Consider the following 111,116-nt stretch of genomic DNA (forward strand, 5'->3'; position numbering starts at 1 on the left):
TCCCCAGGAACAATGACATTAGACACCACCTCTGAGTATTTCGGTTAGGCATGTGGTAAAATAATAATAATTACAATAAAGGCTCCTCTTTTAATGCTTTCATTCAGGCCAGTTGTGGAGTGGGTGCTGAAAATCTCATAAGCTCATCCGGTTTAGCTGAAAGCATTACAGACTTCAGGCTCTGCAACAGCCCGTGTGCTGCTGTAATCTGCCATCGTGTCAAACTACCAATCTTTACCCGAGATGTCAAAGAGGCTTCGGTGCAATCATGTATGTGATGCTGATAATCTAATTCTTCTTCAAAATAAAATTGAAATTGCTGAATATTTTCTTTGGATCTTCATTGTTCAATTGTTCATTAACCAATTACTTGCATATAAAATCCATTTATAGCCACTTATTCTTCACTTGTGGATGCCAAAGCCATCAAAGGCTCCAGCCTGCTCTTTTTATCTATTGAGGACAGAATGTGGGCTTTTCTTTTTTAGCAGGTGTCTATTACAGGCCACATGCCATGACCCTGACATTCCCATGCCACTTCAGGCCCACCAGGACTTCTGCCATCCGTTTGCAGAGAGATGCAAGATAAGGGCTGACAGAGTGACAGTGACATCCTCCACAGCCATAAGCTAACAATGTAACTCTGCTTCCTGGGGCCACATGCCACAAACATCAGGGCTCTGATACAAGCCACGGACCTCCCTCAACATTTGCCCACAGCCACCTTCAGCTCCTGTATGTGGAATCCTTCCAGAAGCGAAGAAGAAAATAAGGTTCATGGTTCACTAATTAATGTTGTTCTTCATGCCACCCACTCGTGTTAAAGTGTAGCTTTATGTTTTCTCCTCACAATTATATTGTGGTCAGTGTATTTCAATGAATGTCACTGAGCAGAGAGACTGATGTTCAGATGGTGCCTGTTTTTATACTAATGGCATGAGAGTGGAAAGTTCCTCTCAGCTATAATCATATTACAATTTGTAGACAAGTAATGGGCCACCTGTACATTATTCCTACAGAAGGTGCTCATCCATGGAAACGCATGCCATTAAGCTATTGGTGCAGTTTTTGTGCCGATGTTAATGTCAGAAGATTGAGTCAGCAAAGCGCTGCAACTTTTAGATATTCTGTGACTCCAATCATTAAGTTTATGTAGTCTGCCACTTCATGGTTGGGTTCTGTAGCTCCTTAACGATTCTACTTTGTAACAATAGTACTTGAAGTTGAATATCGCGGAATATCAAGGAGGGCCTAAAATAAAGGAATCCTATTACAGCACCACGCTCTTAAGAGCCACACATTCTTTCACAAATCCTTGTAAAAGGCAGGCTGCATGGACCGGTGCTCGATTTTACACACCTTTAGCAATGGCACTGAAACCACCTTACATCAAAGATTTCTATCCAGGCAGCTACAGTTATTTTCATGGGAAAACAGAGCAAGACAAATTATTACCAGTGCTCACATTAAGCGTAGACAAAAAAAAACTTGAAATATTTGATTTATTCTTAGTTTTCCATGTAAAAATACACATCCGAGGGATGGATTTAGTGGGGGGAAAAACAAAACAAAAAACAATTTTTTTTCTTATTTCAACAAGTCAAAATTTAAAATCAGTTTTTGCTATTAAATACACACCTCCAAGTTTTGCATTTTTCACACATACCTAATCTGTCAAAGTCTGCATTGGCAGCAACGTAAAAGTAGACTGGATGTTGTTTTAACAGCTTTACAAAGTTAAAGAGTGAAAGTAAAGCTCAGGGTTTTTTTAAGTCATGTTTTCAAAGTGCAAAAATTGTACTTGTAAGGCAACAACCCTTGATGTGTGTATATTGTGACAATGAAGACAACTATACACTCTTTACTTGTAAACATGTCAAAACTTGATTCAACTGTGTCCAAGAAAATATTAAGATCACAAAAAGTTATAACATGTGTCAGCTCTATGAGCAGCCAACCCAAACTCAATGCAGCCTTGCGCTTCTCCCAATGTATGGCCCAGAGAGCTTTAAGTGAAGAAGAAGAAATGTCGCAGTGGCATCTACAGTAGCTCAAGGTGGTTTAAAAGACAAAAACTAGCTTCTCCAACTGGAAAATGTTTGAGAATTTGATCTGTAAAAAGAGATCAGAGAGAGAGAGGGAGAGACATTACTGAGAAAGAGTTTTGAATGTTTAAAAAGTCAGCAGCAGGACTATTAAAATGACCTCTAACGAGCAAATCAAAACACAGACACCATGACATCTTGTCCACCCACGCACCCACCCAGTGTTCTTATAGATTTGACATCATGTCGTCCTAATTGCGTTCCGCAGCATTTTTCCAGGCAGGTTGTGAAATAAATCAAATGAAAAACGCGTTGAATTCAGTGAAAGTGTCTGATTTTGTACTCCTGCATTTGCCTTTTGTCTTGGCAGCAATGACAAGTGCACATGATGAATGGTTTTTACATTGGAGAGAGCTGCTGTTAAGAGCGCTGATATGCCATATTTTATTGTAGGATTATGATTTATTGTTAGCAATGATTACGTTTTTCAAAACTGGTTTTAGAGTTGTCAATGGAGATGTTTAGTTTTTCACAGCACAGGGTAATAAAAACAGTGGAATGTTTCTGTTCGTTCTTTTTAAGGTTTAAACACAAATCCAAGGTTCCTACAAATAATTTCTTGATAATCATGAATGGATTTCATTTTAATTCAGTCTTTTTCCCCAGTGTCATTGTAGTAGAGGGTTTTTTGTTAATATTATTAAATCAAAAATTATAACGCTTGTAGATTTGAGAAATAAAAGTAAAGGCAATTTTGACTTGGCAACAATCCTGTCTGTACAAAGAATGTAATATGCATACAGTTTTGAAGGCAGACACAAGAGAAAAGCAGAAAAGACTGAAAGAGAAGGATTATTAACAGAATGTGAATGTGTCCAATAGACTAAGCCTTGTCTTCACACACTCCTGCACACTTCAGAGTGCATTCCACTGGAACACACCCCGGGGAAACACTGGCTGCCATGTGACACATGGAAAATGAAGCGAGAAGCAGTATAAAAAGGTAGAAAGTGAAACTGAAGGATGACAGGAAAGAAGAGGAGATAGAGAAGAGGAGGTGAAGGAAAAAATAATCACTTTAATTAGTTTTAGGTTTAATTAGTAAGAAAGCTCTGCTTGAACATTTAAACCATGCACAGCCAAGTAAGGAGCACCAGCTTCATAGGGGCTGAGAATGAAAAGCCACACCCACACACCCTTCATGTGCTATAGATTTAGCAAGTGCAGCATTGGGTAGTTTTTTGAATATCTTCTAAATATGACTAAAAACAATATTTTCCTATAATAATTGCTTTCAAAATTTACTGTAAGACAATGCAGTGAAATAATGGTGAATATGAGCGATTATGAGGAACAGAGGAAAGAAAGAAGATGGAAAAGAGGAAAGAAATGAGGTGAGATGAGGTGGTATTAAATCTGAAAGGTTCTATAGGGAGCACTGCGGTGCAAGATGGAAGCTTCAGCAGAGTTCAAATACCACAGGCACAATGCAGTGCTGCCAGCGAGGAACAGAGAAATGTGGGTCTGTCTACTTATCAGTTCACATTAACACACACAAGAAAAAAAAAACACACAAAAAGACTAATTAAAACTAGATGGATGGATCACACTTACTGGTTTGCAGACCCAAAGGTGTTTCCAGAGAATCCTAAAAATATAAAAAATAAATACATGATTAATTTGGTAATTGTTACTGCAAGTGGGGAAAAAAAGACTAATGGAAGTCTCACTTCACAGCATGAGTCACATGATCTGTGTGCCTATGTGTTGGAAGTGGGTTAGTGGACAGTCCTATGTACAGTATGCATATTGTGTATAGTGTGCATCCACAATACCATTAAAACTTCAGAAAAAAAAAATAAAGCAGAGGACTGAAACAAAGGAGAGAAAAATCAAAGAAATGAGTGCATGGAAAAATAATTTGGATCTTGCATGCATAAAAACTCAGAGGGATGCACACCAGTCATCTCTGCAAAGAAACCTGTAACAGCTGTAATGCAGTGAAAGTTTATAGATGTGCAGGACAGGCAAATTCACCATACAGTGTGTTACAGTGAACCCCTTTCTGTCTCATTAGCCCATGAAACATAAAATGTATTCATCCATCCTTTGTCATCCTTTGTCTTTATCATGTTTGAGAGGGAAGTACTCCTTGGATATGTTTCGCACAAACTTGCATTGTGTTGCCAAATGAGGAAATTGACCAATTTAAAATATTCATCTGATGCACAATCTACCCTAAAAGTGTAATTAACACAACAAAACACTTGTTTGGTAGCAATACTCAGGAAATTTCTATTGCACAACAATAAAGCCACCTTCCTTTTTCAAGTTTGAAAGACAGTTAAAGTAAAGAAACTTGTGATAAACACTGTACAATGGCTAAAATTGTACAGTTGCTGGAAGAATGGCGCTGTTGAGTGACTCACTGTACTGTGTAACTAGAGTGATAGCAGGCAAGATGGCAGCTGAAGATGATGAGGAAGGGGGAAAAAATAAAAACAAAAATAATTCAGGTAAAGTAGTAGTCTCACCTCCTGGCTGTGGCTGTTGTCCAAAACCTGAGAAGCTGCTGGGCTGACTTCCAAACCCAGGTCCCTGCTGGGCCAGGCTCCCGAATGATGGAGCGCTCTGACCAGCTAGCGCACCAAAGGACGGAGTGCTAGGAGGTGGGGCAAACCTGAAAACCGGAGCAGGTGCTGAGGTTGTGATACTGTAAAACGCAAAAGTTACAACTGAAAAAAAGACAGCCACACCTGAATGGGGCTGGTAAGACAAAATGCTTGACAATATTAGGTTACTGGGCTGATAGTCATAAATTCATAATTATACACACATACATGTGGGCAAATAGTTTGTCCAAGATGTTTTTATTGGTTAGTTAAACATGTAAACAAAGCAGAACATTCAAGATAGTGAATGTGAATTTGTTTAGCTTTATTTATTCATTTTTACTTGTTTGGCATGTGAGGATTGACAGGCTGGGATTTATACATTAATCCTTTCTACAGGACCCAACGCCCGCTCACTCCCAAGGGAGAGAAAAAAGAATAAGCAAAACAGGGAAATAGAGAGAGAGCATGTCAGTTTAATCTGCAGGCTTCATGACCCCAGATTGAGATTATCTGGAGGGAATAATCTTGTCTGGCACAGAGCTGGGTTTGTTTTGTGCTGGCAACCATGGTTGCTGGTATCAAAACACATGCACATGTGAACACACCAGAGGTTAATGCAAATCATTAGAGTACAAATGATAAGGAGGAGGGGAGGATTAAAAATAATAATAATCAGGAAATCCTGCCTGAAGTCAGAACTGCTGGAATTAGATTAGATAGAAATGTGTGTGTTTAAAAGTAATAAAATTAAGCCTCACTTCCCAAATTTGCCTCATATAACTCTATAGACCAATAAAAATGTTTTGTTTCTCTACACTTAAATGTTAATAGGGGTTTTAATAGTGTTGTTAAATGCTGCTTTCAGCTGGTTTGTCTTGTAGTGCTGAGCACACTGAAAGGTGCCTATTATGACAATAATAGCCTGATGACAATGACATTTTCAAATACTCATTGTCTGCAACAGTGGGATGAGGGGAAAAAAAGTTCTTTGTTACACTACTTTGTCAATAAAAGGTTGTTCTACTGAAAATATTTGCTGCTTTAAACCTTGAATATCAGAGCAGGCACAGAAAATGGATTACAGACAAACTAGATGCAGATAGAAGTTCTGTAAACAAAGTTCAGCTAAAGGTTCAGCCACCCTGAATCAAAGTGGCTGAATCTTTAGGTTGCTCTAAAGTCAGCTTTAATTACATAACGATGGATTTTTTTCCCATATCAAACCTTTCAAAAAAAAGACTTCGTCTTGCTTACCCAAATCCTCCCATGTTGGCAGCCGCTGTGCCCTCTCCGAACACTTTGCCAGCCGATGATCCAATGGGGCTGCTGAATGAAGGGCTTGAGCCGAAAGATGCTCCAGCACCAAATGCTGGGGAACCCCCAAAAGAAGGAGGACTCCCAAACACCGGAGCACTGCCAAAGCCACCTGTAGGAAGGAAATAGGATAACAGAGCAGGAAGTTACTTGGTTTCCAGCGTTCTTTCTACACAGAAAATACAGAAGAAATGTGAGTCATGAAGCAATTTCTGTAACTTTTATAACATTATATGCTAAGTGGCTTATTTACATCAGGCATTACATCCATGTAGATGTTTTTTCCCTTTAACAAAGCTACTGCAATCACTAAAATTTAATCTAGAGTTCTTCTTTGATTTATATGAAGAAACATAAATTGAATTTAGTGCTGGCACTTCCAAAAGGAAAATAAATTCCCAGGTAAAGACAGAAAAAGTATTTTAGCTATGTTTTAAATAAAATTAAAAAAAATTGCATATCCCCCTATTGTATCTCATCAGAAGCTACCCGAGTACACGTGTGGGCATTTACAGTATTGTTGTGCACAGCCTCTGGAGCAGTAAACTGTTATAAGCATGATGAGTACTTCACACCAATTCAAAGCCTCTGATTGGCAGGAGAGAAAGAGTGTACTGAAATTACAGCCTGGCTAGCAGCATGCCCCAGTAAATAATTGATTGAGCTAATGTAACAAGATTACATTCCCCCTGCATGGCCAGTGATGGAGAATTAGTGTGCTGAGGGTTACCAATATCCCAGAGGCTCTGAGGTACAGCTTGAATAGCTGCTACTACTATGACTACTCATGGCCACGAGCAGCAAAGTATCAGCATATCGGTTTTTAAATTTACATGATGTTTTCAGACAAACTACAATGTGATGTAGACATGGTTTCTCCTGGTTTAAAATAGGCCTCTAAGGGTGAATTTAACTACGCCTGCACTGGTTTTTATCCATAGCGCCCCAGCTCTATTCAGAAGTGATTTACACAATAAAGACCACTTTTAAATGTATACAGGGAGTGCAGAATTATTAGGCAAGTTGTATTTTTGAGGAATAATTTTATTATTGAACAACAACCATGTTCTCAATGAACCCAAAAAACTCATTAATATCAAAGCTGAATGTTTTTGGAAGTAGTTTTTAGTTTGTTTTTAGTTTTAGCTATTTTAGGGGGATATCTGTGTGTGCAGGTGACTATTACTGTGCATAATTATTAGGCAACTTAACAAAAAACAAATATATACCCATTTCAATGATTTATTTTTACCAGTGAAACCAATATAACATCTCCACATTCACAAATATACATTTCTGACATTCAAAAACAAAACAAAAACAAATCAGCGACCAATATAGCCACCTTTCTTTGCAAGGACACTCAAAAGCCTGCCATCCATGGATTCTGTCAGTGTTTTGATCTGTTCACCATCAACATTGCGTGCAGCAGCAACCACAGCCTCCCAGACACTGTTCAGAGAGGTGTACTGTTTTCCCTCCTTGTAAATCTCACATTTGATGATGGACCACAGGTTCTCAATGGGGTTCAGATCAGGTGAACAAGGAGGCCATGTCATTAGTTTTTCTTCTTTGATACCCTTTCTTGCCAGCCACGCTGTGGAGTACTTGGACACGTGTGATGGAGCATTGTCCTGCATGAAAATCATGTTTTTCTTGAAGGATGCAGACTTCTTCCTGTACCACTGCTTGAAGAAGGTGTCTTCCAGAAACTGGCAGTAGGACTGGGAGTTGAGCTTGACTCCATCCTCAACCCGAAAAGGCCCCACAAGCTCATCTTTGATGATACCAGCCCAAACCAGTACTCCACCTCCACCTTGCTGGCGTCTGAGTCGGACTGGAGCTCTCTGCCCTTTACCAATCCAGCCACGGGCCCATCCATCTGGCCCATCAAGACTCACTCTCATTTCATCAGTCCATAAAACCTTAGAAAAACCAGTCTTGAGATATTTCTTGGCCCAGTCTTGACGTTTCAGCTTGTGTGTCTTGTTCAGTGGTGGTCGTCTTTCAGCCTTTCTTACCTTGGCCATGTCTCTGAGTATTGCACACCTTGTGCTTTTGGGCACTCCAGTGATGTTGCAGCTCTGAAATATGGCCAAACTGGTGGCAAGTGGCATCTTGGCAGCTGCACGCTTGACTTTTCTCAGTTCATGGGCAGTTATTTTGCGCCTTGGTTTTTCCACACGCTTCTTGCGACCCCGTTGACTATTTTGAATGAAACGCTTGATTGTTCGATGATCACGCTTCAGAAGCTTTGCAATTTTGAGACTGCTGCATCCCTCTGCAAGATATCTCACTATTTTTGACTTTTCTGAGCCTGTCAAGTCCTTCTTTTGACCCATTTTGCCAAAGGAAAGGACGTTGCCTAATAATTATGCACACCTGATATAGGGTGTTGATGTCATTAGACCACACCCCTTCTCATTACAGAGTTGCACATCACCTAATATGCTTAATTGGTAGTAGGCTTTCGAGCCTATACAGCTTGGAGTAAGACAACATGCATGAAGAGGATGATGTGGACAAAATACTCATTTGCCTAATAATTCTGCACTCCCTGTAATAATGAGTTCTCCAAGAATTGACTGAAAATAATCAGCGCATCATCTCGATAGATTAAGAAAAATATGGTGGGGTTCACCAATGTGTTGAACCATTTAAAATGTTTCTCAAAGTAAGAGTGCAAAGAATATGAGGAATTCAACTTTTACAGGAAATTACATTATATATCCAAGACATGTATGAGTTTAAGTTAGTTGGTGTTTCTAAATTTGAAAGTAGGTGTGAACGTGAGCATGAGTGGTTGTCTCTTTGTGTTAACACTGTAACAGATTCAGGCCCTCAGGCAGCGCAGCATGGAAAATGCACATTTCTGGGGTGGAAATCAGGAACCCTTTGAATGCTGTGATCAGTCACCAATTGATCAGTCACCAAAAACCGTATCTAAATGAGGGTTGAACGCAGTGCTGCCTGTTAGAGGCTGAGCTTAATTTAAGATGCATTGAGCAGAAGTGGAAAACTATCCCATGGTCATGGTTCTTGACTAAAATGCTTTACAGGTTCATCCAGTGAGAACAAAACACAAGGATTAATAGATAAAATACGCTAAAATAAAAATAGAATAAAAATAGGAATGCACTGAGATGTCTGTACTCAACTCGAGCTAAAAGCCAGGAAGACCAGGTGAGTTTTGAGTAAAGACTTGAAGGTCTCTCCACTACAAACAGATCTGATGTTTTGGGGTTGGCGGTTCCACAAGACAGGGCCTAGAACCAAAATGGCCTTGTCTTGGGAACATCCAGAATCATCTGATTGGAAGACCTTAGTGCCCTAAGTGGAGCGTGGATACTTAAAAGCTCAGATAAATGGGTGGGGGGTGCAAGGCCATACAAAAACTTAGAAATAAGGAATAGAATCTTAAAATCAATTCTAAAAAAAGGGACAGGGAGCCGATGAAGACAGGATAAAACTGGGGCAATGTGCTCTCACATTTTTGCCCCTGTAAGATGTCGACCAGCTGCATTTTGAACTAACTGTAAGCTTCAGATAGCAGAGTGACCCAGGCCTGCAAAAAGGGAGGTACAATAGTTGGGGCAAATACAATTAAAAGCATGGATAACTCTCTCAAGGTAGATAGGGCTTGACTTTGGCCAACTGACCGAGTTGATAAAACCCTGCTTTGACCACAGAGCTAATCTGTCCGTCGAATTTGAAACCACTGTCAAAAATAAGATCCAAATTCCTGGTAAAAGGTTAAAGGTTAAAACCCTAAAGTGCCAAAAGTGCGAGCGAGTTACTGAGCTGTTCGGGGCGACCAAAAGCAACCACCTCAGTCTTCTCCTCATTTAGAAATGGAAAGTTTTTAGGTAGCGTGAGCAGTTAAGCAGTGGTTTAAATAACTCTTTGTTGTTTGCTTTGATCGAGAGACAGATTGAAAAAGAAAATTTGAATTTCTTTTTCAAAGTCCTACTCATCGTGTACCCAGGTTAAAGAGTATAAGAAACCATCTAACTTTTGAAATCAGCACTCTGCAAAGGCAATCATCCATGATGGTATAGGGATGGATTAGTTCATTTGTTATAGGAAAATTTTCGCCCATAACAAATTTCTATTTATACAAAAAGCTTATTCACACGTGTTATTGCCTTTACTTAACAGACGTGATGTCACTGACACATCTTCCTCCTATGGGAGAGCAAAACCTCAGTGTCCAGACACTGGGAAAATGGTCTGTTTGTGAAGAGGCAGTTGTTAAAGAGGTATGAAAAGTTACTATATATAGTTGCTTTTGAGTGATCAAAAGGGATGTCAGATGCAGAAGCTGAGATTGGATACACTACCATGAAAAAAGAAGACATTGAGGAAGTACCCCTGCAGTCATTTCATTATAAATAAATAGTTGTAGATTAAACGCATCATTTGTGTCGTAAATATGAATCGATTCAAATAAACATCAGATCTTTGAGGTCATACACTGTGACTTGGCAATGGAGAAGACTGGCACTGCATAATATTCTGCGGGGAACAATGGAGCTTTTGACAAGCTCACAGTTTATTCTGTCCTCAGGGGTGAGGAGATAAGAGCTCAGATGATAAAGGTGAGAGCAATGTCAAGAACTGGCTGCCAAGTATTAAAACTGTTTCTACCACAGTCATCCAACTATCACTGAACTATCACATCAATGAACCAGAGCCCTTAAGCCAGGGCCTGGAAAGAAATGCGAAAGAACTAATCACAGTTTCATGCTTACTCCCCCCGCCCAACGTTTGCAGCAGTAGAATTAGTAGCTCTCTTCTCTTGTCCACATAATCGTGCATCGTGTGGTTACACACGGCTTCAGTTGCATGGTTATATGTCAGTTTCCTTTGACACAGCCGACATACAGTGACTGACTTTCTACATCAAAGTTTCAGACATGCACTTGTTTGCACTTTTGTCATCGACATAGTTTCCAACCTCACTTGTTTACAAGTTCCCATCACAGAAAAAGATGGGCTACGGCTTTGAACAAACAGGTAACTGTTGTTTTACAAAATGAAATCATTATTGTTATGCATTATTTAGCTTAACAACTGGTATTTCTGGCGTGACTAACAAATGTAGAAACATTTAAATCATGATATACATAATGCTGACATGTCCTTTTCTTTCAGCTGCTCCCTTTACGGATCATCTGCCTCCATCTTCTCACACTATCCCCAGCATCCACCTCTGTCACTTCAACCCTCTGCATGTCCTCCTTCACTAATTCCATTAATCTTCTCTGTGGTTTTCCTGGTTCCTGGATCTTTTCCTCCCATCTGACAGCTGCAAATTCAACATCTTTTGTACAGTATACCCACCATCCCTCTACTACACATGTTCAAACCAACTCAGTCTTTCCTCTCTGACTTTGTCAACCACCGGCTCAACCTAACCTGTCCCTCTGATATACAAATGTCTAGTCCTGTCCCTCCTTGTCACTCCCAAGCAAAATCTTAGCATCTTCAGCTCTGCTACCTCCAGATCTGCCTTCTGTCCTTTTGCCTGTGCCACCGTCTCCAAACCAGGGATCATAGAAGGTCTCACTACTGTCTTTTAAACCTTCCCTTTTACTCATGTACAAATACAGCCACCAGCAGGAGAGCACCAAATGACACTTGATCTAGTTTAGAAAGACCACTGAATGATTTAGTCTATTCTTAATAAGTGGATAGATATTACTTGAACAGGAAAAAAAATACATGATGTCTTCATTGTTGTCTCTCTGTTGCCTACTGTGTGTGTGTGTCTGACAGAAGGGATCCTTCTATTGTCGATGTATGTACTTTTACAAGAACTCCTAAATATGTCTTAAAGTTTGCACATATGTATTTTAGCTGCAAATCCAAAATGAAATATTGACAGTTTTTAAACTCTGCTTTCAAGCCCTGTGTTCATGTCTATATTATCTATTTAAATTAACATAACTCAAAAATTCTCAGTTTTCACCAAAAATACGCTCTTTCCAAAGCAATGGGGAAGAGCACACAGAAACAAGTCTTGTTTTAAAATCTCAGCAATAAATCTTATAAAACGTTACCTGTGAATTACAACTAGCTATGCACGACTTTCAAAACGTGTGAAAATATATCAAGACTAAAAAGCAGGGAGTGAAGAACAAATGCATTAAAATTACAAGGAAAGCTGTACCTGGTTTTGATGGTGTAGAGAATGAGCCAAAGCCCTGGGATGCCACACTTCCAGCACCAGTGCTGAAGGTCCCTGTAGGTTTCTGCTCCCCAAAGGAGGATTGTCCAAAGCTGAAGGTCTTGGCACCACTATTACCAAAGAGACTGTTGGTACCTAGAAGATGGACAGGTAAATGTAATTACACAACAATAAAATGATCTAGGTTTATTTGGTTTGTTCTTTGACAAAGTAGTTACCGCTGACTCAGAACAAAGTCTTGAACAAAAATGATGAAAATATTTCTGAATCTGACATAAATCTGCAACTACTGTTCAAATTTTCTAATTAATCTGCAGTTTTATTACATCTTACCATAGTCTCAGTAGACATTTTCATGGAACTGAGTTAGCCTACCTGTCTGACCAGACTGTCCAAACACTCCAGTGGAGGAGGTGGTGCCAAATGGATTCTTGTTGGCAGCGTCCTCGCTTGGTTTGCCTCCTAGGCCGCTGAAAAATCCTCCACCACCAGATGAGACTGCTGTATTGGCTGAACTTGAACCAAAGAGACTCCCAGATGAGGCTGCTGTATTGGCTGAACTGGAACCAAAGAGACTCCCAGATGACGGCTGCTGCTGGGAGATAAACATTAATTCAAAAATTTGTCTAGAAGAAAGGGAATTCAAGAAATTTCCCAAAGTTGGTTTAAAAAAAAAAAAAAAAAAGGTGGGTCATACCTGTCCAAATCCACTGCCACTGCTCGACTGCTGTCCGAACACCGGGTTGGCAGAAGAGCAGCCAAAACCTGTTTGAGAACAAAAGACAAATTCAATTAAGACAGACAAGATCAGATTACTGCATTTGGCCCTTGATGCCAGGCCCATTTTATAGTCATCACTACAGAGTGAAAAGTGGGGACCCCCCCCCCCCCATAAAGTATGAAATCAGGAATGCCAAGCTGGGACTAACTGCTGAGTTAATGCACTGACATCAGCTGTGGCATTCTCATACTGCTCTGAGAATTTATAGAAGCTTTGGGAACGACACAACACCCGCCATCCCACTCAGGCTGACAGTACACCACAAATCTTTCCTGCAAGATGATACCATTTCAAACACAAGTGCCACATTTACCACAACATGTGGAGGTCAGCCAGAGCGAGTGTAAAACTTTGCATATCCTCCACTGCCCACTAACCTTACAGACATCACAGTTCATAAGCTGTCAGACAGTGTTAGTATAATCACTGTCAAATGTGACTGAACAGCATGCAGCCGAGAAGCTCTGGTTATTGATCATTTCACCATGTCGGTGACACAGTGTGGTCTCTGTTAGGCGGGTGCAAAATGAGAGAATTTTCAATACCAATTTCTTTCTGACATTTGGTGTCATTTTTCCAATTTATAAAAAGCCACAGAACTTACAGTAGTTTTAAATAAAGATGCCAGTGATTTCTTTAAAAGCTCTGAAGTTGATCCAATCAAGTCCAGAATAGGACTCACCTGACGGTTGTCCAAAGCTGAATCCTGAAGATGAGGATGTGGTGGTGTTACTCCCAAACACAGATCCCTGTCCAAATCCAGAGCTTTGGCCAAAAGCCTGGTTTGTGCTTTGTGCAAACAGCCCAGTGCCAGTGCTGCTTACTGTGTTAGCACCGCTCGTCCCGAAGGAGAAAGAACTTGCATTGGTAGCAGTAGAAGCACCGAAAAGACTTCCGCCAGTAGTTGCACTACTAGAAGTCGCTCCAAATGCAGACTGTCCAAAAGTAAATCCACTCGATGTTCCAGTGTTGCTTGCAGGCTGGCCGAAGCCACTAACCTGGCCAAACACAGATTTTCCAAAACCAGTTGATGTACCAAACCCAGCTGAGCTAAATCCTGTTGATGCTGGTGCAGAGGAAGCTGGAGGTGCAGCAGGTTGCCCAAACACATTATTCACAGCAGTCACTGTTGCACTACTAACAACGGTAGAGGTTTGAGTAGCTGCAGCTGGGGCAGTTGTGTTGATAACTGGTGTGACTCCGACAGAACTACTGTCTGTAGTTGCAGGAGCGGGCTGAGTAAAAATGGAGCCTGGCTTGTCAGATGTGGGGATCTGGAATGCTGGTGGAGCTGCCTGAGATACAGGTGCTGCCTGAGATACAGGTGCTGCGGTGGCAGCAGTTGAAGAGGGTACAGTAGCAGTGGTAGATGGCTCTGGGGTGGTTTCTGTTGTGGACAGGGCACTGGATGGTGCTGGAGGGTTTACTTCTTTTGGTGCAGTGAAAGTCGAGGGAGGGTCTGGGGTAGGGGTAGGTGCGGCCAAAGCAGGAGCAGGTGTTGACACTGCAGGGGTCTGAGTGGTTGCAGGTGCTGCAGGTTCAGGTATCACAGGACGACTGGTGCTCTCTACTTCAGGTTCACTGGTGGGAGGTTCTTTTATAGGGGGCGAAGCAGGTACTGAAGACTGAGGAACAGCTTTTGGTTCTTCTTGCGTCTCTGGTGCAGCTGCAAGAAGACTACTGAAAGATGAGGCGAAAGCTGAGCTGGCTGAGCTAGACTGTGGAACGGAGAAGGCTGGCTTGGCGTTTGATTCAGGAGGCTTAAACAGACTGCCTGACGGGGTCCCTTCGGACAAGTCTGGTGCTGAAGAATCTTCTCCAGATTTTGGAAGACCTGTTCCAAAACTAAACTGTGTCGCTCCCTTGCCCTTGCCAAGTCCACTGTCCGCAAATGTAAATCCTGCCGCAGCAGGTTTGGTGGAGGAATCTTTAGCTTCTTCTCCTTGGCCCACCCTTAGTCCAGAAAAAATGCCCAGAGTCTCGCCACCAGCTGTCTTTGGAGGCTGTGGCTCTATCCTCAGAGTGGCTGTGGTCGAGGTGGGTTTAGCACCTTCAACTGTTGCGTTTGGAGCCAAAGTGGGAGACCCAGTGCCAAGACCAGGGGAGGTGGACTTTGAGGTAAAGGAGAATGACTCTTCTCCAGCCTGGCCAAACACCATCTTACCATTTCCACCAAAAGAGAATTTACTTGCATCTTTCACTGGAGAAACATGAGAAAGAAAAACAGAAATAATGTGCATCAGTAATCTCACAGCTCCTACATCTATCCTAACAAGCTGCTATATCATTTGTACCTTGTGGCATTCCAGCTCCTGGTGTAACTGAAGCAAAACTGAAGCTTGAGGACCTGAAAAAAAAAAAAAAAAAAAAAAAAAAACACCATTTAAGTTTAAATGCAGCAACAGTGAGATGCTCATTATATTTTGTAACAAGACATATTTACGTGTGAAAAATGCTGGATTAACCAGCCAATCTCAGCAATACAGCCATGTAAACACTTGCTCACCCCCACCTACAGTTTCTTCTCCTATTAGGCTAGATTTGGATTACATTAGAGAACTCTTTCAGTACACAACTTATGATTTTGCTCCAGGAGCTATTACCACCCAGTCAAGCATAGTTGTAAGCTGATGGAAAGCTTTAGTAAGCGGGCCCAAATCCTTTGTGAGAGGATGCATTTCATATACACCCCCAAGTGCAGGTTACAAAATAATTTGGCCTTTAGAGGAATGTGTTTTAAAACATTTTCTATTATAGTGTGTTTTTATGACAAAAATAATCACAAACATAGTGTATAATCTATAAAATACTGCTGGGCCATTAAAAATATATTTATAAACATCAACTCACACTGAATTGAAAGAAAAACCCTTGCTGCTGGTTTGCTCAGCTGAGCTAGGAGTAGCAACAGAAGCATCAGTTTTGGACGGCTGACCTGAAAGAAAAAGTTTATAGTCAATGTCAGGATTTTACAGTGTGTGTGTGTGTGTGTGTGTGTGTGTGTGTGTGTGTGTGTGTGTGTGTGTGTGTAACAGTGCTTACCAAAAACAAAACTGCTCTGTGGGATGGTTGTAGTCTCTGCAGGCATTTTTTGGACACCCTGGACAGGATTCTGCCGAGACAGTTTTAAATACATGTATGAAATAAATATTACAGCTTAACTGTTAACCTTACAGAAAAACAACACTACTATGATGCATTCACGATTTAAAAAATATAACACACAGGATTGTTTCAGGTGAAAGCTCAAGTCCACTAAGACATAAACTTAAGGCAGATATAGAGAAAAAAAACAAAACAAATGTCTATAGGTAATCGTGCAGCACATGAACTTGGAGCTACACAAGAACAGGATTTCTGCGAGGAGTACCCCTGTCACCAAACTGTAATTTGTAACATCAACATGGGTGGGAGGTGGGACATTTCTCACCCATCTTGATAATGGTCTTCACAGGAAAAACTGTCAGCAAACTGTGAATTCTCACATGCTGAATGTTCTTGAAAGTTGTGAGAAGACGAACATAAAGCTATGAATATACCTTTATAATAACTTTTACTATTTAGCACGTGGACACATAAAAATATACTGAAGACATTTGTTTGTGGTGGCACTCCTTGGAAAAGTACAAAACCACTTGAAAGGTGCATGAAAGGTAAAGTATTTTTACATGATTTTTTTTTTCCAATTTAAAGTTTTTATTTATTCCTTAAAATATAGATAAAAAGGGTTTCAAATATTTCACATGCAAGTCAACTGAGATTTGTGTTGTAAAGATTATTTAATTTGAATTAATATGTCATCCAAGTAACAGTAACGAGAAAGTCAAATGTAACCACGGTAACTTCGCGGTAAGACAAAATGACAGGTCGGAGAGTGATGGATTTACTCACCCGTTTGGCCTGACTGGAAGAAACTGTTGCAAAGACCTGAGATCCTGGATCTGGTACCGAGGAGCTGGGGACATCAGCACAACCATAAGAGGGCACAGTTTTCACATGGCACAAAAATATAATCAAATTTACATTATTTAGTGGTATGTTTATGGCAAGGGTCCCTCGCAGCAGCCTTTACCATATCTCTTGCCTGGTCACCCAGTTAAGCTATAGTATCACCCCCATATTACTGACTATGTTAGTGATTATTAAAATAAGAATACATCAAAAATGTTTCAACTACATGTTGATCAAGTACATCCAAGTGTCCCACACCTATGTCTAAATATCTGCTAATCTTTAAGGAATTGGTTATTAACTGATTTTCCAACTGATTCTTTTTAATAGCTACAAATAATAAGTCTTAAGTAATGCCAGTAATCTTGTTTACAGTTACACAGAGGAATAGTTTGTAACACTGACCAAAAATAAAAACAAATAGACTTCTACTTGGGGTTTACTATCTTATTTGGAAGCTATAGTCTTGCCGTATTTGTAGTTTACCCTTGACACATTTTATCTGCTTTCCCTCAATTGCCTTTAAAGGAGTGGGGGTGAGAAGGTGAGAAGTGACCTTCGTTTTAGGTTTTACCTGATGTTGGAAGGAACCATCACAGGAGTCCCCTTGTCCTTGAACTCCTGAACATTGACCACCTGAGGAACAGTCTTCAAGGTGGACTCTGTCAGTGAAGTATTGATCACAGCTGGCATATTAGAGCAATTCACAGCTGGAAAAAAGGTACCAGATGAGACAGAAGCAATCAAACTGAATGTCTCCAGGTTTATTTAAGCCTGCTCTGTTTACATGGAAACATTTTAGCAAATTACTCTCAGGCAGGATGTGGTAATGAGCTAACAGTTACACATTATCTGTTCTTTAAGTCTTTGTCTCCCCCTGGTGAATTACTGAGGGAATAACAAAATAATATTTAAAAGATCCCCAAATGCCCACTGTAGCTAAAAACAAATGTGCACATCTTCCTCATTGTTTAAAAACAAATAAATACATTTTTGACTGCTGCACAATGTTACTTACCCAACTGACTGGCCATCTGTCTTTGTAAAGCAGCATTGGCTGCAGCCCGCTGGGCAGAGATGGTGATGGGTGCGGTCCTCTCGGTTGGTGGAGCTCCATGCTTGACTGTCTTTGTGGCGAGAGCCGTGCTCTCAGCCCCGCTGAGGTTGATCTTATTTGTTGGAACTGGAATATTAATGCAGTAATCAATATCTATAAAAAATATCCACATCTAAGACTAGCGACATTACTTTACATTATTTTCAGTAAAATATGGCATTATAACATGAAGTCATTTATTATTTATGAATGCGTCCTCGTAATTTTTTATGAACAGCAACAGTTGGTATAATTTACTTACTGGGGCTGGCAATAGGGCTGAGTCCAAAGCCCATACCCTGTCCTGACTGAATTTTAGATAAAGGGGTGGACTGGATGGCTCCGAAGCCCGGCTGGATAGAGGGGGTCCTCACAACGGTAGGGTGGCGGGGGGTGGACAATGCTGGAGGTATGGAGGACATGGGAGGGGGCCGTGTCTGCAGCTCCTCTTCTTCCTGCTCCAAGTGAGGCGGGTGAGGCTCCAGGGACTGGGACAGGGAAGATGTTGAACTCGCGTCATCCAAGTCCTCGTAGTATTTAGGTGAAAGGAAGGCTGAGCGAGATAGGTTGGCTGAAACAGAAAAATGAATAAATACATTTCGATTCCAATATGTGAGGTGCTGCTGCATTCCACAGTATGAGCATCAGCATAGGGATTTCAATATTAATATCACTGAAATGAAGCGGGTGTTGAATTTGGTATTTGCAGTTGTGAGGAAAAAGCTACTGTCGACATGAAATTAGCACTCACATTTACTATCATTTATTATGAAACACACTAAGAGGGCTTGATTAACATCCCTTTACTTTAAAATCAGGCTTGTTGTATACTTTTTCAAAAGGCGAAATCCACAATCATTTGAACATTTAGGATAAAACTTTCATGTAACCATAAATTTCTAGTACCTGGTGCAGTTGAGCGGACAGGAGGCATCTGTCCCTTTGAGAGAAAGTTGCGCAGCTGGGACTGTTTAACTGGTGATATCTTGACGGCTGCAGAGACATCATACATACTGAAATATACTGAAAAATATACTGAAATAATTAAATATATCCTGTGCTGTTTTTATGCAGACGGTAGGAAAAAAAAAATCAATACCTGGAGATTTGGTCTTAGAAGGGGTAGGGTCCAGCCTGGTTTTCAGGAGAGCATCTCTTAAAGTCTCAAGGTCATTTTCCAAACTAATAACAACACAAAAACATGGTGTTTTTATCCAATAGGAGCAAATGGAAGCGTGTGAACATCCACACATTATAAGGAATGCTGCTTGGAACCATTCTTTACCATACATGATGTTTAAGCTGACTAAAACCCTTTTTAATAACTTAAAAACTGACGTATAAACCATAGATAATGGTTAACTTAAAACTTAAGTCTTTCCTTAAACTACCCCACATAACTAACTCCTAATATCCTCTTAAATCCCTGTTTTTTTCCCCCACATTCTGCAGCCAGGCCTTACCTAGCTGTCGTTGCTGTCACAGGACTTCTAGCAGGAGGGGTTGTTTTGCTGTAGAGGCGTAGTGAATTGAGCTCCTTAACCAGCTGGTCCAGTCTGTTCTTCTGCTGGTTGATGATGTACAGATTGTTGGACAGTGTAGTGAACAGACCCTCACGTCCAGGCACAACCATGTGTCTGTAAAGAGATTTATTTAATAACAAATTATACTCCATCCAATTTTTTATTCTCTCTTTCTATCCAACACACAAACTGCTGGTGGGATTATCTGCCATTTTCTTTAAAACTCACTTCTGCTTTTTCTTCTTCTCCAAGTGTTTCTCCCATTCCACATCCAAGACATCATTAACATCCTCCACAGTGAACATAACATACTGGTATAGCCTTCGAATCTCCTGAATTAAAAAAAAAAAAAAAAAAAAAAAGATCAAATATACATGATGAAGGAGATTATTTTTATAAGAATATGTAAAACCTTAAAACTGTCAATTCATGCAAACAATTTGGGGGTAATCTGTCATTTTATTTCTCACCTTGAGCTGTTCCTCACTGCGTGGGTCCAGAGGCTTTTTGTAAAGTAGCTGTCTGTAATTTCTGTCTTTGCTCAGTTCACTCTGGGTCTTGGCTTCTTCTGCCCCAGCAAAGCCTTCCAGTAGTGAAGTTTTCAGTGTGCCAATGTCACCATGGAGTGACTAAAGATTACAGACACACACACACAAAAAGGCTTGAAAGGAGGTTTTAAATTATTTATCAACCTAGAGTGACACCATCTTCCAAACACTGCTTCAGACAGGACTCTAAAGTCACAGTGGTTGAAGTCTTATGGTTGCAGAATTTAGGGTTGTTCGAAATGATTTTTACTGGCTTTCTCAACATCAAATGTTAAAAGGAAGAAGAGCAGTCTGTGGACAGGACTCAGTGTTTCAATCATTGTCTTACCTCTGTAGTTTCCTTGATTTCCAGGGTGAAAATATGGAGGTCTTCCGACTCTTTCCTCAACTCCTTCATTTCCTCATCAGCACCAACCTTAAAGTCAGCTTTTGCACTTCGTGCCTTAAGGTCATCCAATTCCTTCTGGAAGTGCGCGATCTGATGGCAAGTCAGAGACATGTTTAGTAATGTTCTGCCAGACACCACATGTGGTGTCCTGAATAAAGTCCACTACCTTTTCGTAAATCCTACAACTTTGTATGTTAAGTCTTTGGAACTAGTTACTAACTAGACACCTGCACCATTAAAGCTGGTGATATAACTTTTCAACTAATGTACCTATGCCTATTGCTCTATTTATCGAAACACATTATTGCACATAATTAATCTGATGCATCCTTATAAAATAATGGCATTAATATGTACTTGTTTGTTATCTTTTGTCCCTCCATATAACATTAATGTGAATAATAAGAAGGTACTTTATTGATCCCAAATGTTGGGAAAATACTGTGTTATAGCACCCGAAACACAAGAAACAACTTAGCTCAATTAAACAAATAATGTATTCATTTCTTCTTTTTCTTCAAGCTGCTTTACAGGTTCATACAGCAGATGATCTGCCTCCATTTAACCCTGTCCCTAGCATGTGACTCTGTCCCACCAACGCTCTGGATGCCCTGAATCTAGGGCTGTGCGATATGACCAAAATCTCATATCCTGATATAAGAATTCTATCGTCCGATAACGATATAAATCACAAAAATGTAACATTTTCTGTAAATTCTGTGAATCTCGGGCAGCTCGACTTGCGGGAAGTGTTTCCAGCTGAGCGTCATGTAGTTTGAGTCGAGTGTTTTAACCGATGCATGAAACGATACATTTTTAGACATAAGTTGTAACAGCCGCCGTTTTCTTTGTGAGTATTTGTTACACGGCGTGCTGCGGGGAAAAGCTTGTTCTAACATTCGAGTCTAAGGTTTATTTTTTAGCATGTGGCGGCTCTTTTTTACTTCTCATCCGTAAATAATCTGCTCTTTCACGTGATTCAGTTTATTTTGAAAAGTCTCAACAGGATCTTGAGCTTTATTGTGAAAGGTTTATGTGGAACATAAACAAGCGGACACGCGATGCTGTTACCGTTGTTGTAGTGTGGTTATATTAAATATAAGAGAAAGAGAGAACTTTAAGAAATTAATATAGCCACTACAGTGACCATCAAAACGATGAAAAAATATTGCCGTAAACAGTTTATTTTGCGACACCACGAAACAAACGATAGCGTAAAATGAAACGATAGACGTTTCTATATCGTCATCCAATATATATCGTTATATCGAACAGCCCTAACTGGATCTATAAAGCTCCTCTGAGGACTTTTCGTCCTGCCTGGCAGCTCTGTCTTCAACATCCTTTGAGATGCTTTGGACATGTGCAGAGGTGAGATAGTGGATATACTGGACAGTTTTGTCAGTAACACATTCAACCTGAATTGTCCCCCCTAACACTCATTTCTAATCCTCTTCCTCCTGGTTACTCCCAGTGAAAATCATAGCACCTTCAACTCTGCTACCTCCAGCTCAGTCGCGTTTATTTATTATGTATTTGGTATAATTATATTATAGTATTATATGTTCTCTATATAATTTATTTGTTAGTTTATATAATTAAAAAGCATTCTGATTGAGGTCCACACTTGATATGGTGCATTTCATTTTATCACTTTCTTTTCTCTACAAGCTCAAGAACCCATATATTAGAGATTTAAAGCATTCACGTGACAAAACCAGCATTTCTTCCCCGACAAACCACTGCTACATGGCACGACAGTACATGATATGTCTCACCTCCTCCAATATGCCAGCCATGATGGGATCAGAGTCTTTCCTTTGCTGTAGCTGTTTCTCCAGGGCCTTCACACTGACACCGGCCTGCTTTTTCATGAAAAGTATATCAAAAGTTACTTTTCACTGTTAGCAACAAACACAAAAAACAGTCTGAACTAAAACAAAAAAAATCAAAATGCCTGTCATCTGATATTACTTTTAATCTGTCAGTTTCACTTTGTTTTAGTTGAAGTCTGTTGCCAGTAGCAACCAGTGACTGCACAGTTAAACAGAAGTTTGTTTTGTGTTACTTTATTTAGGATTTGTGAATATATTTTTTGCTGCAATTAGTTAATTGCTTACGTATCCAGGGCTCTATATGACAACACCTCCTTTGGGAGTGACCAAATTTAACACCAATCATCATCATTTTGTGTCATTGGTGAATTGTGATTAAAAGGTTGTTTTTTTTAATCCATCGAAAAAGTCTACCACATCACTGAAAGAAACCTATTTGATATAAGAACAGTAAACTTTCTTCGCAGCAAAGAGATCAGACCTGTGGAGCTTGGGTACGGGTCTGGACAGCAGGAGAAGGTTTCTGGACAACTGCTGGAGAGACACTGGTTTGAACTGGATGCACTGGAGCTGATACACATTTGGAACAACAGACAACATGCATTTGCAATTAAGATTCCAAGAGGACCTTTGTAAGAAAAACTACAACATAAATTTAATTACATTAAATACAACACCTTTCTTACCTAAAATAGCTGGTGGTTTGCTGGCTAAAGAAGGAGGGGCAGTTAAACTACTGGAAGTCGTGGCAACCGTTTTGGACAGTGGGGAGTTAAAGGAGAAAGGAGGTTGTGTAGTCTCCACTGTTGAAAATCTTTGGAAAAAGCAGACCAATTTTTAAACATTTAGACAAAAATCGACATCTTAGGACTAATACTGTGAAAAACACGTGATAGTTCAGTACCTGTCATTTAGATTCAGTTTCACTGCAGACTGGGACGCAGGGGTGGCAAGACTCTGAGGAGTTAGAGCTGGTGCTGCTGATGGTTTAGCAAGACTCTGAGGAGTTAGAGCTGGTGCTGCTGATGGTTTGACAGAAAGGTTGTTGAAAGAAAAAGCTGAAGGTGCAGAGGGAGTGTCAGAGGGAGGTTTCGAAGCAAAAGAGAAGCCGGATGACCCTGAGCCAAAAGGTGCAGAACCCCCCAGGGAGAAAGCTGAAGGGCCTGAAGTGGAGCAGGTAGTTGGGATGGAGAAAGTGAAGCCTGATGCTGCTGATGACACAGGAGCTTTTGGAACAATGCTGAATGGTGCAGCGGCAGAAGAAGTAGCAGGGGATGGAGAACTGGAAGCAGCTGCTGGAGTAAGACCAAGGCTTGGAAATGCTGCTGGGGCAGATGGGATTGAGGCAGCAATTTTGGGTGGTTGGGTTGCTAAAGAGCCTGTGAAAGAACAAAAAAAAACAAACAAAGATTACTTTTATTTGATCTCATCACATTTAAAGCAGTGTGAGTTTTGTCTACAAGCACAAGCTACTAGTTTAAAAAAAAAAAAAAAAAAGTGGAAAGGTGAAAAAACATTTTTAAAATCACATTTCTGACAGTTTTTAAAGGTATCTGTAGAAATGACCCCTTTACGAGTGATCCTGACTGAACCACAAAAAAAAAAAAAAAAAAAAAAAAAAAAAAAAAAAAACTGTTCATAGAATAGAAGGCACTTGAGAATGTAGTAAAAGCTCACTGCATGGTAAAAACAGTTGGTCACATTTAACAAATGTCAGTGAACATCATGTGGAAAAACAACCAAAAAAATTAGAGAAATAAACTCTTTACTAAATATTACTAGAACCAACAATACACTACACGGCTGCTATATTAGGTACAGCCTGCTAATCCAGGGTAGGACCTTTTTTGCCTTTAAAATTACTTTGATTTTTTTTTTTTTTTTTTTTTTTAAAGAAAAGGATGCCAGAAAAAAAATAAATTTAATAAAAATAAAATAAAAAAATCACACAGTTGCAGCAGATTTGTCAAATCATGATGCAAACCCTCCACATCCCAATGGTGCAATACTGGACTGAGTCACTCCTGGTGACTAGATTCCATTTGAGTACATGAACTCAAGAGATCAGATGAAATCAGGTGGAGATTATCTGAGCTTTGTCACATGGAACTTTGTTTGCTGGAAGCAGCCAGCAGATGATGGCTGTACTGTGGTAATAAAGAGATAAACTGGGTTGAGAATAGGCTGTCCCAAACGATTATTTTGATAGTCGACGAGTCACCCATTATTTTTGCGATTAGTCGACTAATCAGATCATGCATCCATTGAACGTAAAACGTACAGCTTATTGCACCAGCATGCATCTGCTCTTATATAACTATCATTAGCTTACAGCTTTAAGTGTTTAAGGTATGTGCTAACTAAAAATAAAGACAAGATAGTTTATTAAATTTAAATGAAATTTGCAGATTGTTTCGGTGGAGTTTAATAAACTCAGCCGTCTGCTCCTTGCTATCTAAAATATAACAGGACACCGGAGTATATTCTCGAGCATCTCACACTTCTGATAATCAGTTGTCTGCTTGACGTTTATTCAGCTGTGTAAAAACTATAACTTTGATCTCAGCCAAACCAATTTACTCAGAAACAAATACTGAAAAAAGCCAAACACTAACATTTTTAAGTTATCTAAGTGACTTATATATCATGTTTAACCTGAGTAGCGAAAGACGGCGGTGGGTTTGAAAACGATTTGCCGGGAGTCCGGTGTTCTCACGGGCTCTAGTGAGCCTTGCCCCCGGCTAGCTATCGAGCTAGTGGGTAACAGACGTCTCTGAAAACGTTGGAGCGCTTTTGAAAATATGTGGTGTCTTGATAAACTGAGCAGATATTTCAAGTTTACACAGCTACATTAACTTAAAATATGTTAAACGTTTATTTTGTGACCAGAAAGAATAATAAGAGTAACATTAAAACTAAGTAGCTGCCGCCATTGTTGGAAACTGAGCTGGGCTGCGCTATGAATTCTGGGACACAGTTTCTTCTCCTCCGGGGTTTAACGGCAGTTGGCATCTTTGTACATGCAGTGCTGCCATCTTCTGTTTCAGTCCGTTATTACACTCTTAAATCCTACTACTTATTCCTGCGTCTTTTGGGATCTTACAAAGCTGCAAACAACGCGTCGACTATTAAATTAGTCGTCGACGATTTTGATAGTCGACGTAATCGTGACTAGTCGACTAATCGTGGCAGCCCTAGTTGAGAACTACTCAAATTCCAACACTCCCATCTTAATATTGGAGCAAAACTTAAGACTAAGACAACATTTTTTCCAATCTTTTATTGTCCTATTTTGGCGAGTCTGTGTGAATTGTAGGCTCAGTATCTCAGCTGACAGGGCTTTGAAAGCGCCATGACCTTCTGCTGCTGTAGTCTATCTGCGTCAAGGTTCAACATGTGCATTCAGAGATGCTCTTCTGCATATTTTTGGTTATAATAAGCAGTTATTGCTGCTTTCCTATCAGCTCGCAGTAGTTTAGCCATTCTCCTCCAACCTCTGGTATCAACAAGGCATTTTCACCCAGACAACTGGTGCTCATTTTGCTTTTTTTTTTGCATCATCTGAGAGACGGTTGTGTGTCAAAATCCCAGTAGAGCAGCAGTTTCTGAAAAACTCAGACCAGCCCGACACGCATCAACAACCATGCCCTGTTCAAAGTCACTGAAATCACTTTTTCTGCCTCATTCTGATGCTCAATATGTCTACATGCCTAAATGCACCGAGTTGCTGCCATGACTTGTGTTCAGTTGCTTTTTTAGTGGTTGTATGAACACAGTTTACAGCTATCAAACATTTAAAGACATAAAGAAGACATCAAAATTAACAAGAGGGATATATTCAGAAAATCTGCTTCCTTAAAGATTAAGTCATTCATTTTGTTTAGCTTATTTAACATAAAAAAAGAATGCGGTACTCACAAATGTACTTTGATTAGTGTGTAATTATGTCTTCCAACAAACGGGTGCATTCTCATAAACTTCGAATTAATCCATCAAAATACATAGGAGTGGTTTGTGGAAGTCTCTGTGTTCCCTGACATTTTGAATACAGTGGCCGAGCTGTGCATAGAGACAAATCTATGTGCATTTCAGCCACATACACAGTACGTTATAAGTTACTTTAATTAAAAAAAAAACAAAAAAAACAGCACAAATAGTCACTTCAAATCCCCAAAGGAGGAGCTGTAACAATTCAAACACTATGCAATCAATACATTATCTTATTAGGGCACTGAAGAAATATTTTAGGCAAACATCGTTCCAATTCACAGGTTTTCTTACCAGGTTTGGGAAGTCTTTCCCCTTCCAAGGCCAGGTTAGAAGGAGCCACAACTAGCTGCTTAACCCCTGGATTGAGGTTGAGTAGAGCAAATGGACAAAGTAATCCCTCTGTGGAAAGCATTAGCATTGTGGGCGCTGGGGGCAAGGTCTTCTCATCAGCTTTATGGGAGTGGAAAGATTGGATATAAACAAAGTCAGACACTGAGCAGTTCTCCACACAATATATTTAAAAGTTTTAAGAACATTTGAGTACTAAGACAGTAGGTTCGCACTATAGTTGTCTGACTGAAGTTGGAGCTTTACGCCCTCTAGTGGTTAAAAAAAAAAGTATCCAGTCTTCATTTCAAAAAGATACTCCAGTCAGTTACAGAGACAACTGTCCTAATATTCGTAATTCAGTAAAAGAGTAAGATGCCTTTCTCTTCTCGCCAAACCCTGAAACATTTTCTGCTCCTCACACCCACTTTCTTGCCCTTTCCAAAGCCTTGCAGTATGCTGTGGGCTGCAGAGAAAATGGCAAATCATGTCTAAACCACCATTCAAATAACGAAACTGACTATTCACGACACAAATTAAAGATGCATTAGTCAGAGTTGATACTAGTCATTTCAGAAATGCCAAAAAAGTACACTGAACACACAGTCCTCTTTGTTTTCTCTATGACCACGTTTTATATCTAAAAATACTGTATTTATCAAGTATAACTGTTCATGAGTGCATGAAAAAGTGTTGCTTTTTCTGACTGTGTCGTTAATATCCACCGACTTTGCACCTATTTGACCCATGAGCTACATGCATGATAATCAGTGTCAATGTACACACACAAATACACACCCACACTGACAAATAAAATGCCAAGAAATACACTTGAAGAAGCGGTGCGATTTAAAGTTTTAGACAAAAAGAAAGCATACACCCCCACCCCACCCCAAAAAACTGTATCTAATGCTTTTCTGTTATGAAACTAAAGTTTGAAAGCTTTAGAGACGCAAGCAGAGAGAGGGTGAGAGGGAGCGAACAGACGGGAGAGGCACACGGTAAACCTCATCAGCATTCTGCAACAGGATTGTCTGGGCTTTGTTGTTTGTTATGGTCCTCTAGCTTGTGTGAGCCATTTTAATGAGTGCATTTTTCCCTACAGATAACTCCCTCCTACTCTCCCTTTGCTTTTCCAACCTAATGTCTAACTTTAGATCAAGGTTTTGATCAGACTACAATCATGTCATAATGTTGCTCAAATTGCAGGGTTTTTTTCCCCCGTAATGGGGAGGGAGGGAATCGTAGAGCGAACAGGAAGAGATGTGACTAGACAGCAACAGCAGCTCTACGTGAATGTCTGGCAGACTGGGCCAGTTAAGATAAAACAGTGTACTGAGACGATAGCTTATCACTATTCTTTACACATGCTGCAATACAGCACTGCGGTGAATGCTGTATGCACACAGAAACCTGACGGATTTAAGCTTCACTGGCTCATTAGGGGACTTCTCACCAGAAAACATTTTAAAGTTGAAACAAAGGCAAGGGAATGCGCTACAAGAGATAACACCGACTAAATTAAATTTAACTAAACTTAAAAATGACCAAATTAACTTTTGTCTGGTGGCAGAGGAGACGTGCACCGTCGCCTATCTTTAGAGCGTGGTAAGAGGGCTGAATGATGTTTTTCACACCACAGCTGTCTGATTCTTTAACAAGAGACTGTCACTATGTGTCTTGGTGAAGAAGAAAAAAAGAATTAGAAACTATGCACCCACCACAGTCAACCAAATATAATGCGCCTGTCTCTGCTAAAAGAAATTCACTCGAAACGAACACGAGCCTCTGTGTTTTGCTGACTTATGGTGCGATCGAGTCATTAATTCCTCTTCCATCTATTTCCACAGTTTTCTGCTGACACACAAGTTAGAAGACAGCTCACTACTGATCACCAGATTCACAGCGTAAACACAATAAATCCATGGTGAGCACTAACACTGCACTGCTTCGCCAGTGTTCAAAATGCTGCATTACTTTTCCCACACAATCCACACGTTTTTCCAACAGTGTCGATCCAAATTCTTAGAAGCTTTGACTACCATGATAGAAAATGTCAAAATCGTGATCCATGATTATTCACTAAACTTGAATGTTATCCTTAATGATATTTATAAATCTCACTGTGTTGGGTCTCATTTCTAGCACCAGTACTGTGAAACGTGTACATCTATGTGGCAAGGTGCCAGATGAGGTCATGGTTTTGTTTTTTTCAAAGTGACTTTAAGCAGAGACAGCAACATTGTAACAATTTTTTTATTTACTCATTTTTTTAAAACCCTGCTTTGTTTTTTGGGATTCCATTGAGTCAGGCATTACAGTTGTTATGTCTGTTAACATTTGCTCAATCAAATGACAGCAGTATTTCTGTCAACAACTGTAGCATAGACAGATCACCTTTATTGTACTGTACGCAGACTGGTCATGCTTATTTGACACAGTCAACAAGTCTGATATATTCTGAAATAACATGAATCGTAACCCAAGTCCTTATGAAGGTTATGCCACAAAAAGAGAAACAAACAAACAAAATCAAGGCAAAACAACAACAGTAATAATCTTTATATATATGAAATTAACTTCTGCTCAGATAAGTGAAGCAACTAAATACATACAAAGTCATATTCACTTACTTATGTGGATTTCCTGCTGGCTGGTGTAGTCTATAGCTAAGCCAAGAGGCAAAGTGTCTTCATTTGTTTCAGTCACTCGAAGCTCAGCCCTGCTCGAATCTTCTAGTTGCCAAATTTCCCACATCTAAAAGGGGTAAAAATAAGGCATGGTCATCACCATTTACAGAGAGTAAGTATTCAAACAAAATCCAAGGAAAATTAATAGATTTTTTTTTTGGGGGGGGGGGGGGGGGGGGGGGGGGGTATTTACAGTTTCTAAAAGCATCAAGTCTAATTCACTAAAACGCTGAAGCACTCAGATAAAATTATTGGTTTACCTAATTGATAAAAATTCAGCAAAAGCACAAGCTTGCTCAACTGTCACCAAAAAAGTCAGGTAAGCATTGGATATTTGACCTGGTGGGAGCTTAGCTAATCTAAATTATTTAGAAGGAAAGTGTTGTGACTGAGTAGAAGCTGCTGTAACACTTATGCAACCCTCCTCGGTTTTTTGGAAGCATTTTACTTTAACCGAGTAAAACAAACAGATGTAAAGACAAAGTAGAAAAATGACAATACATTCAAGACCACTTTCATTTATCTCTACATTTAGACAAACCTAAAACATTTTCACACATTTTAGCGTTTACCTTATCGTCTTGTCTGGCAATGACGCTGACCTCAATGGAAGCTGCTGATGCTGCAAACACAAGGTCCCTGGATGAAAGAAAAAAAATAAAATCAATGAGACAAAGCTTCAATTTACCATGACCTTAACATTAAACAAAGCGCAAAACTTTCAGGGCATAAACAAAGCATTTTAGCTTATAAGTAATCAGGCTTTCAGGTCACTGTTGGAGCAAATCTATCAGTTGGGATCAGTCTTACCAGTCCTCTATGTGACTGAGGAAGTAGTGGTGCTGACGCTCCGTACAGCTTCCAAAAACAAATTCACCAAAGTTCAGAAACTTTGGCTCCACTTTCTCATCCTTCTTCTGTAAAATAAATAAATAAATAAATAAATAAATAGTAGAGAAGTGGCATACTTCAGTAGCACTGTAATTTATGTCAAAAATGTAAACTGCAGAAAAAGAACCCCAATATGCATACAGTAATTTATGTGCATTAACCTGTCAGCCAGTGACATCAAACTGTGTCTCAGGGTTGGGGTTTTTGTGCTAAATCTGCTTTCTGTTAAACAAATTTAAGGGGGATGAGTGGGCCTCAAGAGTCTTGGTATACAGACTGTAAAGCTGTCTGACACACATACAAGTCTGAGCTTTATAAATAAAACTTATTGGACATTAACACTGTTAAAATGCCTTGAGCTACCCATGGGAAACAGGTGCAGCAATTTATTGGAACATCTGCAAACTAGGGCTGGGCCATATCATACCGTTCACGGTAATACTGGTGTAATTTTGGGCAACGATACGAAAATGAAATATCACGATAGAATATGTGTAAAACACACATGCGCAGTGCCTATGTTTACATACGCACATGGCGGCGACGCAGAATGAGAAGAGCGAAAGTGGATCGTTAAACGAAACAGATGAACCAGAATTGGTTTGTAAAAATGCTGCAACTTCAGTGGTGTGGAACTGGTTTGGCTTTCGTCCGTCAGAAACACAACAAAGCACTATTTTTGGTGGAGCATGCTAGCGGGCCGTTGTTATTACCGTGTTGTTTGGAAAACACGGCACACTTAAAATCAATCCTTTGATTTTTCTGAAAATCGACAGTGCCCCCTTATAATCCCGTGTGCCTTATGTATGAATTCTGGTTGTGTTTACTGACCTCGAAACGATTTTATGTGCTACACAGCGCTCGAAAATCTGTCAACATCTGTCTGTCTGTCTACATGCTCTTGCAGACCATTACATGTGGAAACCATTTGAATACAAGCGCGCTGATCCACACAGGTGTGCACATGGGTGTTCACTGTTCGTAGACTTAAATTACACCTTTCTTGGCTGCTACTTCAAAGCACATTGTGCGCTGTCTGTCCTGCGTGCTGCACAACAACATTGAATATTTAGTATTTACTGCTGTTTACACTTAGCTAGATTAATGCGATGGTGTTGTGTTTAGTATGTTGCTTTGGTTTTTTTTGCTTGTTTTCTATTCTTTTTCTCTCAACAGGTGATCCAGGCGATTTCCCCCCCCCCCCCCCCCCTTTCTCACTGTCCCTCTCCCCTTCTGTTTTTCTTTTCCTTCCTCTTTCTTTCTAACTTTCCTATCCCTCACTCATGTCTGTCCCGTCTGTAACAACTGAAAATAAAATAAATAATAAAAACAAAGGTCGATCAAATGGACCAATACGGCAATGCCACGATGATCCATTTGGCAAAATAAATCCATTGGGTATCCTTGTTTGTCTTCAGACAACAATTCTGATGGCTAAAGAACCAAATGGGACAGGCAAAAAAAAAAAAAAAAAAAAAAAAGAAAATCTGTCAAAAGTTTCAGTACGACTTTGCTAAGCTACAAACCCGCGCCGCTTGATGGATTGTCGGAGCATTACGGCTATCGTAGGCAGGAGCCTCGCGGAGTGATACGTACTGTGCTTCAACATAATATTACTGTATTGTGTGTGTATAACCTCTTTTTAAGTTTTGTGGATATTATACATGGTTATGCTGAGGATATGTCGGCCAATTTCCACTGGAAATGCCTTTTGGTTAAACTGTCAGTAAGGAATTTGCACTGTTACATTTTTATATAACTTTAATGCACATAAAAAAAACAGCTGCTTGTTTAAGTGAAAATACATTGATGGGGTTTTTTGCACTAATAAAGTTGTGGCGTTGTAAAGTATTTTATCTAGTGTCAATTATATTGTCAGTTATATCGTTATCGCAAATTTTCAAATCTATATCGTGATAAATATTTTTGGTCATATCGCCCTGCTCTACTGCAAACAGAAATGGAAATACAGCATATAACAAACTTTGTACAATTTTAACAAGCAACAGTTTGGTATTACCACCTTTATTCTTCATCACAGCCTGAACTCTCTGATGTAGTCTTTCTTGTAATTTCTTTAACCTCCTAGGACCTGGCGTCCACAAATATGGACATCACATTTTGGGTTGTCTAGACCAAAATACTACATTTTGCTCTACAAGGGCCTGATATCCACTTACGAGGACATTATACTGCCACTGTTCTATTGAAATTTTAAACAAATATGCTCATATGTGGATCTCATTTTTCTCAGAAACAAAAATTAAGTAAAAATTAAATAAATACATAAAAATCTGGTAATTCTTTGTTTTTACATTCATCAGGTGCCAATCAGCCCAAATATCAAAGAGAAATTAAAAATGCATGCCATGGAAGAGTTTGGGTCTTAGGAGGTTAAGTAGTCGCTTAAAGGCCATTTAAAGCTCTTCTTTGGATGTTGGTTGCATTTTGTTACATTGTCTGTTAAGATGATCCCACACTGTTAATGGGCACTGAGGAGGTCAACCCATGACTGATACAGTGTTGCCTTTTTCAATTTACACACAAAAACATTCCTCTGAAAATGGTCAGATACAAGGACTGGACAGGAAAAAAAAAATAATGGAAAAGCAGCCAATGTCCAAAGAAAAACCTTGAAATACCTTCCAAGAGCCTGCATAGCGCTTTCTCTGCCATTACAAAAAAAACTACAAGTGTAGCTGACTGGACGCAAAATATGAAGAAATGACTGGTGACTCAAGACTTTTGCACAGTAGTGTAAATATGAAAAGAAAGCACAAAAGCCCAATTATGGTCAAAGAACTGGTCACTGCATGCACAGCTGTGATGTCATCAGAGCACCAGAACTACATGCACTGAAGCCTAAGAAATAAATAAATAAATCACAGATTCATAGGAATAATCAAGTTTTTTGTTTTAAATCTTTGTTTCTACCATCTGGAAATCTATGTTCCTTCACAGATGTGTCATAGAAATGTCTCCACTGACTGACCCGCTTGCACTCGCATGCCTCCAGACTGGTTGTGCCAGGCATACAGGAATACTGTGTGCAAAAATGCTGTGAAGTTTCTTTTGGTACTCATGGCTGCCAATGGCAACCATTGAAAACAATTGACACTGTTATTCTTTGCTTTTCTTCTGTGGTCATTTTCTCTGCACTGAAACATTTCTGATTTAATCCCTGTTTAATTATTAAAACCTGTATAAAGCTCTGGAGGCATAAAACACTAATGATGAACAATTAGATGTTCTGATGATCAGTTTGCTGGATCATTCCTCCTCTCTTTCACTTCATGTGGGGATGATGTGAATATTTCTGAATAAAGATGACTGTGATCAAACGACTTGTAGATTTTCAGACTTAAAAGCAGCTCTAATGAATTCCTAACCATAATCTAAATGTATTTACATCAAGCATAAATACACAAATATATTTGTAAACAATGTTTAAAAACTGCTGTGCATTTATATTTTAAGTATAAATTGAATTGTTACAGTTTGAACCTGGATTATCTTTTTCACACACTTCACAGATCAATAACTAATTTGCTAGATACATGTGTTTAACTCTGTTACTTGCATTGTTATCACTGTCAAGTTACTGATAAATAAATTAATTTTAAAATTTACGTGACAAAACTTAGAAACGCAAGCAAGGAAAATTCAAGTTTGGTAAAAGATAAAAATGTGGATAATAAATTTAACTCTCCATAACTGAGCTGCAGTGATGATTTTTTTCCCCCGATACCCATGAATGGTCTTAACTGAGCTTCATACTATGATCAGCAGTTCGACCGTAGAACCAGTCTGTTAAACCTGATAAACCCAGATAAAAATCTATCTAAAAAATGATGCCTGGCATACTTACAGGGAGTGAGATCAACACTAGCTCAGGGGGGGTCTCAAGTGAGCCATCTCCAGCAGCATATGCTACTGCAAACACATAGGTTTTCAGCCACAGCACATCCACAGCTGTGAGAGACAAATAGGAAAGAGAGACAAGACATTGGAACATCAACAAAACAGCAAGACTCAGCTCCTCCTTTTCCTATACAACTTGAAATATTTTATGGAATCACTGCAATCTATTACTAATCTATCACCACCAAGATAAAAACCTTAGTGTATGGACCATTTTCATAGTTTAATTTTATATACATAGGTATGGCTACCTTACCTTTTACAGTTTCGCCAGGGGTGAAGAACTGTGGACATGGGATAACTTTCTTTTCCTCCAGTCCCTTTAGAACAGAGGAGAAAAATCTGTTCCTGTAGCTTCCAAAGACTGTTAAGCAATTTGCTCTTAATTCAAAATTCTTATTATTATAACTTACTGGTGTATATTGTGTGACTGTACCATCCATTTTTCCAGCTGCAACTTGCTTTCCCTTTGGACTCCAGCAAACTGTGGTAAACAAAGCAAGTAAACAACTACTGAACCACATCAGCGATATGGACTGCAGATAAATTTAGCAATTATGTCAAGAGTGTCACTCACTGCAGGTAATTCCACTTGAAGAAGGCAGCCTGGCCTGCACATTGACACTGTCAGTAACATCCAAAATCATTATAGTGCCATCAGAGAGGCAGACAGCCAACACAGACACCTGCGCAGGATTCCACTTCAGGTCCTGCACTAAGACGTCAGGTGCTACAGCTGGCTGGTGCGATGCAAATGGTAGCTTCTGTAGTTTTCCCTGGAAAAGCAAGGAATGCAAATTAAAACAAATATCAGACAACATGATTACATTTACCAGACAAGGTGAAATTTGGCAACAGGTGTTCGACTGTGTTAACACATTAGGTAGACAGACTGAAATAACTACCTTGTTCATGAACGTGCGGACATCATAGAATGTGAGCGACAAGCCAGCTTCCTCAGACATGCCACACACAGACAGTGTGAGCTCATCACAACTGAGAGCCACGTGGTGCAAAATTAGTTCCACGGTCACTTCAGTCAGTGCTGGTATTCCTTTGACTAAAATAGGGAGGAAGATGTTAGTGGACAGTGAAACAGCAAAAATTATTAATGACATGAAACATGTGGTGTATCCGTCATGACAACATTGTGTTTTTAACCTGTCATTATTGCACTATTTAAAACTGCAGTGTATTCATACCTATTTCGTTGGAGTTGCCATCACCTTTATCAGCAGCCAGAATATCTCGAGTTAAGTACACCTTGAGAGTTCTGTCAAGCCCCACAAAAGTTAAGCCATATTTATTTGAGATGGCAAGGAGGCTGGATCTGTCTTTTGGCAAATCTTCGGTGGGGTCAAACACTCTGACTTTCTTCATCTGACGAAACTGAAAATCCTAAAACGAAAGGCAAACACTTTCATTTCATGGTGACCTGTTATGAACTGTTAACAACTGTGAGTCCACTTCGGTAAATGCAAACGCAGCGTCTTCGAGACAGAATAATACACACTTTAAATAAACATTGTTGACAAGATAGCTGGTGAGCCTGAAGGGTGCTCTCAAAGCCAAATGTTTGTAATGCCTCTCAATTAGAACTATGCTAACACGTTACCATATCGTGTTAGCTATCGGTGCAAGGCTTGTTGTAATGTTACAGCAATATATAAAACTTAAACAAAAAAAATGCAATGTGTTTTAGAACACATTATTTTACAAATGCATAATTTAATAGGACGAATCCACCAAACACAGCGGCGTTTAACTTTACAAGCACAACATCACACCGGCTACGGTGCTAACCCTAAGTAGCGGGCTAAAATATGGCATGAATAAAACTGCAGTAACTACTTTTAATTGAAACGCTTTTAAACCGCTGTGAAAGTCTTTAATGTTTTATCGTATCAAAGTAGTCATTACAGTTCAGTAAATATCGTGAGGATAAGGATACCTAAACCAGAAAACATAACCCACGACAAGTGGCTTGTTTAGCTAGCCAGCTAGCTAAACTAGCCACTACATTAAGGATGAACTGACACGGTAACTTACACATGCTAACCTGTGAAGTCAACTTTAACAGAGACATACCTTCATTTCCCTCTCAGGAGGGGAGTCCGCATCGTCACTCATTGTGAAATTTTGAGGGTTTTTCTTCCAAAAGACCTGCTGTGTTCGTTTATTTCTTGCTAGTATGTACCACAGAAAGTTTTGGTTAGCTACATCAGGACAACTAAACACACGCCGCGCGATTTTTCCGTTGAAAAAACAAAAACCAACTAGGATGACGAGTAGATACCAGAGCAGCTTGAGAGAACACGAGCTCATACAGTCGAGTATGTTGAGTTGCAATTAAAGGTTGAATTATCTAGATATAACTAAAGGTATATATTTTACCCTTTTAATAGTAAGTAAAAAAAAATGCATAAAAGTTGTGTTTGTGTGTGTGTGTGTGTGTGTGTGTGTGTGTGTGTATACAAAAACATAACTTTTATGCATTTTTTTTTACTTACTATTAAAAAGGTCCCACTTTTTACAGTAATAGAATAGCATTTTTTCCACCAACAAAGTGATTTCCATGAGCCATTAACCCAAACTTATAAGTGTTGGCTAATAGTTAATCTATAATTCTACTGTTCGAAGCTTCAGCATAAATTATCTAAATGGACTGGTGGCTATCAGGGAATGGAATAAAAGCCAGCAAAGGAGAGCTCTGATTGTCCTTTGAGGATCCTGGAGAGCTATCCTTGAAGACTAGTTCAAGAATTTACAAGAGTTCAGGCTGTGTTCGAGGATAAAAGTAGTTATACCAAATACTGACTTTCAATCTTGTTAGAGTTGAACACATTCTTTCACCTCACATACCATATAATCATGCGTGTTTCAATAAACTGCTGCATCTTCAGTCTTTCTCATTTTCATAGCAAAATAAATTTAAAAAAAATTGAAAGAATGAGGGGTAGCTTAATAAGAGCCCCCCCCCCTACATATATTTATATATCATAGATGAAATGCTTAGGTTAATATGGTTGATTTGGATCGATCCAGTGTTGCCTGCAATTCTAAACCTGTGCCTTCATGAAATAAAACTGGCTGTATACTTTATGTTACATTCATCTTTGAAGGAACTCCAGTGACTCATCCAGCAAAATTTAACACCATTTTAATGACACAAGAATTTCACAGCTCGGTGGCACAGACAGTGAGAATTATTATTGTCACTAATTTGTCTTCTTTCTGCTGGAATCTCATTACTTACATGTTTGAAGCCATGCAGATCTACAATAAATCGCAACTTCCAGAGAAAAATATATTTCAAGTGCATCCTTTTGTAGGTACTTTGGCAAATGCAAAGAGAGACAAAAGACAGTATATGGTGAAGTAAGGACTTTTATTAGAAAGCAGATTTTTCTGTATTGCATTTAAAGAAATTGGGTACTCTTGGACTATACAACTTAAAACTGGTGATGGCAAATATGATGGGAATGAAAGGTAGATTACATCAAAAGTGGCAACTTGCATTTCTGTTGTATATATTATTGATGCTTGAGTCAGAAGGCGCATAAACATCTTTTTCATTTGAAACATAAAGCGGCATCAACACTGAAATTGTCCCATCCCAGTTTGCCTGATCCAAACCCAGCTGATAGTGAAGAACATTACCATGATCGGTGTAGGGTTGTTGTCCATCAAAGGGGGTTATCAACAAAACCTGGGCTCAGGACCACGTCCAGAACATGCTTACCAGAGCATGACAGATATGGTCCGTGTCCAGCTCTGTTTGCAAAGCACCAAAGTTTGACTCAGTCCTGGTTTTAAAGACACACTTATAACCAAGAAGGCTGGAGATAACATCACCATGTCCCTCCACTCTGGAAAGGAAGCTAGCACAGACCGAAGCAAGCTGAAGAAAGACAAAGCAAACAGCAAGAGCACATAGCAAGTCATACCATATGTCCCGTAGTGCACTTTGGGTCTCGTTCCTATTCTGATTGTCAGCGCTCTGAACACATGGCTTTAAAAGTTGCATTTACTCCTCATTTGCCTAACACCCGGTTGCTCTCAGTGTTTTTCCTTTCACCTTTCCAAGTAGTTCTAAAGTGCTGGCGTTATGTACAAGGACACGTAAATACACAAACAAACCTTCAGTGCATTTTCTTCTGAGTGTGCTGAGCTGTGAACACACTGAACTGTGTACTTAGTCTCTGTATTCCACTCTTTGTCACTACTTTGCTGTCATTAATACAAGAAATTCAGCTTTATGCAAACATTCAGCGAAAGGCCAGGTTGTATAATAAAAAAATCCAGCCCTGCTCACCACAGGACACCTCGATCTTTGTTTACTAACAGTGACAAGAGTTATTCAGCATAAAATACATGGTGCATAAAGATCAGAGGTTTCATTGGGTTGCGGTGAGTGTGCGAATGGCATGCATTTTATGGTACAAGTGTCTCTTTGCATATAAATGTATTGTTTTTCATGATGAGCCAGTCACTGGAACAAAAAAGTACAGTGTCCGTGTGGGGGTGAGCAGAGCCCGATGCAAAGTGAGGAAGAAGTTATTTGCAACAAAATACCCTCTATTCAATAACCATCCAAGAAAAACAAAAAGTTTGATATAAATGAGAAACACGTCCGATACATAACATACATGTAACTGGACTTTTCTCTTTTGGCCACGTCAATCTTCCCAAGGGTTAGCCATGACATTCTCCGTTTAGAGTGCAACATCGTTCATTTACCCTGCACAAGAAAAGGATCAAACCCCAAGCGGTCTTAAAGGATTATCGTTCTGTTTTGGGGTTTTTTGATGGCTTTGTTTTGCAGCAGGGCAGAAAAAGTGAATGAGCTGGTCAAAACCAGCGCGTGATAAGGAAATCGTGCATAAAAAAAGAAAGATCCCCACCCCAAACAACAACAACAAAAGCCCGCCACACCTTAAATGTGACTAACTGATGAACAGGTTTGACTACACTTGACTATACTACGAATGAGATTTCATTTGAATTTCTTCCAAGGGTGTTCACCCAGATTCTTTAAGAGCTGTGCTGTAAATATGTAATACTGGGCTGGTGAGCCAACATGATGGAAAACATAAAGCAAGAATGTAAGGTGAATAAATGACTATGTTATTAATATCATTTATTAGAATAAAAGATTACTAGTTTTTAATTTTAAACTCAAAAATGGCCAAAAAAAAGTGTTATCTGGCTATATTTAGTAGATCCTTGGTCCTGTTTGCTTCTGAACACAAAGTAATGGCACGCATCCACACCCACACATTCACAGTCTAAGGCACTGCTCCGCACCCCTTTAATACTACAGTGGAACACATCCATGTTTCCCACCCATTATTATTTACTGCTTTATTTTAATTGCAGCTGATTTCATATTCCCCATGTATTTAGTATCTCTGCGAAAGTCCTCCTATGCAAAAAGATCAAAGTCAAAGATTTATTTTACACAAAAACACACAGAGAGAAATATTAAATACAAAGAATATCACACTCATTGCCCAGTTTACTGAGTAGAAAGGTTTCTCTCTCTCTCTCTCTCTTTTTCTGAAGCTATAACAGCTACTTTCTATATTTTCCAAAATAAAGGCTACACATATTCATTTCTCAAGTCTTTTACTCTGACTGGCATAACCAGAAGTGATCAGACATTTAAGTGGCTCAAATAGACAACTGAATATTGTTTTTTTTTTTTTACTGCGAGAAAAACCTGTAAGAATAATAAACATATGATATGAAGGTACAATTTGCAAAATCTCTGTGTTAAAAAAAAAAAAACATCAAACAGAGGGGAAAAAAAAGCCTGCACTGCATGTGAACCTTGCTCAGTTTTGCACATAACGATGTTCACTACACTGGAAGACCTGTTCGCAGTTTGAAAAGAAAAAAAAAAAAAAAAAAAAAAAAAATCACTATATCAATAAAGCTTTAGGTTTAAACACCACCCAGCCTCACAGTCGGTATTAATTTTATATTATGGCATATTTTGAAGAATTTACTATACTCAAATCAAAGCTTGGACCCTCACCACAGCAGTGCTACAGATTACATTCATCCATCATCCCAGCCATCGTGTCACAGTCTTGTTTTATCTGCGGCAGATCGTACTTATTCCCAAAGAAAATAAACGCGCTATGAACCTTTTTGTTACTACCTAGTGCAATCGTAACCCTGTGTTTCTTGTGCAGGGCCATCTTAAAACTTCCCCTAACAGACGCTGAAACAAGAGCAGAAACGGAGACTACTCTGGCCCCGCTCATGAAGTGGCATAGCATATATTTTGAGAATAGTATTAGTACTAAGCCTGGCAGTTCTTAAATTAACCTATCACAACCCACTTTCCCCCAAATGTTGGTGGCTTCTCTTTTACTTAAATGAACGGCCTTTTCTGTGCTTTCGTTTGCTGATAGGGGGGGGAAAAAAGATACAGGGAAGATCTATGCATTGCACAATGAAGAAAGGCTGTGTGGCAAAAAACAGATATCGAAAGAAGAAATCAGGTATGACGAATGCACGTTTAAAGTCCCTGTTGGACATTGCTTTGCTCCCCCCACCCCCCTTCCAAAACGTAGAAACAGTCATTGTCAGAGAGACTCGTTTCAGGTGTTGTCGTTACAGCCTCTCAATTAAAAAGGTCCACGTTACCTCCCTCAGCGTCTCGGCTCTTTACCTTCTTTTGAGTGCAAATGCAATAAGCCAGCATAAATTGCTCGTATAAGTTTGATTCAATAACTTACCCACCCACCCAAAGAAAAAAAAAGAACAAACAATAAAACAAACAAACAAACAGCCAGGTAGGAAGCAGGACTGCGTAGTATCGGTGCATATCACACCACCACCACAACATCACCGAGGTGGAACAGTGCTTCTCTCTAACATTCGTTCTTCTACTGCCCAGTGTAGTGCACTTCTTTACTACTCCATATATCCAGTCTCCTCTGCTCATGGGCACAGCACACTCTTTAGTTTAAAAACAAAAACAAAAACAAACAAACAAAAAACAAATAAAACAACAAGAAATTCCAACTGTTACTGTGTAAATCCTGGGTCACAGCCGGATCAGTTCTAACATGCGTCAGACTGCGGTCAGGTCCAGCGGAAAACGGAGAGAGTCCTCTTTGAGCATTAACAGCGTATCTCGAGGCAACGGCAGCTGTTATCTTATTTCAATGCAGGTCTGTGGCTTTGTTGGTGTTTTTTTTTTTCCGAGAATTCTTTGTATCCACTGTTTGTATGAATGCATGCAAGCTCGGATTTTTTCTCTCTCTCTCTCTTTCTTTTAGTGCATGTTCATGTTCAAGTCTCTCTATGTATCTCCACAAGAGAATGATTTTTACCCAGAGTTAAAAAGCACTGTTTTTATAGCCCATGTATTCTGAATACATTGGCGCAGATATTCAAGGCTATTATCCACGGGTTAGGAAATATGTCTTATCTGTATGCATGTGTGGTTGGGGAGGAGTGGTCTGGAGCAGACACAGGCATCACATTGACAACCTAATTCAACATGTCATGGGCAAATATGCGCGAATAAACAACTTCATGTGATAAGAGTTGTTTTTAGACTGTGGACTATAGACATGACTGCTTAAAAAAATTTTGATCATATAAATGATGGGCCTATTTAATAGGGAGAAAACCGTTTTGTTTAATGGAGCTACCACAGTACATGGCCTTAAATTGCAAAACTGTTGTTGTTATACATTCATACACGTTCAAAATACAGTAAAGTAACATAAAGCGGTCAACATTGCTCTTTCCAGATCTGTTTTCCCCAAGGTTACACGGGTTAGTTTCTGATGCAGCTTTCCAAGAAAATGGAATCAGTTTACAAATCAGTGTACCACACCGGCAAAGCAGCTGTTGCTTTTGTATTGCACTTGAATGATGAATCATTACAGCCATTTGTTCTGCTACCAGGCCTTTGTAATAATGCTGCGGATGCCAAAACACTGAGTACATACTGAGTGTACCAAGAAACGGGCGGAGCAGAAAGAGTCGACTTTCTCAAAGTGCTAATGCCATGCCTGTGTCTACTTCTAAGAACAGTGTTCTGCTTCCACTAGCGGCAATTATGGGAGCACGCAAGCACACGTGTGCGCATGCATGTGCGACAGATTCCTGTATAGTAAGATCAGTGAGTGCGGCTTCTTGTGCTGCGAAATTCCCGGTGAGGAAGCACAGAGGAGGAGGAAGAGTGGCGGACGAGCTGTTGTAAAAGAGCAAGCAAAGAGAAGAGGCTGTCTCTCACAATGTAAGAGACAGCCTAAAAAGGACATTCACTGTCCGTTCACCCTCGCACCTTGTCCAAAATTTTCTGCTTCCTGCTCAGCCGGCGTGTCGCCACAGTTGCCTGCCTCGGCTCCTGGGATCGCCCCCAGTGATCTGTCTACACCCTCTAACCTAGCTTCATCCTCGTCTTCCTCCTGTTCCTCTTGGACTGCTCCTTCGCCTTCATCTTCAGCTTCTGCTCCAGCCGCCCCAGACCCGGGGCTGCCTTCTGTCAGGGGTGGGTGAGTCCTGAGAGGGTCCTTACGATCAGGATACAACCTTTGCTCTAAGGTCTTGAAGTCGGCCTCAAAAGTGAGGGGTAACCCTGACTGAGGGGCACCCAGCGTCAGACCCAGACCTATAGCAGCGCTCATGCCCATTCCTGCACGGTACACATCCATGCCATCGGGCAGCATGGACTTAATCTTGGGCAACCATCGCTTGCGGACCCGCCTCGCATTTGTGCACATGTCAGCAGCAATCACATTCATTTCACTCTCCTTGAAGTTAGGGTTGAAATTTTGACAGTAGACTGTAAAAAAAGAAAGAAAGAATACAGCAAAAGTCAGCGTGCCACAAACTGCCCCCCTTTGAAACTTCCATTACTTCTATCAAGTATGACCTACGTTTGACAGCGTTGAGGACCCTGCTGTCCAGGGGTTTCCTGCTGGGATCACTAGTAGAAGAGCGAATGCCCGTCCCACAGCTATTGGCTAAAGTGTTTCTGCAGGGATGCAAAGTCAACACCAGGGGGCAGAGTCAGCAACAGGCACATACAGTAGATAAACATGGGAGCACACATAACAAACCGCATTGCACAACATGGCCACAGATGGAGTGTGAAAGTTGGTTTGTGACAACAGCAGTAGTGTTGGAGTCATACACAGAAGTCAAGCCTAAGAGTCGAAATACTTAAACAGTTTGTTCATTACTTGCACATTTTTCTGCTCACCTGTCAAAGAATGTGGCTAAGAGACGGCGGAGCAAGACTTTGTGTTTGATGCCGGCACACAGATGACAATTCATCAGCTGGCCTCGAGTCATGAACACTTGTGTACCTGTGTGGGAAACAAAGAAAAAAAAAAGAAAAAAAATCTTGTGTGAAACACGCTGACATTACAGCATTTTCCTTTATCTTTGAAGGCCCTCCTCTCTGCTTCTTTTACCTTTTACTCCACTTTGAGGCCTTTTTCTATATTTGAAGTCAAAGTTTAAGGAGATCTTTAATGGACTTAAACAAAATGGGAGTCAGAAATTAGAGAAGAGGAACAGACGGTGACAAAAGCAGCACACTATTAAATGACTCTGTTTTGCTTTCTTTCCAGCGTCATCCCTTCCTCAGCAGTGCATGAGCCCTTATACCAATCGAGTTTTGGATTATTCACCACGACTTGCGCATTATTGTGCTCGGCTCTCTGTGAATTACGCTGGGAAGTACTCAGATGTCGTTCTTTTGTGTGGAGAGATTCGGCACCGAATCGATTTAAGGTTTTCTGTCACGTTCCTTTGTGGAAGCTGTATTACCTACACGGTGAGTTGTACCTGTTCTCTTTGAAGTGCCAAGAGCGTGATGTGGGAGCCAGACCAAAGAGTTCAATTTTTGTCTCATTGTACCAAAAAAATAAAAAATAAATAAAAGAACTTTTCCCTCATACTCTCAGAGCTCTGTAAGGACCATTTGGCAAACTCCCGGCAGACAGTCATATGCTTTTTACTCCAGAGTGACTTCTGTCTAGCTACTCTTCCATAAAGACTGATGATATCTGCAGAGATGGTTGGATGGGTGCAGAGATGGTCCTTCTGTTTCAGCCTTAAATCTCTGCAAAGAAACTTGCAGCTTTATTTTAGCACTTTCAGTCTGACAGACAGAGACGTGGCGCCGGCTTCCTGACCCTTGCCTGATCAGTGCATTAACATGGGTCAGACAATGTTTTCCCAAACAGCCTTTTAATTAGGAATATGAATTCAATTAAACAGCACTGAGTTGTAAACATAGTTTAACTAAACAGTCTTAATCAAAAAATTTTTAGCACTTATGCATAGTCAAGTTGCTGTGAATGAGCAGTAATTCTCTGGTAGGAGTCTCATATTGGACAAAGAGGGCTGATTACATGCAGTTGACCCTTACATTCACTATGAATGAAGGTCACAGGGCTGTGGGTAAATTCTCTAATGGATGGTGCTCTTTGCCCAAGTCTCATTAAAAAGATTTCGGTAACTTTAAACTTTGACAATGAGCTCTCTATCCTCCTGAATTTATGACTTTAAATTCATTTAGTTAAATTATTTTTAAATCCAATTTCCATATCTTCCAAACTCACTTGGTGTGTAAGCGAATCCTGGGAAATTCTGCAGGGGTAAAATGTTAGCATCTAAATGTGCTGTGAGTGATTTGTGATTGCTTTGTGCGTGCCTACCCGCCACCAGCTCCAGCTTCTCTCCAGGGTCCCCCTCAGTATAGAGCTTAGGATGGCAGCGGTAGCCTATCTGGCTTATGAGGCTTGCAGGCAGCGCCACAAGGTCCCTGCGGATCAGCACGCAGTTGCGGTTCTCCAAGGACAAGGGCATCGACGCCATCTCCGGCTTGTCTTGGACTAAAAAAAAAAGAGACAAAGAACCGAAATGCAAACTTTATTTAAAATCTCACATCACAAAAACACATTGGTATCCGTCACTTTACTGGAATAAAAACACCCTAAACAAAGTTGTTTTCCACGCCTACCCCTGTGTATCCACACCAAAATAGAAGCTATGAAATTTAATTAGTAAAGCAGGTTGGGGTAATCTCATACAAGTTTGTTGTGTTTCATGAATGTTTTAGAGCATTGCAGATGCATCCTAGACAAGTCACTGTGCAGCATCAGCATCTTTAGTTTTGGAGGGGGGGGGGGGACATATCCAGAGCTGAGTGTTGGGTTCTTATTCAAAAACTCTTTTTTTCACCCCAAAACCTCTAAGACAGCTTGTGAGTGTATACACATGCATACTCGTCCTGCACGCACACACACACGAAACAAAAAGAAATTAATCCAATAACTGCCACACGCATGCACATAGCGAAAGGTGTAGATTAATCAATTTGTATGTGCAGACACATCTGCGCGTGTGCACACACACACAGGAAAGATGTGCATGGTTCTCAAATATCCTACAATGTCACCCTGGGGTGCTCTGACTGATTGCAGATAGAATGGATTTCATAAATATGTGAAACCCTAGAATTTGACAAACCTCCCTTTGAGCTGCAGGATGTGAAGAATGAAGGAGAGCGGAATCTGTGTGTATGTGTACTCATGTGTGAGTTTATCACTATCCATAGGTACCCCGTCGGTGTGTTTATGTGAATGCAAACCATTTACACCTGCATGTATTGAAAAAATCTACACCAGTGTAAAAAATGTGGCAGAAAGCCATAATGAAAAGCGGTACGGTCCGGCTGCTGTAGCTGCGATAAGGAAGATGTTGTTGGTCACGAAGCACTTCAATCCTAACTCCATAAAGCTATCTTTAAGCTGAAAGACCCCCCCCCACACACACACACACACACACACACATGCACACACACAAACACACACACACTGGAAGTACAACAACCTGCTTTTCAAAGACGCGCAGGACACACAATGCATAAAAGATTAAACAAGGTAATTGGGATGAAATGAATGTGCATCAGGTTCTAGTTTTTTTGTTTTGTTTTTTAAATTTTTTGCACAACCTGTAACAGATAAGAGGTCTGGATAAACCCCACATTTAGTTTCTCCAAGTCCTCTCAAGTTTTACTTTGAGATCGCTCTGTTATCAAATTAATTTCCTCCATATGAGCCGAGGGGCAGCTGAGAAAGTAATGCACCAAATCAGACTTGACATGACTACAAATTTAAAGTTGCCATTGAGACTTTATCAGAGTCCTGGACTTTGATAAACGTGCTTTAAGGCTCGAAGTGCTGTAAAATCAGGGGGTGTGTTGTAAGCACAGCTCCTTATGGCATGCTACTGTTTTTTCATATACTAATAAGCATTGTTAAGGACTTTAGAAACATCTAACACAATACTCACTCCCGTAGGGATTGGCTGAACGTCCATAAAGATGACTGTAGGTCTCCTCGGTGATCCCATCGTAGGGCTCCTCCTCAAACTCCTCATCCTCGTTCTGGTAGGACGTGGGACTGTCGGTTGTGGGCAGACTGGAAGCTCCGGGGCTGGACCTGTCACCGCCGGCTGCTCCTCCTCCTCCAGCTCCACTGCCACTAGTCCCCTGGAGGCTGAAAGCAGGCATACCAGGGATAGGGGTCCCTCCAGCTGTTGTGTAGAACAGCGGCCCGGCCCTCCCCAGTCTACTTCCAAGCTCTGAAGGCGAAGTCTTACTTGGCGTTGAAGGTACAGTCAGGGGCAAGGGCTCACCTCCTTCAATTTTAATCTTACGCTGCGGTATGAGCAGAGTCGAAGACCATCCCGGGGTCCCTAGAAGGGCAGCCACTGCCAGGCCGTTGCCATTATTACAAGGACTCTGTGGCTCAGATACCGTTTCTTCTAAGGACCCCATTGTCTGCGAGTCACAGTGAGGTGAGTTTGCCTTAAACATTAGGTCCATGCCTTTTTCAACTATATGCTGAATTTGGAGGTAGCCAGCTGTGTACATGACCACCAGCTGTTCACTAGCTGCCATTGTTAGCTTCCCTGTGTAGCAGAAAGTGAGGATCTGCTCAAAGCAAGCCGGTGTGACTGAGGAAGGCAACTCAAACTGGGTCTTGGTGGAGCTGCTGAAGAGGTCACGAAAGTAGAGGCTGCTGGCGGCCAAAACAGCCCGGTGGGCTTTGAAAGCCTGGCCTGGTTGAGGGAAAAAGAAGTGGAGAACATTGACGAAGACAGTTAGCACATTGTACAAGTTAATCTGTGATTAACAGAGCAACATTAACATTTTTCTGCCAACTGACCTTTAACCAGTATGGATACATCACAGTAGTGTCCCAGCAAGCGCTGCTCATTAAGGGAACCCAGAACCGTAGCTCCAAAGTTTGGGATCTCCACATGGAGCAGCTGGGACATGATGGCCACAGAGTGGAAGGAAGATGGGGCTTCAGATATTCACTGCAGACTCTGCCGCCGAGAGAGGCATCTGTAATAACAAAGCGGAAGGAATCCAAAAAAAAAGGTATGGTAAATGCGTTGGAGAGGAGAAACGCACTGACAAATGAAGGAGCGAAAAGCAAACGCGTGAAAGATGAAAAGACATGCCAGAGGGAGGCAGAGGGGCGAGAAGAGAGAGATAGATCCTCTCAGGTTGTTTCTCTCTCTTAGAAAAAGCAAAGAGTAAGAATGAAAATAGAGTTGCGATGAAGTGAGAACACGCATACAGTTGAGGGAGAAGTGAGAGGTGTGCGAAAGAAAGATGGATATGCAGAGATAGTGGGTGAGAGAGTCGAGGCAGGAGAGAGAAAGGAGGAGTCACTCCACAGAGAAAAAAAAAACAAAAAAAAAACACGAACACAATGCTGCGCCTACTGTGCATAGAAGGTTGTGAAATACCTTTAGGCTATGTTGTTTTACATTACTTAAATTCCAAGAACCTTGCACTCCTTCCATGTATTGCTCTTAATGCATCCAGAACAATTTACCCACAGCATGGACTTTGACAGCCTGTACGCCTTAACTTTTCTCAGAAATAAACCCCACACTGAATGCAACCTGTTTTTCATGTCATAGATTTTCCTGGATTTCGCTGACACCGTGGCAGTTGTTCTCTTTCTCAGATCTAGCTAGACAACAATCCAAAGAAAGACAACTTTAAAAAACAAAACAAATAAAAAGTCCTTTTCAGTAACACTCTCCAGATATATTTGCACCTTCATTCCAGCCCTGAACCTTTTATAATTGCCTTTGTCTTCCCACCAACCCACACATACGTACATATACGCACTAGTTTCATTATTGAGCAATGCTGCAGAACAGTTTCCAGGAATACAAACTGAAAAAGATGTCACCGCCTCTCTCTCTCTCTCTCACACACACTCTCCCACTTCATGCACTCCATACAGAAAGGCATGCACTGTGGCTTACTTACATAAAAGCCTGCATGCATGAAGACACACACGCACATGCAGTAAAAGCTGCACAGGGAAATTACTGTGTACTCTGGCACGCAAGCACTCACCTGGAGAAACAAGAACATGCCTTTTCCTCTGCTAACAGTCTCTCACACATGCACAAATGCACACAAAGAGTGCTCACTCTGTTATCCCAGACAGTTCTGACCTGAGTAAGCCAGTCTTCTGGTTAAAGCACACCATGGAGCCTTGACACACACACACACACACACACACACAAAACACGCCAGCAGCAGTCAGGACCAGGACAGAAGAGGAGCAGTTAAGAGACGGAGGGAGAGCACTCAGATGTACTCCGTCTGGTCGACTCTTTCTCTCACTTAAAGTGTCATTCCTAGTGTCTCAAAGATGATTCTCTCTGCTGACTGACTTTTCTCTGTCTGTTTTCTCTCGGCCTATCTACAATCTCTATACCCTCCAAAGCCCTATTCTCCCTGCTAACTGTCTGCTCTAGCACTGTCTCAAAGCCTCCCTCTGCCTCCTTGTCATTATCTCGCTCTCTGTTTCTCTCCCCCTCTCCCTGTTCTCCAAGGGTTGAATTCAACAAGTGCCGCTGTAGATAGGGGGAGTGTGTGAGTGAGAGAGAGAGAGAGAAGGGGGGGGAGTGAGAAAGACAATGGGGGGGAGAGAAAGAGAGGCCAGAGCAGAGCAGAACAGAGCAGAGCGAATCAATGATGAAAGGAGTGGGAGGCTCAGTGTGTGCGCGAGCGCACGCCCGTGCATGTGTCTGCGCGCGTGTGTCTGATCAATGCAGTATCTATACGTCGCAGGGAGTGGGAGGAGGAGAAAAACACAGGCTACAGTTACAGACGGAGACAGAGACTGGGCAGAGCTAAAGAGAATCAAGGGAGGGAGGGCGGGAGGGGAGAGTTGAGACAGAGAGAAAGTCATTTGAGGACAGTACGAGTAGAGAAAGACAATTAGGTTGAAGCAACTTCTGCTACTTGGACACAGACATGTATATACAGTCTAACAGAATGAGGGGGAGAATGACTAAGACGAAAAAAAAGAGAAACGAGAAGCACATACAGGGGTCATATCCACCATTAATTAAGGAGACATCGAATAGCGAAACTTGTGAGCACCCAGTTTGACGCAAGTCTGGAAAGAATGCGTCACATCTCAGTAAAGCAGAGCTTTATTAAACTCGAACTATAGCGTGCACAATGCAGCGAATCCTTAAATCCTTCTAAATGTAGAACTGAAAAGATTGATCGAAAAACAATCACCAGTGTCAGGGTATTTCCCATTATTCGTACCATCTTTGTAAGACAATAGCTAAAAAAAAAGAAAAGAAAAGAGAGGCTTTACTTTTGAGCAAGTGTTGTGTATTTTCTCTGAATCATGCAAGGACATCTCTGCCAAACACCTACACATAAACAGAGAGAAGTGCTGTCTTCACGCAAGACTATTTTGTATTTCTACATGAATTGATGAATTAAATGATTAATTTACGCCTCTGCTTCGGTGGCTCGGCTTGTTCAGGTGACATTTCTCTGCTTTCTCTTGGGTACTTTTTTTTGGCCAGCCCATAGAACGCTTCCCTAAATGTTACTTGATCTGGATGAAGGAGGACAGGAGCCAGATGTCACTGCCTGCGACAGGACAACCGCTAAAAGAAGGACAACAGCTACCAGAGAGGATAAGTTCCAGAAAGATGTGTGTGGGAGGGTATAAATGCATAACGGATGAGTAGGAAAATGGTTTTTTTTATTACAGTATGTGTGTGCATATAAACACACGCACACGAACGAATGCTGTGTAATTTTTACATGTCAGAGTAAAAAAATTATAAAAACAACAAATAACACTAAGGAGACAGCTTTCTCGGAGTGCCGTGCTGTGTTATAGGTGACGAGACATGAAGACATCCTTTCAGCGCATGTCGCTTATCTTAAAAAAAACAAAACAAAACAAAACAAAAAAAACATCAAGCTGATGCTGAGGTTTTCTGAAAGTGAGCACGTCTCTCTCCCCCCCTACAAAAACTATCAAGGCACATTGTGCTCAATTCTTTGCCAAAGAAACCTCAAGTGGAGAAAGTTGCGCTAAACTGAGCAAACTTTTACTCTTCAGTTGCAGCGGAAATATGAAAGGGAGGATATCACAAAGCGTTGAATGCAGTGAGTCAGACTTTGGTTTACAGAGCTTTGGCCCAGCAGTGCGATATCTGCACGGCACATATAGGCACACATGAGTGAGCACACACAAAAAAAGCACAGTGAAACGCAGGAGAAACAAATCTGCAAACACTCTCCTGCTTTCTTACACACACACATACACGCACACACACACACACACACACACACACACGTAATCTCCCTGTGCACACTCAGCAATACACATTCTGTTTGTTTGTCTGTCTGTCCCTCTGTGAACCTGCCAGACTGCTTGTCCACCGGCCCATCCATCCACCGGTTATTGTAACTACTGTGTCCTTACATCGCCTCTTGCGTCCCCCCCGCATCCCCACCGCCCTTCTTTCTCTTCTCTATCCTTCCCGCCCTGCATACCACGTACCCACTGTCTCTCTGCCAATTAATGCACACAGGGCTGCATTGCAGTGAGGTTGGCGCGTGCCACGGCAGCAAGCACAGTACAGAGTCTACAGACATGCATGTACGTGCCAGCCAGGCAGAGCGGGATGGAGAGGAGGGGGTGAGAGTGAGGGAAAAGAGGAAGAGGGAGGGCGGGTAAGTGGGTGGGTGAGTATGGGGAGGGGGGCGAGAGAGTGAGCGGAGAATATGTTGAGTCAGGCAGACAGGACGGTGGAGTGCCACACTGCACATATACACAGCCGCATGTCTGTGAAAATGTATGCACGAATGAATATGAAACAAAAGGCACACATACATGTGCATCATGACAGCCCAAAAGTATGCAGAAATGCAAATGCACACACACACACACACACACACACACACACACACACACACACACACACGCAAATTCCAACCTTCTTATGGCTGCTTTATATATAGACTTTGCACATCACTGATGAAAAAATATAAGGCACCGACTCCCTCAACTTGTTTGCCAAACGAGTCACTATGTGTGTGTGTGTTTCTCCGTACATTGTGTCCTCATTTGCTACCGTATGTTTGCATTTCCATGTCAAAGTTTCCTGCATACCAAGGCGTGTTTTTATAATCATCATAATATATCCGACTGTGACTTTTGGCACTTCATATCAGGCGCATGTGTGTGTGCGTGTGAGGCACAGTTTGTGAGTTTAGATATGAGATTCGAATGCTGTTCTGATGGCGCTTGTCTGTTTTTTGTTGGAATGTGTTACATCCATTTTAATCAAGAATTCATACCTACGCACAGTGTTATTAACTGTAGCAGCAGGTCCAGGCATATTTGAATAATATGAAGAAATGAGACGATTCGCCAGATGGCAAACAAACACACACACACGCCGATTTTAACTACTACTTATACTAGAGCTGTCTACCAAATGACAATGCTGTAAGATTCAAACCTTAAACCATCAAAGTCACAAACAACCCTGAATGCACTAACCGTTTATTACTTTGTGGAACAGTTTAACCTTAAAGTGAAGTTGGTTCACATGATGCAAGTCACAAAAATCCTCACTTAAATACGTTAGCCGGCATCATCGTCAAGGCACAGAAAAGTAATACCATTGCTAAACATGTTTTTGGAAGTAAAGAAATTCATTTTTTTTAAAAAAAAAAAAAAAAAAAAAAAAAAAAAGGGAAACTCAAATCAAAAATTTGAAACGAGCCGAGGAGGAGCACATCAGTCCTCCATTGCTTATGTTGCCACTATACAATCTCAATACGAACAGTCCCCTCGTTATAAATATTCAGATCCTGCAGTTGTTCTCATGTTTAAAGTGTACCAGACAACAGATTCTATCCACGTTGAGACAGCAACGCTCCCTGGCAACAGTTCTACCAATCGGGAATGAGCGGGTGTCTGCCTGAGTCTGTCTGAGTATCATTATGGGATGTCGAGAGAAATAGAGAGAGGAAGAGAGAGGCTGCTTATCACTGCTTATAATGCAACATCATTCTCTGTGTACAGACCCCGCTGGGTGAAGTTGTCTGCACATAGTCAGGATCAAAATCATCTTTTCTTAAAAAGAAGAAAAAAAAATCTCCCCATGATTCATGTAGTTACGTAACAAAGAGACAAATATGAAATGATTTGTTGTGGGCTGAATATTGTCTGGTATCTTTCCACTTGTACTCACTCAATATGCACTAATAACGTAACTTGTGGTCTGACGAAGGAGAAAATAGCAGTGAATTCCAGTTTTTAACTGCAATGTTGTCTGCACAGAAATGATAGTGTGAAGCAAAAAGTCCCACAGAACAAGCCATATGAGGGTGGGATGATGTAACCAAATATAACATATCACAATTGTTTGGTCAAATTAAATATTAAAAAGTACTTTTTCGCACATTGCTTTTTAATAATCATTGTTTTGTTTTTTGGTTGGATGATTTTGTATTCAAAGTAAAGTCCCTTTTACACTGGATTTGCTGAACACTACACAGCAAAATCTCCAGGATCCAGCAGTGCTGATTTTCTAACACTGGAAAATAACTCTAAATGTTAGAAATATTCCAGTGTTAGAAAATCAGCACTGCTCAGTGTTAGCCTTTGTTAATCTTCAAAACTGACTAGGTTACTTTTAAACATATAACACTGTCAAAAGTGTTAATTTAACACTCAACAGTGTTGTATTTAACACTCAGAGGAGTGGACCCATATAGACACTCTCTAGTGTTAATTTAACACTGGAGATTTTGCTGTGTACCATGACAGGAAGAATTTGAAGTATACACACATTTTGTCACTTACAGTAAAGATGCACTAATGTGTCTAAAAAGAGAAAAATAAATCTAATAACTGTTAACATTACTAGATTTAGTGACAGACAGACTATTCATTTGGTCCCCTATCCCTACTCACAGCATTGCTTTGACAAAAGCAGTCTTTTTTTTTTTGGTCTGCTAAATGCCTAGAGACCAGTTGGCAACCATCTGCCAACTGGTCATGAGGGAGATATGTGTACTCTCCAACCAGTTGGTGGGTGGTTGCTGGAATTTGATAGTAGTTGCTCTGAAACTTATTGCTAAAGCCCCAGTGATGCCAAGAGATATGTCACTGGGAACAATGTGTATTTCTTGACCAGCGGTGGAACAGTTGCTGGTTGTTGTGGTACATGGTGCTGCTTATGATTATTTTATTTGCTAGCACACTGCTGCGGTTGCCAGTGAAAGATGCCGACATGTCAGTAAACACTCTGCAACTACTCTCCAAGTGGCAAAGAAACATTTTCCTTCAAATTAAAAGTTGTGCCTTTCGAAAATCCACATCGCATTTTAAAGTTGCACTGCTGCTCATCTAGTAGTTAGCAAGTGTCTGCAGACAAATCGATGTCTTCCATGCAAACGGAAATCTGCTAATGATCTTAGCAGTCAAAACCAGGTCTTTGGTCCAGCACCCAGTTTTCGATTTCATCTAGCAACAGCCAGCAACTTTCAGCAACTGGTTGGTACATTTTACACATTTTTCCCCAGCACCTGGAGGCTGCCAGAGAGTTGCCAACCAGTCTCTAAGCCTGTGTAAGTGAGGCCTTAATTAGCTAAAATCTTTCCGCCATCTTTCCACCACAATGCAGACATTTAATGTGATGGTAGAGACCAAATTCAAAGCAAAAAGGTGAGACTATTCTGAATCTTCTGGGGTTTTGGAAACACAAATATATGCTGACAACTGCTGTCAAAAAGATCAGAGCCAATGCAAAGCAGCTGGAGCTGGACTGAACAACAGGAGTTCCAGGTAATGAGGTGTGTTCAAAAGTTTTCACATATGGCTCTAACTGTCAGTTGTTTAGACTAGAGGTTTTAGAAAAAAAAAACATACTGCCCAAAGGGTTGTTGTGGCTAGCATTTGTTGAAAAATTAAGTACGGGTAAAATCGGTAAGAGAGACAAAATGAAAGCATCTACGGATCAAGCCTGCCAACTGCATTCCCGGCTGCTACTGTATTTAGTAGATACTGTTTACTCTCTTCCAGAGTCTAACAGCTAAAGGGTCAATTATGATAAGTACAACTCCATCCATTATAATCGACTCTCATCAAGGGAGGTAAACACGAACACGGACACACCTTCGCAGAAATGTACATATCTTAATCATGTGCACTGCTTCAGGGGAAGATGCCAGCGATGAATGAAGTTAATGCTTACATTTCCCAGTGGTTGAGCACAGTATTAAGGAAAAAGCTTTGACAAATAACTCCTGTAACAGGGGGGGATACCTGTAAGTTTAGCCTGTAGTCGCTGTGATAACCAGACAGACTGAGGGAAAGAAAGACAGAGAGAGCATATACAGTATCTCTGTGTGTGTGTGTGTGTGTGTGTGTGTGTGTGTGTGTGTGTGTGTGTGTGTGTGTGTGTGTGTGTGTGTGTGTGTGTGTAATCCTCCTGAGGCAAAGGCATTGCTAATGGACTCCAAGTGGCTGTGGGAGGTAAACAAACAAACAGTAGCAGTGGCTACTACATCACACCAAACTCTAGTGACTAGCACACTAGACCGGCTGTGTATACCAAACATCAACCCACATACCCTTGAATATACATGACTGCATTGACTGCTTATAGATATATAAAGGAGTGCTCGAAAGATAGATATGGCAGACTGACGGGTACGTAACGGCGTTTTAGGTTAAGAGATGATAAAAGGCCGGGGGGGGGGGGGGATAAATGAATAAAAGGGGAGAGGAAAGAGAGAGAGAGGGAGAGATAGAGCAAGTGTGTGAAAGATGCAAATAGAAAAGAACAAGAGAGAAGTTGACAAAGCACAGTCACAGGGAAAGAGAGGAATAGGGAAATGAGCTAAACTGACAGAAATGTAAAGCTCGAAAAGAGAATGTGTTCGAGTTGACAAGAAAACTGCAGAATACTTGAAAAGGCATACAAAAAGTTAAAAGTTGGAAAAAAGCAGCAGACTTGATCATCTGTAATATTAATATTCCCATTTAAACTGTGACAGCCATAAAGCAGATTTAGCATATTGTGTAATCTCATTTCATGCGCTTTGGTCCCCGATTTTTCCAAGCAGGGCAACAGACAAAGCCAGGCCATATGGATAAACTGTCACTTTGTTCCAATCCAAAGAGATCCGACCTCCGCTCAACATTACTCACTCTAAAATGTCAGCTTCACGGTATAAGCTTCCCAGACTGTCATTTTCTAGCAAGGTAAATCCTTAGATGACAAAGAAAGGGAAGAAAAACAGGCAGGTTGGATTTTTTTCAGTTAGAATAAACTCATATTAGAGAACCACAGGAGCCCGCGGGCCGTTCCAGTTTAGAGCAACATATAAGTGTGACGTTAGTGTGCTAAGGAAACTATATTCACGCAAGACGGAGATATTTTGACCAAATACTGACACAAGACCAAAAATTCCCCCAATTTCCAACTTAAAAGGAAGCTACGTAAGCAGCACAGGAAGAAAGTAGGGAAGAGAGAGAGACAGCGAGGGCGCGACAAAGCAAGAAATGATTCAGTGTGAGATTGTTAAGTCACAACACTTGAATGTGTAAACGCTAGGATAGAGTATACTGCGCTTATGACTATCATGTGATATCTCTGTCTTTGGGATAGAAACCCTTTACATTGGGAGTGGTTTGCAGCTGCAGTGTGTGACTGTTGGGACTGTTTTCTATGAGCCCGAGGGACGTCATGTCACACTGGCACAGACTGATCTCCTGCCAACAAAGTGTCTGTTTTGATGGGCTCAGGCAGATTTTTTTTCCCTTCTCCTGTCTTGTTTGGTGATTTCATCGATTGCCAAGACGTTGCAGGAAAAATGTCAATGGACAGAGAACAAAGTGACTTTGGTGTCAACCGTGGAATGCAAATCATCTCCAATTACAGCTTAAAAACGCCATTAGAGACAATTGGACAATTACTGCTCAGAAAAACAGAGTTTTTTTCTTTGATTGAACGAAGGGTAATCTGACTTTTTGGGGAAGCAATAAGTCTAAGTTTATAAAGTTATAACTCTAAAGTTAGTTTTCACATGAAGGGAGGACCTGTTGCTGGGCAGCTACCACACCGAGGTCCACAAAGGTCTACGAGTGAGTAAAAACACAATTACTTTTAGCTAAGTATTCCTAAAACTTGCAATATCTGTGGATGGCTTAGTCTGGCTTTATCAGTGAAGCAGCAGATTGAAAAATACTTTTTTTTTTTTCAGCGTATCAAGGTAGATGCGTGTGTTGCTGCTCAAGCTCACAGAAGTGAATACCAAATAAAAGAAACACAATTTGTCCTTGGCCTCGCAATAGGGATGTTGTAGCCCTGCCATGTGACTCTGCTTTGACAAGGACATCAGTTCACTCTCGGGACAAGCGTTTGTGGCATCTCTAATGTGCTCATTTACAAACTATAACTGTGCCATGGCAGGGAGTGTACTGGCTGAAGGAGCTAATTGGTTTTATAGCTGATCCCTGCATCGAGAGCGCTTTGATACCGTAATTTATTCTTACAAGTGCAATTACAAATCAGGTTTGCCACCGTTGCTGTGCTAGCACTTCTGGCTACAAGGCACCAGGTAATTGAGTACACTGGATTTATGCAATTGCCCTTAAGTTAGTTAAAAACGGCAGCACCATCCCCCTCTGGAGCATGTGAGGTTATTGAGTTTTTTCTTTTGTTGTCAAGCTGACCAAAAGACTTGTGGTTATTGACATACTGCCTGAGGATAGCTTCGGTATTTCCTCATATATCCCGAAACCGCGAAAGTTCTACTTTAGAGGTGGCATGGGAACAATTTTTATAGGCCAACACCAACACACATTTAGTATTCAATCATCAATATCAAACATATCTCATTTCAAAATCCAATGTTAATATATTTGTTTTCTCCTATCAGTTCTTAATATTAAGGACATTTTCAGGACTTTTTAGAGGGAATCTATTATGCCAGCTTGTATATAAGAAGCAGCATAATTCACTTTTGCCCACCTGGCCAGCTGTCTTGCCTTAGATACTCTTTGGATATTCTCTTTAGCTTGACCATTGTCTGGGGAAACACTGGCCATAAGATGTCCTGCTGAGTGTCACCATCTGTCACACAAGCTCTATTATTAGGTTAGATTTCACAGGAAGTCTGTATGGTTGTGAGTCTATGCGTATCTTGCCTATGCATTTGTTCCAGGGCATGATTTGATTTCCATACTGAAATGAAAACAGCAGGACATGAAAGATCATGACTGGCGATCCTGAACATTTTGAAAAAGATCCTGAATGAAGGGATGAGAGATATTATTTTTATTTCCCGTTTGTTTCCACATTTTGTAATAAAGGTAATGATGCTAATTTTTTTTTCTTTGCTCAATAATGCTTTAAAAAAAAAAAAAAGTATCTGTAGCTAAAAAAGTATCTCTTAGATGACTGATTGGTACTCCTTTACTCACTGCATATACTGCAAACAAAATTAGCATACATGTGCAACTCTGATGTACACACACTGGCCACTTTATTAGGTACGCTATTTTAACTGCTCATTAACACAAATATTTATTCGGCCAGTCACGTGGCAGCAACTCAGTGCATTAGACATGGTTAAGACAACCTGCTGAAGATCAAACTGAGCATCAGAGTGGGAAAGAAAATGTCATTTATGTGACACGGTTGTTCTTACAATTCATTTCAGAGAGAAATTTTGACAAAAAAGTCACAACAAAAGTCACCTCAGAAATTTCCAGCGGAACAAGGCTGAGGGAGCGGCAGCTATCTGCCGCAACCGGTTGCAGGCGAGGATAAACAAGAAACAAAAAGCAAAACAATAGGGAGACGGGACAGAAGACAACAGTTTATAAGGTTTAAATAGAATTACCCCAAAAAGAGAAAATATCCCGTGAATATCTTTTAGTGAAAAGGCCTTGTTGAGGCCACAGGTCAGAGGAGAATGTTCAGACTGCTTTGATCAGATACGAAAGCAACAATAACTAAAATAACTACTTATTACAACCAATGTATACAGAAGGGTATACCTTAAAGCAGATAGCCTAGAGCAGCAGAAGACCACCCCAGGTGGCTCTCCCATCAGCTAAGACGTTGAAGCCAGAATTTGGTGTCAACAACATGAAAGCATGGCTCCATCCTGCTTTATATCAACAGTAGAGACAGGTGGTGGTGCCGTAATGGTGTGGGGGATATTTTCTTGGCAAACATTAACTTTAACGCAACCCAAGCCTACCCAAGTATTGCTGGTGACAATGCCTATCCTTTTATGACCACACTTTACCAATCTTCTGATAACAGTAAGATAACGCACCATGTCTCAAAGCTCAAATCATCTCAAACTATTTCCTTGAAAATCATAATGCGTTCACTGTACTCAAATGACCTCCACAGTCACCAGATCTCAATCCAATAGAGCACTTTTGGGATGTGACATAAAAAAAACAAATAAAAAAAACAAAAAAAACAACGATTCACAGTAGGGGTGGGCGATATAAACGATATACGATAGAAACGATATAAATTTGGCCAACGATAGAGATTTTGCTATCGCGATAGCGCATGTTGATGATGTCATCAAGCTGCGCCTGTTTTGGTCGAAAGCATTGCAGCGGCTACAACCATTATCATCTGCAAATTATGCTGACAGTCATAGCAAAGAGATGAAGCACTTTTGAAATATGGGGAAAGCCAAAAACTGCGCTTCCTCCACTTCCGTAACATTGATTCATTAATGTTGAATTCTCTCGCAGCTGCTCTATTCCCGTGTTGTTGCAGTATATTAATAACTAACCTCGTATTGTGGATGAATAATCTCAGTTGTTCTCCTGACTGAAGTTTGGCCCGTGTATAGCATCCTGCTATGCGACTGCATTTGTCCCTAACCACCAGAATCCCTCACGTTAACTTTTATCGAGTAGAAAAAAAAAAAAAAAAAAAGTTGGCGTTCATCCTCCAGCTTCACTGTGCTAATGTTATGCTAACATAGCTGTGTCGCTAGCAATCACGTAGCACAACATTATATACCAGGTAGTCCAACTTCAGTAACCCTGCAAACGCCACTGCTGTTTAGTTTTCTGTCTTCATTTATCTGAAGTGGTAGCAGAGCTGTACGTTTTAATTAGTTTCAAAAATCTCTCAGTCAGAACATGGTATGAAATGTTTAGGTGGAAACTAGCGAGCTAACTTCTAACTCCGTTAAATTTAATAAATTCTGTTTTCATGGATGCCTGGATGTTAAACTTAATTGTTACACCTGGTAAAGCAGCAACGCTGATGATTTTATTAAAGATTAAAGAATTTAGACCGTTTTTAACTCTCAGTATTCGTTTGACTTTGGGACCAGAAATGGACGGAGTTTTGGACCCAGATTACTCCGCGAAGCTCCTCACTACGGCAGCCGTAATGCTCTGACAATCCATCAAGCAGTGCGGCTTACTAAAGTTGTACTAAAACATTTTTAACAGATTTCTGCACGCCAAAATTGGTTCAAGGTCAGTAAGCACAACCAGAATTCATACATAAGGCGCACTCTTGATTTATGAGGAAATTAAAGGATTTTAAGTGCGCCTTATAGTGTGGAAAATACATTATACAGAAGAAAAGAATATATCGCGATATATATCATTACCGCACATGCTTCAAATTATATCGCGATATGAATTTTAGGCCATATCGCCCAGCCCTAATTCACAGGAAGTAAAGCTGATAAATCTGAAGTAACTGTGTGATGCTTTCATGTCAACACAGACCAAAATCTCAGAGGAATGTTTCCAGCACCTTGCTGAAACTATGACGCAAAGAATTAAGGCTGTTCTGTAGACAAAAAAGGTGGGGAGGTGGTGGTGGTGGGGTGTCCAACCTATTATTAGGAGTTAGTGTGTACCTAATAAAGTGGCCGGTGAGGGTACATCACTTGCAGATGTTATTTTTTGGTGTCTGTTCATATTCAATCTGTAGGCGTTTATCTTGTTTTCGAACAGTAATTCTTGTGTCAAGTCAACATCTCACTGAAAGAACTGACTAAATAAATAAAAAAAAAAACCCACATATATTATTATCATCTTTGTCTCCAAATATTCTTAGTCAGCAAAGCCAAATGGTTTAAAAAAGGAGTTGTATTTGTTGTTTTAGTTCAAGGAACTCCTTTTGGTTCTACTGACTACGATCCTTTTTTTTGGCCTTCAGCGCAGTAACAGATACAAATACAGTGTTTGAACTGATGCAACAGAATCAATGAATCTTTGATCCAAGCATTGCTGAACACCAAGATCATCTGAAGATAAATGAGAAGCAATGTGGACATATTTAGGGTCTGCTATTGACATTACAACTGGCTATCCAGACTCTAATTTAAGGGTTGAGGACCAGTTCCAGATTTCAAATATGAACTTGTCTGCAAGGGTCTAAATTAGGGCTGCTCAATTAATTGAATTTTAATCACGATTACGATCTGGGCTTTCAACGATCATTAAAAATGACTGAGCCGATTATTAGCCCCTCCCTCATTTATCCGCGACACCTTAAAGGCCGGTCCGTGAAAATATTGTCGGGCATAAACCGTCCGTGGCGCAAAAAAGGTTGGAGACCGCTGATTAAGAGGACCCGAGGGAAGCTCGGAAAGCTAAGCAGAAGTTATTTGGAGAGTGACTGCCATTGGTTGAAAAGAGAGTTTAAAAAAAAAAAAAACTTCAGTGGTGTTGCACACTATTTTATATAATTTTTTTAAAAGTCATTGTTAACCCTTTAAAGCCGGTCAGAGCAGCACGCTCCGTTTTGCGTAACTATTTTTAAATCCCTGTAGAATCTGAACTGCTTAAGCTAGCGCAATAATTTGTTTTGCATATGAAACCGGAGGAGTTGTACTTACATCTTATGCCATCAGCTTGTCCTCGGTCACGGTTTCGTTCCACATATAGCTTTGCAAAAATTGCATAAAAAGCGCTTGCAGCAACAAAAACATAATATTCCAGAAACACGCTTTGCCGTTCCTATCAGCTGTTCATAACACTTCCCACAATGAAATGATGCACATGTTGTTTTCTTTGCAAATTTGCATCATAGGATTGTTTTTTGTTTTTCCTGCAGTATATAAAAATTGCTGTATCTCCAAAATAAAACTATGAAGACACTCAAAATAAATTTCCTGTGGTGGGAAACTATTTTTTGCAACTTTATTGTATTTAAAGTTTTGAGGGATAAACCTCTTAAATTTCTCCAAGTAGAAATATATGTAAACAAAACAAAAGCGATTTTCAATTTTTTTTGTAGTTTATTGCACTTTTTTGCAATTAATGTAGGACTTAATGCATACATATTATTAAAATATGGGCTATAACAGTTGTATTGATGTATAGCAACTTGAAATGCTCCCACAAATGGCACTACAGCATGTAAAAAAAAAAATAATATAAGCTCTGGTGGACTTGGTTCTATAGTAGGTCTTAAAGGGTTAAATAAATATCGTCAAATAATCGTGATCTCAATTTCAGTGAAAATAATCGTGATTATCATTTTTGCCATAATCGAGCAGCCCTAGTCTAAATAAATGTTCTTTTCAGAGGTTTTTAACTTGCTGGAAACAAGCGACATACTGCATAAGACAATTTCAGTGAAAAGGTTCTGCACATATTAAGAGAAAAAAAAAAAAAGGATAACAGCTGCGTCAAGGGTGTCAATCAAACAGGGGCATGCAAAGTGAGAGAAATTTAAAACACGCGATCAGGTCTCTGGAAGGCTCTTCACACCTTTAAGTGTAAAAGCGGTTGCTTTTAAAAAAACGAAAAAACCTCCTACCTAGTAAAACCACCACTTTTTTAAAACAATTACATTAAAAAAAATTGTAATCTACGAGGGATCTTCGATAGCAGAAAAAAAGAAAAAAGTTCCCAGCAAACCAGCGAGTCACAGAGCGACAGGAAGAGAGTGACACAAAGGTAGACAGAGGGTTGGAGAAAAAAAACAACAAAAAAACAACAACAACAACAACAAAAAAAACCCCCAAAACACAGCGTCTTGATCACACTGCTCTGCTGTGTCTGAGCTGACTGACTACAGTGGCACATGTGTGACATCAGAGAAGCCCAACATGGCTGCCAGAGGAGCCCAGTGCAATGCAAAAATGAGGACGCATCTTTCAGCATCAGTGCCCCACTGTCTACACACAGGAGTATACAAACTCACACATGCACACGCAAACACACCCACGCAGACGAAGGCATACAGAGAAAGCAGTCCCTGCAACAACTGAGTGCCCCAAGTACATTTTTCAATTAGAGCAGACCGAATGATAACTTTAAAAAAAAAAAAAAAAAAAAAAACCACAACAACAAAACCAAAAAACAAACAAGAGGCAAAAATAAATATATAAAGCAGCAGGGGACTGAAATGCATTTGATAACAGAATCAGGAAAGCCAAGCACAGGCCATGCCAAAAAGTGTATCACAAAAGATGGTTTGGTCTAGCAGCAGCAGCACACGTTTATTTTGAGAGCTTATACGCAACCCCCTCCCCATCCACCCTTTCCCCAACCAAACATCTCTCTCTCGCGCTCACACACACACACACACACGCACACACTTTCCTGTGACCTAAGAACCTTCCAGTGAGCACCATACCAAGCCTAGCACACATGTGCTCAAATAGCATGTAACCTTGGGTAACCTCATCGCACTGGTAAAGCACTGAAGTGGGCTGTGGCTGATCCTACGCTTGTTTATCTCTGTCTCAGGCAAGAAATGAGTAAAGAACGTTGAAATAACCATCTCGCATCATGAAAATCCCCTGGAGTTTACATAATGTGTGTAGAAGCATAGGTGTTGGCCACGCAGATATAGGAAATGCGCTTACATCATGTAAGGTTTCCAGGAACTGATCAGTTTGATCTGCCTTTTGATGCATGGGTCCTTTGCCATGCTGTTATATAATTCCTCGAGACAGCGTTAAGAAAAAGAAAAATCATATCTGGAATTTTTTTCTTCAAAATACTTTTCTCTGTCTGCCAGGTTATTCACAATGTTAATGGACATGAGGCTTGTTAATGAGTAGAGAGTGTTTCTCCTCCTTAGATCAGCCTTTCTCAAACTTCACAATCCTGCAGCCCAGTTAGAAATCTCAATAAACCCACCAGACTAGCTGCGTTTTAGCAGTTTTAGTTTGATCTTTAACTGGCTTGCTTGTCGAGAGCGATTCTTCGTTAGCATCTTTCCTCTCCCCTTATTATAGCCCCCATTTTTAGCTCTTTCCCTGTAAATGCTCACAAAATACACACACACACGTAGATCACACAAGAGCAATGACGGATAATGTGTAACAAAAACCCCAGGCCTTTGTTTTATTAGTTCTGAAAGTAACAACTGTATCAGTTATATTTGATTGTAACTTTTATCTTAAACCGTTTTATCCATTTGCAGCAAATGATGTCTTGCAGCCAACCTGCAGCAGCTTTAAGAGAGCACGCTGTGAGAACCAATGGGCTTAGAGCATTTGCTTTTTGCTGAGGTTTAGATAACAATCAGTGAAACCACTCTGGTAGGTCGAGGCTATACATGCCAGAGTCTTGCTTGGCAAGGCCAAAGATGAGGAAATAGTCACCTTGACTCAATGAACTTTTGGAAAAAAAAAAAAAAAAGTCAAGCTCTTATATATATCTCAGCTAATGTGCTGGATGATAGCCCCATGTTTTGAATGAACAGAAAACAAGCTAAACATGATGATGATTGGCCTTTATGGATGGAAAGGGATGGCCTTTTCTTTTGGACTTTTAAAATGAAGCCGGCTATTTCTAACACTCCGTTTCCCAACACTGGCTAATCGTTACAGTCATTGTAAGCACAAGCCAAGAGGAATTCCTAGAATTGACACAATCCTCCCCTCACCCTCAACCAGTCCCAGCAGATGCCTGCCCCTCCCTAAGCCTGGTTCTGCTGGAGGTTTCTTCCTGTTAAAAGGGAGTTTTTCCTTCCTACTGTCTCCCAGTGCTTGCTCAAAGGGGGTAATTTGATTATTAGGGTTTTCTCTGTACTACTGCAGCATCTTTACTTTACAACATTAAGCACCTTGAGGTGACTGCTTTTTCGATTTGGTGCTATATAAATACAATTGAACTGAATTGAGCTGAAACCCTAAAAAAAAAAAAAAGTCAAGAAATCAAAGTGGGTTTCTACATCTTGCCCAATGTCATGAAATCATCAGGTAAGTCAAGTTGTGATTTAGCAGTAATTGCTAGCACATGTTATCTTTGGAAAAGGGAGGGAGTGAGGGTGGGCTGTGTTGTGAAAACGACCCGCCTCGGATTGCTGTCTTTTTCCACTGGCCCCTCCCAGGATTCGGTCCCGACTGTTAAGACATGAAGAGCACATGCAGGACAGGTCATCACTACAGAGGAGGGGGGTGCTTTCCCCCTCGCTTATTACCTTGCACTCTAATTAGCAAGCTTTGTTTACAGGCAGGAGTCTTGAGAGTGGCTTGAAGTTTGCAGCAATTTAATTATGCGCAGCACACAGTGAAAGAGCATGGAAAATTGTGTGTGTGTGTGCAGGGTGGGGGGCTGCGAGGATAAATGCCATCCACGGTGCTCTCTCGCTGGCTCTCCCTCTCTCAGTCTGGTCTACTCCTGTGCGAGTGTGTGATTCTGTTGGGTTTATGCATGCGACTGTGCGCGCGCACGTCACCCTCTGAATTACAGGTTCAACTTTCACAGCAAGTCTAATGTACCCTCAGTGGGAGTCTGAGAATCTGACAAAATTGCTCTAATCCTTTTCAATCCTTTTTTTTTTGCTACTGTCTCCAGTTATAATGAAGCACTTTCAAAGAGAATTTAGGGTCGGAGGTTTTCGGGGTGGTGGTGGTGGGGTGGCTCAAAAAAAGTTCGAGATACTGTAAGCGAAAACATACAAGTGGTCTCGCCACACAAGCCTCCCTACAAGGCTACGCAGCTTTAATGAATTTTGAACGGCCCAGCGCCACAAGTGAAGTGAAAAAGTGCATCCACTATGAAGTACCATCAAGGAAAAAAAATCAGATTCTCCATCCTGTTTGAGAATGTGATCCCATGACCGTTTCAGAAACACATCCTCGTCATACTTCTTGGTACTCCGTAATTCTCTGCCATAGCTACGTGCTTCTATTCATGCTGAAAATACTTGGAACAATCAAATGTGCACATGCTCCCTTTCGGTTTTTTTTTTTTTTCCTCCTCTACTCAAGAACAAATGCACACACACATGCACAGTCTCTCTCTGTCACACACACACAGACACACGCATATACACAACACAAGCACGACATTCATGCCATGTGATCTTGCTAGGCATTATGCCAACGGCCAAACATGTCACTTACAAGAAATCTCTGAGACACAGAGAGGGAGAGAGGGAGAAATTGTGCACATTTGTCAGTTTGTGAGAGCTCCTTGTCAAGTGTAAGTACAGTGCATACACAGGGAGCAGGAGATTTAGCTGCTACAGTTATCTGCAAGTGTAGTGCGGTGTGGGGGCAGTCGATTCTGAGAAAAAACCACACACGTGATCTCTGAGATCTAATGTGGAATTGTTCTAAGGAACATGCCATGTTTACTGTTCATTGTCTAAATTCTTGGAAGGCTTCCTGAAAAGCAGTTAGTGAGCCAGAGCAGCCCAAATCACTAACATTTCAAGATTCCTAATGGCTTTCGCTGATCCTCTTTCCCTCTCATTTGGTCCCGCATTATTTCGCCCTGTGCGAACATGCATGTTGTGTAATTTCACAGGAAATGACAATAGGTGTGGAAAAATGTTCTCAGCTGCATTATTACTTCTGTGTGCGCTTTGAGAATAACAAAATAAATTTAGTACAGTAATAGAGCACAAAAGAAAAGCAAAAGAAAGAAAAACGCCACACATACCTCCAGAAGATATATATTATCCGTCAATCTGTTTTCCTCGAGAGAGGCAGGAAGGTTGCCAAACCTACTGGTGTTTTCCAAGAAAAAAACTTGGCCTCATTACATATGAAATGAGCAGGAGATTCGAGGAACTGCCCAACCCTGTTTAGTGGGTTTGGCAAATACCTTTTGTGCTGCAAACGTGTGGCACTCTAATAGTTGAGCTGTAAAACAGCAGCGGTGAAGCAAGACAAGAAATGTGAACCTTCTTGTGCCCACTTTAGCATGAAGTCTAAAGGTCTTCACATGCACTGGGAGCGAACATAACGAGTAAAACAACTTAAGCAAACACCTTTTGTAGCTAACAGCAAACACACCATAATGTATGAAACTCCCAACTTCACTCTCTCCCCGATGAGGAAGTATGCGGACAAAGCCTGGTCACTGTGGCCAACAAATTTGCTTAGCATTTACCTGCTTTTCGTGAACTCAGAATGTATACTTCTAGTGTTTATTTGTGTCATTCGAGTCTGCGCTGACTGTGACGGCACGTTTTACTCTCACTATCTGCACTAGTTGCGCACATTACATAAACCCTGGCTCCATCGCCTTGCTGCCATTCTGTTTAATCCCTAAAAGAGAACATAACCCGCTTTCTTTTTAGCAAAAATAAGTTGTCACATACACATGTGTTTACATACCCACAAGCTATGAAGAAGAAAAAAAAAAATCCTGTCCCTCGTGCTTCTTTCCTTTAAATTAGGAGCGCCTATGAATGAGCCGTGTTGTTTTCCAGCCAGTCGTGATGTCAAAACGGGCTAGGCTGTTACACGTCTTTGATGGAAGTTTCACATCTTATGGTGTCATCTGATCCAGAGTGGCAATACAATCAGTGCATTTGGCTGATCGCACTGGCGTGTCTGAACAAAGTTCACACTACGTATACACGTAGCTTTACAAACCATACATGCCCTGCCTGTATTTTTAGAATTTCCACGTCTTTCCCCAATTCCTGTTTCTACAGGCTTCCTTTTATTATTTGCTTTGACTTAATCACCCATGCTGCTTTTGACAGCTGTATCAGGGCAGAGCTAAAAACCAGAGGGATGGCACACTGAATGAGCGAGTTACCATGTGGCAGTTGCCTCTGCAGAAGTCAGCGAATGCTAAGTTTCCTCTACTGTATTTAAATTGTTTAGCCGTACAGCACATTTTATGCCGTCATCCTAGCTGAGGTATAATTTGCATTTGGAGTGTGCAACGTTAATTGAGGCTTTACATTTGAAAGCAGGAGCCTGCTAAGGTCCGGCAGCATCAAGGGTGAAATCTTAAGTCAGACAATGAGGAAGGGGTGGAGTCTAACATAAGATGCATCTAACTACCAACAATTTTACAGGCGATTCCTTTCCTGAGCAAGTATGGATAAAACTTACCAAACAGATAGGGAATCTGAACAAAAACCAAAAAAGGGGGGGATTAACCGGCCCCCAAATAGACCACTGCTTTCCCTTACTGAATCAGTGTGAGGCACTGCTTATTTTAAAGCACTTACTATTAGCATAAGGACATTATTTTCCTCACTTACCCTCTACATGCACATCTAGTTGGCAAGAAACACCAAAGTCAATTTTACAGTGTTAGCAGTACTGGGTTAGGGAGGAAGGAGTCATTTTACTCCAGTATTCTTTAGAAACACCACAAAAAGGAGAAACTACATGGCAAAAACATTTGCATGTTCCCCAGAAAGATCCAAATACACGCATGAATGTTAAAGTCTGAGCACAAACAAGCTTACCTCCACATTTAATTCATGTCACCATGTGCTGGTGTATGTAGATAAATTCAGCTAAAGGAAAAATGTATATGTGACCGCCCGATGCGTATCTTTCCCAGAATTCCTGAACGCTTACTAGAAATGCCATGTCTTCACAGTTACCCTTAACTGTTTAAACCTCAGTTCCATGAACAGCAGCCTACATGCCTGAACATACCAGTAGGAGCAGGTTTTTTTCGTCCATCAGGGTTTAACTCGAACAAGTAGCATGTGTGTTACCAAGAAAGCACAGAAGTAACCTATGAGAATACAATGTATGACTGTTGGTATCGCATACCATCAGCAATGACTCATGCTTGTCTCAGGAAAGGAAAATCATAGACACATAAACACACTCCCCACACAAGTTTACACGCATATACAGAGGAAAGTGCGCCAAGCATGAGGGTGAACACGCGCACACGCACACAGTAAATGAAGCAGCACTAGAGATGGTTGCTGATTTTTCATGTAGTCGACAGTGCCCTTGTTTAGTTTTTCTTTAATAAAGCAAGGGTACAAATCTGCAGTTAAGATGATCTTTAAAGCCAGCAGCTGCAGAGTTTGATAACCAGCGTGCTACTGTAAATTACATTTGGGATTAACCCTACTTAAATATTTGCTGTGTAAGAAATAACAGGGGAAATCACCTCCAGGTGGCTTTCTACGACTGCTTTACACACTGATCAAGTGATGAAGTTAACGCCACCCCCAAATCTCTTGCAAATCTACAGAAGAATTTACTGGGAACGTCTACTTTCCTGCAGAGGACCTTTTAATTTAAAGGTCTGACAAGCGATGAGGAAACAATCTCACCGTTTCCCCTCTCCTTCGGCCTTTTCTCTGCCAGCGTGTCCACATCAGTTTTATTTATTGAATCTCTCTCGCTGTCTCCTTGACACTCCCTACCCGCACAGCCCCCGGCCCCCTTGTGGAATGCTGTATAGAGAGAGGCCTATGGAGGAAGGGCATCCCGGGACACAGCTAGAGCACACACAGAGGCACACACATACATACACTAACCCACTCACTGACACACGCAAATACATACACTCTCTCTCTCTCTCTCTCACACACACACACACACACACATGCACACATACACAGACAAATACAGCTGTTGAGAGCCATCAGAACCCTTTGGCAGATGCCCAAATCAAAGACCACTGGTGTCGGAGGGCCTCCGTTCACAGAGAAATAGAGAACGAGGGGGGGGGGGGAAGGCTCCCATTTTCCATGTATGTTATCTTAAAGGCTGGACATAAAAACTTGTCAGCGTGAGCTAACATTACTGTGAACCGATTTCCTCGTAATGAAGGGAGGGTATGATGAACTGCCCTCATAAAAATCTGTCTGTGTTGTCTTAGGGCAACCAGGTACACCTATGGATGCATAATGATTTAAAAGGGCAGCTTAAAATTAGTGCAATGCACCTTCACACCTTCTTATATCCACAGGTTATATATTTATATATACACAGAAACAGATGGGTGTTAAAACATAAAGTTACACTGCAGTTTGAAAGGGTTCATTCACCTAATAACCCCACCTGAGTGTCACCTGTTGAGGACATGGAAGCTTAATATGAAGTAGGCTGCATTACTTAACTTGTTGCCACGTTACCATAAAAGTAAGATAAAATGTATCTAAGATTTTTTAAAAGAAGAAAAAAAGCATTTTGTCTTCTTAAGAAACAAACAATTGACTCACCAGTGGACTAGACAATAATAATTACAGCGACAGAGAGAAAGCGTGTGTACTGGGGGAGGAAAAGTGACAGGAAATGAAGAAAACTACCACAAGCTACATGCCGGGTAGCCACACACTGCACCCATGTACACAAGGAGAAGAGAGAGAAGAGGGGGGTGGTGTTGTTTTGTATGTATAGCCAGATGGCTCCTGCTGGGGGTTCAAGTAAGGTAAATGGAACCACGGCTGACAGATTTGATCCAACAGCATGCACAAATAACATATAAACATATATATTTTTTTCAATCCATATATGCCAAACATAAACTTCATTGCCCCCTCATCCCCACCTTTTTTAACAGCCATGTACTTTTCTAAGCTAGCCAGTCAGTCAGCCAAAGAGGCCAAGTGTTAAAACCAGACTGTACCCGAAAAATAAACCCCCAAAAAGAAAACCTTGAAACAACAGTCATGAAAATGTAAGCTGATATCCTATAGATTTTTTCTTTAGCGACTACAACCAATAAAATCATGTCTGCAACACCAGTACCTCTATCCGTCCTGTGCTTCTCAAATCTATAGCATTACAATAGATGCATTATGGGTGGAGATTTATCTTTTTTCCTTTTTTTTACCTCATCGTGACGCAAGACCGATAATAGCTTGCCACTTTCACCACTCAGTACAGTTGAAACTAATGACAACACCAGTTCCTGTGGTTAAAAGCAATGGCCAAAATTATCATTAGACTGCAAATTTTGGGTGGGTTTTTTTTGGGGGGGGGGGGGGGGGGGGGTTGTAGAAGAGGTTAGGGTGAAAAACTACAACTACTATCAACCTGATTAAATTCCTTCAGAGGCGCGTGGTACGGTTACACATTTTCCGACTGAAGTTTAAGGCGCTAACTTAGTTTTAGGTGGCCGAAATAACTGAAATTCCGACTGGCAAAAATAAATAGATAAAATATTTTTTAAATGTAGCTATGAAGAGAGAGGGGGAAACGAGGGAGTACTGCATGGTAAAACCTATGCGTCATACGAATCAGGCTCAGTAAATATAAAGCCGAGAGAAAGAGAGAGAGAGAGAGAGAGACACACACACACACACACACAGAAAGGGGGGGGGGGGGGGTGTATATTTACCCGATGCGTCGCTATTCCATAAAATCAGCTGGCCCAGATGTGGCAGGCTTTTTCTTCTTATAGCCTATAAAGTTTGGAAGGCGTTTGTTTTTTGTTTTGTTTTTTAAAAAGAAGAAGAAGAAGAAGAAGAAGCAGGCCCCGGTTTCCTTTCGTCCGCTGGCTCACTCTTTCACTTTATCTCCGGCCGATCGTTCCCCATCTCTATCCCACTCTCTCTTTCTCTGCCCGCTTCTGTCCCTTTGCAGGAAGTAAACGCAGCTCACATGAACAGTATACGGACTGCATTCAGCCTGACATCATGCAGCACTCGGCAAATAGTTCTTTTTAAAGACACAGACATTTTTGGACCCGCCAGGTTACTGTAGGTACTCTGTCCTACTGTAGTCTACGCGGCAAACGGGCAGTCGGCAGCAGCGGTCGGTCATATCGTGCGCCTTTACGGACACATGAACTCGCTGCACTCTGCGGGCTTTAAAGGTGTAGACTGCTGCGGAACACTTTTTAACGAGCTCACCGGACAGGTTCGCGCGCCTCCACCCCGCCACTAACGTGTTCCTGAAAAGACAACACACTTGGGAGCACATTTGGGGGGCTATAAGTAGGGCAGGGGAGGGTTGCACGGCTCAATGAGACTCCATTCGGTGTCGTCTACATGTGTGGTTACTTCACGTGTCATTATGCGATGACAGTCCGGGCTACATGATGCGCATGTGTGCCGTTCTGCTAAATTATAAGCGCCAACTGCTGGCGGTGTGACCTCAAGTCAACTTTTCTTTACTGCAGGCCTGTATCACGGTGTCACAGCACGATAAATCACTGCAGGAGCCTCCAGTCTACCACATGAAATCGCCATATTCGTTTATTTAGATTTTTTTCTCAATGTCATACTATATTTACCTTGTTGATTTGAGTTATTTTATGATCGTCCAATCACATTTTTACTTTTCACTTGTAAATTTACACACTGCAATAGCAATTAAAATCAGTGATTTTACCGGGCATTTTAGTGATTTTAACTGTAGTTTATACATACACACATATATCAGGGATGTCAAACATAAGGCACAGGGGCTAGAACTGGCCCGGGAAAGACTACAATCCGGCCCATCAGACTTCTTTAGAAAATGCAAAGGACTGCATAGATTTTGAACTTTTAACTGTATTTTCACACATTTTACAGCTTTTCCTAATGATAAAGACCCCACACCGATTGCCAAGGACATTTTCTGTGAGTTAATGAAAACTTTATATACTGAATTTATAATTACAGGATAGTATAATTAGTCTGTGCAGTGATCTACCAGAACCCTTTATGTGGAAAAGGATGAGGATGAGTTTTCTTTCACCTTTTATTCTAGATAAACACACACACACACACACACACACACACACACACACACACATAGGCATGAGCACACAGCCACAGAGACGTGCACCTCATCTATACACTCCACAGACATGACACACATAACCTCACACAGGCACAGCAAACACAGCATAGACACAGGCCTGAACACACATGTGAGCCAAGCACATACCGATGGACGTATGAAGAGCTTCTATCTTTGGCCATGTTTGCAGGGTCAACATATAGTACTGTTTTTTGTAATAAAGCTGTTATTGTATGTGAGCATACATGACAGATTTGTTTCTGTAATGGCACCAGCATCACTGGGAGAGTACAGGTCAGGAGGATCCCAGCAAAGAGGAGGCTCTCTGTGAGATAACCTTTTGTGGTACCAGATGTATGGAGCAACAGCGGGTACAAATGTAAATGTGGAGAGGCTGTGTCTTTTGTATTTCCTCTGTAGCATGAGAGAGATAACCCACGCATGAATAAATATCTCAAACTACTTGGAACTATCTTTTTCATATTCTCTTTCCTCAATTCAACCACCATCATTTAGTTTTACTGATCTGGCCCACTTCAAAGAGGACTGTATGATGTAAAATGAGTTTACATTTACTTACAAAATACATATGAGTCAGTCGTTCTTCTCCCTTTTGATTTGTATATTCACGCATTTTTTTTAAAGTAGCCTCCTAAGAATTAGTAGCATCCTAATGACTGGTGACCTCTTCAACCAGTTAATTAATTTTATAGGTTGGCTGGATTATCTTTAGAGGCCAGAAGAGAGAAAAACAGAAAATATTAATGCAGTAGTTGTACGTATCTTAGTGAAACTAGATAGAACGAGTGTAGATATCTAACTGCTGCCCTCAAAAATGGATTTGTCAACTTTAATAAACATTAAGCTATAATTTTGAGTAAAATGCACCTGAAACATAGAAAACTAAAGGTTTATTTATTTCAATAATAAATCATTAAGGAAAATGTGCTTGCTATAACCTGAAAGAATACCAACCAGGTACATTTCATTTGACCAGATTCCACTAATTGTAAAATCTTACACTATACTTATATAACAAAAATGTACATGTAATTAAATTAGTCAGCACTTGGGCATTTTTTTCCAGCTGTATAAATATCTACAGGTGTAAATCAGCTTACCTGTTCCCCAATTTGTTAGGTACTCCTGTACAACCGCTCATTAATGCAAATGTCATTAGCGAATCACATGACATGTATAATTAGGCATATTGGCACGGTCAAGACAATCTCCAGAAGTTAAAACTGAGCATCAAAATGGGGAAGAAAGGTGATTTAAGAGACTCTGAACATGGCGTAGTTGTTGGCTAGTCTAAGTATTTCAGAAACCGCTGGGATTTTTCCATATGACCATTCCTAAGAGTTTACACAAATGTTCTGAAAAAGAGGAAATATCCAGCGAGCGACAGCTTTCTAGGTGAAAATGCCTTGTTGATGCCAGAGGTCAGAGGAGAGTGGGACAGACTGCCTCGAGCTGAGGGAGCTGCAACAGGAACTCAAATAATCTCTTGTCACAACAAAGTTCTGCAGAGGAGCATCTCTGAATGCACAACACATCAGACCTTGAAGCACAGAGGCACAGACTAAACAGCAGAAAATTGGAAAAATATTGCCTGGTCTGATGAGTCTCGATTTCACTTTGTAATTTAGATGTAAGAGTCAGAATTTGACGTGAACAACGTGAAAGCATGGATCTAGCCTATCATGTATCAATTGTGGTGGTTTAACAGGGCAGTGGTTATTTTCTTGGCAATCTTCCGACCACTTGGTACCAGTTGAGCATGCTTTAAATGACGCACCCTGCACGAGTATTATTGGTCACCATGTCCACAGTGTATCCATTTTCTGCTGGAAGCAGCTTCCAGCGCGGTCAAAAGCGCAGATCATCTCAAACTGGTTTCTTCAACATGACAATGAGTTCACTGTACTCACTTTCATGAGTACAATACAGCAGTAGTCATGACTGCTGTACTATACTCATGACAGTTGGAGAAATGTTTCCAACACCTTGTTGAATCTGTACTGCGAAGAATTACATTTTCTGGTGGCAAAACGGGGCCCAACCTAGCACTAGCAAGATTTAGCTAGTAAAGAGGACAGTTAGTGTAAGTATTTAAACGTATTTCAATTAGTTTCCTTAACAATCATTGCTACATACACTAACCTATTCCATGATGACAAATAACTTAGTCCTGTGTTATTTCAGCATAAGGGTATATACGTTTATATATATGTTATAAAAGTCTGTGGTAGCACTTTAATATTCCTAAGGTTAGGGGTATAATGATCTTTTGTTATTTAAGCACACACCTATTGTCATTCATTTTTACAAGGACTTTTGTTTTTCCCAGTTGTGGCTTTCTGCCCAGCCAAACCAGTAAAAGCCCTAAGTGTAGCCTAATTAAATGACAGCTTTTGCTGTTTGCTCCAGTAAACTGTCATTTTGCAAAGCTGAATGCTGAAACACGATATTTTACTTTCTGCACCGACAACAAAACCCGATCTTGTGTTTCGTACGCATTTCCATATTATCGTTTCTCACAAAGGCCGGGTTAAAAGTTCAAAATAAGAGCTGAAAAAATAGAAACAAATGCAAATGTCGGCGAAACTGAGAAGTCATTCAGTCTAAGCAAAAAATAAATAAATAAATCAGCTTTTCATACAGAATGAAGAAATGAAACTGAACAGTGAATGACTTAATCATCAAGCCCACCTAAAGAGTATGTTGGCATCATGGGACAATTCATATTCTCTAGTTCTCTGTGTAATTCGGGCTGTCACACTGACCTGGCTCAGAACATGAGGCATATGATGTGTTGATCCAATGAACAAAAGCTTATTGTTGCTCTGATTAGCCATTTATAGGCCTTGTGGGTCTGAAGCATGTCTCAGTCAGCCCACCAGCCACTGTATTGAAAGTTCAAATCTAAAGTTGGCACTCTGTACTTCCAGCCTCTTTTGCATCCTTTCCTAATCATAGCTATCCAACCTGATGCTTGTGCATGACAAGAACAAAAAATAGTTAAAATCTTCAAAGCAAACCCAGGTTTAGAATTAAAGTGCTCATTTCAGTGCCTTCATTAGTTTCAGTAAGGCATACTTCATGGCATGTGAAAATGAGGCTATATAAGGTGATTGGGGCACAGCCATCTCCATTGTTATGCTTGGCACAAACAGCAGGATCTAGTTGTGGTTGGTGTTTGCGTGCTGGAGGAAGCTAAACAGAGAAGTCTGTCAGAGCAGCTCCGAGACCATGTGAAGAACGACTGATGGAACATTTGACCCAAAGCCGTTCTCAGTTTGAACTGTCACACACTCTTATGACACAGCTCGAGGCATGCCGTCATGAGTGTTAGACTACACAGTAAACACATTCATTTGGCCATGCATTGTAAAGCACAAACCAGCTCATGGACAAAAAGAATTTATTAAACAGCTTAAAAAAAAAATGTTTGTGACTCAGGCTATACCCTTTGCCCTATTTTGCCCAAAACATATAAAAAAACACAACAAAAACTTTCTGATGCAGCACATTCAAGGCAAAAAACTCCCAAAACATCTTACCTAATTTTAATTTGGACACTGCCATCTCTTTGTTCACCTCTCCATCACTTACAGGACTCCTGCTATTTTCAGATTGCTCTCTGGAAGTCCTATGTTTTAAACACTCGCCCCCTCCACGGGCTTTAAACTCGCGCAGAAAGGGAACGTCAATACCTGTGTCATCATCTGTCATCTAGCTATGAGACCAAGTCTGAAGGCTGGTTGCAACTAGGAGCACAGGTGTTGCTTATTTCCTGTCACTCACGAGGTTGTGCACCATCAGTTCGCCTCCTCTCCCCTCCCCCAGGAGTCAGACTGTCTAAGGGAGGACATTCAGCACAAGCGACCTCAAAGCTGGTGTTTTTTTTGGTCATACCAACACAGTTGTGGCTTTCCATCTGCCCTCCTCACCAGATTTGGATTTTTATTACTTTGAACACTTCCTTAAACTCTACTCAGAGTAAAGCGTCACTGTTTTGACACAGTGAAGAAGATCCAGTGCACATCCCAGATTCGGGCGGGAACAATGACTTCCAGGGAGCATTCTAAAAATCACAGGAGTGTGCAAAGGCTTCAAGCACCAAATCAACAGACAGTGGCCAAATTTGAATCCAGGGAAGTTTTTTTTATTTTTTTTATTCATCAGGTGGAGTCATTTAACTTTTTTTTTTTTTAAAAACTGTGCTTTCTATTTTACATTGTATTTTTATTTATACACAACATCATTTAAATGCACTGATTCATACACAGTATCATGACATCCTCTTTGTGCTCCAGCATGACTTTTTTTGTGGCACAGATCACTGACGTGCATCCACAGTCACGATGCACATCAGTCATCTGTTAAGTCACTCCTCCATGCAACAGACTTTAAACAAACACATTCCTAGACGAGATGTCCTTTAAAGTCCATTAAGACGGTTTACAAATGGCACAAAATACAAGAATAACTTATATAAAGTCACAAGTCTCACTCTCATTTTTGACATTTCTAACTTCTCTGAAGTATGCAGGACTGACATTTTTTAAAAGAACAACTATTTAACTGTTTAAGCCACACAGGCTGGTTTAAAGATCGCATCAATGCTTCTGATGCTTCTTATTGGATTTTAACCTTATCTACAATAAACCAAATGAGATTTTGCGCCTTTCTGACTACAGCCGAGTCAAATATAAAACAGAGTATTTGAGTGCAAAACATTCCCATCACATGCCACATTTCTCATGTTTCTCATGACAGAGCTACATATCCACGAACACCATTAAGCACCAGCCGAGTCCCCCCACCAGAAACATGGTGATCTGCATGCTGTATATAATCAGGTCATTAAGCACACCCAAGTCCAGTCGCCGGTGCCCCAGCAAAAGCAGGATGACAGACAGCTTGTATTGCAGGCGCAGGAGCACACGCACGCTGATGTACTGCAGGAAGAAGAGCGCAGAAAGCGACACCCAGAGCAGAGAGGTCAGCAGGCTGCAGCCAAAGTAGAGCAAGAAGCGGAGGAAGCTGTACATGCAGCGTGAGCGCAGGTACAGGTCAAAGTTATTGTACTTAGTCCGCACTAGCTTGGAAGTGTGTGCCGACCCACAGGCCGAGTGCATGCAGGTGGTGTGGGGGCCATGGAAACTGCGCACCCGCCGTGGGATGGGGATCACAGGCATGGATGGGCTACAGGAGCCCAACAAAGTGCACTGGAGTCCTTGATCCAGATGTGAAAGCTGCTTCAGGGGAGGCAGTCAGCTTCATGGGGAGGGGATCCAGGATGCTCACTTCCCTCTGCTGTCAGTCAGGGGTTCTCTTTAAAAATGGAACAAGGCTCTGTGGAGAAATTAAGATGGTTAACATGCTTTTAAATGCACATTCAAACGGCACACACACCTACAAGAAAGGCAAGCTTATGCAAACAATACCCATAGATATGCACGTTGAAAAAGACCTATGTATATTTAAAAAACTTAAGCTAGTGATCATTTTTGGATGATTAAAACATAGCCACAGCATAGTATATGCAACCCCAAAGCATCCTTTCTTCATATTGTGGTCTAGAGCTAAGTAACAGTGCAGAATCTTACATGAAACACCGAGACGTCTTCCTCCACAACGAAACAAAATATCAAGGCTGTTTGACTCGCATACGTCCAGAGGATTGCATCACATTATTTAAATTTTCCCGCAACATGCATACAAGCTTTATTTTCCTATTTTTTTTCTTTCTCAAGATAAACCGTGAAGGCGGCAGCGAGCCGGCGCGTTTACGTCCTGTCGCAAAATATACGAGTCATCCTGCTGTGACGGCAGAAGCCGACTTAAAGGGGAAGTGCTCCTCAAGAAAAGGAGCTTGGTTTGGATTTGTGCTTGTTTGCTCGTATGTAATGTTCAGCTCCTTTGCAGTTATTTTAGCAACCACATATTAGGCAAGTATTACGTATGGTTTGCGCAATATGTCGACTGTAGATATGTGTGTAGGCCTACCACAACTCGAAGGCTAATAGTATTAGTTTAAGCTAACTTCAAGGGTCAGAGTTTCACAACCATTTGGCCTTTAGACCACATTTCTTCAGCATGAATAACGTTTAGAAAAGCAGCACACAGTTCCTGGATATGTTACAGTCCTTACAGTGTGCAAATAAGATCCAGGAAATATCACATTACCATTTTATTATGTTTTTCTTTCTTTTTTGTTGTTGTTTTGCCTCTGTACACCATCACAATGGATTGTAAATTAGCAATGATAATATATGATTGAAGTGCAGTGTTTTGGTTTTAATTCAAGGTGGGTTTTTTTTTGTTTTTTTTTTTACATAATATATATATATGGAGTGGCCAAGTTTAAAAAAAATTTAGTACATCCTCAAGAAGTGGTCAGCAATGCCTAAAGGTGTGAAAGATCACAGAAGGTAACTACAGTGCATGATGACAGAATTCTTTCCATGCTTAAGGAAAACAACTGCACAAGTCAAGAACTCCTACAAGGAGGTAGGCGTATGATTGTCAATGCCTAAAGTCGAGAGATGCCTTCATGAATGGAAATACACAGGGTTTGCAGCAAAGTGCAAACCACTGGTTACACTCAAGACTAGGAAGGAAGTAGGTAAGCACAGTTCTGAAAAACAAACAAACAAACTTTGGACAGATGAAGCCCAGAGTAACTAACACCAAAATGATCATAAGAGATAAACATTGATGTGAGTTTGGCCGATTAAATTCGAGCATCTGAAAATGGAGGACTGTGTATAAAACTGGTTGCAGTTCTAAAAAGTTCATGCAGAATTTTGCATAAAACTCCTTGAATTAACACGTAAAGTCTGCACTTCAATCACAGTCACATAGTGTATGATTTGAAATCCACTGTGGTGGTTTATAGAGCAAAACTGCAAGAAATGCTGTATCTAACTGTGTGTTCACAGTGACCTGGATGTCTCATTAATCAGATGTGTTCACAAATATTCTGAATTCCTTAAATCTTGCCCTTGACAAATGCCCCCCTATTATAATCAAAGTTCTAACAATGTGAGTAATGTAATGTCAATGAAAATATAAAACTGCAAGAACACAGCTAGTGCATTAAAAAAAAGCATTTTCAGCCTTTCTGAATACTGCTAAATAATATATATATTTAAATAAAATCACAATAACATCTGATTGGTGTGTTGTTTACCACACCAAATGCAATAAAAGCTACCATTTAGGACTGTTGCATTAGACTGCATTAGTTTACCTTGACCTATTAAACCTACGTGTGTGTTAGAGAAGCCAGCAAATTGGAGTCCTGTGACTTTCGGCCGTTTTAGTAAAAAGATGCTGTAAAGGGCAGTCTGCAAACCGAACACACTGTTGCTATGCGTGTCCATTTAGACGTCCTCATAAGCTGTGTGCCACATAAACATGGTCAAGTCTCTCTGTATATCATGTAACCTTCAATGGGCAGATTTATTGGTCAGCCCAAGGATTACATCTCTGGTATCTGTCAGCAAGCCAGATGGCAGCAGGTGACCATAAGTCATAATAAATGCAGGGGTATTTTTTTTAATTTTTTTAAAGGCGTTTATTACAGTTGTTAATAGGGATCTGGGTCACTTTGCTAAGAATTTAAAGGTGTATTATGCAACATTAGAAAAACAAACCTATAATATTTAATCAAACAAACATAAAGCTGTCACCGAGGCTGAATATATGAATCTGTGTGCTTTTCTTTTGCATTATGATTGATTTTAGTAATGAAATCCATAGCATAATAATTTGAGTGGTAGCCAAAGTCTGAAGTCAGCTCTGACCTTACAAATTTAACGGCCGTATACTTATTAAAATGAGTATTTTCTGTGCTCACTGGCACAAAATGTTATCGGAGCGCTTTCCATTATAAGTTTGTAGTGGTTCTCTTCACTCCTTGAATCAAAAAATGTCTCTCGCCGATCTCCCTTTCCCCCAATTTTTCTCTGTATTACTTAATAAATCTAAAACGGCACCATACACTTTATAGCACACTCTTCAAGGTGCCATGGTGCGCATATTTGATAAAAGTTACACTGTAATTTGATAAAAGTTACACTGTAATTACAATAAAATCTGTTCTCATCAAAACCTGCATTTCAGTTGTTGTGTATAATCTCCGTCTGTATCACAACTGTGTGTGGGCATAGATAAGTTAGTGCAGCCTTTAAACCCACTCATATTCTATATGTTGCAGACAGTATTGTTGTATTCTACAGATGCCTATATTGCTTCCTTCAGTGAGATATTTACCAAGAACGTTTTCTCTTAAAGAGCTCTTAAAAGCTCAGGGTCGTTGCCGTAGCGCTTATTGGAAGCGACGCTTTGAATGCTGCATTTCATCATCATTTGCTCATGTAATCATTAGCGCTAATGTATAAATGTGATCTTTGGCTTAGCGAGAGACAACTTCTGTGCAAGCTTCAGGTGAAAAACAAGGATAATTCTCATTTTTAATAGAAAAAAAATGTTACCCCCTGGAAATGTGAACCTTAAATCTGCATGTTATTCCCATTAGGGATAGAGGCTGAATCCACACTTTTCTTCATGGACAATTTTATCACAACCCAGTCATATAAAAGTATCCAATAGTTCGCCTTTAGCTGTACACGCTTTTTTTTTTTTTTTTTTTTTTTTACCAAGCTTTGAAATGGGTCTTTGGATCTCTTTGGGGACAAAACCTGCAGCACAGGTTATTGGACTGATTCCACTTGGTGAGAAACTTTCCTGCCTATCTTTCTCCCTAACTCCTCTTGAGACTTAAACTTTTAATGCGCTTTGGTTCTCTGGTTCTTGTTAAAAGATAAATTGTGAACATTTAGAAAAAAAAAAGGTCTTGAAAGCAAAGACACATATCCTGTTCTTGGGTATAAATAATACTGGCCCAGTAGAAAGGGACACGTGTGAAAACTAAAGTGCAGAATAAGATAAATATGAAAACAATAAAACTTTCATTAGTGGAAAACCAAGTTTACTGCATCTTAAACACATTCACTAGCTCTCAAAATCTTATTCAGCTCACTCTTATGCAATTTACATTTATTTTTAATTGATATCAGTCACTTAAACTACAAATCAAACTAAACAGAGCAAGCAGAGTTTTAGTTTGGAAACTTTTTCTGATCATTTTACATAAATGTGTGTCACACTTTTCATTCCTTTGCTTTTATTTTCTGAAACATTTATTCCTTGTTGGATGAGACTTTTCAGCTTGGATTTCAGCCGAAGAAGGAAAACATTTTAATTTACCACCACTGGAGGGAGCTATTTCTCCAGGTTTCCCCTCGCATGGCTGACTAAAGGGCACGGCACTTAGCTATCTCTTCTTTTCCTCCTCGAGGCTCTTCTGAACAAAATCCACCTCCTATGTTATTGCCTTCTTTCATAAATTAGTACATTTAGTGCCATTACAGCTGCAAATGCCACCCGCCAAATGGTGCCAAGTTCAGATGTTGGCTTCCCCCCACATCTGGTTAATAACTTCCCATGTGCTGAGGAAGCTCCGATGTATCTTACCATTACCAAGAAAAATGATGTCAATAAAGTAGATGCTACTGATTTAGGACATTCAAAAGCCTCTGTAATGGATGTTTGCTGCATTATGGCAATGTTACTGACTCATATTTTTCTCTTCCAAACCATGAAGAAGAGGTAGAGCTCTGCCTCTTCTTCACGAGGGTGGAGGTTAGTCAGGGGTAATATTCTCTGCTTCCCCCCCTCTAAGTTTACAAGTACCTGAGGGATGGTGCTTTTAAAATGTCCTCGCTCTGGCTACTCCTTCATCCACTGACAAACTGCAGAAGGCCCAATCTACTCTGTAATTGCATCCTGGTGGAGTGGAAAAAATAATCCACAGCTGAAGCTATCCGCCCTCCACCTCCCACCCTCAAAACCTTCCACCAATACACTGCCTCTATGACCCAAAGAGTGTCCAGAGTAAGCAAGATTAAAGGGGCAACATGTCAAAAATCCTCTTTGACTTCTTGGTCTAAATCAATTAATTCATTAACTAAGTAGAGGTCACAGCCAATAGTTTGGGCTAAGACAAATTAAATCAATTAGTCGGGCTTATAAGATGAGGAAGACTTTAATTAGTGAAAGTTTAATCAAAGCCATTTTTTTGCACTGTGCTGTGTTATGAAGAAGCTCATTGGATCTTCTATAGAAAGATCTATTGAGCCTGTCAGATGAAAGTTTGGCCACATATTATAGACAAAATGTGTGTGCAGTTGTTCCTTGGTCTGAGGATGTGTTTATGTTGAGTAATCATTTAGTTCTAGAAAAATGCAAATCATAAATAAATAAATAAATGTAATAAATGAAAATGTGATAAAAGGCCCTAACAAACGACCGACTTCCAGGACAGTACAGGATGCCAAGCTTCAGCGAGAGAGAGAGAGAGAGAGAGAAAAAAAGTAACTACCCAATTAAACCAATTAAAATAAAACATGACACACGCAGCTGGGTCACACGGCTGCTTCCAAGTTGCTTTGCTATATAAAGATGAATTATTACCATTAAGCAAGGAGCTACAAGCCTGTTCGGTGTTTCATCATCTCTTGTGCATGTGTGTCCCTTAAGTGCATGCATCCTTTGTGTCTTTCATAATCCTGTCAAACCATCTGTTAGCATTAAAACCTGCTCCTGTTGCGGTACAGATTTATTTGGCCAGATATTACTTTGAACGATTGTATCTCAAAGTTGTGTGAGTTGTGTTTCGTAACCACTGGAGCAAACATCCAAAACGCAACCACTAAAAAGTTAATGTGTCAGAAGCAGTGTTTTTGTTTAACTTTGACACCTCCATGTCTGTTCTGTTGTCCTGTCCTGCTCTCTGTCCTCAGACACATGTGGCTGGATTGGTCCAGGCTGGTGTTAATCCTTGGCATGTGTGTACTAGGCTGGATTATGAGTGGATGTGGAAACATCTGTATGGGTGACTGAGAAGGTCAGGAGGCTCAGACATAGAAAAAAAGGGCTCTCTTGCATGTATGATGACCTGCAGGGGGCATGGTGAAACAGCACCAGAAGTTACGTCAGGTGTGTGTGGAGGGAAAGTGAGAATCAGATTGTAGAATCGCTTCTGTTTTAATTAATTATTGGGACAAAAATGACAGCGTGAATGAAAACTAATGTACCATGAGGAAGGAGTTGTTGATCACCACAACTGATAAAAATATAGCTGACTGCAAGGGCAAAGAACAGCAATTCCTTATTAAATAGCTACCTAAGGCTAGGTTCAGAGTCCATGTTATTATCCATGCATCCATTTTCTAAATAGCAATAAACATGTCTACAACTGGCACAAAAATGGATTTTGTCTCTATGAGTATTTCCCACCTTTGTAATAACAGTAGAGTTTAACTCACTACACACTGGCATTATTAGTCATGTAGTTGTTTTAGGTGGCTACTTTAAGCTAATAGCTGTTTGCTAGCCCATGCATGACCTCAGCTAATTCAGATAAGTAGTCTGGACCACTCCACCATATTTGTGAAGTTGGTACCTTTTAGAAAATACAAATAACACATACAAGGAGGTGTGTTTTACAGTTTTGATGAGTATAATTCTTGCATTTTCTTATATTGTAACTTTGTAATGAACATGCTATCAATGGATGCATCTTGCTAACCAAATAAGATAGCATTAGCTGATAAATTAGCATCCTCAAGTCTAAAAACTGTTTCTATTTTGCATACTTTTTGTGGTTTTGTGTTAACAACACTTTGTCAATGCTTCTTACTCTAAAATAACTAGATGCCATTGCTCTAAAAGTAGGATCAAGGATTCTTGGTGTAGTAGCTGACATCACAGTGGCTACATTCAGCCTTTATTTACAATCTGAGAGTCTAACTGAAGAAAAAAAAAAATCAATTTCACATACACAAATGCTTTAAAGTTTTAGTCAAGCTGTACAAGGTATAGTATAAATAATATTTGGTTCTAATGAAATGGCTGAAACAAAGGAATCATTAGCTAACATAATGTTAACTGTTATCTCGTCATGAGATAAGCAGCTAGTTTAGGTGACATTATGAAATAAATTTAGTGGTGTGGTAGCCCAGTGTTGTTATGCTGAGTGAACTAACAGCTGCTGTGTGAACTAACAGATTTCTAGAAACATCGGGATAACTGTAAGAGCCAAAGTGAAAAAAAGGACGTTTTAATGTTGAAATTTTGCTACAAATCAAACTATATTACCAGTTTTCTACCATACACATCTATTTAAAAAAATCTGTTTTTGTCCTCACTCATCACAAACCTTCAATGAGACCACGTCCTTGGGGTTTGTGTTTTGCATATAGAGACATTTCTATCTAGCTTGTGATGCACAGACATAAATATGCATGGATGATTTAGAGAGCAGGGGAGACTGGGGGGATTAGGCCCGCTTCACTTCATACTGGGAGAGTTTGAGGAAGGAGGAGGTTTACATCAACAAGCCCTGATTTATGTTGGAGAACAGATGGCAGAGAAATTGCTCTGTTTGGAAAAGATGTGCAGTTCATTTCAGCTGATATGAGAGAGGGAGGGAGAGAGACAGAATTGATTGGCATGGACAGTGAGGGCTGAGATGCTGATGTAGGGTGAACTTTACTTTTACTTAAAAGCAAGTTAAACTGGGAGCTTTTCTTATCACAAGGCTTTTACATTTGCCACAATATCCATGATGATTTTGTGATGGCCATTATTTTACTGAAATGTATCTTATTTTTATAGCCAACAGTTGACTTGTAATGGTTGTGTGAACCCTCTTGGCTTCTCAATGTGGACAAAGCAGAAATAACATAAGAAGGACTGGTTTAAATAAATGATTGGTAATTTTGAGCATATGTTGAGTCCCTTTGTTTACATCATAATTGATTTTTAGTCAGGAGAACAGTTTAAAACAAGAAAGAAATAACGAAAATTTTAAAATTAGCCAGAAAACTGGTTGGATTTGATTTCACACTGTGTGTCTACCACACCCATCTTCAGCTTTTTTTTTCGGGCAACACATGCTTAGAGCTGTATGGCTGCAGACTGAGGTTAAGGTTAAGGCTGTTAGGACACCATTATACATTTCGCACTGGTCTTTTTGCGTGCTGCCTTAACGTCATCACGCAATGACTTATATTTATGCTCTCAGGTGGAAGCTGCTGCAGAACTCCCCTAAATGATAGGTGTTGCCACTAAGACAATACCACCACTTGAGGACTGATATATGAAAGGAAAAAGTTAAAACAGGATTACGTTGCAGAGTGTTTTTATTTCAAAGTTTTTTCCATAAAGTCTCGTGTTTTCAATCTGTTGTAACATCTTTCTCTGTGAATCTCTAAGCTTCTCTAATGATACATCATTAAAAGGGCTGTAAAACCTAACACAGCCATGCACTTGTGTCTTCAATCCAGCTGCTCTAGCAGTGGCACAACATGACAGATTACAAAAATCAAGAAGTGCATGTCCAGATGAAACAAAATCAAAATGCCTCACCGTGCCACAGTGTGACGGGGTTGAGCAGTGAGCATAAAAGTGCCCTTAAACCCCGGGAAAAGACTTTTGATCTGAAGACGAATGCACAGGTCACCTAGTGGAAGGCAACCTGTCTCCAAACAATCTCCAAACACTCTCGGAGAGATTGGTTTGTAAATAACTGTCATTGAATTTATAAACAGACACATCCTCAACACACTGCTGTATCAATCTGCAATGATGAACAAAAATCATCCGCAACATACCCCTTTATAGGAGGGCACTCAGCTCAACTGATTTCCAGCTGGTTGTATTCTAGCTAGATTCCTATATAAATGCAGAGGTGCTGAGAAGCTATGTCATATTGCAGTTAAATCACTATGAAATTCCTCCACAGTGACGTAGTTGCCTCTACGTCACTATTTGTGTATGAATTTCTTTTTCAAAATTATGAGGTTCTGTCTGGACTCTTAATCTAAGTAATTAATGTAGATATTTGAATTTCTTAGTATGTAGATGGCAACAGATTTGCAATTTCTGTCAATTTATCACAGAACTAATAGAAATTAATTGCTTTAGTTTTCCCTAGTTTGACTGTAATATAACTGCCACATGTCTCCTCCCTCCTCCTTGCCTGCTGTTTAACTCTGTTTACTGTGTGCTATATGGCTGTTATTTAATCTGTGGGGATCGCACTTCAACGATGAAGCTTTCCTGGCACCAGAATGGAAAGTAGAAGTGTCAGAAATAGTCATATGGCGGTGGTGAAGAGGTGACAGTCATTTTAAACTCTTACTACAGGCCATCTATACTGACTCTTTAGAACTGTCTCCATTTGTTACCCTACTTGAGTCAACAAGCCTGTCCACCACACATCGGCATCTCTGATGTACACACGGTTGTCAATTAAGAATCCATACACTATCATTACATCAAATAATTGGAAACCTGATACAGTGACCACATACTGGATCAGATCAATACAGCTCCCACTTCCAGTCAGCACATTTGGACACACCCAGTCTAAGAATTTTACAATATAATTGATTTATGGAGATTTAGTCTACAGGGACATATCGATCCAGATGAGGTAGCTTGGATTGTATGTGGGGAGTCATTATTATTGTTATGATTAATATGAACAAACACCCATATGCCTGGGAATTGTTAAAAAGACCAAAAAACATTATGATTTCAAATCAGAGGAACAGTCTTTGGCCATAAAGCAAACTGCCATAAGGCTTCTTGATTTTAACAGGCTTGCAAACAGAAAAAGGTCAGCACTAACGAGAGCCCCTGAGTTAAGGATGTGTCGATACAGACAAACTGAGATGGGTTAGAAACCCAGGATGTGTGATCTGACTGGATGTCAGCCTGTGTTTGCATGTTTTTGTGTAAACAGACTCACAAATATATGGTTCAAGTGAAAGGAAACTAGTAAAGTAATGCTCGGACCACTAGCCACCATTAGCTTGATTGGCCTGAAAGGTCATCGGGGTCAATTGATGGGTCAATCACATTGTCGATTTGATGACCCAACCACATTGGCTTGGCAAACAGAGGGCTGGGTGCTGGATACACTTGCTCCTTCTCCTTTGGCTTGAGTTATTGTGCATGCCAAGGCTACGATACATTACTGCAGAAAAATCTATCCGATCACTTATGCTGATTTACGTTTGGACTGTGCTGCCTTGTCAAGCCTCTTGACCAGCTCGTGTAAACATTTTAATGCAAGAAGATTTATGCCGCAAATCATTTCACAGTGGAAAAAATATGAATGCATGAGATGTGACATTGAAATGGCGTGTTTGTGCTGGATTTTTGAAACCAGGCTCAGTAAGTAAGAAACATTATATTTTATGTGTGAGCTTCCTAAGATAGGTTTAAAAAACAAAACAAAACATACAACTATCTCTAACTTCACTGATGTATCGGTTACTGCCAGGCCCACATGTGAATTGGACCAAAACGAAGCCTAGATAGAAAGGACAAGATAAACGCATCAGTTTTCTAAGCCCGTCTCCTAACCTGTAACAAAGTGCCAGGAGTCCTGCGTATCTTTATCTGCGGCCCATTAATGATACAGCAAGTACAAAAGTACCCCAGCTCGGATACCACTCTTCCTTTAACTGGCCAAACCCAGAAAGCCCGGGCTATCAGAAAGAAATACCTCCACCTTTTTCCCAGTGACATGATGCCAGGGTCAAAAAGTTAAGGGTCATGAAACCAGGTGACCTAACCCAAAGCTAACCTCAACCTAATACTGCAAAGTCTGATCTACATGTTGTCTACACCCATTCTTAAATATCTGGTTCACTGACTATTAAAGATCAGTTTCCTGTTTGCAGTTAGACCTATAATATAGGTTTAGAGTAAAAACTACATGAACATAAAACAAATCTAGTGAGATAAAAAACATGCATGCAAGTATGGACTATGGCACCTTTACGTTCTTATAAGTTTAGCATTAAAAATCAAATGCTGCAGCTGCTTGTTAATATAGATGTTTATACTATATGTGTATACTAATCCCTCCACCTGGCTGGAACTGCTTATTTTCTTCTTAGCTGTCCACACCTCCCACCCAACTCCATCTTTTGCTCCAGATGTAAGCAGCACCTCATATTTCTTTAGTTGCTGACTCATAAAGTCAGTTGGTGTTTATGGGATTCCCGCAAACGTGTATGCCATTTATTGAAAGACGGGTACAGCGTTGCATTTTATTCCTTAGCATATGCTAAGGAATAAATTCTGACACATAGTAAAAGCAGTACTCACTGGTAATAAAACACACACAGACATAAAAAGTATAAATGAAACAAAAATCAGGTTAAGGATATCAGTCAACAAGTCTGCTGTTTTTACAATAGCTGTTCAGCAGCGCTGCAGATCAGGTGTCCAGCCTCACACACGGTGACCCCAGGTTTGCAGGTTTGCGGTTACCTCAAACTCCTCCAATATTAAACACAGACATCTATTATCTGTAACTGGTCTCCATTTACACAGGAACACATACAAGATAATGCAAGATACACGTGCAAGTGCGCACACACAAGTATGTGCCTTCGCATGTGCACGTGCGCTCTCTTTGGTCATGCAATGTGCATGTGTGTAGGTGTGTACATGTGAACGAAAGACAATGAATGTGCTCAAAATAAAATATTTAGGGGAGAGAAACACATAGCCTGTAAAGTGCCTGCGGTAAACATCATTGGGAGGAAGAGGAGGAGGAAAAAAGACGAGGCAGGTAAAGTGGAATTTTGTGGTTATGCTGGAAAATAGGCAGCATTTATTTGTGAGAATTTCCACTTGACAGCAGCTTTTAACTACATGATTTATTAGTAAATAAATTTAGGCCTGATTGTGGATGACAGTGGTTTGAATTGTAGTGAATTCACACTGAACCTTTATTACAGTTTTCAAATTCTGTGTTTCCTGTATACCACTCTTTTAGGACATTTTTGAGCTTTTTATAATTTCAATATTTTCTCCCAACCCCAAAAAAGGCCCATAGCTACTCACCATCATGGACAACTAAACTGGACAGCATGAGCAGCCAAACCAAACAGTCCATGCACGACTCCAGCAGTACACCCAGCAGCCTGACTCATCTTGCAGCTGACTCCTGCACAGCTCTCCGTATCTTCTGATTGTCTCCGTCTGACAGCATATGTGACGTCCAGTTTGGTTTGGTTAAGCCTCCGAATTGTTTGGCCCACGCGGAAGCAGCTGAAACTAAAAGTAAAAAGTCAGAGAAGTCATCATCTTCTATGTTAATTTGTTAATTTGCTAAGCTGTTGATAGCCAGTTGTATGCAGTATTGGACTAGACTTCATTTAAGCCACACAGCAGCCTCATATGCTAAAACAAATCCAATGCTTGAAGACTTTAGTGAAAGGTGGGATATACTCCATATGTTGTAATAAAAAAAAGACGAAGAAGTTAAATGTTGAGGTTTTCAGGTTGGTTAATTTTTTGAAGCCCTTTAAGCCTATAAATTATGAGTACACCTTGGTAATTCTGTCACGGTACTCCCTAATCCAAAATCTTCACCCACTCCTTTGGGAAAATCTCTTGGTCTTTGGCTTCTAAATCACATTGTTCATAGCTAATTAGGTCTGTAACTGCTTGCATGCAATTAGGTTTTAGTTATTTATCCTAGAAAATACCAACTTGTTGCATCTAAAAACTGTGCTAAGATGCTATAATAGCTTGTGGAACCACCCTCAGCCTAACTTGAAGTAATCAATTTCTGTATGACAGTCTCTCAGGAGCACCCTTCTTAACAATGTTGCTTCAGTTCAATTCATTTTTATTCATATAGTGTCAAATCACAATTGTAGTCACCTCAAAATACTTTATATTGTGAAGTTCACTGAAGTTTGCAGGTTTTATTTATGCACAGCACTCTTAAGGGCACTCAAAGGCATTTTATTGAGGCTGAAATTTGGACTCGCCACACCTGGATTCTTTTTACACTACTCTGTTGTACAGGGATTGCAGAATTATTAGGCAAGTTATATTTTTGAGGAATAATTTTATTATTGAACAACAACCATGTTCTCAATGAACCCAAAAAACTCATTAATATCAAAGCTGAATGTTTTTGGAAGTAGTTTTTAGTTTGTTTTTAGTTTTAGCTATTTTAGGGGGATATCTGTGTGTGCAGGTGACTATTACTGTGCATAATTATTAGGCAACTTAACAAAAAACAAATATATATCCTTTTCAATTATTTATTTTTACCAGTAACACCAATATAACATCTCCACATTCACAAATATACATTTCTGACATTCAAAAACAAAACAAAAACAAATCAGCGACCAATATAGCCACCTTTCTTTGCAAGGACACTCAAAAGCCTGCCATCCATGGATTCTGTCAGTGTTTTGATCTGTTCACCATCAACATTGCGTGCAGCAGCAACCACAGCCTCCCAGACACTGTTCAGAGAGGTGTACTGTTTTCCCTCCTTGGAAATCTCACATTTGATGATGGACCTCAGGTTCTCAATGGGGTTCAGATCAGGTGAACAAGGTGGCCATGTCATTAGTTTTTCTTCTTTTATACCCTTTCTTGCCAGCCACGCTGTGGAGTACTTGGACACGTGTGATGGAGCATTGTCCTGCATGAAAATCATGTTTTTCTTGAAGGATGCAGACTTCTTCCTGTACCACTGCTTGAAGAAGGTGTCTTCCAGAAACTGGCAGTAGGACTGGGAGTTGAGCTTGACTCCATCCTCAACCCGAAAAGGCCCCACAAGCTCATCTTTGATGATACCAGCCCAAACCAGTACTCCACCTCCACCTTGCTGGCGTCTGAGTCGGACTGGAGCTCTCTGCCCTTTACCAATCCAGCCACGGGCCCATCCATCTGGCCCATCAAGACTCACTCTCATTTCATCAGTCCATAAAACCTTAGAAAAACCAGTCTTGAGATATTTCTTGGCCCAGTCTTGACGTTTCAGCTTGTGTGTCTTGTTCAGTGGTGGTCGTCTTTCAGCCTTTCTTACCTTGGCCATGTCTCTGAGTATTGCACACCTTGTGCTTTTGGGCACTCCAGTGATGTTGCAGCTCTGAAATATGGCCAAACTGGTGGCAAGTGGCATCTTGGCAGCTGCACGCTTGACTTTTCTCAGTTCATGGGTAGTTATTTTGCGCCTTGGTTTTTCCACACACTTCTTGCGACCCTGTTGACTATTTTAAATGAAACGCTTGATTGTTCGATGATCACGCTTCAGAAGCTTTGCAATTTTGAGACTGCTGCATCCCTCTGCAAGATATCTCACTATTTTTGACTTTTCTGAGCCTGTCAAGTCCTTCTTTTGACCCGTTTTGCCAAAGGAAAGGACGTTGCCTAATAATTATGCACACCTGATATAGGGTGTTGATGTCATTAGACCACACCCCTTCTCATTACAGAGATGCACATCACCTAATATGCTTAATTGGTAGTAGGCTCTCGAGCCTATACAGCTTGGAGTAAGACAACATGCATGAAGAGGATGATGTGGACAAAATACTCATTTGCCATAATAATTCTGCACTCCCTATAGATTTGCAGTTGCACTTGGGTTCATTGTTCTGTTGCATGGTCCAATTTGGACCAAGCTTTAGCTGCTGGACAGATGGCCACATTTGACTGTACAATACTTTGGTATACAGAAAAATTAATGGTTGACTCATTGACTGCAAGGTACCCAGGTCACATGGCTGTAAAACAAGCCCAAAGCATCACCCCTCCACCACCGTGCTTGGCATTTAGTATGAGATTTTGTGCTGATGTGCGGTGTTTGGTTTCCATCAAACACGGTGCTGTGGATAATGGCCAAGCATTTCTGCTTTGGTCTTGTCTGTACGAATGAAATTGTTCCAGAAGTCTTGTAGTTTGTTCAGATGTAACATTGCAAACCTAAGCTCTGCTGCCATGTTCTTTTTACAGTGAAGAAAATTTATCCCGGCACCGCTTCTAAACAAACCACGCTTTATCAGTCTTTTTCTAATTGTTCTGTCATGAACTTTAGCATTTGTTATGCTAACTGAGGCCTGGAGAGTGTGAGATGTAGCTGTTTGGGTTTTTTTGCAGTTTCTCTGAGCATTACACAGTCTGACCTTGCTGGGATGACCACTCGTTGGAAGACCTTGGCATTGTGTTAACATATACTACAGCCAGCAAACTGCCAAAACGTCTGCTTCTATAGAGGCGCTCACACTTGCTGATGATCTATTAATCAAGTGCATTTGATTCACAGCTTCTTGTTGCTACGTACCTTCTTAATTCATTTGATTTTCTTTTCGCTATTTTTCGCAGGACTGGATCAAGTCTTGTGAAAACTGCTTTCTCTTTTCTAGTTTAAGTTTTAAAATAGTATGCTGTTGTTTGGGCTGTTTTGTTCTAATTAAGATATTGTAATATGAAAAGAACATCAATTTTCTCATTTTATTATTTTATCAGCTTGTACTTTTAGTTTCCTGAGCGTAGACAACTTAAAAAAACTCTCAGGCTCCAGCTCTTTCTCTGTGATTAAAGGTTAGAGCTACACATTTTTTGCCTCCAGAAGCCACATTTTAAGAGCTGTTTACCAACGTGACAATTAGGTCTTTCTCCTTGTATGTTTTCATGCAACTATAGTGCACTTCAGAGCTTGTTGTGACTTATCCTACCCAGGTGGGGTTTTGTCTCAGTCAGCTTGGTACAAAGAGCGTTTAGCCTCTCCTGAATAATGAGAGCATCCGGCAGATGGGGACCTAGGGATCGAAACCTGAGAGTGACATTCGACGCATGCACACACACACACACACACACACACACACACAGAGGGGATCTGGGGACTAAATGTCTTCAGGTGGTTGGTGGCCGTGGCGTTTCTTCTGGACATGTCACCTAACCCACAACTCTCCCTGACCCCTGCTGGGTTTCCATGTTAAAGACTAAATGGAGCAGAAGTAGTGGTTGGTATAAGCATATTCTCTCCCCTGGCGTTGAAGCGAAAGTGTCTGCTCTGGTTGAGACGTCTTGGTATTTTTCTTATGCAGTGTTTGATTTGTATTTGCAAATAAATAATAAGTAAATGCCAACAGACATCCAAAATTACTTCACACAGCAAACTTAAAAAAAAAGAGGCCTAATGAAATATACAATCAATGAATCCTCACGGGGAATTGCAAAATGAAACCTCCTTTGAACATTTTATACCTAAGTATGCCATGCTGTGGTTCAGCATTCACACAAGTTCGTGTCCCGGCTGTCAAGCAATCAGAATTACTGTATATTTGTTGGCCACATCTACGACTCGCCCTGAATGCGGTGCTCAGTAACTTATTGCCCCGTCCCTAACCTTTCTGGGCAGAGGGAGCATCCATCATCTTAAAGTGCGATCTATTCCGGTCCACCTTCAGCGGAGGTGAAGGGGTGGGGACCGCTGAGCCAACATGTGTGCCGGCACAACTTATGGGCTGTCAGCACAAAGTGCAGAGCCTTGCCGGAAAGTGACAACCGCCGAATGACTGACAGTGACATTGCACCATCATCTCCGCTCTGCATATGAGTGTGTGCTTACGTTTGTGTGCTTGCTTTCCCATAATTAAAGTTATATTTCTGCCTTTGCCCCAGAGGATCTTTTTAATTTTTTTCCTGCAGTCTTCACAGAGCAAAGACTGCCACTCATCATTATGATGCCTTCATTACTGCCACCTGAAAATGTGACTGTGCCATATTAAACAAACCTTCACTGCTGCAGTGTTGACTCTCATCTTTTCTCAAGACGCCGTTTTTATTTGTACGTTTCAGCGTGGCTCTATATTTTTAGATCTTATTCACCCAACCATGTTCATGTCTTTCCTGTTGATGCCTCAGAATTCTGTTGCTGTCTCGGTGCTATAACAGTCTACCCCTGTCTTTTCTCAAATTTTCTCCTACGTGACTCCTCCTCCTCTTTTATTTCTCATTTTTTACCTCAGTTTTTCCTCACTTTCGTGTATTCTCGCCTCTCCTTTATGCCATGTGCTCTCTCACTGCACCCCCTCCCCCTCCCCCCGCCGACTCTCCTCTTTCCCATCAGCACCCAGGGACTGATGAATGCGTGGCCTCCTATTGATCGCAATGGGTGATGGATGATGGCTGGGAGATGAGTGATGGGGTGCAGGCAAAGGTGCCAATAAGGGGGCAGCCAGAGGGTGGGGTCTCCCCTACTGGTGTTAATGGGAGAAGACTAGGAGAGACGGCCGCTGTAGCAGCCGCCCAGCTCCGCCTTTTCAGCCCCAGCTACAGCAAGGTGCTGTGTTTTTACTCTAGTTTGCATTTTCTTTTCATGCAGCATCTATGGGTCACACTTTTATGTGTATTGCGCATAAATGCACCCCAAGCTCCTACATGCATGGTTTGTGCAACTGCCTGAATTTGCAGAAAGTGTGCTGAAATGTGTTCTGTTGGTAGATGGAGGGTAAGGCTGTTTAAGTGTGCATGTGTGTGGGTGGGGGGCGGCGTATAGGTGGGGTGGAGTGCCCAAGTGGTGGTTAGCACGAAAAGATGATGGATGGCAGGGCAGGAGGGGAAGACTGCTTTGCAGCTTCAAATTGATATCCCAGCAAATGTTTTTGTCTGCTGTGAAAAATGGTGCCGCAACTCTCATCTCCACTCCACTCCGAGCCCACCCCACCCCCAGCCACACACCCCACCCTCTTTGGTCTCTCTCTCTCTCTCGTTCTTCTGGGCTTCTCCCTCTGCAGTGAATCATGCCCCGCAATCCATTTCTAACACCCCGAGCTTCACTCCTCGTTTCCAAGTATTCTGACAGCACCTGATCACAGCCCCGGCTTCCCGGCTTTCCACTCACATTGCATACCTGGCCTTCATTTCCTTGTTGCCATAGAAACCCTGCCTCAGTTTATTGTTCAACACCTCTCATCCTTTATCCCTTTCTTTTGCTGTGCCCCTCCTGGCTCAGCATTAAGACCAACCGATCAGAGTGGGCTATCAGTTGTGAGCTATTGCTCCAGCTCCTGGGAGGGAATGAAAGAAAAAGTAAAAGTCCTCCAGAGAGACAGAGATTACTCTCTAATTGAGTTGGTAAAAGAACCACAGAGTTTGGGAAAGCAATGCTATACAGAATCCTTGAATACAAACTTCTTAAAATATGATTTAAAGCAATTGCTTTAGGTGGTTTGCAAATGTGACATTTTTGAATAAAGATAAAAAAAAAAAATAATGACAAGATGTAGTCAGTAAAGTATTGAAATTTAATTATATGTAATCTATATCAACATACTGTGTGGACAAGACTTTATTTTTTATTTCTTAAGGATTCAAAAAAAATGTTAAAAACAAATCAAAACATTCCAACAGATGGTGGGCAATGTTTGAAAGTGCTCTAAACTTGGTAGTTATTTAGTAAAAAAAAAAAAAAAAGTGTTCAGGATGAGGAATGAGAGTGTAATGTTGGGAGAAAGGGATGACGGAGTCGAGCGATAACGGGGGAATAACCAGAGAGATAGGGATGAGCTCACTTCTTTTTCTGTGCTTAAGGAGAGAACCATCTGCAGGAGAGATTGTGGCTCAGATTAGGAGTGAGGCGAGGCTTCGGTGGAGAGGATTACGGCGGCGGAACAGAAGCAGCACTAATAGAGGACAATCCAGCTGCCTGGGACGAGCTCTGCCACCCACCCGGGGAAAAACAAGGAAAAGACAGACAGATATTGGGAGATACAAGCTTCACACTAAAACATGCTTTAAAAGTAGTAGTTTTTAAATTGTTTTAAAGAATTTATTCTAAAATCTTTTGAGAGAAAGACACCAGATTAGGAATGATATAAATCCGTTTTTGGTCATCTTACCTTCAGTAATGAATCACTGAAAACCATGAAAACAGAGTTTATTTGTGAAAATCAGAAAAGGACAAAACATATGTATATCATCTTTTTTTTTTTTTTTTTTTTTAAATCCAGTGACGTAAAGAATCACAGAACAGCTGAGGTTTACTTATATTTATATACCCTAAATCTGAGGTTAGAGTTCATCTATCTTTGGCTCCAAGATAACTCTAATCCTAGTTCACTAACTCGGCTGCCTAGTGAAGGGGCCAAGAAGCCTACTCCCATAAGACCAATCTCTCTGACATCTGGGCCTCTGCCTTTCTCTGGGCTCCAGACAGATGTTGGATGACTGTTAAGCTCCCAGGGTTCTTAGGAGAGGAGAAGCGAAAGCTGACTATGGTTTAGCGGTACTTAAGAAAATAGCTTTGTGCCAGTCAAACATGTAAGTATGACAAAAGGTTAGAAAGGCTAACAAAGCCTAATCAAATGTAAACTGAAGACATACAGAAAGAGCATGTTGATGTTTCAGTATTTTGCGCCTACATAGCTTGTAGTTTTGGGGCGTTAGCATGCTAATGTTAGCTGTTACATCAAAGGATAAGCATTACATCACATTCCCTGGACAAAAGTGATATAGGCATCTGTGTAAGGGGCAGAACAGAGAAGCAGAAAAACTGATAACATTCTTTTCGTCTGCTTGGCTGTTTTTTAAACTACAGAATGACCTACTGTGTTAAAACATTTAGTCGATGTAAATGTGCTAACCCTATCAGGGATGTTTTCCTGCCTCTGCTAACTTTAGCACTCTTCTCCAGATTGTGGGGGTTTAGATGCCTTGGTATTCAAAGTCTGTACAGATTTACAATCAGTGTGTAATTAACACATCACTGGGCACATGGCACATACAAACACAGACGCAAATTCCACAGTAAGTTACACTTACCGGTATGTGCTTATTTAGCGAAACACACACAGTCATACACCTGTGTATATGTTTACTGTAATTCTTTTAGGGTATGTATTTAAACCTTTAAATGAAATTTTTTTTTATCAGATTTAATTATTTAATTATTGTGGAAAGTAAAAATCACAGTATTTTAGTGCTCATTAAAATTTTAAGCTAAAGCTTCTCTTCCTTGCCACAAGGGGTCGCCACAGCAGGTAGATCCCTATGTTTTCACTTCCTGGTCGTGTTCTGAAGGAATGCACACTAATAGTAGTGCTTGTATTCATATAGAAGTATTAGTAATAGTGCTTTTTTAACAATTACCTAATGAAATTTCTCTGCAGTAAATCTGCATGATCATAAACTCAGTTATCTGGCATTCATTGCGTCTAAGATGAACCTGTGATTATGTGACTGGTGGCTCCTTCCACCAATTTCAGGCCTTGCATCAAGCATGTCCTTTACTATTGGGTCTAAGCCTTGTAATCTTATTTTCTGTATGTGCTCAGCAGTTTAGGTTGGAGATTTTAGCCTATAAACTTTAAAAAGTGTTTTATGAAAATACAACATTTAAGCCTAAATGTACTGTAAGTACTTTTATCTGCCCCAGCCCAGCATAACATAGCAGGCTAAAAGATGTTGAAAGATTGCGAACCCACCCTGTTCACCCCATAATGTCCAGTTGTCTCTCTATAATGGCCATGATATAGTTTGATTGTTGGATTAAACACTTATCCCTCCCCTCAGTCTGCCTTATTGATTTTCCTTATCCCTCCACCCTCCCACACTTTCCTCTGCCCCCCTCTTAAAGGTGAAGTGGACGCGCGTCCTGATAAATGGCAGAGGATTGATTCGTATTTAATTAACAATTTGCAGGAGACTCTCTCTCCCTCCTCGCTTGACTCCCCATCCCTCCCCTCTCTTTTTCTCTCTATAAGGCCTCGGACGGCTTGTGAGACACGCAATGAGGAGAGGAGAGGTGATGCATGGATAATTTATAGTCTGATCGATAAGTCCTGGCCTAACATCTCCACTACCTGGATATGAGGGCTGGAAGGGGTGTCAGGCTCCAGAAACGGGGGAAAAAGGTGAATGCTCAAGAAAAAAATAAAAGGAAAGACTCCCAGACAAGAAGAACATGGCGAAAAGCAGTATAGACTTCTTTTTCAAAGACTAAAAGTATAAAGTAAATGACAATATGTTGCAAAGGAGAAATAAAAATAGAGAAATAACAATTGCAAGCTCAGACAGCTCAAGCGAAGTGTCTGGTGTATCAGAAAGGAAGTACCAAAGGAAAACTTGTTTGAATTTTAACATCCTGTTGATGGAAGAGATGTATTGATATGGCCAGGACGATCAAACAAAATCATTAATGTTAATAAAGATAATCACTAATCTGCACATGAACATAAGAAGATATACCAGTAACTGCAAAAATTAAACACCAACCACATAGATGTGTACTTAATTGTTATAATGGGGGACGCTTTTGAGTCTGCATTTTCTAAAGAAGAGAAAAACACAAAAACTGCAGGAGCAATGTATGATTATTTGCAAAGAAAGATTTAGAGAAAGATCTAATACACCAAATATATAACAGATTGTTTTAGTTAAGAGGTAAAAAAGTTCGAAATGAGTTAATCATAAAACGATTTCTAAGTCATCAACCTTTTATTTTGGTCCAGTTTGTTTTCATTCTTTATCTTTTGTGACAGCAGATTTGATATCTTTAGGTTTTGGTGCGTTGGGTAAATCTAAAAAGGTGCTCTATGGTGTCTCCAACAGTGTATTGTGATAATCTGATCTAATTTTTGTTGCCTCAATTTATCCGCCCACTGAATAACTAAATTGTCCAAACAGCCTCCAGTCTATGCCAAATCCATGGGCGCTGTTGTTCCGTCACTCATCCATTAGGGGGTGGCGCTGAGTGCACATTCTTTTTTGTTTCTCATCAGCTCTCCACGCACAGTCCTGAAAAGAAAAAGGAAAAAACACAACAACATAACAAACCCTCCTTAAGCTAATTTTAAAAGCCCATTGTTGTCATGAAACCTTCAACATAAAGCACACAGACTAGTATGTGGCAGCATGGTTTGGATAACTCAGGAGAGGAAAAAACATTATTTACAAAAAACACCCCTCCAAAAAATCCACAACCAAGGTGAGAAAAAAGGCAATTAGTTAGTGCTGCTGCCCCCACGCTTAGGATAACTGGCTCTGGCACTGGACACCAACCCCTCTCCAGTCCAACACACACAAACGCACACTCACATACACACAGAAGCACAAGATGGGCCGCTGAGTGGGCACCATGTGTGATGAGACCACAGCATTTACAGCCCCCCACATAAAAGTGTTTTATCACATATCTTGTAATGCAACACATTAAGGGCTGCTGTTGTTATTCCCAGCAAGGTCATTTTTATCTCCTTTCCCGCCCGCAACCCTCGATCTTTGCAGTCTATCTCCCTCTCTGTACCCTTGTTGCTGTTCTTAACACGGTAACTGCGATGCACGGTGCTGTTATTATACCCATAAAGGTGTGAACATGGGGAAAATATACGCATGGAGCAATGGCAGAGGGCTGCACATTGACAAGGTTATCTGGAGCAGTGGTTTAACTGGGCGCCCGTGTTTGTGTACTTGTCGGATTCTCCCCCCTTCCTCCTTTGGTTCAGCTGATATGCACAGTCCAGTGCTGGAGACATACACGCGACATGTGTGTGTGCAAAATCTGCACTCTCTGTGTGTGTAATCATTGGTGGGTGCTGTCTTCTGTGTCGCCGCTGAACTGCTTTTGAGCTTATCTTTGGATTATTATTGTGCCAGACCTACTTTTACCTTCCATCACTATTTTTGATCTTTCTTTTGTTCAGATTTTTCATACAGTCATCATCTTAATGAACGCGTATATATATATTTTTTTATTATTGTTATTACTATTCCCTCCCTTCCAAATTTAAGTCCGCTGGCTTTTCTGGTAATCCCATCAGTTCGGCCTCACCCCCCTAACCCAAAACTCTCCTTCAGCTTCAGCAGTAATAAAAGAAAAAGCATAATCCTGTGTTTAGAAATATGAGATTTACTTGTTGGAATCTGGCGAGCCATGTTGGATTAAGAAGGGCCTGGGCTGTGCCCCCCTGGTGATCATGCCCCTGGATGGATGGAGAGGCTAGTGTGGAAAGTGTAATAGTTATAGATAGTGAGGTCTTCAAATTTAAAGTCTTTTAAATATTTCTTTAATTTTAGTTCAACTCCTGTGGGCCAAAAAATGTGCAAATAATTTTAGCTAAAAAATACAAATGCATGTCATTAATAAAAGGAGACAGTCAACACACACCAGACAGATGCGTCTTTGATTTCTTTCCTCTTGCACGTGTGTGTGTGTGTGTTTCTGTGTTGGTGTGTAAGTCTTTAAAAGAGAAAGTGTGCGTGTGTTCATGTTATTTATGGCTGTCTGGATTTGAGATGATAGAACTGGAAATTGGGTTGCTTTTTAATTTTTTTCCCCCCTTCTCCTTTTTTTCCCCACCCGTTCTTTACTGCACACTGCTCATTTATTTAATACCCTCTAAAATGTAAATCCGTATGCACACATGCATCCCGGACAAAACCCCAGATGTGAATTTTATGTAAAACGTACCCATAACTCTCGCCTACGATGTAACGTATGGCTCTGTGTAATTTCATTACGTAAAAGGGTTTTTTGTTTGTTGGAGAGCGGGATGTGTGTGTGTGTGTGTGTGTCTGCACGCAAGTGGACGTGTGGATGAGGTTTAGGATTAGAAGAAGAAGTGATTATTAGCAACGCCGTATGTTTGTTTGCGCCCTGCCTGCGCATACTTTACAGGGTCGAGGGTGAATGTGTGTCAGCATCAAGATCTCGGAAATGCAAAGTGGACAAAGGCATTAAATAAAGAGGAGAGCTTTTCATTGGCATTAGAATAATCCAAGCAGGGTTTTGTTTGGAGAGTTTTGCCTTGCGCCCCATTTACATATGAGGCCAAAACATAAAGGTCAAACACCAATAATTTCTAATACTCTAAGTAATGTGAAATATGTGGTATGACCTCAGCTGTGATAAACCGTCCGAGAAACATAAGTGAAGATTAGAAATGTGGTTTATTTCGTTAAGTACGTTTTGTTATGGGATTTAATAATACCATTTCGAAATGCCGAGAACTGCATGCAATCAGAGTGTTGTGTGTTTTGTAGAATGACATATTTTTAGTCTCGTTTAACATGGCTGTGTTTACTGTAATAATGATTTCATACACCGCATACATGCGTTTTCTGTGTTTAATCCTCTGTATTTGTTTTTATTTGTCATGTACAGAACGTCCCAGTGAAGCAAAGATGCAAATAGCAGCCAAAGAAAAATGTGCTTTCAAGAAAGCTGCATGAAATTCAAGCTTTTGTAAGGCCATTAATAAAAATGAGGAAAACTTGTGTGTAGATGAGTTCGATTAATGAATCCTTCAGAATTTACCAGTGTGTGTTTATCATGCCTGCCCCTGTGGGTGCATGTTATTATCTCGTTATGCTATTCTGCTTCTCACACGCGGGTCTTTTATTCAATTAGTGGAATTAGAGTATGAAGGGAAAACAGCAGTTTAACCCCTTCTTGCATTGTTAGATTAAAGTGTTTGTTAAAACCTGCTCATTTTGCATCTTTAAAAAAAACCACTCTGCTTTTGTCCCCTTTATGTTTCATTATGGCATTTAAAAATACCATTTCAATGTCAGCAGCTTGCCTAAGGACAAAACCCACAGCACAAACAACAGATCCGAACCTTTTCTTTTATTAATAAAAAGCCAATCTATAATGTGGAAATCATGGTCTGCTGGTATTGATCGAGGTTGCCGGGTTAGTGCGCTGTGTGACAGTGAGACCAAGAGTGTATTTGTACATAAATATTTGTGGGGTGTGTGTGTTTTATGCGTCTCTTACTGTGTGTGTAACCTGTACCAGACACTTCAGTCTATTGGATTGAGATTCATTTGCTATTTAAGGGTCAGGGTTTAGGCCGTGTGTGCGTTGCATGCCTCGCTGATCAATACTATTGCCACACATCCTGCCTGACCCTGGCATTTTGTCACAGTAAATCCCCAAGATCCCTTTTCTCCTGTTCACCCCGGCCTCTCCCCCCTCCTGCCTTTTTTTGCTTCTTAAGTCATTTAAAGAAGTGATGGACTCAAGGGGGAGCACTTTGAAAGATCTAAATACATTTAATGTAGCAGGGGATGGCTGTTTGATGGGTAACGCTCAAGATTCAACCGATGGCCTTCTCTCTAGAGGGATGCACTGCCGAAGAGATTTTTGAGTACGTCATTTTGTGATGACTTGGTTTATTTGATGTGAAAGCTTGGCGGGTTGATGCTGGAATCAACTGTACAATGAGCATTATTTATTTATTTCTTTTAACGTGTTTTTACAAGAAGATTTTTAGTTTTTCAGCTGATATGCAAAAAAACCCATGACTAAAATCACTAAAACCATTTCCTATAAAGATTCATGCATATCCTGGCCAAAGATTGACCAAAACGAACCAAATATAATTTTTTAAATAATGAAACCAGAGTTTTAAGTTTTATATACTACATACTGGTGTATAGATTTAAGAAAGTGCTTTTTGTATTTTCACTTTTTTTTAAACTGGTGTATAAAACCGTCGTAGAAGTCTATGCAAATGTGAATATAGACAAACAAACACAAGCAAGTGTCCTTCAGACATCCTTAGGCATCCTTCTTATTCTATGCAAAATGCAAAGAAGATGCCCTTTCACCTCTCATCTCGCTGCTCTACATACTTTTCTCCTTCCATCTCCCTTTCCTTCCTTCCCTACACCCTACCTTGGTGGCAGCCGTCACACTGCACAGACGTGTGTGCCTGTCCGCTTTGATATAGTGGCATAAGGTTTCCTGATGACCAAGGTCAGGGACAAACAATCTATTCAATCCACTCATTATTATTAGTGGTATAAATAAATTTGCTTGGAAGACTGCTCCTTGAACTTTGAACCCTTACCCTCGGCTGAAATTTATCTTTCCACCATTTTTCCCTGTTGCTTGGTGATGAAAGGTGTCTTTTCCTCCCAGTCTTCTGCGGTCTCTGCTCCACATTGGCAACAAATCCATTAGCTGAATGAGATGAATACTGCAACTCTGCATATGCAATATTCAAAGGTAATGTTTTTAGACTAGATTAAAAAAATAAAAATAAAGTATATATATATATTCCCATAATTTACTCTAAATCTAAATAAGTTGACAGAACCTAAAAAATAAAGCTGTTTTTATTTGACTAAGCTGATGAATCATAAATAAACAATTATAGTTGTAGCCAGCGACCCAGCTCTCATCATGCCTGAAGATCCTTCATTTGAAACTGGGTTGAGTTTGAAAAAGAAGGCGATCTTTCCTCAATATGATGACCATTGTGAAATCACAGAGCACCAGTGCAAGTACTGAGAACAGGATTTACAGAGAGCTACCTAAATATAGCTTGCTGGAAACTGTCTGAATTCGGCCAAGAGAATGACCGTGAAGGGGTGATCAGCTAACAGCCATCAGTGTGTCTGCTATAATCTGAATTTAGATTATAAAACACAACCCCCAAAATAATAATAAAAAAGAAAAACAACAGACTGTATATAAACGATGGCTGTAGCAGATGGTGCCTTAAACCTGCAATCATTCCTGTAACCGGCAGGAGGTTGCAATACTTAATGTGCCTAATTACTTTGAGCATTTGAATTTCCAGTTTTAATAAATGTTAATAACATCATACATTGACAAAACAAACAAACAAACAAAACCTTATAGCTAAAACCACACAAACCCAAAACTTTTATAGTCTTCTTTAATGCCATTATAGCACATACAATGTTCATATGTATAATAATCTAAGTCCTCCCAACATCGACATTATAGATGCGGTAAAATCTGCAATCGGTGAAGGTGGTTAATGTAACATTATAAGACAATATATAACAACATAAAAGCTCCTTGCACGTATACTCTTTCGTAGTGTCTACAGCACACATCCCTCACCATGCTTTTCATTACTTTCCAACTTTCACCCTGTAAAACAAAAACCTAGATGTTTCAGAAAGGACGGCATGAAGAGTTGTACACCATACTGTATCCTGCTCCTGTATTAACAATAGTTCTCCCTCTTGTCTTTGTCCCTGATCTCTCCCCTCCCTCCCTCCCTCCCTCCCTCCCTACCCCCAGAAACCAAATTATAAAATCATCGAGAGCATGATGAGATTGCTGCTCGGTTATTAATCTTCAATAAATACATCTTGACCCAAGGATTAAGTGTATGCCCTCTCCACCCCCTTGTCCTCTCCACCCACCCACCATCACCCCGCGCCACCCCCTCCACCCCAGCACACACCACCCTCACTCATCTCTCCAGAGATCCTATGACATGAATTATGAAAAAAAAAGAACAGCCAAGGGCTGAGAGAGAGAGAGAGAGACAGGAGCTGGAACAAATGTTCCAACCTGGATTGACTATTGGGCGAATGATGGCAGCGACCTTGGAGGGGGTCGCCAGGCTCAAGTGGGATTACTTCTTCCCTCTGGGAAAGACAAATAGCATAGCTGGAGACGTGCTCAAATAGAAACCTTGGCACGCAATAAGTACAATTTTCAGATGGTTACAACATGTATGCTATATGATATTAGAAATAAAAAAGAGAACCTTACCTCTAATGTGTAAAACCACCACTAAACAGGATTTCTTTTTGCTAGAATGATTATGAACAACCTGTTATTGCTCTATCATGTGATGAATATTTCTAAGCAGTTAGGCTTAATGAGGGAAGACGCGACTCCTGCATTGCAATTCTGGCCACATTGATTACCTGATGCAACACTTAACATAAATGGGCATGGTGAGTTAGGTGACTGTTAATTATAGTTAGGATTAGAAATTCTCTAAAAAAGTGAGAAAAATAACATCGATTTAGCAAATTTGCTCTTTATTCACTCTGCAACTGTCAACTGCAGTGACATTAAAGGAACTGACTGGTCAAGACCAGTCTGTCTGTAGACGATAATAATGAAGGAATTAAGTTTTATTCATGCTGCAGGAAAAAATGAGAGATTAACAAAACAGGAGGCTGTCTCGAAATCAGAGTATAAACTAGAATATTGTGCAAAAGTCTCGAGCCACCCTTCAATTCTTTTCCAAAGAGACAAACTTTTAAATCTTTTTGAAAGTGGTCTGGCGCAACTTTTTGTTTGGTAAGACACTTAAAACTAACCAGTGAATCATCCGAGCATAAAAAAGGCATTGAACTCAAAAGGTGAATTTGTGCTGTCGACATTTAACAGATGACATGACCTGACACGGGACCTGAGAGATGCATCTGGCCCTTCATCCATCTACGTTAAGCATCATCAGAAATGATCTTAGTGGAAGGGTGGCTGTCAACAAGCTATTCATGAGGAGAGGAATGGGGAGAAAAGGCTGAGGTATGTCAAATTTCTCAAGAACTGAAAAAACAGTGGCAACAGGTCTTATGGAGCAATGCATCCAGATTTTAAATATTTGGTTCAAATCATCATCAGTCTGTACGTGTATGATGAAATTATAAATTGGATTTTGATCCACCATGCGGTACCCAGTGGAAAGTATTCGGCTTCATTTTTGCACAAACACACTGTGAATGGAGTAAAGGCATACCTGAATAGAAAAACTCATACCTGAACACTATCAGTCAGGGACTGGCCTCCCCAGTACTCATACCTCAAGATTATTGAAGCACCGTGGGAACCTTTTTGACAGAGAACAAAAAGAAAAAAAAAGAAGTCGACATGTATAGAAGAGCTTTGAATGTCCTTCAAAAAGCCTGGAGAATTATTCCTGAAGATTAAAGGTGGTTATACCAAATACTTTCAGGCTTGTTCGAAGTTCACAGACTTCTGTTTTTGCCTCATATACTGTGTTTGTGTGTATGTTTGCAGGAGGGTCAAGCTGTTTCTGTAGAATAGCTTTCCATATGTATAAACACATAAAGAGTGTAATTGGGAATTACATGTTGCAGTATTTCTTTACATATTTTTTATACTTTGACTGATATATGAATCAAATACATAATATAAAATCTTTATATTCTTCAGATAGAACCAGGCAGACACTCTTCCAGGACCGAGGAGCCATCTCCTGGCCGTAGCTTTAAGACAAGAAACTCATTTCTGTTTGAAACGCACAAGTGTATATTTTTATTTTTGGTAAAACAAATCATGATGTTCTTAATCTCTTTCCATCCCCCCCTGCAGCTCAATATTAAAACACTAAAGAGCAAACATTCAGGGCTTGCCCTCCTTGTCTCTTCACCCCTCCCTTCTTTTCATGCAGGCAACTAAAACTGTGTAAGACTTAAGTGGTTCAGCTACCCTCTCTTTCATTTGCCACTTTAAATGCTGGCTTCAAAATCAACAATTATATTAAGTGATTTGTCACCTTATACAGCGAGCGAGCAGACTCTAAAAACATCTGTACTGATGTACTGTACTGTCATGGCTGTTGTAGACATGTTGCGGCTGTTTTTCTGTCATCTCTGGGCTTTCCATGTTCTGGATGCAGGAATTGTATGTCTCCCATCCCTGGCTGGCTTCTCTCCTATCTGCAGTGCCACTAAGAGGTGACAGCTGAGCAATGGCCTTTCGCGGGCGAAGCAATAATTGAAAAGTGTGATGGCTGGCTGCTGGTGTAGCGACCATCTGCGAGTCTGAGTGGTTTTGGTGCGTGTTGCACTCGTGGGTGGGGAGGTCGAGGGTTATGCGAGAGCCAGACAGCCTCCCCGAGGGAGCTGTTAACACCTCATAGAAGCCAAAAGGCTCGGAGAATGCCCTTTGCAGAGCCAAGGCTCCTAATGAGAAAGAAGGTGATTATCCCACTGTGATAATCATATAAGCACGTGCTGCTATGAATCCTGACAACAGTACTAATGAGGCAAAAGCCAGCAGAAATATGGTTAAAGCATCACTATTTCCAGTTTGCAAACAAAGTTTTTCATGGGCTAAATTATCACTGTTGAACTGGGGGAATCTGACTGGGATACTTGCAGATGGAAAATTTATTACCGAGGAAAACAATTAATGCTGAAATGATTACACAGCTGATGCACAGAAAATTAATTCCATCCATGTACGTTTGATAATTATTTATTTTTTCCATAAATCACAAACAGTTTGTTTGTCGTTTTTAAATACTTCAACTATTTCTTATTAATTCTGACTTTTTTGGTCCACTCTGAGCTGCAACTTAATACTTAATACTGATGAACAAAAAGACCGACCTGTGATTCTATTCTGAAACGAGATGGCCTTTTATTGGTTGATGTTAAATATCACTGCATTCATATGCAGCTGTAAAACCGCCGTGAAGGATGATGCGTTAACAAACACAACACATGAAAATCAGTATGTGTCTCATGCACACGCTCCCGGGTTAATGCCTGTATGAAGTGCTTTGATGATTGCATTAAAGATGACAAATACCTATATGCCAGCACTGAGAGGAAGAGCTGAGTGATACATTAGCCAATACATTTCTAATATGAACGCTTCTGAATGCATTTCAGTCAGCCATTGCAGACAGATTACTAGATATTGCATTCCTGTCTAATAATAAAATGAAGAAATAATTATGCAGCTTGCGGGTAATGGGGAGGTGGAGCAGTGATGGATTTGATTAAAGTTGTCAGAGAAAACAGACGCTAATGACTGTGTTGATTAGTTACATTGCTCTAATGCTGCTGCTGGTGCCATTAATCTGCAGTATAAACAAAAGTATCATGCTGGTCCCTGCTGTGCTTGCAGTTTGTTTGCTTGTGTGTGTGTCTGCCATCATGGAGACACTTTCTATTTTTTTGTACTATCCAGTCAAACACAAAGTTTTTTTGTGTGCCTGTTATTTGGGGATAGTGCATATTTTAATTTGACAAATATAGCTAAAAAAATATTATTTTGAAAACAAAATTCATTTTTAATTTCACTCCATACCTACCATTTATTTCCCAGCACTTTTTCCTCCTCAAAACTAAAAAGGCCCGCCCACTGCAGGACCTTATTCAATTAACACATTGCCTTAATTGATTGATATCTGTACCACAGATAATCCCCTATGCCCCCCTGAGATCCCAAAATGAAAAAGAGCACACTGCCTCTGGCATGCATACACACACACACACACACACACACACACACACACACACACACACACACACACACACACACACTAAGCAGCCAGCCCTCCGTTGCTGCTCCATTAGGTCTGAATTGTAGTTGTGATGTGTGGGACCCAGGGGAGGTGTTATTGTCAGCCCTGATTTACTCAGCACCATCTGACATGGGGCTGGGGGGCCTGTGTGCATGTGTGTGTGTGTGTGGCTTGTGTGTGAGGCCGTATATGAGAGACAACAGGCGTTCAGCCAGGCTTAGAGTCCTTTACAGAAAGGACTGTTAAAAGCAACAGTTTAACAGTAACCACAAAGTGATGGGCAGCCTTAAACCTCATCAGGATTTCATATTCTACACCTTGTAATTTATATTTTATGAGTGTTACGCTGCCAACACTGGTGGCTTCAAGAGAGAACGTATTATATTTATGAATTTATTTCTTCCTCCAATTAACAATCATCGGTGAAAAAAATGCCCCACTTTGTTTATTATATTTATTTGATTTGAGATAAAATAAATAAAAAGGTCCAAGATTGGGAGAAACATGGCTCATCCAATCGCAATTGGTTTTCATATTATATGATACTATATCCAACGTTTTTGTTTGTTTGTTTTTTCCTGTTTCCCACTGCAGTTAATATTAAAAAAAAGTTCACTCACTGATGATTTCTTATACTAGCCAAGTGTGATGTTCTCATTTTAAAAAACAATTTCCATTATAAGAATGTTGTGAACAATTTAATAAACTAAATGGTGAATGAAAAAAAAAGAAAAAAAGAGGCTAGTTTGTTGATATTTACTCCGGTAAGCGGAGGTGTGGTTGCAGTGCTTTAGAGCAATGCACAAACAATTTTTTGATCTGTTGTTAAATAATTTTTTTTCTTGTTTATGACTGTGAGCTGGCAGTCATAAAAAGGTATCTAAATTTCATTTGTAAGTGTAATTATAACTCATTGTAACTGAAAAAAAAGTTCTGTAAAGCACTGAAAAAGCCATGATATGAAAATAACAATTATAATGTGCATTACGTTATAATGTAAGTTACAGAATTAACTTAAGTCTTGGTTTTATAAATTTTATTTTACAGACATGATAAAAATATACGTTATTAAAGTATTTGTTTGCTGTGATATCAGAAATTAGAAGAAAAGACTGAAGTATCATTGACAGTCTCATAAACTGAAGTTGGCTAACATAGCATAGTATAAAGGCTGTAAGCAGGAGAAACTGGTTAAGAGGAAATCCACATCAAACAATAATTTGATGTTTTTACATTTTTTTGTATGATGATGGAAAAAACCCTAAAACAAAAAAACATACATAACACTGCAATAATAAGCTTTAGATGCAGTGAATAGCAGATGTTTTTAAACCAACTGCACTGTTTCCTTTGGTTTTCATTCTTTATGCTGGACTAGTTGTGTCCTGTTTGTAGCTTCATATGCAACAGCAGATAGAAATGAGAGGGGCATTTAACTTCTCATTGGATGCTCATCTTAAAAATTAAAACATTTAAGAAGAACCTTTTAAAAATGCTGATTATTTATATTGCATGCAGACTTTGAAATAAAATAATTTGTTATTTATGATGAGATTTTAACTGTTATAAAAGTGGGTTAAGATGCTTTTATTCCCCTCCCTATTTTTTTCTTTTTTTCTTTTTTCTTTTGCACACATGTTACTGCTTTTTATAGAAATCCTGTGCACGAGTCAAGAATCATGCAATCTTCAACTGCTTTTAATTGTGTACAATACAACAACAATCCTACTGATTCACACAATTAAGTAAAGTTTGGTTTTCCTAATTAATTTTTGTTAATTTTGTTAATTAATTCTTGTTCTTTCTGTCTCAGTCGTATTCTTCCTTAAATTGCGTGCAACCTTGTACAACTCCATATATCACGTTACACTTTTCCCCACCTACTTCTATTTCCTCTGAATTTTCCCACCATTTACTTACGCGTTACGTTCTTCATTCAACTTAAGTTGTTGAATATGCTTTCCGTAGCAAGTCTGTACAACCCATTTGACAAATTGTATAAACGACCCTAATCTAATTTTTCACTCAGAAAATAGTGGATTTCCAACTCAATCTGAAAGAGTGGGGTGACATAATCCCAGTTATTTGCTTAGAGGAGTTCACCCCATGGTCACCAAAATCTCACACCTGCAGAGTGACAGGCTACGTCCACACTAATGCGTTTTCGCATTAGTAATGAGAAGTGAAGGTAAAAGAAAGGGTGAAAATGTTAAAATGTGATAGGGCCGAGAAATTCAAAGAACTTCTTAGAGTGTAAATGCATGAAGCTATAGCACAGGTGCCACGTTACTGCACCTTTCCTTTAAGCAAAGGAAAGCAACAAATAAGCCTTTCTAACCCAAATGCAAACAACCCAGTAAACTGACCGAGCCTTTGACTGTTCACTCTCACCCCCTTACTCTCTTTTCGCCAAACACTCTCTGGGTCAGGTTACACACCTGGGATGCAACAATGATACCTGCCTCTCAGCTGGAAGGATTCAGCTCTGGTGTTCCTTCCCTTGTTGTTGGAACCCGAGGAGCAGATCAGGCAGCCATTAGCGGCAGAGGAAGTTGGAGGTTACACTTCAAAACAAAAGAAGGGTATGAGGACAGCTGGCTGTTGTCCTCGTGCATGTCAAATTTTACAAATCTGCATACAAAAACGCACAACCATGCACAAGACTCAGATTCAGTCTCTCTGAATGCAGCAGTATTTACTTTAACTGCATTATCCAAAAATGGACAGA

General features: G+C 40.4%; 3 protein-coding genes across 13 annotated transcripts; all 3 read right to left on the minus strand.

The window, feature by feature from the left end:
* Window positions 1-1,484: 1,484 nt before the first annotated feature.
* Window positions 1,485-36,517, minus strand: nup214 (nucleoporin 214). Of its 6 annotated transcripts, none has more exons than XM_040053296.1 (36): window positions 36,194-36,517; window positions 35,308-35,503; window positions 35,011-35,165; window positions 34,683-34,881; window positions 34,519-34,589; window positions 34,362-34,425; window positions 34,053-34,156; window positions 30,104-30,210; window positions 29,866-29,932; window positions 29,237-29,360; window positions 26,568-26,726; window positions 23,191-23,665; window positions 22,973-23,100; window positions 22,768-22,856; window positions 22,230-22,316; window positions 20,392-20,541; window positions 19,986-20,144; window positions 19,744-19,847; window positions 19,456-19,629; window positions 19,092-19,174; window positions 18,899-18,985; window positions 18,255-18,563; window positions 17,915-18,079; window positions 17,471-17,558; window positions 16,837-16,900; window positions 15,988-16,057; window positions 15,796-15,880; window positions 15,240-15,292; window positions 13,628-15,145; window positions 12,862-12,929; window positions 12,540-12,759; window positions 12,147-12,299; window positions 5,915-6,086; window positions 4,580-4,758; window positions 3,660-3,693; window positions 1,485-2,112 (listed from the first exon to the last, which is right to left on the minus strand). In XM_040053296.1, the coding sequence occupies exons 1-36, from the start codon at window positions 36,428-36,430 to the stop codon at window positions 2,076-2,078; spliced, it is 6,234 nt and encodes a 2,077-aa protein (XP_039909230.1). In that variant the 5' UTR covers window positions 36,431-36,517; the 3' UTR covers window positions 1,485-2,075. The 6 variants fall into 6 exon arrangements, with proteins under 6 accessions (XP_039909230.1, XP_039909227.1, XP_039909226.1 ...); XM_040053293.1 differs by having other exon boundaries at window positions 17,471-17,606; window positions 22,230-22,313; window positions 36,194-36,516; XM_040053292.1 differs by having other exon boundaries at window positions 12,540-12,756; window positions 17,471-17,606; window positions 36,194-36,516.
* A 957-nt stretch (window positions 36,518-37,474) lies between these two features.
* On the minus strand, window positions 37,475-76,079 carry LOC120747439 (nucleus accumbens-associated protein 2). Of its 6 annotated transcripts, none has more exons than XM_040053302.1 (7): window positions 75,968-76,079; window positions 47,323-47,504; window positions 46,445-47,215; window positions 44,806-44,982; window positions 43,341-43,446; window positions 43,015-43,112; window positions 37,475-42,920 (listed from the first exon to the last, which is right to left on the minus strand). In XM_040053302.1, the coding sequence occupies exons 2-7, from the start codon at window positions 47,432-47,434 to the stop codon at window positions 42,397-42,399; spliced, it is 1,788 nt and encodes a 595-aa protein (XP_039909236.1). In that variant the 5' UTR covers window positions 47,435-47,504; window positions 75,968-76,079; the 3' UTR covers window positions 37,475-42,396. The 6 variants fall into 6 exon arrangements, with proteins under 6 accessions (XP_039909236.1, XP_039909234.1, XP_039909235.1 ...); XM_040053300.1 differs by lacking the exon at window positions 75,968-76,079 and adding an exon at window positions 71,014-71,601; XM_040053301.1 differs by lacking the exon at window positions 75,968-76,079 and adding an exon at window positions 67,071-68,154.
* A 552-nt stretch (window positions 76,080-76,631) lies between these two features.
* Window positions 76,632-78,236, minus strand: LOC120747443 (transmembrane protein 250). The gene is made up of 2 exons (XM_040053312.1): window positions 78,020-78,236; window positions 76,632-77,765 (listed from the first exon to the last, which is right to left on the minus strand). Exon 2 carries the CDS (start codon window positions 77,606-77,608, stop codon window positions 77,189-77,191), a length of 420 nt encoding a protein of 139 aa, XP_039909246.1. The 5' UTR covers window positions 77,609-77,765; window positions 78,020-78,236; the 3' UTR covers window positions 76,632-77,188.
* Window positions 78,237-111,116: the final 32,880 nt, after the last annotated feature.

This window comes from Simochromis diagramma, unplaced genomic scaffold, assembly GCF_900408965.1.
Source record: "Simochromis diagramma unplaced genomic scaffold, fSimDia1.1 OVJJ01000596.1, whole genome shotgun sequence".
NCBI classification, from domain to species: Eukaryota; Metazoa; Chordata; class Actinopteri; order Cichliformes; family Cichlidae; genus Simochromis; species Simochromis diagramma.

Excerpts from the sequence above, each read along its gene's own strand:
- nup214 (XM_040053291.1), bottom strand. The coding sequence starts at position 36,430 with ATGAGCTCGTGTTCTCTCAAGCTGCTCTGGTATCTACTCGTCATCCTA. Across the intron at positions 20,542-22,229 it reads TGGCTGGCATATTGGAGGAG|ATCGCGCACTTCCAGAAGGA; the intron begins GTGAGACATATC and ends ACTTGCCATCAG. Across the intron at positions 17,607-17,914 it reads ACAGATGGCCAGTCAGTTGG|CTGTGAATTGCTCTAATATG; the intron begins GTAAGTAACATT and ends CCTTTTTTCCAG.
- LOC120747439 (XM_040053302.1), bottom strand. The coding sequence starts at position 47,434 with ATGTCCCAGCTGCTCCATGTGGAGATCCCAAACTTTGGAGCTACGGTT. Across the intron at positions 47,216-47,322 it reads TGTATCCATACTGGTTAAAG|GCCAGGCTTTCAAAGCCCAC; the intron begins GTCAGTTGGCAG and ends TCCCTCAACCAG. Across the intron at positions 43,113-43,340 it reads TTAGCCACATTCTTTGACAG|AAACACTTTAGCCAATAGCT; the intron begins GTGAGCAGAAAA and ends GCATCCCTGCAG.
- LOC120747443 (XM_040053312.1), bottom strand. The coding sequence starts at position 77,608 with ATGCCTGTGATCCCCATCCCACGGCGGGTGCGCAGTTTCCATGGCCCC.